Genomic DNA, 137,500 nt, shown 5'->3' on the forward strand with positions numbered 1-137,500 from the left:
TTCTTTCTATCAAGAATATTGTGGCACACATGGCACACAAAGAAAGGACAAAATGTTACGAGTTATGACAAACTGCCCACCAACGTAACCAGATCTTATACATGTACATATACAGTCAGCGAGTGTTGTTCTTTCTCTTTATCCATGATTGCTTTGGCATAACATCCAAGCTTAAGTATAAATCTTCATTGAAAATGGCCCTGTATCGTGATTTGACTAAGTGATCACAAAATTCTGTTGTGGTCGACAACAAGAGAGCGATACACCGTTGTTACCCTTAACAACCGCTTCTGACCTAGTGTCGGGTTTGGATAGCATTGATATGATCCGATTGTGTCGTTGCAAAGCTCATGTTGCTGGCAGGAACCTGACCTGCTACACTCATCAATATTCGTGCAGTTCTGGCCTTGGACTGACAGGGAATCACACACAGAAACATACAGATGTATCAGGAAAAGTGAAAAAAATATTTCTGTGGGCAACAGGCAGAGCGAGCCCCAACATAAATTTTCTGCATGGTGGTGCGATCCTGGATATGGCTACTACCAACAAAATGTATTGAATACTTCTCGGTTTTTCCGAGTAATGACTGCACCGATTCATAGCCTGAATGTTATCAAAAAATTGTCTTTCCTTAGGAGCCATGCTATAGAATGTGGCTTGGATCCCGTATCCATACTACTGATGTATCCCTATGCTTGTGGTGCTGAAAGTAGCTCATCGCTATTTACATACATACATACATACATACATATAATAGTAGCCATCCAGCTACATAATATACAATGTACATGTAGGTGCGAGCCTACACTGCAATATAACCACGCGCTGCCAATGTCATCAAAGTCTTCTGGGCTTGATTTTCATGTCACATTCACCACCGGAACCCTGCTAACTCTCAGTCGCGAGAATCAACAGATTAACGTGACATGAAAACCCAACCCTTTTAAGTTCTATTGTCAATACGAAAATAGTCATACACGTGCAGTACCTTCATAGCCAGGTTCGCATGCACATCGGTAGTCCATGGCGGTCTGGAACAGGACAAGTGCGCCTGGACATGGATAAGCCGTGCTATTGCAGTTGCGGGCGACAGGTCCAAGTAATCCAGGGATGGTTGTGTGGCATTTGCAGGTTAGCTCATCCGCTGTTTGGACACAGCTGGGAGACTCCACAAACTGGGTATCTGGTGATTGCATTAATGAGGCCCTGGGCGTGCAGAATGTTCCATTGTACACTTGCCCTTCTGGGCACGAGCAAAATGCTCCGCCGCCAACTAATCGATCACCGAAACAACGCAGCTCAGCACCGCTGCATTCATTATACACTTGACGGAAAATGGACATAAAGAAAGATACGTGGGCGTGCTTGAAATAGTTATGCACATACACACGCACTCACATACACACACACACACGCACACACACACACACGCACATATACATACACACACACACACACACACACACACATACCTGTACATTCAAAACACTCTAGGATCATCAGACAGAAATAAATAAATAAATAAATAAAATTCGACGGGTTCGCGGAACGGGCAGGTCAAGAACAAGGGGTCGTACAACTCCCTGGTCAAGAACCACCTTTCAGCTTCCGTCGGATGCCACCACCCCATGATCAGACAGAAATGGTGACTATTAATACATGTATGTGATTTCAGCAAGTCCAGATACGTGTAAATACACACCCAGATACCTACATGTAGATACGGGTAGGTTGATACAATTTAGGAGTTAGCGTGCATGTGCAAATCTTACAGTTGGCGATGGCGAATAAGTTGGAACCGAACACTGGGTAAGAATTGTCTTGGGGGATTGTTCTTAGGTTAGGAGCCTTGGTCAGTAGGCGTGCCAATGGGCACACATCGCTTTTACGAGGACTTGATCCCGACGTAGAGCTGTGTTGGTCATGAACATTGACACATAATGAAGAACCGTGTAGATCAACAAATTTTGGCCGGTGAGAAACTTTGCGGGATCTCGAAATGAAACATTCGGTCGTGATCAAACTTTGCCGATCAGGGTTAAAACTTGCATTTGCCTCTGTGAAAAACTTTGGCCCGCGAATTTCTTTGGCATGCGGCGAAATCAGCCAAATCAACCCGCCAGCGAAAATTAGTTGATTTACAGTAGGTGCAGTTCACGCGATCAAGCAAAGGAGAAGGTTAACATGTCCATCAGCAGGTGCAAACCAGCTTAGCATTATGCCTTACTCAGCCATCCAGACTACGGCCAACTGTGACCAGACATATTTTATCAAGGATTGTGCATAAAATTTTGAAACAGGACTGCATCACCATGGAAACACGAATGCATCAAAATGGAAATTCACGGAGTTTACACGTGATTTTGGCCGTAGTCTGAATCGCATACTACTCAGCCATTCAAGCACTTGAACTACAGTTCCGCTCGCTGAAATCCGACCCGAAATGCAAAGCTGGCGCACTAGACTCATCCCCACGACATCTTTGTATGTACAGCCGCATTCGTGCCACTTCCAGGGCGTCAAGGCCCGTAAAAAATGAGGGGGCAAATGTGACTCTGCATCGGATTTCACGGAGCGCAACTGTACCTGTCGATTTTTTACGGGGTAACGGCCTCTTTTACGGGCAAAATAAAGTCATGTAGACATGAAAAAATTGAGATACCATGAAAGTTAAAATGGAATTTTATTCAAGCACAATACATTGGGAAACTCCAAGAAATTCCACGTAAAACAGACGGAATTCAGTTTTCAATGGCCGATGCCTACCCCAGCACCATCCTGCGTCGACAGGCCTGTCAGGCGCCTTCTAGACCCGCGTAGCCGGAGGTCGACTGCATGGATCACTGCAAATTGGCTGCGAACTCGCACCCAAGCCATGATGATTGAAAATGGCTTGTCCCACCTGTCGATAGATACAATCATGATGATTGTACATGTACATGTACATGTAACTGCCAAACATCACAGTTTGCGTAAGACTAGGCTAGAGGCCGAGTTTGCCGCATTTTAGCGGTGGGAGGTGATGAGATCAGACCCACCAAAGTGGCCCAATACCGAAAATCCCATTCACCACACTACATCCGTGCTTCCCTCGTGCCAGGCCACGGGTTCCCAATTAACTATACACATGTAGATCACATGTAACACAGCTACCAAACCAATCTATTTGTTCACCAGGAGCTCCGTCTGGAAAGGCTCTTCAAGCGCGCACTGCGTGCTGTATGTAAAGTGCCCCCATGGACCCCCACTGTTACGCGGCTTGAGCGTTACTTGCTCTGCTTTATATGGCGTTGTCTAAATTCTTCAGGAAGTAGATTGTTTGAAATTTGTTTAACTTTTTTCGTCACGAAAGGTTCAATGTGTTGCTATCAGGGTTTCTGCTAAAATAGCTGTCTTAGTCCGCCATGCTGCATCTTTACCCTCTCATGTCGTATCTGCTACTTCAAATGCTTTGTGCTGCCTGAGTTTCTGTATGCATCCAATGCTTATGCCCCATATCTATCTGTTCACCAGGAGCTCCGTCTGGAAAGGCTCTTCAAGCGCGCACTGCGTGCTGTATGTAAACTGCCCCATGGACACCCACTGTTACGCTGCTTGAGCGTGTACATGTCTCTCCCTTGCGCGCTACCATTCAACTTAACTTGCTCTGCTTTATATGGCGTTGTCTAAATTCTTCAGGAAGTAGATTGTTTGCAACCTTTTTTCAACCTCTTTCGTCACGAAGAACTCGAGGAGGCAACAGTAACCTGCTTATCGTCCCTGCAGCTGCTTCTTCACATTCTACCAAATTGGTGACACATGCTGGCGCAGTTCTCTGGAATTCCCTCCATGCGGATATCCGAGGCGTCACCAAACTGGCCGCCTTCAAGTCAAGCGCTTTGCAACAAATTCTTGCCTGCTTTTAGCTTTACGCCCATGTTGCGGTGCGACTTGGTCCCGCAACTAACCATCGTCAGGCAGACCACAAAAACCCAGAAACTCCTTTAATCGACATTACCACTCGTTTTCAACAAGAACACCAAAGAACACACCGAACAACGATCGCCAAATCGCTGTCCTGGGCAAAACGTGCAGCGTGCGTGCATTTGGCTTGCGCTGCATGCATGCACACAACGACGTGGCATAGAGAGAAAATGCAGCGTACAGAAAATGCATGATCATCGTAGCCATAGAGATACTAAATATGGCGACTGCCAAAGTCCGCGTGCAGCGCGGACGAGTACGAGTGCATCAACGAAAAGAAAAGCCATAATTTGAAATGCAGAACAAGCAGAAACTAATAATGACTTGCAATGTGCTGGAGTGAAAGAATAAAGAATTGTTGGTTACGGAGGTGAAAACAGTGTCTGTCAAGGGGTGCTTGCACCCAGCGACAGGGTGACAGCACACCCTGTCAGCGAGAGTAAGTTTCGCCAAGTAGATCGTAGCGGAGTTGCCGCGGATGGCGATAATGCAACGGATCAAGTACTAGTAAGTACATGTACATTGCAACCAATTAGTGTGTCAACAATTCTACTTATAATACATTAGAACAATTCACAAGATATTCCGCTCGTGAACATGGCGTGGTACGAACACGCATAGCAATTACTGTGTCGTAAAATGCGTCTCGACGTAGACGTAACAGACATGCACTCGTGATGTAATTCTAACAGACTAACAAATAAATATTACACTCGCGAAATACATAGCAGTAATACACAACGCACCAATATTGCAAGCGACCTAGCATGTCTTGACAATACTGCCCTTGCAGCATGTGACAGTTCTGTACACAATTCGTAACTACAATACACTAATAGTATCAACGTGCAACCGTGATATGACAACATGAAAGGATAATGTTCAAGAGCACAGTCTCCTGTCCAGCCCATGTTTCTGTAGCTGTGCTGGAACTGCTCTATTTCGCCGCCACTATTTACCATAATGATTAGCCATGTCTCCCCCCCCCCCTCCCTCCACAGTGGGTCCATTGTTATCAGGCATCTGCCTGTTTTGGTTTTCTCCACTATAAATAAAAGAATACTACTACTGCTGCTGCTGCTGCTGCTGCTGCTGCTGCTGCTGCTGCTGCTGCTGCTGCTGCTGCTGCTGCTGCTGCTGCTGCTGCTACTACTACTACTACTACTACTACTACTACTACTACTACTACTACTACTACTGAAATGTGTTTTTATTGAAAGCACAAAGCAATGAAGATGTGAATGCAAGGAGGGCAATGAATTCAAAAAGCGAACAGCAAAATTGTAACAAAATAGAAAGATAACAAATATTAATGGCAACAGCAATGTTTATACATGAAAAAGGGGAAGGAAAAGGAAAGAAAAACATCCAAACCAGAACTGCTTGAACACCGCCAGAAATGAAACCGAGATTCATACAGAAGAAAAAACTTCAGGACACCGGAAAACAAACTTTAGATCACATTTTGACATTATACGAGATGATGACAAAGAAAAACTATGCCCTAGAGAGCACACGGCAGTCATTCACAAAGCTCGCCGAGCGCTTAGAGCGATAGGAGGACCTAGAGCCACGTAAACAGGTGATACACCAGCGAAGTAGGCAGAATGACAAACGGCATCGCAAATGATTGACAACAACAGAATACACCAAATCAGCGTTTTTCTCCAGAATACGGCCAACCAATGCCTTCAAAAACACGGAACACTCCTTCCCTACTACTACTACTACTACTACTACTACTACTACTACTACTACTACTACTACTCCGAAAGGAAGGCGTTGGGACTTGGGACTTGGGAGACTATGATCCATGGTCCAAATTTCTTACCCAGGGGAACCAAAAGAGTGATCGAGTAGCAAGGCTACACTTTTCGTTAGTGCAAGAACGGATTTGGCATGAAACATATGTAACCGAAGGTGGCTGATCCACTGGTTGGAGGTTGCGATTCCCAATTCTTGCCGACTGACTGACCAGAGGGCCACACTTAAGCAACGCACAACTCACGTCTAGAGCAACGGGGAAGAATGGTGGATTGTGCACTTGGAAAACCGGGCAGAAACTTAAAGCACCACTCACTCCCTGCTCAGTGCACAGTGTTTGGGGGAATTCAACCCCTATCAGCAGAGCTCGAAAACGCTGATGAAACTTGTGCTCCGAGAGCAGTGCATTATGTGATGGTGTGGTATTGATCTATTTGAATTCGGTATCTCGACAGTACAATGTACAACTTGGGATGCTCTGTGAGCCACGGCATCACTGGGGACACCAACTTACACACCTCATGCATGTAGCCTTTTTAACTAGGAATTCCAACACTCAAACACCTTGATATAAATTATGATGAACAGAAAAGGGCCCTGGTGGGAAGGCTGTACAATAAAGTAATAATAATAATATGTTACTGTGTCCATTAATTTTCGATTATTGAACTTACAATCGCTGAAGGTTCGGTAGATTCCAAAAGAGACCGACAGGGATATATTCCAAACCATTGCTACTCAGATCTCTGAAAAGGAAGAATAAGACTATAGAATTTTAAACTCGTTCACGAACAGACAATATCACATCACCGGTAAATTGATGTGCAAGTATGACTATGGCCCCCAGCACAGACCACCAAGCAATCGTGTAGTTCTATTGGTAAGCTCTGCATAGGCGATATCGAGCACTTTCAGCCTCACTGGATGCACCCTCACATGTTCATGTGCATGCGCCCTCGAATATTTTCATTCGTTTGAAGGAGTAAAAAGTCAGAATATCTGAAGACAATCCTGGAGAAGGTAGAATTCCTGTCCGGATTTAGTCTGGATATGGCTTCAAGCACAGACAATTTCATATTATCGGCAGTACTAGTGCATCAGCCTAAGGGTGTGCAGACTCCACTGTAGCCACTTCACGTTTCACACAGTTATATACCACTACCGAAAAACGGTCTCTCGGCTACAAATTCTTCCAAAAATAATTTAAAATTGAATAAAGTCCAAATTCCTGAAGATGGGCCTGGCCCGAAAATTTGGACTTCATTTAATTAATTATTTTTGGAAGAATTTGTAACTGAGAGACCGTTTGTGGGTGGTGCCGTGGTGGTGTATAATTGTGTGAAACTAGTGCATCAGCACTACTATTTTCTGAATCCTCAATCCTGTTCAAATACTCCTCAGGATGTGATCGCTGGTTTATGATTACGTGGGTATCGAAGTGCAATTCAAGCATTCATTCTCGTTATTTTGCTTTCTTCGAACGTTTACATGTATATTGTATATTTGCCCAATGCTGTGGACAGCAAGCCCATGATGATTTCGGCCATAAAGACCTCATCAGTATAGCCGACCGAGCAGCCATGGTGCAAAGGAGGCACCACACACACTGGGATAGCTCGTCGCTCTAGCGCCACAGTGCTCCAACTACGAAATGTATTGGGCAATGCATACTGCAGCAACACTGAACAAGACGAATGTCGAGGAGCATACTATAGTAATACCCAATACCGGTAGATGTATAGTCATTAAATTTTACATTTTTGCCATTAGCCACATTGCCCGTTGGAATCGCGAAGCCAAAACCAACAGCTGAAACCTTCTCTCAGACTTACAGACTCTCTATGTTTGGTGTATTCCTGAATAACAGGGCTGGCAGATCATTAGCACCGTTTCCATACAAACTCCTGCAGCGTACAGAAAACCAAAAATGCAATGTGTACAAAGCAGAGTTTCCGTTGACTTTGTCAAAAAGACATCCTGTGTAAATAAATAATTATGATATGGCCGAGAGCAATTTTGCGATCAATAGAAGTGCTCTCTTCAAGTGTGCTTTGTCTCAAGAGCTATCTGCATGCCTGCGGGTGCAGAAACCCAGTCTGACTAATTATTCACTTGTCCTGTCTTTCTAAATGACATGCTAATGCACATGTTCTTGGTTTAGTTTTTGGCCTTTTTTCGTGCTTTGCAGTTACTTGTTGTTTTAGGAGAGTTCCCTCCTCTCCACCTAATTGGTTTTGCGCAAAAAGAAAAGAAACCCAGTCTTGCTCCATCACGAGGGGACTGTGAACTTGTTTGAATGTTATCAGATTACCTAGCAAACGTACATGTACATGTAGCAGCCGTATAGCATGTGTTCCTGCCACTTATCCACTGCACATCTCCCTAGCGTGATGTCAGCCATGCTGATTTCACAGTCCGCATGCCACACAGAGATGCCTGGCAGTCACACTGTGCATCTACTGCTTACACAGCTGCATAATGCCGTTTATTTTAATTTTAATTTTATTTTACTATTATTATTTTTTCGGCAACGCAGATGATTATGATGATGATGATGATGATGCCATGCCACCTGTCTGCACAAATTTAGTCACATGACTAGCACGTGACATCACTCTGCTAGCATACTAAGGATAGATGAACAAAAAAACTAGTAATTACTGCCGTCCTTCAACAAGTAAAAAGCAAATCATCGCAAATCATCGCCAAGGTCATCTCAACATTAGTATGCATGTAAGTGCCAGAGAAATTATGGATACTGAACTCACAAGTAGCGAAGATTAAACGTGTTGTAGAAAAGTGTCTCCGGCAGTGTCTTGAACTGGTTCCTTCCCAAGTCTCTGCGTATTCAAAGTTTGCACCAAAAGACATAATTGTTTGCATTGATGAACACTACAACATTACAGTGTACACACACAAGTAATCCCTTCGCTGCAAACGTGTAATACTTTAAAAGTCAGTCTTTTGGCCTGGAGCCATGATCACATACATTTTCACTCACACAACTCAGCGTTGTCAACTCATCCTCACCTTGCGTAGAGAGAAGAGAATCCGTACTAATAACGCCAGAAGGGCCATATAGAGTCCATTTTTAGGTGACCAATTTAAGGTCAGAAATGAAATATTTATTAATTGTCAGATTACTTACAATGTATGCCCAGGAGAGTGTGTTAAAATAGGAAAGTCAAGTATTACAAAATAATTGAGAGGATTTGAATCGTTTTTATCAAAATCTAAATATTTGCCGGGTTGGAAGGTGGGAGTTCAAAAAAAGGCAGTTTGAAACCAGTGTGATGTGCAACGTACACATTTTCCAAGTTCACATTATTCTGAAACAGTTGACCTGGCAAGGAAGTGATGACATTGTGCCTCAGTGATCTGCACAAACGGAATAAGTACGCACAAAAACACACGCATGCACAGGCACGCACAGGCACACGCACGCATGCACGCACACACACACACACACATACACACCACACTGACGCAGACCGTACATGCCTACACACACACATACACACAACACTGACGCAGACCGTACATGCCTACACACACACATACACACAACACTGACGCAGACCGTACATGCCTACACACACACATACACACCACACTGACGCAGACTGTACATGCCTACACACACACATACACACCACACTGACGCACACCGTACATGCCTACACACACACATACACACCACACTGACGCAGACCGTACATGCCTACACACACACATACACACCACACTGACGCAGACTGTACATGCCTACACACACACATACACACCACACTGACGCACACCGTACATGCCTACACACACACATACACACCACACTGACGCAGACCGTACATGCCTACACACACACATACACACCACACTGACGCAGACTGTACATGCCTACACACACACATACACACCACACTGACGCACACCGTACATGCCTACACACACACATACACACCACACTGACGCAGACCGTACATGCCTACACACACACATACACACCACACTGACGCAGACTGTACATGCCTACACACACACATACACACCACACTGACGCACACCGTACATGCCTACACACACACATACACACCACACTGACGCAGACCGTACATGCCTACACACACATACACACCACAGTGACGCAGACCGTACATGCCTACACACACACATAGGAGCGTGTCCGCTACAGTACCATGTAAAACCTCAGGCCAATGTTAATTCTAGCATTGCTGGTGAAATCAACTCCTGAGCAACGGGATCGTGTTGTTAGTCTTGAAATGGGTCCCAGAATGGAGGCGAGAACTGCTTTAATCTCCGCTACCAGAACGAATGCCGCTAGGGTTTACTGGGTGTTAGCGGCCGTCCTGAGTTCTCTTCGGGTACGGACACGATAATTTACTTTTTTAATTTTATTTTTTACCAGAACGAAAACAACTGTACAGTATCAGTCTAACAAACTCCATCATGTTTGGTCTCTGGGCCTGCTCTTCATGCACACTCATGAATTCATACAAATAGACACAAACACACCCACATGGACACACGCGAATATCCTTGCTCATCCGCACAACTCCACACACGCTGAGTGGCTCTCACCCAGCTGCTGACAGCTGCTCGCGCATGACCCCCTCCCCTCACTAACACACACACACACACACACACCATTTTGACCATTTGACGCCCATCGCGATGCTACAGCAGAAGCCATAACAGTTTGTGCTGGGATTGCACCATTCCACAACTTGCAAGGCTGAAGAATTGACCGCCACTATTCAGCCTGGTCCACACCCCAAAGCTATAAAGTGGCTTTTTCTGGCCAGTGAATCCCTACTTTTTTGGTCTTTTTTCATTTTTTCCCGCACACACATCACACCACATACTCCGGCATGCACTGGCTGTTGGTAACCATCCAGGAGAATGAAAGAAAAGTCAGGAAGAGTCTGAAAAGAAAGACGCGTGTGACCATAATCGTCGGGAATCGAACCAGCAACCTATCGAATGGAAATCGCTGCACATACCACTGCACCATATGGGACATACACACACACACACACACACACACACACACACACACACACACACACACACACACACACACACACACACACACACACGCACACACACACCTCAGACCTCAGACCTCAGACATGCCCATCGCGGAAGCGATGATAGCGAACAGCTACCGTATGTTAGACATAGCTTACTTGTGCTGGGATTACACTATTCAACAGCTTGCAAGGCACACACACACCCACACACACACACACACACATCTACAGCATGGCATGCACTGTTTGGCAGGAACTGTATGCATTCAGAGGAAGTGCTGAGTAGTATTCTTGATGCTTGCGCCCCCCCCCCCCCCCCATCAGGATTCAAGACCAGTCAAGAGTGACGTTCTTCAAGCGTGTGCTGCTCCAACACCGGCCCAGAGCCAGCTCATGCGGGTGTTAAGGCCCCCAGGTCACCTGCACTGGGGCGATTGTATCCCCATGCCCCATCGCAGTGCCAAGGAAGGATGGATCTGTAGCTCTGTGTCGTATCCTACCTAGTTGTTCCAGCTACTCAATCCGCGTAGCTGTTCCAGGTACATAATTTTATATATTCCACTAACAAAAGATATCAAGCTAGCACAGCAGTTCTCACTGGACAAGAGGAACAGTTTAGGAGGAATGGACCCAAAGCAAGGATAACTTGATAGTTTATTGTAAAGAAAAAAGGACCAAGAAACTACAAGTTAGCCTATAATGTCCACTAACACCGCCAGTGACTGAACAATCAGTTCATGCGATAACATTGCACTACACTGACCGACGGTTTCTTGGGCCTTTTTTTTCTTTTCTATAAATTTATCCTTGTCTCTCCATCCGAGTCAATTCTAACTTGATAGTGCTCGGCATTTCATGGGCCCTGGAATTTTTGTTCTTAAGAAAACTTGGTGCAGCCATGGCTCTACTGGCTGTAGCATTGGCGGCGACAACACTAACAATGCTCTCAATCACGCCTTACAGCTCCCTGAGTTCGATCAGGCTGTCGAATACACCTTCCCTGAGTGTGCTCAGGTCGTTGCTCACCATTAATCTGAAGATAGACGCAAAGACACAATATCACACAAACACTGATCTCATATCTCCTTGTACTGAAAACAATTATTGCATGAAAGGAAGAACTTGACACCTCAATTGGAGCTCTACTCAAATACAACAAAATTCAATGAAGCGAGCACTTTCATGGAATGAGAATGCCATACACTCTCAGTAGTATGACAGAAATGAAACATGCTATGGGAAATGACATAATGTACATAACAATTATCAAACAATATCAAAAAAATAAATAAATAAAATAAACAAACACTTAAAGAATAAATAAATAAAATAAAATAAACAAACAAACAAACAAACAATATCATAATTTCCTTGTGCATGCTTAAAAAACTTTTATTATTATTTTTATTTTTTTACTACGGCCACATCTCATCCTGACGATATAAGACCATATTCATAAAATTAATAAGAGAGACGTTTTGCAGAGCGAACCCTATCATGGGTATGCGCGTCTAGGCTTGCGTGCGAATATGTTGAAAAATGTTCGTGCAAACGTCTTGTTTTGCATGATTTCCGTTCCAAGAAAGCACGCGTGCGATCAGCAAAAATGACTACCCGTGAGCGCTCGCTCTGCAAAACCTCTGTAATGCACCGAAAGCAGCAATTGAATCCCAAAAAATCGAAATTTCACTCGAGCCAGAGAACTACAGTCCATTCATTGGAAACTGGCACCCTAACTTTTTGGTGTCTCTCTCACATAGTTGTAGATATCGTGAAAACAACAGTACATCCTGCATTGTGTGACCCGTGCAATTACTCCTTGCCACATTTTGTGAGCGGTGTGCTATACATGCCTCCTACGTGACACTTCACACAATCATCATCATACTTTACACTATATGCATTAGCACCTGTATTGCTGTACTGGTATTTAGAGGGCTTCTGATTGTCGATGAAGGCAGAGTTATCCTGGACAATACAACCGTCTCAATTTGAGGCCAGAAAAGTCCAAGAACAGGGAAATAGAAACTCAGCCAGGTTTTACAAAATTAGGACAGGTATGCCATGGCAAAATATACGGAGAAGCAGATCCCAAAACCCAGATTTTTGAGATTTAAAGTGGGTTTTTGATCCTCAATTCGGCCCAAATCCGACTTTCAAAAGCCAGCGGGCCAGTTTCCGATGAATGAACTGTAGTAGTAATAAGAGCCTCCCTAGTACTCGTATTTTGTATCCAGAGTAATTTGCTGACCAAGCCTCAAAATTCGATAAGAGAGCATTATGCAGTTTTGTCCAGTGACTTTGACCTTTCCATATACCGTAGTTCCGCGCATATAAGCCCATGGGCTAATATACGAAATAATGCATTTTCCCGGGGAAAGAGATCAGTAATAATGGTTCGTTTCTTAGCCCTGGGCCTATAATTATACGAATTTTGAAGGCAGCTGGCACGCGAAAACCTATAAGTCAGCACAACTGGGACGTCGTTGGCGTTGCTGAGACCTGGCTGGATAGTACAATCTCGGATGGCGAAATTTGTATTCCCGGCTACAGTGTTGTTCGCTGTGACCGGCCCGATCGCCAGGGTGGGGGCACATGCCTCTATTACAAGACATCACTCCCAGTTACCTATCGTTCTGATCTGCACAATAGCCACCTGGAGGCTACCTGGATAGCTATTGGCGGAGGGCAACACCAGCACCTCGTTGGCTGCCTCTATCGCCCACCAAATGCAACTGCTGATTTCTGGGACCACCTGGACACAGTCCTCCACAATGCTGCCACGATCACGCCATCAATGACACTGGTGGGTGACTTTAATATCAATCTGGCTCAATGCATGACCAGTCGTCCTCACCAGCGCTTCTGGGACCTTATCGGATCGTATGGGCTCCGCAACTACGTCCAGTCTGCCACACGAGTCACACCCCGATGTCCGGATGGAACGCTGCTTGATTTAGTGCTCTCCACCGTGGGTACTATAAGTCATTGTGAAGTTGTACCCTGCACGATCAGCGATCACTTCCTTGTGCATGCAAGTCTGTCTTTACCCTCCTCGCAACACCCACTGCAGCGGAAATCAGTGCGCCTCACCCGCAAGATCCGAGCCATTAACCTTGCAACATTTCGTGAAGATATTGCCTCGTGAAGCCTCCACTCCTTTCCCCCTGCTGCAACTGTAGACGAGATGTGGAATGGCTGGCATGCCAAGTTTATGTCGGTTCTCGAAAGACACGCTCCCCTGCGTGAAGTCAGAATCTCCACCAGGAGGACTCCCCCGCCATGGTCCGACCGTGATCTATTCCAACTGAACATGCGCAAGAATAGACTTCACCGAAAGTGGCTACGAGATAAGACTAACGTGCATCTACATGAGGAGTACAAGCGAGCCCGTGCAGAAGCCTCAAATGCTTACCGGCGAAAACGCAATCAGCATTTCCAACAGCAGTGTCGTGATCACTCCTCCAACCTGCGGATGATGTGGTCCGTGATCAACTCTGTCACTAGCCGTTCTCGTCAACATCATCAGCCAACGTGCGACATCACAGAAATCTCGGATGCCTTCCACAGCATTGTACATGATCCGTCCTGTAACCGTTTGAAGGTATTCTTGGAAAAGACAATGCTTGCTCAAGGCAACACAACTGATATAGGGCACTTCGTGCCCTAAGGTGATAACGCGCGTGCTGACAGGATAGGGAAAGGTGCAAGATACAGAGCTAGAGGGCAGATAAGGTTAGCGCTAACAGGGAACTGTTACACCATCCCTCCCTCCTAAGCGAGGCACATGTGCCTCCAGGGAGTCGAGGAATATGTGGAAAGGGAATAATCAAAATGAAATCGTGTCAACCCAACAACGCTCATCTAATTGAAGCACCGTGCAAGGTAACCAAGGACAGTCAGGCGAGTGAAGATAACGGAAATGGGGAAAATCTAAAACAGGAGGGGAATGGATTGCTTAACACAAGGATCAAGTGGGAATTCTCAAGGTACACGTGCAATTGAATTTGAGCGAGTAACATTTCGCTGTAACCATAGTGTCACTAACATGCCCTGGACGCCCTGTAACGCCTCAGAGCAACTATCGGCCTACCGGCCTCGTCCAGCAAGTTCTCTTCTGGCTCCCAGGTCGCTTCGTCGTCTGGGTATCCTTGCCACTTGACAAGGTACTGAGTCTGATGCCTTCGCTGGCGATCGTCAAGAATCTTCTCCACCATGTATCTGGTCTGACCGTGCAAGTCAGTGAACGGTGGCGGGGGTGGCTGCCGCCTGCCGGGAATAGTATTCTGCTCATACCGGCGCAGAGCAGTGACATTGAAGACAGGGTGGCACCGAATAGCGCTGGGTAGATCCAGCTGATAGGCGTTGGGTCCGATCTTCTTGATGATTGGGTAGGGCCCGAACCACTTAGGGCGTAGCTTCTGTGAAGGCTGATCCCGGGCTTCTGCGGTTGTTAGGAAATCCTTGTACACCAGCACCATGTCGCCAACCTTCAGGTTGCTGGGCACCCTTCCCCTGTCTGCATACTGAGCTTGTCTAGCCTGAGCGGCAATCATGGCGTCCTTTGCCAACTTGACGGCATCCGCCCGATCCTGGATCCAGTCTGGGGCACTCCCTCCTCCCCTCCGTGCCAGGAAATCTGGTGGGGACTTGGGATTAAGTCCATAATTTAGATAAAACGGCGTGCTAGAAGTGGAAGACTGATATGAACTATTAATTGCAAATTCGCAAAGAGGCAGAAGCTTGTCCCAATTATCTTGTTTGTGGTTAACAAACGCTCTAAGCACATCCTCAATTACTCTATTCATTCTCTCAGTCTGTCCATCGGTCTGTGGGTGATTGGCAGTACTAAACGACAAGGTGGTACCTAATTGATGAAACAATTCCCGGAAAAATTCAGAAGTAAATCTTGGGTCCCGATCACAAACAATAGTGGAACTCAAACCGTGTAATCTAAACACATTCTGGAGATACAAATCAGCAGAACCCTTAGCGTCAATTTTGGAAGTCGTGGGGACTAAATGGACACATTTTGTAAGCCGGTCAACAAATGTATAAATTGCATCAAAGCCCTGAGGGGTCTGGGGTAAGCCAACGATAAAGTCCATGGAAATATCTTTCCAGGGGGTGTCTGGTACTGGGAGCGATTGCAGCAAACCGGATCTAGGCAACCCACCCTTAGTGCGCTGACATATGCCGCAAGACTTAACAAATTTCTTCACGTCAAGGCCCATCTTGGGCCAGTAGAAGAATTGACGAAGCCGGAAATATGTACGATCCCGTCCCTGATGGCCTGCCGTAACACAGTCGTGGTACTCCTGCAGGAGCTGAAGCCTTACTGCACACTTGGGTACACACAAGCGATTGTTTGGTGCTGCACGGAGGTATAGGTACCTGGACTCTTCATCCCAATAGTACCGCTCGTGTAGATTATCAGAGGAATCGCCGCGCAGCCGCTGAATTATTGGGGAAAGCTGCTCGTCATTGTGATATGCTTCCGAAATCATCTCAGCAACCCTATCACTCAGTTCCAAAGCAAACTCAATCGTATTCAAATGGGGTGCTGGTAGGATGGGTGGGCAATCCTTTTCCTCAACTACATTGCCAATTGCTGACCCGCGCAGATCAGGGCGGCGGGATAACGCATCAGCCATATTTTCCTTGCCGGGTTTGTGATTAACTGTGAAGTCATAGTCTGCAAGAAATTCAACCCATCTAGCTTCGCGCTTAGTGAGATTGGCTTTTGTGCTCAAGTAGACTACGGCCATGCTGTCACTGAACACTTCAAAATGCTGGAATAGATAAATTCTCCAGGATCGCAGTGCAAACACCACCGCCAGGGTTTCGCGTTCTGCAGCAGTGTAATTTCGCTCCGCTTGTGACAGCTTACGACTGGCATATGCCACAGGATGCCAAGCACTATCGCTTTCCCCCTGTTGGAGAAGGACGCCTGCTATTGCAAAATCACTTGCGTCTGTTGCAACTCTGAAAGGCTTCTGCACGTTTGCTAGTTTCAACAGCGGTGCACTCAACAAGGCCTGTCTCAGGGATTCGAATGCATGCTGACGGGGGCCACTCCATTCGAACCTGGCATGTTTGCCAGTGATCTCCTCTAATGGCCGCGATATAGTAGAGTAGTGCTCAATAAATCTTCTAAAGTAGTTCGCAAAACCAAGGAACTGTCTCACCTCCGTAACTGTCGTCGGTGGCTGCCATTCCCTCACTGCTTTAAGCTTCTTTGGATCTGGAGCGATACATTCACCGTCGATGCGATGCCCTAGAAACAGAACATCCTTGACACCAAACTCACATTTCGACTGCTTACAGAATAGCCTATTTTTCCGGAGCGTCTCAAGAACTGTCTGGATATGTTCAAGATGATCTTGCCAGGATTTGCTGAAGATAAGAATATCATCCAGAAACACTACCACAAACCGCCGTAAGTACGGTTGGAGAATACTGTTCATCAATGACTGAAACGTGGCAGGGGCGTTAGTTAATCCAAAGCCCATAACCTGGAACTGGAAATGACCGAAGGGAGTATTGATAGCCGTCTTAGGTACATCTTCCTGACGGATCCTAAGCTGATTATATCCCGAGCGTAAATCCAGCTTACTGAAGTATGAGCTACCTTGAATGGTATCAAACAGGTCATCAATGTTTGGGAGGCAAGCTTTGTTTTTGATGGTGATCCTGTTCAAATTCCGCCAATCACAAACCATGCGCAATGAGCCATCAGACTTTTTAACGAAAAAGACTGGGGCACCGTATGGTGACTTGCTGGGTTCGATGAAGCCCTTGCGGAGGAGTTCCGTGAGCTGGGCTTGCAATTCGTCCATCTCGGGTTTGGGGAGACGGTAGGCAGCCCGTGATGGAGGAACGGCACCCTCCTCAGTCACAATCTCATGGTCGACATCCCTCTCTGGCGGAAGCACGGTCGGCAGGTCGTCTGGAAAGATGTCCGAGTACCGCCGCAGAAGGTTAGCCAGCTGCTCTTGATGATCTGGGTGTTGTCTGGCGGCTGATGGCTTGCTGTCCTCCTCCTCGTCGTCAGTAGCGTTGACCCACGCCAGGATTCCCTGCGCGCCTTTCCTCAACTCGCGGCGAGCCTGAGAACCAGATATGAGCATGCTCTCAATTGGCGGCGACTCGTGACGCTCCGTATCACTATTTTGGCCGGAAGGGGGTTTAGCAACGAGCGGCTCTCCGTTCAGTTTGACTTCGTTGGTCTGAAAGTTGATATCCGGGTTGTGTCTGGTCAGCCATGGCTTGCCCAGGATAGCATCATAGCGGCTCAACGGAAAAACTGTGAAAGATTGGGTGTCGCTGAAGTCTTTCACGATAACCTTTACCGGACCGGTCCTCTGCAGTTCCGATGATGTCGATGAGCCATCAGCCAGGGTTACCTTCAGTGTTTCGTCCTTGCTCTCCGTAACAAGGCCGTTTCTTTGCACGAAAGCTTCCGATATGAAGTCGTGCGTCGATCCCGAGTCAATAAGCATAATTGCCCGGCGGCCGTTGATCCTGCCCTCAACACGGAGAAGGTCATGCTCCAAAGGAAGCTCCGTGTCCTGTACTGCGATATCAACGTTGCTGACATGGGATTCCTGTTCGGCAACATCTTCCGAATCAGCTTGCAGCGTCGGTTCTTCCAGCTCTAGTACGCTGTAACGGTTGCGTATGTCAACCGGGTAACCGTTGGGTGCTTTCCGCTTGGTCGCCAGCGAGCGCACGCCATTTTTCACTGGCGACCAGCGTTTGGGTGTTGATTGCTGGGACAATCCCGAGCTAGGTGACCTGGCTTCCGACAAGCGAAGCATCCACCCTGCCGACTCAGGTGACGCCTCTCCTCCGGTGTTAGCCTTTGGGGTCGTACGGGCTGACTTCGGTGCTGAATCGGGTTCGGCTGTTGGTCCGCCGTTTGCGCTGACCTGATCGCTTGGCTCAGATCAGTGGGGTGCTCTCGCAGCACCCGGGTCTTGACAGATGGGTGCAGTCCATTTACGAACAGCAGTCCTCGGGTCAGCTCGTCGATCTCAGGCACTTGTAGGCTTAGGCGCGAGAACTCGGTGACATAGCTCTCCAAGCTTGAGTGCTGCCTGACAGCGAAGAGATCCAGTCGCACCCGCTCTTGATGATGCAACGGACCGTACACCTTGGCGAGGGCTTCACGCAGCGCTGGCCACGTCGAGAACTCCACACCCGTATCCAACGATGCGATGAGCCATAGCTTGGCGTTGCCGCTCAGGAAGCCCGCTGCGTAATCCACCATCACCGATGAGTCGGTGATTCCCAGTGACCGAATCGCCAGCTCAATGGAGAAAGCCCACTCCTTGAACTGCGAGGGCTTGCCATCGAAGATCGGCGGCTCCTTAGCGTGCCGAGGCTTCCCGGACGAATGAGCGGGCGGCACAGGGAGCGGTTGTTGTCGGTTGCTCAGACGGGCGCTGACTTGGCGACTGGCTTCACGGACCTCGCTGGCCAACCTGAATAGCAACACAGAAAAAACAAGGATCGCCACGACAATGGCGAGCTCCAAGAACACCATGTTAACAATCCTCCGCTACCAGTGTAACCGTTTGAAGGTATTCTTGGAAAAGACAATGCTTGCTCAAGGCAACACAACTGATATAGGGCACTTCGTGCCCTAAGGTGATAACGCGCGTGCTGACAGGATAGGGAAAGGTGCAAGATACAGAGCTAGAGGGCAGATAAGGTTAGCGCTAACAGGGAACTGTTACACGTCCCGTCCGTTGCAGCTCCAGATTCCCATTGGTCCACAGCCGCAAGGCTCAATGCTGACCTTCCAGTCAACCACCCCAGATGAGGTCAAGCACCTCCTGGAACGGATAAATCCCTGCAAAGCCACAGGCAGTGATGGGATTCCTGGGTGTCTGCTACGTGCTTGCGCTGACCTGTTGGCTCCATCGCTTTCAGTGCTCTTCAGCTCATCGCTGAGGCATGGTGAAGTCCCTCTGGCTTTCAAACATGCTGTAATAAGCCCTCTCTTCAAAGCTGGCGATCCATCGGTAGCTGCAAATTATCGTCCTGTGTCGCTCCTGCCGATCGTATCCAAACTACTCGCGAAGATAGTCCAGAAGCAACTTGTTGCACATCGGGAGCGATCATGTGCCATACCACCGACTCAGTTTGCCTTCCGCCGTGAGCACTCCACAGAGGACGCCCTAGTTGTAGCAACAGATGCCATCTTAAAGGCCCGGGACGACAAGTTGACCACAGGCGTCTGCCTAATCGACATGTCAAAAGCCTTTGACAAGGTCAATCACAGCCAACTGGTCCGGGACCCATTCGATCTCGGCCTGGACAATGCCTCCCTTCGCTGGTTCTGCAGCTACTTAAGCGATCGAACCCAGCAAGTGCGCATTGGCCCCACCTACAGTGTTGCTGCTAAGTGCTCATCTGGTGTACCTCAGGGCTCGGTCCTAGGACCGATCCTGTTTAGCATGTACACCCGTGATGTCCCTGCCATAGCCCATCCTGCTCCATCTCTGCAATTTGCCGATGACATTGCCGTGCACTGCCACAGAAAATCAGTGCTAGCCACATCAGCCTGCCTATCAGGGGCTGTCACCAACGTCGCTGACTGGCTCAAGCATCGACATCTGCTTCTAAATGACAAGAAGAGCCAGGTCCTGTCAATTGTACCACAACGCAATGCGGGTCAGCATATCGCTGTCCGCTGCAACCAGACAGAGCTTCCCCTGAGCCCAACAGCAAGGTACCTCGGCGTGACCCTTGACGCCGCTGTGAAGTGGGACCCCCATGTTGACGCGATGGCGAAGAAAGTTGTGAAGAAGATTGGAGCATTGTGGCGGTCCCGCAGATGTCTGAGCCTCAGTAGTCGTATCCAGTATGTGAGGTCAGTCATCATGCCTGACCTCCTATATGGGTCTAACGCCTTCTCTTCCTCCCTCAAGGTTTCGCAGCTTGATCGCCTTCAGGTCCTGCAGAACCGAGCGGCGAGAGCGGTATACGGTTTGCCGCCTCACACCTCGGCTCAGCCTCTGCTCGAACGGATGTCCCTGTACAGAGTTCGCGAGTGCTACGCCCAGAAGCGGCTCGTCCTGGTGTGGCGCTGTGTCAATGGGAAAACCAGCAGTGTCCTCCAGGACCTATTCTCACCATCAGCTGGCAGCACCACCCGGCACCAGGTTTCCAGGGGCCTCACTGTCCCCTCGGCACAGTCAGAAGCCGGCAGATCTCGCCTGGCCTTTCAGGCAGCCTTGGCCTGGAACGCTCTCCCAAGGAGTGTAAGGGAGATCAAGGCTGCCCAGCAATTTAAGCTTGCCTCCATCCCCTACACCTTGCAATGAATGCTCTGTCTGACTTTTCCCGTCCACACACCACGTCATTTACTCTTCTCTGCGTGCTTGTGCGCTTATGAACTCTTTGTGTTCCCTCTGTTGACGCTTCAAAATCGCTCTATTGACACTGCAAAATCGCTCTGTTGACGCTGCAAAATTGCTTATCATCTCCCTCCCTCCCTCCCCCCCCTCTCTCTCTCTCTCTCTCTCTCTCTCTCCCCGTAGCTCTCTCCCTTTTGAAATTCGCTTCCATAGAATTGGGCACCATTGCCCGTTTGGCCTTGCGAAGTAAAAAAAATCAAAAAAAAAAAAAAAAAAAAAAAAGTCCGTGCGCGGTTGTCTGCCTACCGTAGGTACCGGTACTGGTAATGTAGTCTGCACTGACATGCTGTACTATCGGGGTTTTTTAACCCTCCACTTTCTTGTTTTCTGGCTCATCAACAAGAACAGCTCGTGCCGGTATTGTGAAAAATATACTTGACAACCGGGTCCGTAACGGTGTTTGGGTCTGTTTATTAGCCCATGGGCCTGTAAACGGAAGGTGGGCTTATATCCGGATATAGGCCCGTGGGCTTATACGCGCGGAACTACGGTAAAGAGATGTAAATACCTTTGTTCAACCACCACCACAATATGATAACACTGTGTACTAGTGGCAGTACTGTGCACAGTAACTGTTATCTGCTGCAGAAATGGCATCGTACAGATGACTCAGAATGCTCGAAAATGACATCATACTGTACAATGTACATGTAAGCCCCGTTTTGCGATCTAGGGGCTTAAAACTGAAGTACATGACTGTATTCCTGCAAAGCATCATCCTTACTTTCTTTCTTTTTCTGTTGCCGAATCCCGCCTTCTTAAATGGAGTTGTCACTGTGCGCAGATTGTAAAGTTTCACTGTCTTTTTATTTCAATTTGCTTGGTTTGTTTTCTTTTTCCTGTTCTTTAGTTGTTGCGTCAGGCCAGTGAAATCAAGTTCTGTGATTGTGTAACTCGTATACTCTCAGCACTCAAAGCACATACTTGTTGTTACGTAAGTAGTTATCATTCGTTCATTGTCTCACAAGGAGAAGAAGAAGACAAGGCAGTGCGAGTATGCGCACAGCCTATCCATGCATTCCTACGGTGTACTATTTATGTGTATACAAATTACGTGTCATAAAGTAGCCATGCTACAATTGCCCGTGTAAGAGGGTTTAATAAACATCATCCTTACTTACAATTTTTCCAGCCTCTTCAGACCATCGAAGATGTTGACGGACAAGTCACTTATCATGTTGTAGTCCAAATCTCTGCCCAAAAAATACAAATGATGGTGGTATAATATTTCTAAATTTTGCTTTTATTACTGTTTCATGAAGAGCAATTCCATACAGAAGGTATGTAAGGGTCAACTATTTGCGCTGGGTATTTTTGATCCATCTCGAATGGGAGTCTTGTAATAAAAGTCAAATTTAAGAAGAGCAGCACTAGACTAAATGGCTGAGCAGATGTTACTCCATTGTTTTCTGCCGCGGGCATAACTGTCGAGATCACGAAGGCAGCTGGGCTTAAAAATGCAGATAGGTGTAAGGCGGACATCTCGCTGGAGACTTGTGGTGAAGCGAGAGTGGGGTGCACCTATTGGAAAGGGCTGACTGGTAGCATAGTACATCAGCTAAAATTCAGCCAGCATATCCGAACTGTTGTAGTCCGAGCAACGCAGAGACTTGGAGCCTTGCGCAAGGCATTTCACTTGCTGGCTATTCCTGCCCGGCTTCGAGCCTACAAAGCCTTTGTCCGGCCGGTTATGGAGTACTGCCCAATCGTCTGGATGGGGGCAGCTCCTTCCCACTTGAATCGGCTGGACTGGGTGCAGGAGCGAGCCATCAAGGCAATACATCCGCAATGCTGGCTTCCTAGCCTCAAAATTCGCCGCACCATCGCTGCCCCCTGCCTCCTGTATAAAGCCCTTTGCGATAATTCTCCCTCTCTTCTCTCAAGAATGGCTCCACCTCCGGCACACCAACCCAGGACCACACGCCTCACCCGCCAGGCTGTACGACTGTCCACCGCGCATCCCCATCAGTTACAGAATGTTCTTCCTGCCAATTCCCGGAACAATGTGAGCCGAGCCTTTCCCCACTCCGTCATCCCAATTTGGAACCAGCTGCCTTCCTCTACCATTCCCCACCCATTTCACCCAAAGAACATCCAAAAGTTCAAGACAGCAGCTTATCACCATCTCCTCAGAACGAACTGGCACTGGGCCACTCATAGCATACGCGAGTAAGAGGGTACAGTGTCCTACCCTGCTTGGACATACATGTAATCTCTCCTCACAGACAGTCTCCTCTTGAATTTAAAAGTCTAACAGCGTTCACATCAATACTCAACTTATTCTTTTGCTGACTGAGCAATACAATCTTTCCATTTTCTTTCTTCTGTTTTCTTTTTCAATTTAATCCACCCTACCCACTATCCCTTTGGTGCGTCCATAAAGCTATGAAGCCGAGACCTCTGGTCGGCGGAGCTTAATGGGCCCCACCACCACACTCCATTATTCACCCCAGTGTCTGGAGATATGTGGATTTTGTAGAAAAAAGAAACAAAATATGCACAGAAAGCAGTGAGAGCAACATTTGCAGGGAAATCACTTGGCTGGCGTAATATTATGTCCCAACAGCTTCCACCTGTCCCGCTTGGCCATTTCAGATACAGAGCACTGGCCACTAACATTGTGGGCAATGCATTTAATTTCTTCAAATTCATAAATACATCATGTAGTGGAGCACTAAGATGATCTACCAAGCATACAAGACAGTGCAATACCTATTGATAATTTGTAGGAGTTTTGGTAAGGGATTGCGAGCCAAGCTTCCAATCATACTTTTGATATAGTATGCAGTTGACTTGGCATACTTTTTACATGATTGTGATCAGCAGCGTAATTTTAGAAATTTTCGGGGAACTTTTATTTATTTGTCTGAACTTTCAGTACATCCCTTTCATACCTAATATTTCAATGGAGTGACAAACAGTAGCACGCTTCATCCAATAGAGGGATTTTCTGTATGTAAAAAATTCTGTTCACGTAAAATAGTTTTTTGTCCTCATAACTAGCATTTTGAGAATCTAAACGTTCTAAAAGCATAGCACTTGTCAGCATCATCGATGTATTTGACAGCTCTAATAAAAAACGCCCTCACTTTTTGCTGGTAAGCTATACTAGTCAGCGAAGCTGAAATAATATTGCCTGCAGTACACAAGTCTGTGGACAGCAACTGTTTCGCTCTGTTAGAGCTCATCAGCACAGCTCAGAGGACCGAAGCGCAGCTCTTCGCAATGCAATACAGTACATCAAGAACTTACAGCGAAATTAGATTGGATGTGTAGGTGAACATGTCTGGATAGAGAGCTGAAATTCCGTTGCTCCTCAAGTGCCTGGAGAACACACCACATAGAAGAAAAAGTGTAGCACATGTCCACGTGATGATGAATACCGGTACTAATAATAATGAGTTAATTTGAAGTTTAGAGTCTTCCAGTCTGATACAGGCACTTAACTGACATAAGCTTCGTCTGGCTTGGGTGTGGCTTCGTTGCATACACTGAGGTATTACACATACAAAACACGCTATCATCGGATTCTAACCTTCTGTATGGAATTGCTCTTCATGAAACAGTAATAAAAGCAAAATTTAGAAATATTATACCACCATCAATATTAAATGGACGGTTTCAAATAGGAAATAGTTTGCAAACCGGAACGGTCTCAATATTCACTTTCTCTCTTGGTATTTTGATTAGAAAACGTGGTCACGGTTAGACTACGATATGTTGTACTAAGCGCCAAATTCCATGGCTCTGCGATGACCAGAGCGCCATACCAAGCATTTCAGTTTTTGACGTGTTGCTTCCCACTGCGACTTGGGTTTTACGTCTTTCAAAAAATCAGCTTCTTGTCGCAGGTAAACAGCGGCCCGCCTCTCGCCAATAAAGCACCGTATACCAATGAAAACTAATGGAAGCACACACAAGGCTTATTGGTGCTCTGTATTGGCCGTCGTGGAGTCTCCGAGCCATAGCAATTACCGAATTTCAGAACTCGGAGTAAACTTGACGTGCACTCCAAAACCTTTCCGGTTTGGATCCACCTCTGTAAACACCAAATATTGAAGGCAACTTGGAGGCAACGGGCCAACACAAAGGAGCGGCTCAGATCGATCGACTCTGGCCTCAAAGCAAACTTCAACATGCCAGCTTCCTTCCACAAACATATTTCGAGTGAGCAATCCACGCAGATGATCGGTTTGGGTCTACACAATTTTGCTGTCAAACCGTTCCGGTATCGAACCGCCGCCTCTACAAGGTAACATTAGACTGGCAGGGAGTGCTGAGATGTTCCACGGCAAGGAAGTGAGCTTGAGCACTGCTTGATAGCCCCAACCAACGTCCTTCCAACTTGGAAGTTTCATGGATATTAGTGGTAATTCCAAAGAGGGGAAGGTAAGCGGCATCAAGCGGAACACACACTTCTTTGGAATTATCACAAATATCCAAGGTGTCTGATGAACAACAAAGCAGATTTATTTAAACAAACAATAAAAAGCCTTAGTGATCTAGCTGCAAAACACACAGCCAGCTTCGGACGGGCTAGCCTGCTATAGATGAGTGGAAGGATGTGATTATGAGGGTAGGAGTTATGAAAAACGGTCAACGCGTACGGTCCAAAACAACCAGATCTTGTGAACCCACCTTGTTGGCCAGAACTCGCAACAAAGTTATACCGTTAATATTATCCTTTCTAAATGTCATAGCATTTCACGAGTCACAGAGTACCACGCGTCAGGCTTGTCGTAACTAATACTTTCATGCCAGATGGCAATCTTCAGACAAAGGTGACTCGTGTGTTACTGCTCTCCTTCTACATTGAGCACTCTGTCGAACAGGAGGACTCCGCTCACTGTCATAGCACTTCTATTATTGTGGACTGCCGCATGCTTGACGTGTGGTTGTGTTTACTTACAAGTGTTCGCTGTAAATGGGGAAATGGCCAGTAACGTTCTGACTAACACTTGAGCATCGCACGGTTCCATACTCTGAGCTGCTCACATTTACATTGCAAGTGCAGTGTAAAGGGCAGATAGACAGAATGTCCTGTGTACCCACGCCGACCGTCACCAGTACACTCAGCACAAGCAGCACAACAATGCATTCTGATGCCTGCATAAGAACGAAAAAAATATCAGAAGAACGAGCAGGATATGAATGATTTTCTGGCCACAGCCCAGGATCAGTGCCCCGGGTTTCAAGCGCAAGTTCGACAATAATTATTGCCTTTGGATGCACTGCATTTACAGAGATGGCAATGCAACAAACGACTCTCAAGTAATAAGTTTCACGCAATCCGTTTTCCAGGCCTCGTCTTCGCTATTTGCTTTAGTATATTTTCGCTGTTCAACGTCAAATGGTATCAACTGACGTCTTGCGTTGGCTGACTTCAGGTCATTGCAGTCCGCATAGAGTTGATTTGAACGTGCTACGTCCTAGCGGGCAGCCGGGCTCAGGTAATGGAAGCGCTGACTTTTCCTCCACACCACTTCTATTTGGTTTTTCGTACTGGCCAGCTCATGTTTGGGGTGCACTGTCTGAACAGAGGGCTAGCTCGTCTGTGAGTGAGAAGTCTTTCGTTAATAGTTATTGATTTCTGACATGAACAGTCTCAAGGCCTTTTTGTGCAAATGAACTATTTGGGCCCGGTGCAATAAGGGCGGCAAACACTATCATCCGCTCTCTTATCTTCAAATTAGGTCGAACTATACACAGAGCGCATCGACTGTTGGCATTTGTGCAAATTCCTCTGGTGATTATCGTCCACCTAAGACCTGGAAGAGGTGCCGCAGTGTGCGGGAATTTGAAGAAACCAACCCCTTCCCCAGACTACTTCTAGCAAAGGGCTCTATGTAATTGTTGGTGAACATCATTGGAACTTACTTCCACCTGGGTGCCGTAAAACATGCTGATCTGTTCAAGTTGAATGATAATGAGTAATGTCACGAGCAGGGTACCCTTTTAGGCATGGCTGCAAGGACAAAGCTAGAAAATTTTAGAATATTCATGTACTAGTACTAGTACTGCTTCTGCCGCTCGTCAACCCGGTGGTCCGTTTTCATACTGTGATTTCGTCACTGTTGGCTGCTTCTCTACTCAATACTATTCTAGAGTGTTTTTTGTTTTTTTTTGTTTTTTTACAGAATGCACCTACTGATAGACCATAACAAAGAGAGGAGAAGATGAAGACACGGAAAAATAATGATCGAGACAAGAAAGGAGAAAGACAGGCAATGTACTAGTAGGGGCTCTCAGGGAGCCTGTGCCCGTGAGGCGGGACTAGCAACGCCGACCTAGTGTCTCGGCGTTAGCGCTATCCAGCGCACCATGGAGGGGATTACAGTAGTAATATCAGCGACAAAACAATTACAGTAATCCATGTTTCTCTACAGGATGCTTGATGCCGCAACCACCATGAACAGTTCCTCCACGACAGCAAGTAGCTATACCTTACAAAACTTGTTGCTCAAGTCTAATCGTTGAGTTCCTTTGTTCTATAGTACGTTAACGAGAACCTTACTGAGCAGAAGGAACGGACCTGGGTTGCTATAAAACTCTGTTCTACCTTACTTGCAATGCGTTCTTGTAGATTAAGAAGATACTGGCGCAAGGTAGGTGTACTCAACTAACCTACACACAAACTGCTGTCTGCAAGGGTCGTGTGGTATCGGCTAGTCACAAGGATAATAATATTATCATTATTAATTTATTATACAAGTAACGGCTATGAGTGGACGCAGCAAATTAAGATGACATCGATAGATATTTACACAGTAGCAAAATACCCTTGGCCGTTAATATGTATAACTATACACAGGCACACAAGCCGTCATACCTGTAGCATTTTCGAAGCCTTGGCTGGAGGTAAAGAAAACCAACGCATCATCACCTGGCTTCAGCTCGCACTGGAAGTGACGAGAAACAGGCAAAATGATTGTGAGAGCGCATTCTGTCTACTGGAACATGTACAGTCATGTACCTCACCTCTCTCAAATGAACAGCTAGTTTATGAAACACACAAAGCCACGGATCCCGGAGCCGTGAGCATCTGGCCGCACCAGCTAGTAGAGGGACCCGCCCCGACTGACTAGGGAGCAGGCTGAGTGGCAGTTGCAAGGCTGGCTTACATCATCAATTGCGTGAAAAACTAACTTTTTCCGGTCCCTCACGACCACCGGCTGGCGTCAATTCTCGAGCTGGGTGAACAAATTCTGCCTGCTGGCTTCAGTTGTGACAGCGTAAGGTGTGAAAATCTCCACGGGGACTGTTAATTGCTTGTTTGGTTGAGCCTGGACGCTTCAAGAGCGTGTTACAACTGCACGTTCGGGTACAGTTTTAAAGGAAGAAACTCATTACTACTGGTAGTCAACGACAACGTAGAGTAAGAACATACTCACTATTATGTCAGCGACAACTCCACTTTATACTGGCACTCGTAGTAACTGCCAGACTTCCAGGGTTCGCTAAGTAAGTTTTCACTAGTACAACTGTATCACCGTTTCAAATCAAACCTTTGCAGGATTTGACGGACGCGAGTGTATCATTGCAGGTAACATCTGTGCCCTGGACACATCCCATCCGTCAGGGCATACTACTCAGAAAGATCCTCTACTTGCGTTTCATAGAATTGTGTACGCATAAAGAAGGCAGAAAGAGACTTCTTGCAACTCGAGATTCGCGCTATGCGATCCTGCGGCATATCTTTACACCATTGGTCAAACTTGCAACCTCCAATCTGCGACACACAGTGGTTCGCTACACCACATGACTCGATTGCATCCGAATTGTCACCCAGGAGAGTACACATCATTTACGTGTGTACTGGTCAACTGCAGGGTTTACTGCATGCGATACCATCATCATCAGTAGAAACGCTCTACAAAAGCCGGCTCACCTATGCTCTAGGTCAGACGACACCGACAGCACATTCGACGCAACGCTGACGGTACCGGATGCAAGCCTGTCGGGAAGGCTGGGTTGAGCTGTAAAATCTTGTAGGATTCGTACGACACGACATACTGCAGTCGTTGCGTCGTTCAACAGCGAACGGCGACAGTCATAAGGCACGGTCCGTAACCGGGTGATTTTTGGACTTAATTTCTTGTTTTTCGAGTTTTCTTTTCAACTATTTCTCTTTGAATGAAGCGGAATCAAGTTCACAATAACAGTTTTTTTATGAACACCAAAAAAGTAGCTTCGAAAGGTGTGCCATTCAAATAATAGCTCCAGGAAATGATAAAACTGCTCGTCTGTCACGCTCCTGAACTATCCCTAAATACTATACGTGACATCAGACCTTATCTTGCTAAGGTTCAACTCAAGTCGCGTTAGCCATTCTGCGAGTTATCATGGGAAGCGCAGTGTTCGAAATGCTAAAAATTTCCAAGTACGAATCGGGAGTAGTCGGCGCACGACGCCGTCTCCTGTTCACACTCAAAATGCAGCTGTTGTGTACGCTTGCGTCCCCGTCTACGCCAGTCTACGGTATGAAAAGTTGGATCGATCCAACTCTTCCCGTCGCTTCCCGATCTGTACGGTAGTACTGTTGCGTTCCGTTCCTGGTGTTCACATTGGACGCCGTCAGACCATCCCGTCGCTTCCCGTCGATCCTTACGTCGCGTCCCGTCGCGCTCCGTCCAATGTGAACTAGGCTTTAGCTGCCAGAAGAGAACCCGCCGACTTACTCCGTTCGCTATGCTCCCATAAGACAGTGAATTTACCAGTTCACCATTCTGACATCATTTGCTTACCATCTGTACAACATTTCTTTCGAAACACTCCACCACGCTACAATGTGCTCTGGGTCCACATACACAACACCGAAGCTTGGAGATTCTTTCTTGTGTAGATGTTGCATACCCTGGAGACAGCTGTTTCGCTCCATGAGATCTCCTCAGTGGTAGTACAATTTAGATAGCGAATGAATAGTTGGATGCCTTCACGGATAGCTTGATAATTCGTTTTCCCTACGTCGTCCTCACCCGCTTACTGCGTCGCTTTGACTCTATAAGTGTAATCATTTTCTATCTCTCCGGCACTTGGGTGTCTCAGGGGATGTCGACCGAAGGACAGATGGTTAGTCAATAGAGTCATGTTTCCAAGATTGTTTTGAATGCATCTCACCTCTCCCACATTTACAAGTTTTCTGGCAGTAAGCAAGTAAAATACAAGACTGTGTTTGTGTGTGTGTGTGTGTGTGTGTGCTTATATCTGTTTGCGTGTGCGTGTGAGTGTTTGTACGTGCTTGTGTATGTGTGTGTGTGTGTGTTTGTGTGTGCTTGTACTTATATATATAGTATGTATGTGCATATGTGATGAGTACGCGGTTGCACTACAGCCCAGCAGAATTGACGGATAGGAGTCGACAAACACAGTCGTCTGGTCGCGCCTGGTTTGCAATACGTGCATGAGAGGAAATTTACGATCAGAACAGGCCGATCATAGTAATCACAATGGTCGACCCATGGCTTAAGCTTTAGTTTTGAAGCTTGTGGCTGGTATTGTTGTTACCATTATCATTATTGTAAGCTCCTATGGTGAGCCAATATTATTAGTAAAGAGAAAGGACCAATAACGAGTGGATTGTTAATCAAAACTAGTAATTTACTGGTCCGTTTTAATAATTATAAGCATTCTGGCATTGAAGTGTAGCAGCAGTATGCTGCGTCCACCGTTTCCCTTATGCTCAGTGGCTTGGGTGATGTGACGCTTTATTTTGCTGAAAAATCCTGCTAGAATAGCGAAGGTTTCTCAAGCTCCCCCTGATGTCGAAAGTCAAAATCACGTACATATTTGCGCAGATTAAGAAATTATATTACAATTACTCAATCTGCGGACCGCAGGCTGGTTCGTTCTTTGTGAACTCATCAGCGCAGCACAGAGCAAATGAGGCCGAACCTGATGGCAATGAAAATAATTGTCCAAAGCCCGATTCAAACCAGGCCCGAACGCGCCTTGCCAGAGTGCTCAAACTGACAAATCAGTGAGCTATGCGTGATGCAAATACATGTATAATTGAGAGATGTATGGATAGGGGTGATAGTGATATTTGAGAAGACCTGTAAGTTGAGAACATTCTACCTCAGGCGCTTTGGGTGCCCGTAATTGTCAGATTCGACTTTATTTTCGCATTCTACCATACTGTTGGGCAAAGGAAATCCACCCTTGGGTCAAAAGCAGCACTGTGTTCCCATTTCAATCACCTCATGCATGATCAAACCGCTATCCGGTTGTCGCTGACGCCGCATGAGCCTGAGCGCTGTTTGATTTTGGATCGGAGGTCGGATTTCTTTAGCCGCGACTGTAGTGAACACTGTAACTATGTACGATACTTTTAAAAAGCGTAAGCGTAAGCATCAACCCCTGCACTATAACTGAGGTCTTCAGCGTTCGCCTGGAACTCAGTACCAACACCGGATGTGTAACTTTGCTGATGGTGTAGTACTGCGGCAATGTGTCGAGGTCGGCTGGAGAGCGCACTTAAGGCGCAGTGCTTGATGATCACTCGGGATGTGACTGCATACGGTAGTTGTATCGTGACAATTCGGAGAGTAGATACAGCCCATGCGTGACGAAACAGGGCAGGATCATGAGCTGTGCACGAACACATGGCTGTTAACGATTACGCCATCATCACACAAGGGTGTGATTAGGGGCAGAGCATAGAGAGCAACGTTACACCATTCTTTTATCATGATCTGACAGATACCGGTAGGCAGTGCTGGCATGCGCCAGCTGGAAGCATACAAGACCGATACTTATGCCCAGCAATACCCACAGGGGCACCATAACTTGCTTTGTGATCTGTTCTATGCATATAGTTCCTTCTACTGCTGGTTCTCTGAACCTGCTTGAAGCAGCACAACGAATACAATGTAGATTCTGACGACACGGGAGGGAATACGAGTACGGTACAGGGCTGTGTTCCCAGAAAGAAAAGAAAACAAGGTCCAAGTAACCGCTACACGTGTGTTGGATACGGTGTGAAAGAAAGGTCACGTGGCGACGTCAACGGCACATTTCGCGAAGGGACGCCTATTGCTGTTTCGTTGGCTATTGGGCCTGCGTGTTTGTCGTGAATATCCACACAACAGGCTTAAGTTACAAGAGATCGATGTACTACTACTAGTAAGGACCTGCACAGGACGCATAAAGCATGACTAGAGCCTGCTGACTGCATGATTTGTATTCGCCCGCATGAACACTGCTGGCACTGTACATGCACATTGTACATCTACTGATCTAGCAGATACTTGATATGACAGGCAAGCTTCACCAAGCGAACTCAACACGGCAAATACTAGTACTGCGAGGCACTGTTCCCGTGGGCATTTATAGCTTTTTACAGCCGATAGAGCGTTGTGTCTATGTTCTTAATCTGTCTACTATTTTGTTACAGAAACGTTGGTTAGTACACACTAGAGCTCGTGCTCTTCCGCGAAAAGATTTGACATGGTTAAAGTTCATGTACTTGTAGTTGAAGTTGATTCAGCTGATAAGTTTTAATCCTCCGGCGAAACAGTCAAGTTATAATAATGTTGGTGGGTTATTCCTTGACGATTCTCTTGTTCTTGGCAAGCAGTGCATCTGCGACGTGCATAGGCGCTTGTACCTGTCCCGCCGTGGGCTCCGCCACTTACACACATATCAGTTGTTCTGGTTCCGGATTGTCAGCCGGCACGCCTTTCGTAGGTCCCCCTCCTTCCTACGCTACACATATGTAAGTTGAAGCCACTGCATTTCATTGCCAGGTTTCTTGCTCAACAGTTATATTCGTTGTCTGATGATTGGTTCAGCCATGAAACTCTGAGTCAAAACAGAATTTGCCCAAGGTTTTCATTGTGTGCCTTTGTGTACACCGATCTGCCTGAATCAGGTATTGAGCAATGTCGCAGAACTGTCTCTGTGCTCAACACAGATATTATTATACTGACCTCACAAATCCGATCACCACGAGCTGCAGAGAGTGCTCAATGCCATAGACAGCGCTTAGTGTATAGCAGGCTCCGTGTACACTAACCTTCGATCGCAGCATTTCCGGTTTTGGTTTTCTCATCTTTTCGGAAAAGCACCTTCAGGAAAACGAAACCATAGCTACAGCAGTGTTGGAACAGCTGCCGGTGTTGATTAAAGTTTATACTAAGTTATCCACGATGAAAACAGGAATCAAACCGGGCGTGCGCTTAACGCACATGGCATAGATGTTAGATAAGTAGATAGATAGATACATGTAGATAGATAGATAGGTAGATAGATGGATACAAATATTACACAGCAATGAATCAAACAAGTCTCTTTCCGCTGTTACTCATATTATGCTGTCTGATGAAGTGTTTTGACACGAAACTCGGAGTAACAGCGGAAAGAGACTTGTTTGATTCATTGCTGTGTAATATTTGTATTACTTGCTCTGTCCACAGGACATTGAGCACTGTAAGCAGCCTACAGTCCATTCATCGGAAACTGGCCCGCTGGCTTTTGAAAGTCGGATTTGGGCCGAATTGAGGATCAAAAACCCACTTTAAATCTCAAAAATCTGGGTTTGGGATCTGCTTCTCGATACATTTTGCCATGGCATACCTGTCCTAATTTTGTAAAACCTGGCTGAATTTATATTTCCCTGTTCTTGGACTTTCCTGGCCTCAAATGTGGCAAGGAGTAATTGCACGGGTCACACAATGCAGGATGTACTGTTGTTTTCACGATATCTACAACTATGTGAGAGAGACACCAAAAAGTTAGAGTTCCAGTTTCCAATGAATGGACTGTAGGGACTTTAGACAACTGTCTATGTAGATGGATAGATAGATAGACAAAATATGGATGGTTGCATGTATCTCGCTTCTCGATATTCGTCTTGTTGAGCACTCTCGATAGGCTCCAGTAGTGCTGCTGCATTATGCATCTCTTGCTACCTTTCGCAGTTTGAGAACTCTGGTCCTAGACCAACGAGTTGTCTGAATGTCTGTGGCGCCACCTTTGCACCATGGCTGGCAACTCGGCTTAATTAAAGCTCGTGGCTTTACTGATGAGGCCTTTATGGCCGAAACAGCTTGCTATCTACAGCATTGGGTATAATACATGGACACACAAGAGAACGATCACTGGGTTTTCTGGTCCTGTACAGAGTACTTGTGAGTGCACCAATCGTTGGCAACAACGTATTCCAAGGCCTGACGAATGTGACTAGTATGTAAGTATTATTAAGTAACCAATCTCGTGCAATAGAGAGGTTAAGGTGCACGTTATTTCTGATGTGACGCGAAAGTTCAGCCCGCGTTATTTGGCTGGTGCGTCGACAAACAACGCGAGTGACCTGCAGCTCACGTCGAAATTTGGAGTTGTACTCCAAATTTGACGTGAAATTGCGCGGCAACTCGGACATAACGTGCATCTTTTTAACCGCTCTAATGCAATATTGTTTTCTGCCTTGACATCAGCATCTTCCATATTTGATTTCTGTTTACCACCACTCAGCATAAGCGAAATCATCAATCATTTGATTGACGATGACGCGAAAATGCAAATAATAATAATAATAATGTTTATTTGAAACTCGGATGTTGAGCCATAAATAAATGTGGAAGAGAAAAGGACATATGGATACGAGTTAAGAGTAACTCTCCATCACTGTAACATGATACTATATACAGTCAGAAAGTGCAATAACTAGGCACAAAACTGACAGAGTACTGAAACATTCGACGTCCTGACACCTAGCTTTAACACATCTCCGTAGCGCTAACCGACAGCCTTCCAACTTGGAAGGTTCAAGGTTATGGAAAAGACCAAAGAGGGGAAGGCAAGCGCAACGAAAACGAGCAAAAGCCACAGTCCCAACGGAACTGAAACTGAAACGTACGTCGTGTGAAACGTACGTCGTGTGAAACAACTTGTTTTGTAGTCAACTAGTCCATCACAATGTCATGCATGAGGAGTACTGTAGGAGTTTGGCTTTCGGCTTGTACAATTCGTTTTCGCAAAGCTTCCCTTTCTCTACTTATCTTTGATATTTATGACCCACCCAAGTTGGGTGGTGTGCTGCTTTGCTGCTTCGAATTGTAGTTAGACCGCTTTGTCAAATATCGTACTGGTCTCGTCATCGTCCAGTAACAATCGACATTCTTTGTTCCGTTGGGACTGTGGCTTTTGCTCGTTTTCGTTGCGCTTGCCTTCCCCTCTTTGGTCTTTTCCATAACCTTGAACCTTCCAAGTTGGAAGGCTGTCGGTTAGCGCTACGGAGATGTGTTAAAGCTAGGTGTCAGGACGTCGAATGTTTCAGTACTCTGTCAGTTTTGTGCCTAGTTATTGCACTTTCTGACTGTATATAGTATCATGTAACAGTGATGGAGAGTTACTCTTAACTCGTATCCGTATGTCCTTTTCTCTTCCACAATAATGTTTATGTTTGGATTGGATTGGATTTTTATTTATAGTGGTGACAAAACAGACAATTGCCTAATAACAATAGACACACTCGAGGGAAAGAGGGAAAAAGATATGAATAATTAATATAATACACTATTGGGTAGGTGATCATGTTCGCGATAGAACGAATCGTTGAGGCAACAGACGATAGGCGCCCAACCTTTGCATACATTTTGCATAGCTGAAAGTCATAATGTGTAAGTAACATGAAATTATCTTACAGGTGTAACACTAACCTCCAATTTGAAACCTAGCAAACGATCAAAAAACTTCCAACACAGTCACGCTACAAGACTTTAGAGTTGGATCCTACTCAGCAAAATATCTTGTCATCTCGCTCGATGCCTAGGCTCTGAATGTGGCAATGGGTAGTCGTATGGCTTTCCCTCATTTCCGTGCTCTCCGTGAAGATTGCAGGGGAGCACGCTAATCAACACTTTCCACTTTTGCTCTAGTTGGTGCTTTTCTCCAATGTCATGCAGTCGTATTTATTTAGCTTTTATTTCTTGTGTACTTGCATACTGGTATTAGTTTAGTCCCACAACCTGCGATGAAATGATCAGCTGTAGCACCTACTCCACTTTTATGTTTATGCATCTATGTCATTTGGATACTCCCAAGTTGTACATTGTACTGCAATACATTGTGCTGTTGAGATTCCGAATTCAAATAAATCAATACCATACCATACCATACCATACCACTTATGAATTTGACCAAGATGAACGTTGAGCTTCAATCACCAGGAAATTTGGACTACACTGGAAAATATTTTTTGAAGATTGAAAGCTAGCCCGCTGATTAGTTTAGGCGAAACTTTGCGAGGCAATATTTACTCACATGGAATAAATTCTACTTTACTATTCCTGAAAAATAGAGCGTCTATACTTGTGAAATAGAGGAGGTCGTGGCACAGGATGTATTTGTGTTGATCAGCGCTTTTGATTCAGAGTTCATTTGGTCCTTGTAGACTTCCCTTGTTGCTGTTCGCTTAGAGAGAAGTAAGGGCAAACGAATACAGTGCCACAACTCGAGTGTGATTCTCTCTGCTGGTATGTCACTTGTGTTTTGTGTGTATTTTATCTAGCAATTTGGAACATAACGGAATACAGGCCCTAACCGCGGGCGTGTTCAGGGGCCTTGTCAAATTAGAAGCTCTGTAAGTGGCCTTGTATCCGGCAAATATCTGCATGATTATTGAATACTCGATCTTTCACATCGTACGCAGAGTTGCCCGGGGAACGAACTTCAACGAAGAGCAGTTACCACCATCCCTGAGGTGTAGCCCGTATGCACTATCAGTTTCCTGAAGATCGGTTAGAGCCTGGCACGATTTTCCTCTCTCCCTATTTGTGTCTTCGCATTATCTGTCCATAATTATCAATGCTGTAGAAAGCTGTTTCGGCCATCTAGGCGTCATCAGTACAGCAACGAGCATTTTAAAAGTAAGCCAAGCTACAGGGAAGAGTACATAACAACTCCCCACATACCCTGCTGTCCCGACAGAATTTCAAGTTAACGTCATTATTTATGATGTAATGCTCCTTGCACCAGTGATTCACAACATGTGTACGGGTGTCAACACATCACACGGTTTTCTTTGCAATAATCTGTAAAGGATCAGATTGGCTTTCGTCCACGTGCCACCACAGGTTCCAGATTCGTCTGTGCAGTACTCCAGTGTGCATTACATCATAAAAATGACGTCAACTTGAAATTCTGTCCGGACAGCACCCATAGTCGAGTTGCACACTCTTGGAGAGTTATGTACTCTTGCTGTAGGCCATGGTACAAAGATTCTCTCTCACACCTCACATTTGCAACAGCAAAACCACGGTGCAGGGTCGGCTGCGGACAGCCATGTTGCAAGAAAAAAAGAAAAAAAACAAGAGAGAACATTGCTTCTCGTTTCTTTCGAATTCTCAGCCAACGAGAAGCGTACACTGGCACCCAAAAACGTAGTGAGCGATGCGTACTGCAGCAGCAGTAAAGCAGCCGACTTAGTTTGGTGAACAACATGAATGTCGACGGGCGTAATACCAAATCCATAATTATAAATAATTGGCAATAAATAAAACTTTCTCTGCCGCCATCACCATGCATCAACGAAGTCACGTGTTTTCCAAAATCGATTTACACGTCACTATCATCAACGGATTACTTCCTGACTGAAGTGAAGGCAGGCCAAGCAAAAAACACTATGATTAAGTATACAGATTCAACTCGGATGAAGAGCCAAGGATTAAAATTGAAAAAGAGAGGACCATACCGTCCATAAGTTTAGAAGTTATCCATTTTGTCCAACACTAAAAATTATAAGCAGGATACTGTTGAGTCAAAATGTGCAACAATTAGCACAGAACTGACTGATGTGATACCGACATTTAACGATCCGATGCTTAGCTGCATCACGTCTGGAATGCGCCAAGGAATAAATTGAAAAAGAGAGGACCATAAGTTTACAAGTTATCCAAGTTGGAAGGCTGTGAATGGTTTGCGCATTCCAGACGTGATGCAGCTAAGCCTCAGGTTGTTGAATGTCAGTATCACATCAGTCAGTTTTTGTGCTAATTGTTGCACATTTTGACTCAACAGCATCCTGCTAATAATTGTTAGTGTTGAATAAATCGGATTACTTGTACTTATGGTCCTCTCTTTTTTGATTAGGTATGCATTCCAAAATGTGGTATACTCACAAGCAAGCAGCAACATTGGTGCGTAGGTGGCGCAAGAGAGGGTGAGACAGCCAGAAGTGTTTTTCCATAGCCTGTTTCTCTCACTTCACAGTTTTCACATTCTGGTTGTCCTTTGTTCTACTGAAACATTCTATTTCACAGGTTTCTTCGCTATAATTCACTGACAACATTGCCCAGTGGCATTTTCCAGGATCTTACAGCACTGGACGTATTGTAAGGGTTTGCTGGCAACTTTCACTTGTTATCAACATAATTATAAAGTTAAAGGGATTTTTGAACTGCAAGAACGGCTATTTTATGGAACTGTGTACCCCCAGTCTAACATCGGAGTCCTCGCTCCATAAGTTCAAAGCTGCCCTCAGGAAATTTACAGCTAACCATGCTTACGCCACCAACGGAATTCCGCCACCTTGCAGTTGATTTTCCCCGTTTCTCTCCTTATCAAGCCCTGTGCACACTAGTGGTAGTACTGTTCTTTTAATCAAATGAACCCCTCGATAGGCATATTGACTTTGGGTCATTTCATAATAATAATAATAATTGTAGAAAGGAAAAGGACATATGGAAACGAGTTAAGAGTAACCCTCCACCACTGTAACTACTTGTAGATACTATAATTATACAGTCAGAAAGTGCAACAACTAGGCATTAAACTGACAGAGTACTGAGACATTCGACGTCCTGACACCTAGCTTCAACACATCCGTTCTTAACTCGTTTCCATATGTCCTTTTCCTTTCTACAATTATTATTGGCTCAATACCCGAGTTTCAAATAATAATAATAATGAAGTATAAAAGTCGTGCTCTCATTCTCAACCACTGTGCGAATTAAGATACATCACTCAAGCAACAAAACGATGGTCTAGACTCACGAGTTTCACTAACCGGATTTCGGGTATTCTCTTCAACAAAAGAACCAGCATCCAGAACCAATGAGGACTACCGCTGAACAGCATCAGTGTGCTAAACCTTGCCAGTAAATGAGAAAAGGAAGAACTAGCATGCAAAAGGCGAGAAATTTGGACTAGGACGCCGATTGGTTTGAGGGAAGCTGTCAACGGGAAAAGTCTGAACAAATATCCGACTTTACCACGAGGACCCGAACCAGGGTTCTGGCCGTCAAATGACAAAACAGACCTTGTCACAAAAAATCATATTTGTGTTAAATATTCGAGGAGACAACAATTCTAATATTGCAATAAGGAGGACGACCTGAGGTGACATTTGGATTACTTTTTTTAAACAATGTCAAGTGATGGAAACGATGCGAAAACAAATCTAAAAGGTAAGGAGAAATACATGTACATGTAAGGAGAAAAAGCGATGGAAAAAATGATGATTCGAACACGTTTTCGTACAACACTCTTCAGGAATCACCGTTGTATTAAACAAAAAATAAGAACAAAGGAAATAATAATCAAGTTAGAGTAGCAGGGTATAATGACAGCACTAAAATATCAAAGTGTGATACTTCTCACTAAGGAATGCACAAAACAATGGTATGCGAATTTAGCGTGGCATGTGTGTATCAGCAACAAGAAAGTACGAATCATATTTTTTCCATCGCTCTTTCTCCTTACATGTATTTCTCCTTTCTCCTTACCTTTTAGATTGTTTTTCGCATCGTCTGGTTCGTCTCCATCACGTCACATTGTCTAAAGTAATCCAAATGTCACTTCAGCTCGTCTTCCTTATCGCCATTATATTAAACATTTGTGTTAGTGGTACTATCTGAGTACCAGGAGCATCAGGAGTCGCATTTTAAATTAAATTTTGTTTTTAATTTTATTTGTCAAGTTTGATTGTATCTGGCGTTAACTTCTAAAACTGTCGATATTTTGACTCCGAATTCTACAAAAGACCGGACGCAAGAATCCGTAACCCCAAGAGTGTGCAACTGGGGTCTGGCCGCTGCTGTTACGTGCATGCTGTAGTCCCACTGCGCAGTGCGCGGCAGAATTCCAGCATTACGTCATGCCGCTGAGGCACAGAGGACAAAACTGCGCATTCCGCGCTGCTTGGAACCAGGGAGTAGTGCAAGCGCAACGAAAGTGTACGTCATTTGTGACGTAATAATTATTGGAATTCGTAATATTGGAATTCGTTGGGATCCCCATGTACAGAGTTGCACACTCTTGGGGTTATGGACACTTCCCGGAAGGTGATTGACTACCTGCTTTTTATCCGTGTATGGCAAAGTACATATTTTTTGAACATGTACCCCGAAGAAGGCAGATGTTGTGTGTACACAGTGCCTGTTCAATACTCTATGTCCCCAGGGCTATTCATGATAACCCATGGAATGCACTGCCTTCGGACCTGCTTGACAACACCATCGCCTTGTCAATACTGTGAGTTTTACATGTAGATCAAGAAGATAATGAATAGGCCAAATGATTCAAGTACTACATTTAAAAGAGAGGATCAAATCGTTACAATGTTATCCGTAGCTTGTGTCCAACACTAACAGCTATAAGCAAGATGTTGTGCAGTCAGAAGGTGCTACAGCTAACACAATACTGACTGATGTGATACTGAATTTTAACGACCTGATGATACGCTCTATCAGGTATTGGATGCGCAAACAGGCCTTTGGAGTGAAAACATTGTCAGCGCCTTCTAAGTTCAGCCTGCACCCACATATCGTATGGTAGATCAGTGCTAATGACAAGCAGGGTCATGGGTTCGAGTCCCGGTTGTTGTTGTTTTATCTATTTTTAAGTAATGTCAGTGCACAATAATAATTGGTGTGGGTGGTGGGAAAGGATTTTCTCTCTTCTACTCCCTGTCATCAGGTTCCTCGGGAGGAATCCATCTGGATCTCTTGCGCAACTGTCTCCAACTTTCTTTGCAAATTCTTCGACTCTGAAAGTACTGTAAGTGTCAATGTGTTTTCTCTCGTGTAATCGCTCCGTACCAGTTTCCAAACTGCTTTTAAATGTAATGGATTTCACACTAAGAAGAACGACACACTTCAGGCTCTGGAAAAAACTTTGTTAATGTTGTCACGAGAACACTTTCAAGCCTTCTTGCATAGCGAACTACAGACATGACTCCCCGTAGGCATTGGTGGATAGTGCTCGAAAAGGTGGCAGATTTTGCTTGAAAAGCAGTGAAATTGGCAGAACCATACAAACCGTATGGCGGGAAATTCCTCGAATTCTGCTCCATTTCTTTATCCACATACCAAACATGCATGAAACTTACCAGAGAAAGTACCGAATTCTGCCAATTTTTCTGCCTGCATTATCCGCAAAGGCATGAGCAAGAGAACAAGGACAGGGGGGGGGGGGATTAGAGTGATACAATATTACTCCTGTGTACAAAGCGTAAAGAACAGGGCTAGGATGAAGAGTTAAAAACAAGGACGATCAAAGCGTGGCTCATGCACAGAAGATTGCCATGATGAGTGCCGAGAAGGATGTATACCGATTTATGAGTAACCTAACGGGCATGAAATGGATAGTGTGGTATTTGATATTTATTATTTAAAGGATTTCCCAAAGGCATAGCCTATCGGGGGGATCTCCTAACAGTGAAAATTATCATTGATTTATAATTATACTAGTGAAGCGACTTGTGCAGGCAAATATATGTGATGACAAGCTTTATCGAGCCACACTTTTTATTCTATCGCCATCATAATATTGGGCATCAATGCCCGTTTGGTTTGCGATGTAAAATAAAACTTCAAACAAACAAACAACACAAAACCAATTAACATAACGTACGAGTTGTTGGTGGCCTAACCACCAGCCGGCTTCTGCTTACAAAAAGGACAGTCTGGTACTACTCCAGCAATTTCTCTATGGTGAGGCTATATGTGGGCGGGTCGGCTCTTTGCTGTTGTTGTTTTTGTATACTTTATTTGAATTCGAAAATATAAATGAGCACAAAATACTCATGACAAGGCAGCGAATATGTTATTGTGTTACAGGGAAGAAGAGTTGGTGAGCACATTTTGAGAAAGAAGAGAGAATGGTAAATATCGCAATGAAGAGCGAACTGGTGTCAAAACTAGAAAAGCCAGGAAATGACAGTTCTGTCACCCGTGCCTCGTTTGCAGACTCATGGATAATTTTCGGCCAATTTGAGTGCTATACCGGTGTCAAGTTGTTCTTCTATAGCGCTTTTTGAAAAGGACTTGGTGAAGTAATCTACTCTCAAATGGCGGGGTTTGCAGCTCTTTATAAATATGCTTTGCTTCACGGAAACTTATTTCATTGCGAAGAGCTGCGCTTCGGTCCTCTGAGCTGTGCTGAGGAGCTCTAACAGAGCGAAACAGTTGCTGTCCACAGATTTGAGAATTATGCTTCCTAGCAGTCAGCAATGTTGTTAGGTTGAGCACTCTTACCTTAGCGTGAACGCTTGCCGCTCGCCTTGTGCAACGTTCACTGCTCTTGGAGCATTTCGAGCACTCTTGGCGGGGTTTGCAGCTCTCTATAAAACTGCTTTGCTTCACGGAAACGTATTTCATTGCGAAGAGCTGCGCTTCGGTCCTCTGAGCTGTGCTGAGGAGCTCTAACAGAGCGAAACCGTTGCTGTCCACAGATTTGAGTACTCTCAAATGTGAACATTAATGGTACATGCAAATTGGAAGAGAGCAACTTACCCCTGCTTAGGTACACGCAAGCTCACTAATTCTCAAATGACGCTTAACATGGCATGATGTAATTATCGCAATGAATAGAGAGAGCTGCGCCTTCAGTACAAACACCATAAGCATAACTTTGTGTATTGCAAAACGATTCTTTCCGTTTGGGGACCATCTCGTCAGAGTGATCTCTCTCTCTCTCTCTCGCAGATGAAAAATCAATCGAATAACTTCATATAAATGCGCACAATGCAATGGTGTGTATACAATTTGCTTCTCCGTGATCTGCAGGTCCTTGCTGGAGAGCCAGCAATCTGCCTTGTCACCACAGCTTTTTCATAGCACTGTGAAGCTTGAGAATGTGTAAGTTTCTGAACATCGCTTAGTGAAGTCTTGCGTAAAAAAACACCTACTAGTATTTGATGTAGACGGCGTCTTTAATTAAAACTCTCCTCATACCTTCCCCCGAGTTATTTTGACACTGATATCTCGGTTTCATCAGGGACCACACCACCGTCTGTAGCTAGACGCCAGAATCAGTTTTCAATTGATATAAATATGGGCACATTCTGCATTCTGCACGATGACAAGTACCAGCGAAAAGCCTTAGAGAGGGCCATAATGTTTACAAGTTATCCGGTGGTGTGTCAACACTAACACCCTTGTTCCTCCAGCTCTTTTGTACATCACTAGTAGTAGTAATCCTTTGCTCTCCATCCGAGTGGAAAGCCTTTGCACAAAGTTTAATCTGGTTGTTTTACTTTTCATGTGTCTACTTCGAAGTACACACTGTTGTGAATTCCAGCAGAAATCCAAGAGAGCTCGACACCGGGAAGGTAGAGCCGTGACACACTAGTCAGAACAACAGATGGCTTGATCAGTCACAACTTAAAGTGTCATGCCATCTCAGGCACTCATCAGGTGATAGTGCTTCGAAGTGCATGTACATGATCGAATACGTGAAACTCAGAGTTGTGACAAAGCTTCGAATCTCTCTCTTGTGTACAAGGCTCTGCCCTACATGGGTACTGAGCACTGTTCGGACAGTGAAGCACACCACGTGACTACGTCTACTAATCATGTACATGTTGATGTCTCTCCGCCTTCCTACCCTGTATAGGGGGTTGCTCGATAACCCACTCACGGCGCTACCTCCCGACTTGTTTCGCTACACATCACAACTGAACTCTGTGTAAGTGAAGATGCCACTGGCTTACAATTGTGTTGAGAAACATAACCGTGCAACTTAGAGAGGTTTTCGCTCGCGCCAGGCCACCGCTAGGGGTAAGCGGGTTATGCCGGCATATTTTTTGGCATAATCAGGTGCTTTTTGATAAGGAGCAGCATAATATGGCATCCAAAAAACAAGGGCATTATGCCCAATGAGGCTGTTATACACACCTGCGATTGAAGGCATAATTGAAGGGATAATTGTGTGCATAATCAGGTCCTTTTTGAGAAGGAGCATTAAATGGCATCCGACAAACAAGGGCAGATGCCCAATGAGGCTGCTTTATACACACCTGCTATTGAAGAACCATACATTAATACTTTAGCTGCCAATATAGGCCATCTCCCAAAAGTTCAGCGTTTACTTGTGAATTTGGTATTCCTCTTGCATATTGTTGTCTTGTACTTCCACAAAGCTCCCAGTCCACATCATGACATTGGTCTAAGTCCTTTTTTCATGACGATTATCTGCTCTTTTGCCTCTTTTTGGCGAAGCATACATGTATAAAAGCATAATTGGCTGTTTTTTCGAGCATCCTGCGAGAATCCGCTAGACCATAATCTGGCCATTTCCCGAGCATAATCCGCTTGCCCTAGCCACCACCCTGCCTATGATACCAGGGGGGCAGACGCAGCGGTTAACGGCCAGGGTGTGGTGGTAAGTCTCACGTCCAATGCCCCACAAAGAGCGCAAACCTCACTTGGCTTGTTGTTCTCCAGTATCATCTGCCAAGTGCTAGGGAGCGAAGGTTTTTACAGGTCCAGTTCGAGAAATATTCAAACCACGTGCACAAACAGCGTTCCATTCTGTACAGTTAGGATGACATAATTGGGAAGTGCATGATAGCGCTTTTGAATTATATCTTTCCAAGATAAATTACAGAACTTCATTTTCAGGGTACTTTTGCTTCGCTTTCTGCCTCTACAGGGACGCATCTCGTTGCCAGCTGACTAGCATACCAGCGCAGATCTTTCATCATACTCCCAAACTCACCGTTCTGTACGTTGTCGCTATAATTTTTTTACTTTTTTTTACTCCACATGTTACCAAACTAGAAGCTGCCACAGGCAGCCTCCAAACTTCATACTGCCTTGCATCACATAGTAGGAAGAGGGGAAATCCCGTTCACCGCTCAGTGCTTCACGCTCTGGGAGATCTTGCGGTGCCTGTTGTGCTGGTAGTAGGGAACCTGAATATTAGTCGGGAACAGATGATTTAACTCGAATGCTGAGCCGATAAATATAATTAAATAGACGAAATCACATGGAAACGAGTTACGAAGCAATTATCCACGACTGTAACAAGATAATCAACAGTCAGAAAGTGAGATAACAGGGCACGAAACTGACATGTTACTAAGAGATGATGATTGATGAGATGATTGGGGAAGTTATCACCTTTGTTTCCTTTGCTTTGGCTCGGCTTGTAATAATACAAATTCGTCCATCTCCAATGTAGCTGCTGTAATTGCAGTAAATCCTTAGGCTCAACATTTATTATAATGCTTATACATAAAAACAAATGTATACTGAAGTGATGATTGTACATTGTGTATGTACAGAAAACATGACAGAAACTGCATGTGATCTGGCTACTTATTATTATTTATTTATTCACAATCACGTGGCACTAGCCAATGAAATGGTGATGTGGGCGATAGCCAGCCATAGGACAGTGAAAGTGGCCCGATTGGAATTTTTCATGTCAAGACTCTCAGCAGACATCTGCTAATAGGACGTGTCGCTAAAAATCCGGTTTCACGAGTGCACAGTTACATGGGGTAATAATAGGGTAATAATTCCTAACCCCGTTTCCTTCTCCTTTCATGGACAAAACTGGCTCGCCATCCGAGTCCAGAAAAGGCGGGTGTTTCGAGCGAAGTTGTGCGCACGCGGCGAAATGCCAGGCTTCAGCAAGGCATAGCGAAACATCGCAACAGACGGAGCCACGTCACATGTGTACATGCACTCTATTTGGAGAAAACAGGCAGGGCGGGCACGTGTAAATCGCCCTCAGCTTCAAGCACCTACAAAAAAAAAATAATAATAATTCACGGTTCGCGTGAGACTCGGCCAAAGGCCCAGTTTTCCGCATCCGCAGGAACGCCACCACCCTCTTGGATCAAGGCGCAGATGCAGCTCCTTAACGGTGGGAGGTGAGTAGATCAGACCCACCACAAAGTGGTCAAAGACCGAAATCCCATTCACTGCATCCATGTTTCCCTCGTGCCAGGCCACGAGTTCCCAATTAACTGTGGGTCGCAGCACGGCTGGAAAAAATCCTTCCGCTTCCAAGCAGGACTTGAACCTACAAAAACAAATTAAAAAAATAATGGGCTCAGATGGAGAGCCAATGTTTAATTTATATAAAAGAGAAAGACCAAGGAACTACAAGTTACGCTATACTGTCCACTAACACCACCAGTAACTAAACAATCAGCTCATTCGATACCTCCTTATGTTATTTCTATAACTTAGAACCTTCCAAGTTGGAAGGCTGTTGGAGTGCGCATCCAAGATGTGCTAGAGCTGTTAGCCAGTTAGTTGTAGAACGTCAGTACCGTCGGTCAGTGTCGTGAATGTAATCGCATGAGATGATTGTTTAGTAACTGGTGGTGTTAGTGGACAGTATAGCGTAACTTGTAGTTCATTGGTCTTTCTCTTTTATATAACTAAAAAATAAATAATAATACTTCTTGACCCTGGTTCGAGTCCTGGTGGTGACAGTCAATTTTTTCTTCAGACTTTTCCCGTTTGTCTCTTTCCCTCAAACCAGTTAATACTTCTTGAAGTAATAATAATAATAATGATAAAAGGACTCGATTGACTCAACCAGGTAGCCTGCATGATAACCCTGTTACAGTCGTGGAGTTCGGCCTGAGCTCAGTCATGTATTGTTCCCCCCCCCCTCCCCGCCTCCCCCCCCCCCCCCGACCTTCCTCAACTCCCAGCAAACGAAGTTTCTATGTCAACAATTATTATTATTATTATTTGAATCGTTTGCAGGCAACCTGCCTACACTCAAGAGAGCACTGCATTTCACACAAATCCATTAGAGGTATCGTTACAACGTTTCGGTCTTATGACCATTATCAGGAATGAAGTGGACATGGAAAGAACAGCAGTATAAAAGAAGGAGGCAAGCAAGCAAAGCGCGGTACATAGTGACAGCGCGCGTAGAGAAGTGCAAAGCACGTCATGGCGGGTGTGCGTGTACATGACAAAACAAGCACAAACGGCGAGGAAAGTAGATACTGCGCTACAGCAGTGATACAAGCACAGTTCCAGTCTCACACCACCAGTGAGGTGTGTAGAGCCCCGCGCCACTCGCAGTAAATAACAGCTGTATTCAATGCCGGCAAAGCGCACAGGTCAGTACAACAACATCCCATGCATGATGCTAAAGGTAGCTGAGCAAGAAAGATGATTGTAGACCATGGTAGAATGTGGAAGAGCATACTCCATAAAAGGTGGTAGCCAAGGTACGTGAAGGCATGCATTGCCCACACACATGTGCCGAGTGTATCACCCAGAACGCATGCTAGAAGCCAATATGGCCGCACAGGTGGTGTTGTAGCAGGTCCCAGCCACTGTTGTTGTTGATTTCCGGGGATCGCTCCCTGATGTTGATGGCCTCTCGGATCCTCCTCCTGGGGCGGTCACGCTCAGAACCAAGAACCCGGATACCCGAGAAGGCCGCTGCTCCCAATGGCAATGGTTCAGTTGCATGCTTGGCTGCAAAATGCTCACCCAGCGCGGTGCCGCTCACTGTGTTGCGTGCGTCGTCGTTGTGTTCTTTTGTCCTGGTGGAGAGGCTACGGTACGTCTCTCCGACATATTTATCACCACATTTGCACTCGAGGTGGTATACGACGTTTCTATCTGTGCATGTTTCTGAACGGGACATGCAGGCGACACAAGCAGCTTTGGGCCGCCCCCGTTTACGGGGCTTGGACGGGTCTACATACCTGCGGCATGGTGGTTTGCGGAGGGCAGACGTGCAAATCATAGAACTTAGACGGCTGTTCCTGTAGATCAGCTGGGCATTTATCTTGTGCTTCCGGAGTAATTTATGATTTTTGTTGTGGATATACTCGGTGTGAAACGGTAGGTTTAGGGTGACACGGTATTCATTCTGCACTCTTCCACGTCGGGGGCGCATAGCTCGTTCACGTGCCGAAACTATAACTGACTCTGGGAAGTTGTTGAATTTTAGGATGTTGGTTACTTTTTCTTCACTTCTTTTAAGGGTGTCAGCATCGGAGGATAGACGGACGGCACGCAGGAACTCAGAAGAAGCAATTGCTTTCTTTTGCTGGTTGGGAACTGACGAGTTGTAGTCTGATACCAGTCCGCTGTGACATGGCTTGCGGCATAGTTCATAGGATATACATCCGGTGAAACATGAGCGGCTCCGCGCTGGGTGAGCATTTTGCAGCCAAGCATGCATCTAAACCATTGCCATTGGGAGCAACGGCCTTCTCGGGTATCCGGGTTCTTGGTTCTGAGCGTGACCGCCCCAGGAGGAGGATCCGAGAGGCCATCTACATCTGGGAGCGATCCCCGGAAATCAACAACAACAGTGGCTGGGACCTGCTATAACACCCCCTGTGCGGCCTTATTGGCTTCTAGCATGCGTTCTGGGTGATACACTCGGCACATGTGTGTGGGCAATGCATGCCTTCACGTACCTTGGCTACCACCTTTTATGGAGTGTGCTCTTCCACATTCTACCATGGTCTGCAATCATCTTTCTTGCTCAGCTACCTTTAGCATCATGCATGGGATGTTGTTGTACTGATCTGTGCGCTTTGCCGGCATTGAATACAGCTGTTATTTACTGCGAGTGGCGCGGGGCTCTACACACCTCACTGGTGGTGTGAGACTGGAACTGTGCTTGTATCACTGCTGTAGCGCAGTATCTACTTTCCTCGCTGTTTGTGCTTATGTTGTCATGTACATGTATTAATGCACACCCGCCATGACGTGCTTTGCACTTCTCTACGCTCGCTGTCACTATGTACCACGCTTTGCTTGCTTGCCTCCTTCTTTTATACTGCTGTTCTTTCCATGTCCACTTCATTCCTGATGATGGTCATAAGACCGAAACGTTGTAACGATACCTCTAATGGATTTGTGTGAAATGCAGTGCTCTCTTGAGTGTAGGCAGGTTGCCTGCAAACGATTCAAGTATAATGAAGCTGTGTGAAGCGTCCTTCAAAATTATTATTATTATTATTATTTATTCCATTGCTATCAGGTTCGGCCTCATTTCCTCTGTGCTGCGCTGACGAGTCCACAAAGGACGAAACAGTTCTGTCTGCAGATTGAGTATTTCGCTCCTGCTCTTGTAGCAGTTGAGCACTCTTGCGTGGGGTAGTGCCTTTGCTGTTTGCGTTATGCAGAGCTCACTGACTTGTCAGTTTGATCACTCTGGCAAGGTACGTTCGGGCCTGATTGGAAATTTTTATTTCCATTGCTATCAGGTTCGGCCTCATTTCCGCTGTGCTGCGCTGACGAGTCCACAAAGGACGAAACAGTTCTGTCCGCAGATTGAGTATTATTATTTATTCTTGTTTTACTAGGGAATTCCCAACAGGCCGCGACGCCTTTTTACAGGGAACCCTAGGAACATTTTGATAGATGGGCGAAATTCAGCTGGTGACCTAGGCGTATGGCAAGCTGGTGGCAGTGCATTCCACCTATCAGCACCTAAATAAGAAATTGCACTGAAACCAAATCGGGTGTTAGCACGGGGAAGAACAAGGGCTTCAACAATGAACGCACTCTTCAGGTACTGTTGGCATACAGTAAAAACCTGTCAATGCGACCACTCGGAAAAGGCGCCCCCTGTCCTAAAATACCACTGAGACCAGGACCAAGGGAGGCTTTTTTCCAGGCAAATTACCCTGGATGAGGAGACCACCTGGTAACAGAGACCACGTTTTGAGGGTCCCTTGAGCGGTCGTCTTACACAGGTTTCACAGTGAGTATACATGCATCGGTACTATGTCCCCTGTGCTGTGCAGTAGTCTCAGCAATAATCAAATCACAGCTCTACCTCCCGACTTGCTGCTCCACACCACCAAGCTAACAAGCCTGTAAGTGACTAGAAAGCCACCTTTGAGTACCGGTAACTTTTTTTGTGTTAAAACATTAATTTATACTAACGTTACTAACAGCATGAAGTCATTCAAATGTTTTTTTGTTGCTTCTGTAGCGTTCAAAGTCACCATGTTATGCTTGAACCATGCCACAAGCTTCTCGAATTGACTGAACGTTGTAGCACTATTAGAAAATATAACCCCGATTCCATACCTGGTACTTGACCATCCACGTCCTCAACCACAATCTGAGGTATCGGCACTTGAATACTGGTAATGTATGGTAGGTAACTATTGCGACCATGACCTTCGTGCCATACATAGCAAGCCAGTCGAAACAAATCGCTCCTTCTTGTCTTTTCTTGCAGAGATCTTAGCAGCAACCAACTGACCGTTCTTCCTGCGAGTCTATTTTGGAACGTAAAACTAGAACAATTGTAAGTCCATGTAGGAAAAGAAGGGCCATTTAGCCTCGTGACGTATGCTGCTCTATAACATGAACGAGACAAAACAGGGGAAATTTTTGATTGATTTTTATTTCACGGATCCTCCAGAGGCAAATAGATGCCTATCGAAGGGAGTCTCCTAAGTAAGTATGGAAAATGAGAAAGTATGTTCGTAAGCGAGAAGAGGTAGAAGATGCATTAGAATATAGAGTACAAACAAAAGAAGTAAATTCAGTACTTCGGGGAGTACATTGCATGCTAATCATAATGAGAATTAGAAAAGCAGCATTGCGGACTACTATAACTGACATATACCGTACTGGCAATATATGTTGCCGCGTAACGCGTAACGCAGGGGGGTGCGGCGTAACGCGCGACCAGGCTAGTGCGACAAATTTTCGTTGAGTTCGTAACGCGCGTCCGGCGGGGTGCGGCGATCTTTTCATTGCAAAAAAGGCTGAAAACTGTGAAAGCACGTGAACCGCGTGGTGAAAAGTTCAAAACTGGACGCAGCAGGAAGTCCTGCAATAGCAAAAAAAGGACTGCGGCAATATAGAAACCTGTGTAACGGCTCCTGTGCGACTTTGCATGTAACGCCCTGCGTGCGGCAAACATGTGCCAATGTAACGCATCATGGCCTCACTGCGGCAACATATATTGCCAGTACGGTACACAAACTATTGAAAATATCATAGATGTGGTCAGCCTAGACACAAAAGTCAGGAATACCTTTCAAAGAAAACATAGATTGCGAATGATACCGACGAACAGCAATACTAAATTTCGCCGAAATGAAGAAGTACCAGCAGGAAAAAAAGCTACCCCAGGAACTCTATGAAATCACTAGATACAGTCATACCTGTCAAGGCGACCACTTGCATAAGGGGACCACCTGTCCTATAAGACCACTGAAACCAGGACCAATGGGTGATATTTCCCGTCAACTGACCCTGGACAGGGAGACCACCTGGTAACAAGGACCACGTTTTGAAGGTCCCTTGAGCGGTCGTCTTCGACAGGTTTCACAGTAGATAAATAAATTGACTGGGTTCATGTCAATGGCAGACTCTCTTCGGTGACAGACGGGAATTGACTGCGTTAAAGGAAATCAATCTTAAAAATCGGGTTTGTCTTAATCTTCCTTGACGTATCTTCGCAAGCCAATATTTTTTTAAGTAGGAAGGTGTTCTCCTTGAAGCACACTCTGTATTACCAAATTTGTTAAAAGCATTTTTGGCGCTATCCGATTATAACTTTTGTAAGACTTATAAGACTATAAGACTCGGGTGGGGGGCCAAGGATACAAATTGAAATAAAGGACAAAAATGTTTTTACAAACCTGATACCAGTTTTCATTTTATTTCTCAGAACCTTCCAAGTTGGAAGGCTGTTGCCTTTGCGCATTCAAGACGTGATTATAGATTAACTTCAGGTGGTTGAATGTCAGTACCACATCAGTCAGTCTTGTGCTAGCTGTTGCACAGTCTGGCAGCTCTGGCTCGGCATGAACTAGCTTGTAACTGTTAGTTTTGGACACACACTTCGAACAACATTAAAGGTGCAGTTCCGTTCTTTTTGTTATCTTTCTTATAAGAGCTGTGTATACTGATTTGCTTTCTCAACCATCTACTTCACTCCTGCAGCTCCGCTAGCGCCAATACGCTAAGCTTGGATAGTCGTATGTGTTCGCTAGCCAATGTCCTGAGATCGTCTGTCGGATTCAGTGGTGACCGAGGTTTGGAGTCCCAAGCTGTTGCATATGTCGAAACAAGTAAGACTTTAGTGTGTGTTTAAAGGGAGGCTTGGAGCTACAATGTAAGCAGCCAGCCGTTGTCTGGTGAGGGGACATCGTTGCCTGTTCGCGTAGTATTTTTATACGCATTCCCGCGGCAGCGTCAACCAAGCAGCGGCCTGAGCTTCTTTCTATGGAAATAAATGCGTCCAGGGAGCGTTTGCTAGCAATCGTCAGGCCCCAGGTACACGAAATCGGAATCACATAGAAGTAGCGGCAGGATAAAGGTGAAGCAGAACCTCATACGCAGATGCTCTCGGATCAGTCCTCCGTGCTTCCAAAGAAACCACAAGAATCGGAAGGCAGCCAATTGTCTGCGCCGTGTCACGTCCGCAATGTCGCCCAAAAATGAGCCCAGCTGTCCGGATGTTCTCCATCGCTCGTCAACCCTGTCTACAGATCGACCCAGCTCTGTCCACTCTGTCTTGGTGTTGTTGACTTTCAGGGCTGCCCGAGAGTGTGGTCTATAACCACCGGTTCGAGCTCCGTGAGCCATTCTGCTGAAAACATTTCTCGTAAAAAGTTTCGGATGAAGAGCCAAGGATTAATTTATACAATGAAAAAATGTGTCGTGCAATGGTATCGCATGAGCTGATTTTTTAGTAACTCGTGGTGTTAGTGGACTTTATAGCGTAACTTGTAGTTCCTCGGTCCATTTTTCTTTTGTAAAAAGTTTCGTTTCGACATTTTCCGCAGAGCAACTTGTGTAGTATCCCTGCCCGACCAATACGGAAGCAGTACGGAACTAATACGGAGCTTTGCCTGATGTATATTTAGTGTATCTCCGTATGTAAGCGTACGGCGTCTGCTGCATAAAAGCGGCTGAGCATTTCTGTTTTGATGAAGAGAAGATTAGATTAGATAGCAACGAAAGATAACTCGAAGAAGTAGTCAACCTCTAGGTGAGCAACGGAGAGATCTTGAATCTTATTTATTTTGCCGCTTCTTCTTTCACTAATCATTATATCTCAGGTGTGTACCTGAAAGTAGAATAAAAGTAATTCTTGTTGATTTCACCGCGCCTACCACTCGGCTACCCATTACATTGGTGGCTGCGGTGTAGTTTTAAATAAAACAACGTGATTCGACCCCAGACCCCCATGGCTCAACCCGCTGCAGCTCCCTGCGCGTGCGACGAATCAAGATGAGAATCATGTTTCTTGCCTTCCTGGGCTTGGCCCTGCTTATTAGCTTGCAGCACAGTCAGGGTGCTAGCGTGGATCACCCTTCCCTCCGCATGGCATCCACTGGAGACTCCGATGGCGATTCCAAGCGACCCGCTACCTACATGTATACTACCGGTGGTGATGGCGAAGCTGATGAGGACGACGACATGCAGGCTGCTGACCAAGACAAGGAGGGTATTCCCCAAGACCAGCAGCGTTTGATTTTCGCCGGCACGCAGTTGGCAGACGGCCGAACCCTGAGTGACTACAACGTTCAGCAGGAGTCCACTATTCACTTGGTACTTCGTCTCCGTGGTGGGATGCAGATTTTCGTCAACACTCTTCCTGGCTAGACCATCACTCTTTACGTCGCGCAAAGCGATGCTATCGACAATGTGAAGACCATGATTCAAGACGAGGAAGGAGGTTATTTGTCTGACGCCGAGCTAGCCGCTCTGAGTGACCGGCTCAACCAAGATGAAGATAAAACCTGGCTTGCCCTCCGCCATAGCTCCAGCCGCCGCCGTGGTTACTAACGCTGATTCCAGGTATGGCATTTTCTTTCCTGTCTTCCTTCAGTCTCCCTGTTCTCTTCAGTCTTCCTTTATGCGAGTGTGTGAATCCAGTTTAGTTTGGTAGGCGTCTGATCATGGTGAGCCACGGCTTACCCAGCTAACGTGGGACAATGTGTGTGACAACGCCCCTTATAGGTATAGTGTATTCAGTTCGGTTTTTGACCTGCGATGTTCCTGGCGGGTTGTGCCAGCGTTGTGCAGCAAGAGTGCTGTGGATTTTCAGGTCCTATTTGGAGGACAGTTCTTTCCCCTTTTGACCCCGTGAGATCGTGTGAACCTGGTGTGCTTCTACTTTATGATTTGTTATCAGTTCATTTATTCTGTCTACTCTAAACGTTATCATTTCCGATATAATTTGCCATCTTCCGGTTGACGCTGTTTTCGTAACTCTTCAGTAATTTTTTGAAAATCACGAGGGCGTGATTATCTGTAGGAAGGGAGGGTGTAGTATCCCTGCCCGACCAATACGGAAGCAGTACGGAACTAATACGGAGCTTTGCCTGATGTATATTTAGTGTATCTCCGTATGTAAGCGTACGGCGTCTGCTGCATAAAAGCGGCTGAGCATTTCTGTTTTGATGAAGAGAAGATTAGATTAGATAGCAACGAAAGATAACTCGAAGAAGTAGTCAACCTCTAGGTGAGCACCGGAGAGATCTTGAATCTTATTTATTTTGCCGCTTCTTCTTTCACTAATCATTATATCTCAGGTGTGTACCTGAAAGTAGAATAAAAGTAATTCTTGTTGATTTCACCGCGCCTACCACTCGGCTACCCATTACACTTGACACCACAGAATACTCGTATAGGCAGGGGCAATGCAGACTTGACACCTTTAAAATATCCGTTCGAAAAGTGAATGGAAGGTCCCGAAGGAGCTGACCTTGTCCTCTACTCGGCCATTCCTTCTTCTTCCTCTCTTCCGTACACGCTCGAAGCACGGGATGCCCTGGAAATCGTAAAATTGCAAATTGTAAGAAGGTTCGTTCTGCCTTGCTTCGGGGTGCATTACACAATATTTGATAGGAGCGTAAAAAGTGACTATGCAGACTTGGACACAAGTAAATGTGATTTCCAAAAGTCTACTTCTATACTCGTTTATCACATTCGCTGGCTTGACTCCTTTGGTGTAAATCTGCCTGTCTACTTGCCCGGCTACCTGCTCTGTGCATGTCTCCTTGTATTCACCTATTACGGTGTACGTATGTGTGTGTGTATGTGTGTGTATGTGTTTGTGTGTATGTGTGTACGTGTGTGTGTGTATGTGTGAGTGTGTGTATGTGTGTGTGTGTGTGTATGTGTGTGTGTGTGCGTGTGTGTGTATGTGTGTGTATGTGTGTGTATGTGTGCCAGCTAGTTCGGTTGGTGGGTACACTTATGCCTGATTGTATTGGGTCTGTTGCCAACAGTCTCGGCTACTTGAAGGTGTAATGTTGTACCTGCCACCTTTGTTGGTTCCAGGGTTCATATACTTTCTATTTGAAGTATACATACCTGTTAACCATGGACTGCTTCTGGCTAGATTAACTCTTGTGTAATCAATGGTGCTAGTGAAGCTAATATCAGATCCACTCTGATTTAGTCACCCACACTAGTAGCACGTATTACCTTCACTGGGGGCAGGGGTAACTGCAGTTGGATCCCAGGACGGATACCCTGATGCCGTCAATCCTTTTTCTGCACCTTGTCCTCACCCACTTACTGAGGTGTGGTGAGCCCATAAGTGGGATCATGTTCAAGTCCACCCAGAGTTTTGGGGATTTCAGGGGGTGTCGGCCGTTGGGCGGTTCAATAGCCAATTGAGTCATCTTTCCAAGATTCCTTTTGAGTCTCTCTCCCCTCTCCCGGGGAGACCCACGTGACCAGTTTTGGCAGTGTGCAACAAGTACAAGTACAAGTGTGCGTATGTGTGTATGTGTGTATGTGTGTGTATGTGTGTATGTGTGTGTGTAGATGTGTGTGTATGTGTGTTTGTGTGTATGTATGTGTGTTTGTGTGTGTGTATGTGTGTGTGTATGTGTGTGTGTGTGCGTGTGTGCGTGCATGTGTGTATGTGTGTGTGTGTGCGTGTGTGGCGATGGACGTCAAATGGGCAATGGGCAATGGGGTGTGTGTGTGTGTGTGTGTGTGTGTGTGTTTGTGTGAGTATATGTACATGTATGTGTGAGTGTGGGTAGGCATGTGTGTAAATAGGCCTCACATGCTCTTCTCCCTTTCTCAATCAACATCCTCATCTTCTGTTTAAAGCATGGGGCGGGTGTCACAACGCAAACGTTCAGTGCCTAGCCAATGCATTGGTGACTGGCTTCTGCGCCTGTCCACTTGGAACTGCGTTCAACGGCACGGACTGCGTGCCTCGAAACGTGTGCATGACGGCGCTACGGGAACGCGGCGCTGTGTGTGAGCAGTTTCCAACGTGCGACGACAACGTCACCACGCTACGAACATGCCAATGTCCGGAGGTGCTCACCAAAGAAGACGGTACGCCTTTCCCGTGCGAAGCGTCCTTTCTCTCCAAGGATTTTTTCTACAACTTCCAGCCCGGAGCTGTGGTGGAGCTCACAGCCACAACAACCACATGGATGTGTCGAACTGGATTCAAACAAGCCGGTGAGTCATGAAGGCACTACAGTCCATTCATTGGAAACTGGCTCCCTAACTTGTTGGTGTCTCCCGCACATCGTTGTAGATACCGTGAAAACAACAGTTACATCCTGCATTGCGTCACCCGTGCCACACTTGAGTCAAGAAAAGTCAAAGAACAGGGGAATAGAAATTCAGCCACGTTTTACAAAATTAGGACAGGTGTGCCTAGGCAAAATGTATGGAGAAGCTGACCCCAAACCCAGATTTTTGAGATTTAAAGTGGTTTTTTTATCCTCAATTCGGCCAAATTCGGACTTTCAAAAGCCAGCGGGACTGTTTCCGATGAATGGATTGTAATTTATAACTGAATTTCTGAGCAATGTGTTGTTAGATTGCCTGTCTTCCAAAGCTTCTGCACTCATGTGTTATTAAAAGTCCTGAAGGGCTAAGGAAAACTGCCTTTTAAAGCATGGCGGCTTGCAACGCCTGAAGCACTCCTACCTGTACTCGTGCGTATGATAATATTAATGTAAATAATAACTTTATTAGGATGACCCAAAAGCAAATTGCCTATCGAGGGGTTCACCGCAGTGAATGGTTCAGGTTGTGGTATGACAAAGCAAAGAGGCAACACTTGTGTGTGTGGGGGAGGGGGGGGGAGGGGGGGAGTTTCGAACTATGCACAGTGAAGGGATAGTTGTATGTACATGACCTTGTTATTATTGTCTCCTAATTTATCTATTTCCTGTTCCAAGAACGGCTAACCTTTCAAATATTTGTGTTCGCTTTTCCCTGTAGGCACATGGTGCAGGGACGAGGATGAATGCCTGACACCGTATGTCTGTGAGCGGTACGAGGACTGTGTGAACACGTATGGGTCATTCTACTGCAAGACCAAACCGCTGGGTAAGCAATCAACGTGGAGACAGTAACTTAACCCTCTGTGTACGGAATGCTATAGTTATGAAGATCTATAAAGAGTATAAGCAAGAGTAGATAAACAAGAGTGTGCAACTCCGGATCTCTCCTGCACAATCTGCAGGTACCCCCGCTCACGGCGGAATATTTTGTTGACGTCACCTTTTTTCAGGGAAACGCGGACTTTGCCGCAGAGCAGTGTGAGAGCACGTGCTGGGCACCGACCTTGTAGTCTAAAGCCCCGCCAAGTGCACGAGGGAAACCTCTCCAAAAGGCTCGCAGCGCGTGCGTCGTCGAAAAGATTACGTCAACAAAAAATTCCGCCCTGGGCCAACCCATCCGCGAGTTGCACACTCTTGTTTATCTACTCTTGGTATAAGGGATGCAGAGTATAAGGGATGCCCACCATCACTGCTGCGTCTCGGTGCAGCGCCTGCTCATTAGTTGTCACGTCTGTCCTAGTCTCCGTACCGTTGTCTTTCCTTATTCTTTTCGAGCTGGTTATGTGAACTTAGAATCAACTCGTAAAAACACCAAGTCAATCTCCAATTGACACAAACCTCGTTTATTCAACATAATCATATCCTATCCAATAAAAACAGTTTATTGTATAATAGCTATGAAAAGTATGAATGCCGCAGACATCACCACGCAACATGACAATTTGTTCAAGGTTTGGTTTTGTGTGTTTCCAAAATCGATTTTCAAGCTCCGATCATCAGTGGAAATACGGAACTAAAGTGATCAAGGGAAAAACAAAGGTTAAAAATCCAAAGAAGTGTGACACATGACGGGTAACTTGTGGTAAGTATTACAAAAAGTGAGAACTAAGATAAAGTGTAAGTGTGACAAACGGGCATGAACAGTGCAGAAACAACTCAAGAACACGGGGTGCAAACTCACGAAAATAACGTAAGTGCTAAAACATGTTCTTTTTGCTTACACAAATCGGGCTTAAAACGGAACACAATCTCGGGACGTAGATGAGCTAAGGACAGTGGCACGAGACAGACGTAGGAAGGAGAACATGGATGGTATCAGACGACTGACTGGTGGTGAATATGAGTTGGGTGATGATGCGGCGGATGACGAGGATAAAGATGACGACGAGGCGGATGACGGCGAGGATACAGATGACGACGAGGCGGGTGATGACGAGGCGGCGGATGACGACGAGGCAGATGACGATGAGACGGCTGGTGGTGATGGTGATAAAACGGACGAGGAGGAGTCAGGTGGCAGGGAAGGTGATGGAGCTGATGAGGGTGACATTCGTAAGAAGTCAGCTGTGTACTTGCATTTGTTATCTCGTCCCGATTGTTTGAGTGTGTATGATGATTCCCACTTCTCTGTACTGTGTCGTGCCCGGTATGTCCAGCAGTTGAAGGTCCTTGAAGCTGTTTGTATTCGTATGCATAAGCCCGATTTGTGTAAGCAAAAAGAACATGTTTTAGCACTTATGTTATTTTCGTGAGTTTGCACCCCGTGTTCATGAGTTGTTTCTGCACTGTTCATGCCCGTTTGTCACACTTACACTTTATCTTAGTTCTCACTTTTTGTAATACTCACCACAAGTTACCCGTCATGTGTCACACTTCTTTGGATTTTTAACCTTTGTTTTTCCCTTGATCACTTTAGTTCCGTATTTCCACTGATGATTGGAGCTTGAAAATCGATTTTGGAAACACACAAAACCAAACCTTGAACAAATTGTCATGTTGCGTGGTGATGTCTGCGGCATTCATACTTTTCATAGCTATTATTAAACTTTTATCTCCACGTAGATTATTTGTTTATTGTATTTTTTGTATTTATATCATTATCTCATGGCACATCATGATGACGGCCAGTAAAACTGAGGCAAGGGTGAAAGCCAACCACAGCAGTAAAACAGATAAAAGAATACAAATAAAAGGCAAAGAAGGCAAAGGAGGAGACAAACCAGCAGGATACACATGAAACCTATAATTGAGCAGAGATTTTAGCAACAAAATTATCCATCGACGTGCTGGTCTTGGCCTGCGCTGGTAATGTTGCCCAAAACACATAGCCAGCAAAGATCGGGGATCTAGTTCTTATGTATGTAAACGATCTGGCAGAAATGGATCACACATCACTATATGCTGATGATACAGCACTACTTGTGACAGCACCCACTCTCCCCGAGGCTAGTGCCAAGTTACAGTCCAACATAGATGGCGTTATTCATTGGATGGAAAAATGGAAATTGCAGCCCAACTCTTCGAAAACTGCTGTAATGTGTACCCCCCCCCCCAGTTGTTCCTGTGACCTATCTTCATAAGAAACCAGTCCCTTCACCTTTCCAGGCACCACAACTCCGCTCTGCATCGTTGAAAAACACAAGCATCTTGGCGTCATTATTGACCAACACTTAACCTGGAAATCCCAGATCGAAAATTTAGGCAGCCGTGTTAGCTCAGTAATGGGATTTCTCTCATCACACATCACCCACCTCCACACCGACTGTCGCCATGTTATCTACACATCTTACATTCTGCCTATTTTTGATTACTGCTGCATAATTTGGGCTGGCATTTCTAAAACACTGATTGCTCGACTCGAAGTTATGCATAGGCGTCTTTTTGAAAATATTATTTCGGCTTCCTCGCCTGGCTCCAAGCGCAGACTTATACCGCCTTGCTTCTGCTGTGCCGCTCTCGGTCCGCGTGCGTTCTTTGGCATGCCAGACAATTCATAAAATTAAGCTGGGCATTGCTCCTCTTCATGCTCTCTCCTGCCTAAGCTGGTTTGCTCAATCTCAAGACATGCGCACCAGAAACTCTCTCCGCTTCCCTATTGCGCGGTCTGCCTCTATGCAAACATCTCCTCTCTTCCTTGCTTACCGCCATTGGTCTCTCCTCCCACAACATCTAAAATCCTGCCAATGTTACAATACATTCACACAGCTACTGCAGAATACAACATACTAGTTGATATCCAGCCCTGCCCTAGCTTCCCTTACTTTTCAGTTCCCCTTTCATTCTTTTTCTTTCTCCCCTCTAGCTCTATTACCGCCATGGCTGGCTATCGCCCACATCACCATTTCATTGGCTAGTGCCACGTGATTGTGAATAAATAACAATAATAATAATACGAATTAGTGGTTGCGACTTCGGTGATGATTTGTAAGAAAGGGTTTGCTCCCCACACCGGAGCTCGCGCTATTCCGCCGACTTTACTTGACACTTGACTGACTCACGACTGCCATCCAGAGCACACGAGAAGTCCATCGAACCTTCGACTCGGTAAACCTGCAAGAAAGCACCACTCCCTGCTCAATACACAGTGTTTCGGGGAATTCACCCCTCATCAGTTGAGCTTGAGTAGGCTGAGGAAGATTGTGCCTGAAGAGCACCACTTATATAGTGCTCTCCAGGCACAAACATCACCAGGGATACAAACTTACAGAGACGCTCCGTTTCCAGCGCGACAAACACCTCGCGAACACCAGATAGCAGCGTGAGTCAGTGTCGCTCCTGGACGGTGAGACGTCTCTGTAAGTTTGTATCCCTGGTGATGTTTGTGCCTGGAGAGCACTATATAAGTGGTGCTCTTCAGGCACAATCTTCCTCAGCCTACTCAAGCTCAACTGATGAGGGGTGAATTCCCCGAAACACTGTGTATTGAGCAGGGAGTGGTGCTTTCTTGCAGGTTTGCCGAGTCGAAGGTTCGATGGACTTCTCGTGTGCTCTGGATGGCAGTCGTGAGTCAGTCAAGTGTCAAGTAAAGTCGGCGGAATAGCGCGAGCTCCGGTGTGGGGAGCAAACCCTTTCTTACAAATAATAATAATAATAATAATAATAATATTGACTGGTTTGAGGGAAAGAGACAAACGGGAAAAGTCTGAAGAAAAAATGACTGTCACCACCAGGACTCGAACCAGGGACCCTCGCTTGTAGCTAGCGATGCTCTAACCACTGAGCTATGGTGTAGTCGTCATCCCAGCAGAGACTGTTCAACACTTTCTTCAGACTTCGTAACTCACACTTCCTGTGAATCCACACAGGCGGGTGGGACGCAGCCCTCACTGTACCCACACACTTCACGTACACTCTAGTACGCGGGGAGCCCCAAGTCATAACATCTTCACTAGTTTGAGGGAAAGAGACAAACGGGAAAAGTCTGAAGAAAAATTGACTGTCACCACCAGGACTCGAACCAGGGACCCTCGCATAATAATAATAATAATAATAATAATTTTAATATGGCAATAAGTAGGACGAGCTGAAGCGACATGTGGACTACTTTATTAACAATGTAAGCGATGGAGACGATGCAAGAAACAACCTAAAGGGTAAGGAAAAATACATGTAAGAAGAAAAAGGGCAATGGAAAAAAAAAAAAGATGATTCGAACAAGTTTTCGTACAACACTCTTCAGGAATCACCGTTGTACTAAAGAACAAAATGAGAACAAAGGAAATAATATAGCAATCAAGGTAGGGTGACACGATACAATGACAGCACTAGAATATCGAGGTGCGATTTCTCACAAAAGTGTGCAGAAAACAAGGGTATACAAGTAAGAACTAAGCGTGACAAGTGTGTATCAGCAACAAAAAACAAAAAAGTGAGAACGAATGATAATAATAACAATAATAAACAAGAAGGTGACAAAACACATTTAGGCACAAGTGGCAACAACGTTGCCACACTACACAACAGAACATTATTTGAACAATTTTAGGGTAATAACACTATCTTTCTGGACACACAAATTCGGCTTATGAATGCGCTGACAAACAGCTTCCAAAACTTGTAACTGCAAAAGATAACCATGACGAGCACGGCACAAAACAGAAAAACAGGAATCAGAATAAGTACGACAACAGTCAGTACTAGAAACCAAATGATTGTATACTGAAGACTTGTTATTACGAGACGGACGCACACAATCTCGACTCACGCGCACACCCTCACACTCCCTCTCACCCTCACTCAGCTCACCTTCTCCCTCACTGTCCGAATCAGAACCTGCTCCGTCATCCACCACGGTTTGACTCTCCTCCTCACTTGCATCGTCCTGCGTCTCACCTTCACCACCCACGCCAACCCTGAATGCCGTTGCCTTCACGTCAGTCGTCGTCCTTTCCGATTGTTTCCTTTGTATTTTTACCGTGAATTCATAGGTCCGGTTGTAATCTGCTGTAGATCTCCGTGGTCTGTCATTTGCTGCTTTGTTTTGTGGATTAGTTGTTGTTGTTGTTGTTGGATGTGAACCTGGTGTTGTTGTTGGATGTGAAGCTGGTGTTGTTGTTGCCGCCATGGTTGCTGGTCTTTCTGTTGAATCCAGCTCTGGTTCCGGTGGGACAAATCTACCGCCACGGGTGCTCCCCACCAACACAGACCTCGAAGGAGGAGGGTCAGGGGGAGGCAGAGGTGCTGTCACCACTCGAGGCACAGCCCCATGCAAAGCACCCAGAGGCACAGACTTAGGCACACCCGAGGGCTGCACCAGTGGCGGTTCCGCACGCACCTCCAAAGAGCTGCCAAGCTCCAGCCCGTCCAACACAGATGTCAGAGGGGGAGCGGCAGACAGCGGCAGGGAACTATCCTGCCGTCTAGGTGATGGGTTTTTCCTAGGCCTCCCGCGTTTGGGCCTCTCAGATTGCGCACTGGGTGGAAGGATGTGAAGTGGAGTGTGTTGTTTGATACGTGCGTTCAGGTGCTGAACAGTCCTACCAACATACCGACTAGCACAATGTCGGCATTCGAAGTTGTAGATAACATGACTGAGGTGGAGAGTTGGTAGGACGTCCTTCCGCACCGTGAACGCACGCATTGTTGTGAAGACTGGCACAAAATGTACTGCATAATAAGTACGACGGACGATAGACTTGACTGCGTGACACACTTTGACCGATTCCTGCCCCTTCCATGGCAAACATAGATAGACGGGACAGCGAGGTGGACCAATCAGCACCGATTTCGGTTTCTGCTCCATGGACAGAAACTTACGCAACAAGAATTCCGGGTAGCCATTCTTCAAGAAAACAGATCGAAGGAAATCGAGCTCGGGCTGCAGCTTACTGGGCGAACAAATACGTTTCGCACGGTCCACGAGGTTACGAACTAAGTTGACCTTGTATTGAGACGAACAATATGAATCGAAGGCAATGTACTGACCGGTGAACGTAGGCTTACGATACACAGAAGTCAACATTTCACAGCCAGTCTTCTCTACAAGCACGTCTAGAAATGACAACTTACTAGACTGCTCGTGCTCACAAGTAAAGCGGAGGGAAGGATGTAGGTTGTTGAGCACATCGAGAAACAATTCACTGCTCTCAACACTGTCAAAATGCGTGAACGAATCGTCAACAAAACGCACGTAGAACGCGGGCCAAAGCGACTCATCAATCTTGCACTCACAATAACCAACGAATATATTGGCGAGGACGGGACCAAGAGGAGATCCCATCGCCACACCATCTACTTGCTTGTACATCACATCGTTGAACGAAAATTCGACACCAGTTGTAACTGACAGCATCAAATGACGAAACGCCGCTTCCGATACCCATGGAGTATCAACATCATCGTTACGGTACAATACATCCATACAGATGTCAACAGTCTCATCAATAGGAACATTCGTAAAGAGACTTACAACATCGAAGGAACACATGTGTGCATTGAGAGGGACCGGACTATCACGAAGCCTCGCAACAAAGTCGAAGCTATCCTTCACAGTGCGTTTGCAATAGTAATCTTGAACAGGCTGTAGGTAGATGCACAGCCATTTCGAGATAGAGTATTGAGGGGAGGCGGTCATGGATACTATTGGTCTAACAGGGCATGTAGGTTTATGAATTTTAGGAAGGCCATAGAGTCTAGGACGAAGGGTACCAGTCGGTTTGATGCGATCGAATTCATGTTTTGATATTTGTTCTTCATTCTTTAGCTTCTTAAGGTAAGTTACAAGATCCTTTTCTACTTTTTCAGTTCGATCACAGGTCTTGACCGGACCAAGTGTACGGAACTTTGATGTGTCATTTAGGATAACGGACATCTTCTCGATGTAGTCAGTTTTATTCATTAAAACAGTTGCACGACCCTTATCCGGGCGCGTGACAATAATGTCTTTGTTATTACGTAGCTCATGCAGGGCTTTGAGATGTTCGCGTTTCAATGAAAACGTTCTTCTATCCGGTAATGCATCACCGTGTTCCTCGGCCTCTGCCCGGATCTTTGCGGCGCAAATGGACTGTTGTGACTCGGACACCGGTCTGAAACGTAATAACTTGCGGTAAAAGAGCTCAAACTCGGTCATGATTACTTCCTTCTTGTTTGATTTTGGTGGAATCCCGAAATCGGTTCCACGACAGAGGAGCTCTTTCTGAAGAGTGGTCAACTCTAGTGATGTCATGTTAATTATGGTGGTATCAGGATCGATGGTGACATGTCCATATCTTTTCTGTCTTAGCCAATTGTAGGTCTTGTCATGTTTTGTGATTAGATGGATACGTTGTTTCTGGTCATTTTCCGAAAGGAGCATAGAGAATCTCAAGAAGTCGTGAGAGGAGAGAAAGCAGCGTGCACGATCATACAAATACCTAAACCGCGAACGTGACTTTGACAAAGTGTCGCAGGACCGGGCAATCTCGTCTTTCATGAATACGCGTTCGATGTTTAACGTGTGGTAAGCTTTGGTCCTGCGGACACGGTTCTCTACACCACCTGGACAAACACCATTGTCCAGACAACGTCTAAGGAACACTACGTTAAATGCAACACTACGATAATGAAATCGTGACTTCAGCGCATGGTTCAGAATATCTATCTGAGTCTGGCTATATCTCGACCTGAAGTATTTAAAAATTCGACGAGGAGACAATAATTTTAATATGGCAATAAGTAGGACGAGCTGAAGCGACATGTGGACTACTTTATTAACAATGTAAGCGATGGAGACGATGCAAGAAACAACCTAAAGGGTAAGGAAAAATACATGTAAGAAGAAAAAGGGCAATGGAAAAAAAAAAAGATGATTCGAACAAGTTTTCGTACAACACTCTTCAGGAATCACCGTTGTACTAAAGAACAAAATGAGAACAAAGGAAATAATATAGCAATCAAGGTAGGGTGACACGATACAATGACAGCACTAGAATATCGAGGTGTGATTTCTCACAAAAGTGTGCAGAAAACAAGGGTATACAAGTAAGAACTAAGCGTGACAAGTGTGTATCAGCAACAAAAAACAAAAAAGTGAGAACGAATGATAATAATAACAATAATAAACAAGAAGGTGACAAAACACATTTAGGCACAAGTGGCAACAACGTTGCCACACTACACAACAGAACATTATTTGAACAATTTTAGGGTAATAACACTATCTTTCTGGACACACAAATTCGGCTTATGAATGCGCTGACAAACAGCTTCCAAAACTTGTAACTGCAAAAGATAACCATGACGAGCACGGCACAAAACAGAAAAACAGGAATCAGAATAAGTACGACAACAGTCAGTACTAGAAACCAAATGATTGTATACTGAAGACTTGTTATTACGAGACGGACGCACACAATCTCGACTCACGCGCACACCCTCACACTCCCTCTCACCCTCACTCAGCTCACCTTCTCCCTCACTGTCCGAATCAGAACCTGCTCCGTCATCCACCACGGTTTGACTCTCCTCCTCACTTGCATCGTCCTGCGTCTCACCTTCACCACCCACGCCAACCCTGAATGCCGTTGCCTTCACGTCAGTCGTCGTCCTTTCCGATTGTTTCCTTTGTATTTTTACCGTGAATTCATAGGTCCGGTTGTAATCTGCTGTAGATCTCCGTGGTCTGTCATTTGCTGCTTTGTTTTGTGGATTAGTTGTTGTTGTTGTTGTTGGATGTGAACCTGGTGTTGTTGTTGGATGTGAAGCTGGTGTTGTTGTTGCCGCCATGGTTGCTGGTCTTTCTGTTGAATCCAGCTCTGGTTCCGGTGGGACAAATCTACCGCCACGGGTGCTCCCCACCAACACAGACCTCGAAGGAGGAGGGTCAGGGGGAGGCAGAGGTGCTGTCACCACTCGAGGCACAGCCCCATGCAAAGCACCCAGAGGCACAGACTTAGGCACACCCGAGGGCTGCACCAGTGGCGGTTCCGCACGCACCTCCAAAGAGCTGCCAAGCTCCAGCCCGTCCAACACAGATGTCAGAGGGGGAGCGGCAGACAGCGAGTCACGATTTCATTATCGTAGTGTTGCATTTAACGTAGTGTTCCTTAGACGTTGTCTGGACAATGGTGTTTGTCCAGGTGGTGTAGAGAACCGTGTCCGCAGGACCAAAGCTTACCACACGTTAAACATCGAACGCGTATTCATGAAAGACGAGATTGCCCGGTCCTGCGACACTTTGTCAAAGTCACGTTCGCGGTTTAGGTATTTGTATGATCGTGCACGCTGCTTTCTCTCCTCTCACGACTTCTTGAGATTCTCTATGCTCCTTTCGGAAAATGACCAGAAACAACGTATCCATCTAATCACAAAACATGACAAGACCTACAATTGGCTAAGACAGAAAAGATATGGACATGTCACCATCGATCCTGATACCACCATAATTAACATGACATCACTAGAGTTGACCACTCTTCAGAAAGAGCTCCTCTGTCGTGGAACCGATTTCGGGATTCCACCAAAATCAAACAAGAAGGAAGTAATCATGACCGAGTTTGAGCTCTTTTACCGCAAGTTATTACGTTTCAGACCGGTGTCCGAGTCACAACAGTCCATTTGCGCCGCAAAGATCCGGGCAGAGGCCGAGGAACACGGTGATGCATTACCGGATAGAAGAACGTTTTCATTGAAACGCGAACATCTCAAAGCCCTGCATGAGCTACGTAATAACAAAGACATTATTGTCACGCGCCCGGATAAGGGTCGTGCAACTGTTTTAATGAATAAAACTGACTACATCGAGAAGATGTCCGTTATCCTAAATGACACATCAAAGTTCCGTACACTTGGTCCGGTCAAGACCTGTGATCGAACTGAAAAAGTAGAAAAGGATCTTGTAACTTACCTTAAGAAGCTAAAGAATGAAGAACAAATATCAAAACATGAATTCGATCGCATCAAACCGACTGGTACCCTTCGTCCTAGACTCTATGGCCTTCCTAAAATTCATAAACCTACATGCCCTGTTAGACCAATAGTATCCATGACCGCCTCCCCTCAATACTCTATCTCGAAATGGCTGTGCATCTACCTACAGCCTGTTCAAGATTACTATTGCAAACGCACTGTGAAGGATAGCTTCGACTTTGTTGCGAGGCTTCGTGATAGTCCGGTCCCTCTCAATGCACACATGTGTTCCTTCGATGTTGTAAGTCTCTTTACGAATGTTCCTATTGATGAGACTGTTGACATCTGTATGGATGTATTGTACCGTAACGATGATGTTGATACTCCATGGGTATCGGAAGCGGCGTTTCGTCATTTGATGCTGTCAGTTACAACTGGTGTCGAATTTTCGTTCAACGATGTGATGTACAAGCAAGTAGATGGTGTGGCGATGGGATCTCCTCTTGGTCCCGTCCTCGCCAATATATTCGTTGGTTATTGTGAGTGCAAGATTGATGAGTCGCTTTGGCCCGCGTTCTACGTGCGTTTTGTTGACGATTCGTTCACGCATTTTGACAGTGTTGAGAGCAGTGAATTGTTTCTCGATGTGCTCAACAACCTACATCCTTCCCTCCGCTTTACTTGTGAGCACGAGCAGTCTAGTAAGTTGTCATTTCTAGACGTGCTTGTAGAGAAGACTGGCTGTGAAATGTTGACTTCTGTGTATCGTAAGCCTACGTTCACCGGTCAGTACATTGCCTTCGATTCATATTGTTCGTCTCAATACAAGGTCAACTTAGTTCGTAACCTCGTGGACCGTGCGAAACGTATTTGTTCGCCCAGTAAGCTGCAGCCCGAGCTCGATTTCCTTCGATCTGTTTTCTTGAAGAATGGCTACCCGGAATTCTTGTTGCGTAAGTTTCTGTCCATGGAGCAGAAACCGAAATCGGTGCTGATTGGTCCACCTCGCTGTCCCGTCTATCTATGTTTGCCATGGAAGGGGCAGGAATCGGTCAAAGTGTGTCACGCAGTCAAGTCTATCGTCCGTCGTACTTATTATGCAGTACATTTTGTGCCAGTCTTCACAACAATGCGTGCGTTCACGGTGCGGAAGGACGTCCTACCAACTCTCCACCTCAGTCATGTTATCTACAACTTCGAATGCCGACATTGTGCTAGTCGGTATGTTGGTAGGACTGTTCAGCACCTGAACGCACGTATCAAACAACACACTCTACTTCACATCCTTCCACCCAGTGCGCAATCTGAGAGGCCCAAACGCGGGAGGCCTAGGAAAAACCCATCACCTAGACGGCAGGATAGTTCCCTGCCGCTGTCTGCCGCTCCCCCTCTGACATCTGTGTTGGACGGGCTGGAGCTTGGCAGCTCTTTGGAGGTGCGTGCGGAACCGCCACTGGTGCAGCCCTCGGGTGTGCCTAAGTCTGTGCCTCTGGGTGCTTTGCATGGGGCTGTGCCTCGAGTGGTGACAGCACCTCTGCCTCCCCCTGACCCTCCTCCTTCGAGGTCTGTGTTGGTGGGGAGCACCCGTGGCGGTAGATTTGTCCCACCGGAACCAGAGCTGGATTCAACAGAAAGACCAGCAACCATGGCGGCAACAACAACACCAGCTTCACATCCAACAACAACACCAGGTTCACATCCAACAACAACAACAACAACTAATCCACAAAACAAAGCAGCAAATGACAGACCACGGAGATCTACAGCAGATTACAACCGGACCTATGAATTCACGGTAAAAATACAAAGGAAACAATCGGAAAGGACGACGACTGACGTGAAGGCAACGGCATTCAGGGTTGGCGTGGGTGGTGAAGGTGAGACGCAGGACGATGCAAGTGAGGAGGAGAGTCAAACCGTGGTGGATGACGGAGCAGGTTCTGATTCGGACAGTGAGGGAGAAGGTGAGCTGAGTGAGGGTGAGAGGGAGTGTGAGGGTGTGCGCGTGAGTCGAGATTGTGTGCGTCCGTCTCGTAATAACAAGTCTTCAGTATACAATCATTTGGTTTCTAGTACTGACTGTTGTCGTACTTATTCTGATTCCTGTTTTTCTGTTTTGTGCCGTGCTCGTCATGGTTATCTTTTGCAGTTACAAGTTTTGGAAGCTGTTTGTCAGCGCATTCATAAGCCGAATTTGTGTGTCCAGAAAGATAGTGTTATTACCCTAAAATTGTTCAAATAATGTTCTGTTGTGTAGTGTGGCAACGTTGTTGCCACTTGTGCCTAAATGTGTTTTGTCACCTTCTTGTTTATTATTGTTATTATTATCATTCGTTCTCACTTTTTTGTTTTTTGTTGCTGATACACACTTGTCACGCTTAGTTCTTACTTGTATACCCTTGTTTTCTGCACACTTTTGTGAGAAATCGCACCTCGATATTCTAGTGCTGTCATTGTATCGTGTCACCCTACCTTGATTGCTATATTATTTCCTTTGTTCTCATTTTGTTCTTTAGTACAACGGTGATTCCTGAAGAGTGTTGTACGAAAACTTGTTCGAATCATCTTTTTTTTTTTTCCATTGCCCTTTTTCTTCTTACATGTATTTTTCCTTACCCTTTAGGTTGTTTCTTGCATCGTCTCCATCGCTTACATTGTTAATAAAGTAGTCCACATGTCGCTTCAGCTCGTCCTACTTATTGCCATATTAAAATTATTGTCTCCTCGTCGAATTTTTAAATACTTCAGGTCGAGATATAGCCAGACTCAGATAGATATTCTGAACCATGCGCTGAAGTCACGATTTCATTATCGTAGTGTTGCATTTAACGTAGTGTTCCTTAGACGTTGTCTGGACAATGGTGTTTGTCCAGGTGGTGTAGAGAACCGTGTCCGCAGGACCAAAGCTTACCACACGTTAAACATCGAACGCGTATTCATGAAAGACGAGATTGCCCGGTCCTGCGACACTTTGTCAAAGTCACGTTCGCGGTTTAGGTATTTGTATGATCGTGCACGCTGCTTTCTCTCCTCTCACGACTTCTTGAGATTCTCTATGCTCCTTTCGGAAAATGACCAGAAACAACGTATCCATCTAATCACAAAACATGACAAGACCTACAATTGGCTAAGACAGAAAAGATATGGACATGTCACCATCGATCCTGATACCACCATAATTAACATGACATCACTAGAGTTGACCACTCTTCAGAAAGAGCTCCTCTGTCGTGGAACCGATTTCGGGATTCCACCAAAATCAAACAAGAAGGAAGTAATCATGACCGAGTTTGAGCTCTTTTACCGCAAGTTATTACGTTTCAGACCGGTGTCCGAGTCACAACAGTCCATTTGCGCCGCAAAGATCCGGGCAGAGGCCGAGGAACACGGTGATGCATTACCGGATAGAAGAACGTTTTCATTGAAACGCGAACATCTCAAAGCCCTGCATGAGCTACGTAATAACAAAGACATTATTGTCACGCGCCCGGATAAGGGTCGTGCAACTGTTTTAATGAATAAAACTGACTACATCGAGAAGATGTCCGTTATCCTAAATGACACATCAAAGTTCCGTACACTTGGTCCGGTCAAGACCTGTGATCGAACTGAAAAAGTAGAAAAGGATCTTGTAACTTACCTTAAGAAGCTAAAGAATGAAGAACAAATATCAAAACATGAATTCGATCGCATCAAACCGACTGGTACCCTTCGTCCTAGACTCTATGGCCTTCCTAAAATTCATAAACCTACATGCCCTGTTAGACCAATAGTATCCATGACCGCCTCCCCTCAATACTCTATCTCGAAATGGCTGTGCATCTACCTACAGCCTGTTCAAGATTACTATTGCAAACGCACTGTGAAGGATAGCTTCGACTTTGTTGCGAGGCTTCGTGATAGTCCGGTCCCTCTCAATGCACACATGTGTTCCTTCGATGTTGTAAGTCTCTTTACGAATGTTCCTATTGATGAGACTGTTGACATCTGTATGGATGTATTGTACCGTAACGATGATGTTGATACTCCATGGGTATCGGAAGCGGCGTTTCGTCATTTGATGCTGTCAGTTACAACTGGTGTCGAATTTTCGTTCAACGATGTGATGTACAAGCAAGTAGATGGTGTGGCGATGGGATCTCCTCTTGGTCCCGTCCTCGCCAATATATTCGTTGGTTATTGTGAGTGCAAGATTGATGAGTCGCTTTGGCCCGCGTTCTACGTGCGTTTTGTTGACGATTCGTTCACGCATTTTGACAGTGTTGAGAGCAGTGAATTGTTTCTCGATGTGCTCAACAACCTACATCCTTCCCTCCGCTTTACTTGTGAGCACGAGCAGTCTAGTAAGTTGTCATTTCTAGACGTGCTTGTAGAGAAGACTGGCTGTGAAATGTTGACTTCTGTGTATCGTAAGCCTACGTTCACCGGTCAGTACATTGCCTTCGATTCATATTGTTCGTCTCAATACAAGGTCAACTTAGTTCGTAACCTCGTGGACCGTGCGAAACGTATTTGTTCGCCCAGTAAGCTGCAGCCCGAGCTCGATTTCCTTCGATCTGTTTTCTTGAAGAATGGCTACCCGGAATTCTTGTTGCGTAAGTTTCTGTCCATGGAGCAGAAACCGAAATCGGTGCTGATTGGTCCACCTCGCTGTCCCGTCTATCTATGTTTGCCATGGAAGGGGCAGGAATCGGTCAAAGTGTGTCACGCAGTCAAGTCTATCGTCCGTCGTACTTATTATGCAGTACATTTTGTGCCAGTCTTCACAACAATGCGTGCGTTCACGGTGCGGAAGGACGTCCTACCAACTCTCCACCTCAGTCATGTTATCTACAACTTCGAATGCCGACATTGTTCTAGTCGGTATGTTGGTAGGACTGTTCAGCACCTGAACGCACGTATCAAACAACACACTCCACTTCACATCCTTCCACCCAGTGCGCAATCTGAGAGGCCCAAACGCGGGAGGCCTAGGAAAAACCCATCACCTAGACGGCAGGATAGTTCCCTGCCGCTGTCTGCCGCTCCCCCTCTGACATCTGTGTTGGACGGGCTGGAGCTTGGCAGCTCTTTGGAGGTGCGTGCGGAACCGCCACTGGTGCAGCCCTCGGGTGTGCCTAAGTCTGTGCCTCTGGGTGCTTTGCATGGGGCTGTGCCTCGAGTGGTGACAGCACCTCTGCCTCCCCCTGACCCTCCTCCTTCGAGGTCTGTGTTGGTGGGGAGCACCCGTGGCGGTAGATTTGTCCCACCGGAACCAGAGCTGGATTCAACAGAAAGACCAGCAACCATGGCGGCAACAACAACACCAGCTTCACATCCAACAACAACACCAGGTTCACATCCAACAACAACAACAACAACTAATCCACAAAACAAAGCAGCAAATGACAGACCACGGAGATCTACAGCAGATTACAACCGGACCTATGAATTCACGGTAAAAATACAAAGGAAACAATCGGAAAGGACGACGACTGACGTGAAGGCAACGGCATTCAGGGTTGGCGTGGGTGGTGAAGGTGAGACGCAGGACGATGCAAGTGAGGAGGAGAGTCAAACCGTGGTGGATGACGGAGCAGGTTCTGATTCGGACAGTGAGGGAGAAGGTGAGCTGAGTGAGGGTGAGAGGGAGTGTGAGGGTGTGCGCGTGAGTCGAGATTGTGTGCGTCCGTCTCGTAATAACAAGTCTTCAGTATACAATCATTTGGTTTCTAGTACTGACTGTTGTCGTACTTATTCTGATTCCTGTTTTTCTGTTTTGTGCCGTGCTCGTCATGGTTATCTTTTGCAGTTACAAGTTTTGGAAGCTGTTTGTCAGCGCATTCATAAGCCGAATTTGTGTGTCCAGAAAGATAGTGTTATTACCCTAAAATTGTTCAAATAATGTTCTGTTGTGTAGTGTGGCAACGTTGTTGCCACTTGTGCCTAAATGTGTTTTGTCACCTTCTTGTTTATTATTGTTATTATTATCATTCGTTCTCACTTTTTTGTTTTTTGTTGCTGATACACACTTGTCACGCTTAGTTCTTACTTGTATACCCTTGTTTTCTGCACACTTTTGTGAGAAATCGCACCTCGATATTCTAGTGCTGTCATTGTATCGTGTCACCCTACCTTGATTGCTATATTATTTCCTTTGTTCTCATTTTGTTCTTTAGTACAACGGTGATTCCTGAAGAGTGTTGTACGAAAACTTGTTCGAATCATCTTTTTTTTTTTTCCATTGCCCTTTTTCTTCTTACATGTATTTTTCCTTACCCTTTAGGTTGTTTCTTGCATCGTCTCCATCGCTTACATTGTTAATAAAGTAGTCCACATGTCGCTTCAGCTCGTCCTACTTATTGCCATATTAAAATTATTGTCTCCTCGTCGAATTTTTAAATAATAATAATAATAATAATAGTGAATAGGGTGGAGGCAGCGCGTGGGAGACTGAATGAGTTCCGGGTATTCCGTGTTTCGGAGAACCAATTACACCATTCTGATCGTGTGTCGTCCAAAGTATGCCGATCTGTCGGCATAATGTCAAGTCACTTGTCCCATTTGCCCCAAAATTGCCGGATTAATATTTATAAATCATACATTCTTCCCCTCTTCACGTACAGCTTCCCTGCCTGGTCCACCATTAAGAAAACCCACATAGGTAAATTAGAAGTTCTCCATCGCCGTATACTGCGCATTATATTTCGTACTGATCGTTATCTCAAATCTATACTTGTATGCTGCTGCATCCACTACCACTCTGCAACACTACCTTGATGCTTCCAAGTGCACCCTGGCACATTTAATTTTTCTTGACCAGCACCCTGCTCATTTACAGTCCCTTAAATGGTTCAATTCAGGTGGCACCACCCGAAGCTGCGTTCGTCTCCCCCTATCTAGGTCTACCCTATTCGTAAATTCCCCTTTCTTTTCCTCCTACTTCACGTGGCTCCAACTGCCTCCCAGTGTTAGACAAGCTCCAGATATGCCCAAATTCCGTACCCTCGTCAGACAGCACTTCAGTATCTCCCAGTAAACAAAGTCACAGTCCCCACTTCCGCTGCATAGCTCGCAGAGCATCCCATTGCTTTGTAAGTTGCTAATCCCTTCCCACTTTGTGTACGTGCTCTTCATTTTCTTTTTTTCTCTTCTTCCGTGGTTGGTCTCACCCTCTCCTCAATTCAATTGGCTGTCTTGACATGCCACGAGGTGCAGAAATAAATTAAAAATTAAATTAAATTATACCCTTGATAGCACTGATTAATTAAGTGTGCGAACTACTACTCAAGCGACGCAACATCTAGAAAGCACTGACGGTTCCTAATTAGATGGGACCGGTACGAAGAAACAACACGGGTCTCAACAAAAATGTGCAAGTTGTTGTTGTAGAAGTTTATTTGACGTCGCACCACAAACAGGCAGTTTCGCCTCTTTTGATGCATGTGGGCGACAGAGGGATTATTATTATTATTATTATTATTAGACAAATCTCATAGCATGTGACAAGCATAGCTAATGCAGGGACAGAATCCCCTGAGACAAGGGCGTTGAGCCAGCCACGGCAATAGTAAGCTAGGAAAACAAAGCAAATATGAATTAGAGCAGAAAATGAATGGAAAATTACAAAGAAAACGATTAACGGAAGTGAGCACTATCAAAATTCGTGCATCACCCAGGTATTCGAGAATGTTCTTCGATGATAATTATTGCGTCTAGCTCAGTTGTGATAGTAGATCTTTAAACTGACCAATAGAAGAACAAGTTTTCAGACCGTATGGTAATGATAACCAATGAGAGTAGCCGGAAAACAAAGGGGACTTTAGATACTGGGCTGACTTAACAAGAGGCAGGATGAGCGCGTTACGGGTTGAGCTTGTCGAAAACCAATTGTACTTCATCATGTGTGAAGGGGTTTTATGAAGAAATATTTTATGAACCAGTGTACAGAGATGGTGCTTATGACGAACGGAGAGAGGAAAAGTGTGTGCAAGTCGATAAAGGGCATCCGAAGGAAAACATCGATCCTTGTTGTAAAGAATTTTAAGTATAAATCTATGGTGGACTTCTAATTGGTTCAGAGTTGTGTCAGAAAGGCCACACCAAGCGGTATCGCAATAGTCGAATATAGGGAGAATATAGCACTGATAAAATAATAGTTTACACTGGATGGGCAAATGAGTGCAATGTGGTTGTAGAGAGAGAGGGAGGGGGACAGATATACGGAGAGAGAAAGGGTAGAAAATAGATAAGTGAGTCAACATCAGGCTACGTTAAAGTAAAAACGAAATGGGAATATACTACAAAAATTAGCATCATACAAATATTGCGAAACAAGTTTCCTATTCTTTAGTACGCTATACTACAGAAACACGCTGGCCCGAAAAGCATTTAAACGGAGCCATGATGCGCTATTAGCAGGGCACAGAACTGAAGGTGGCTGGGCTCGGAACGGAGCTGGTTCCACAGGGCTGCGCCGATGAACTGCATGGTCGCTCGACCCGCAGGACAGGGCCAAAATGGTACTTGCAAAAGGTGATGGGCTGCAAGTACGATAGTTGAATTTTTAATACGCTCATCTTGCTAGATATAGTAACCAACATCACCGTCCAATCCACAAAAGTATGAGTCTGGGGCAGTTTTGAATAACAATACCAAACTGAATTACCGGAAATGTCCCTATACTATTAGCTGCATACATGGAATACGCGTTGTGTTAAAGTTACAGAAGAAGGACCAAAGGTTTACAAGTTTTCCTGGTGTGCTGCATTGTAAAATGATGGAGTCACATACATGTAGAGCCACCCGACGCCAAGCCAATAATTCCCTGTGTTTACCAGTTGCGTCCACTCCAGCTGGATACAAATTATATTTCATTCCTTGGTGCTTTAATTAACGCGCTCCCGGAACGCCTCTGCACTAATCCTATTCCCTATTCATTTCGACAGGAACAAAATAACATGATATCTTTCTCGGTCATCCTGTAAGAAGAACTAAGGCAGTAAGGGTCGGTTGGAGATGCTCTCAAGTACTCTAATTTCAGAAATTTTCGGTACTCAATAATTTCGGTATGACGGCAAAAGGCCAGGTTAGGTGAACAGAAATTTTCGGTACAGAGAAGCAGTTCTCTATTGGGTTTATGTGTGTTAGTGTTTGTTCGGTGTATTGAAATTTTAGGTATGAAATAGATGCACCGAAAGTACCGAAAATAAAAGTACACCGAAAATTTGTGGAATTACAGTCGTTTAAAATAAGAAAATTCCACTTAAATACAAAATACAGTTACTGACGCAATTGCGTCCCCTGTCGAATATTGTACCCTTGCACAGGTCTATGTCCAGCTGAGAACCTCACTGATCCACTTCACGGTGTGATTGAGTGGCCGGCCACACTGGCCTACTTCAATGCATCTGTGCCCTGTCCCGGAGAGGCGGAAAACGTCACCATGTTTATGGCAACTAGAGACTGTGAGGTCTTCAATGATAACTCAACGCACCCCTCGTGGGCCACATACACGAACACGACGGAGTGTCCGTTCTCGTCCCTTCGAACACAGTTGCTCAACGATCTAGCAAAGGTATTGAACGTACCAGAATTTTTTACTCTTTATGTATTTGTGTGTGTGTGCTCGCGTTTGTGTGCGTGTATGTGTGCGTGTGTTTGTATGTGTGTGTGTGTTTTTTTGTTTTTACTAGAGCTACGTAAACCCGTCAGGTGTGAGCCATGAATAAGGGGGGTGGTGGCGTGGTCTGGGATGTGTGTGTGACTCTGTGTGTGATTGTGTGTGTGTGTGTGTGTGTACACGTGTGTGTGTGTGTGTTTGTGTGTGTGTGTATGTGTGTGTCTGCACCCGTGGAGCAACACAATACTCTGGTTTGGACTATAAAATAATATAAAATAATCAAAATTTCGAGATTTAGAATCCAAACCAGTGTTTTTGTATGGGTCCAAGGAGTAAATAATGCTGCAAATATTTGTAAGGTCAACCCTTATGACGGTGGCGTGTCCGACAACCCTGGCACCTTACACTGCTCATCTGTCACATAGCAATATAGGGCAGCCATTTTGGCTTCATTCCCATTCAACCCTAGCATAATGATAGGGGTCACGTGATATCGAAAATGTTGGCTCCACTGTCCTCATGACCTTAGTCCGGGCCACTTTTGCTACAAATTTTAATAGCCAAATGTCAAAGATGTGAAATTGTGAATACCACCACTCTATAACATTTATGTGTATGTATCTATGTCATTCGGATCTTCCCAAGTTGTACATTGTACTGTTGAGATACCGAATTAAAATAAATCAATAAAAAAATACCATAACAATACTGTCAGGATCCATCAGAACACGATCTCCTTAAAAGAAAGCTACCTGCCTCAAGTACGCACCAGCGCGAGGTACTTAATGGCATGCTTTACACCACATTGCGCTAAGGAGCGGAAAATAAATAATTCTGAAATCAAATCCATGAAAAAAGGCCATGAATTCTGTAACTTTGGTCATCTCGAGGTACGTGGTCCTTGGTGTTAAAATGTATGAGATCAATTCCATTCCAACGCTTTTTTCATTCATTTGAAGGTCTCGTTCCGTGCAGACGATCCCCAAGGCATGCTGTCAGCGAGTGCTACACTGAACAACTTGACAGGCAAATCGTCAGAGCTCAGCTCTGCAGACGTGGACTTGGCCAGTAGAGTCACCAGCAACCTGATATCGACGATCAGTACGGATGAGGGCTGGAACGAAACCGATCGAATCGTTGTACGTATGATTTGTGTTATTCTAAGATTTCGATTTTAATTTGAATAGAAGAAATCCCATGGAAACGAATTATGAAGCAACTATCCATCTATCCATCTATCGTGTCCATGTGATTTTTTTTAATTTTATTCTAATAATCATATTTGAAAAGAATTGATGCAGCGAACGGGATTTTCAGTCTTTGACCTCTTTGTAGCGGGTCTTATCTACTCACCTCCCACCTCGTTGGGAGCTTCATCTGCGCCTTGATCCACAGAGGGTGGCGGCATTCCTACGGATGCGGGAACTCGGCTTCCAGCCAAATCTCACTCAAACCGTGAAAGGAAATTGAATCAGTGCGCCAACAGTTTACGTATGTTTCGTTCCAGTGTGCCAAAATGGACATGTTGGATGTGAAAATCTGCATTGTTGGAAATGTAGACAAGGGGAGAAGCCGCCAACGTTTCTTTTTAAGTTTCCACGGGCAGAAGGAAGATCGTAAATGCAGCATGACACCTCTGGAATACCATTCACGCCTAGTAAAACTCTCAGTAGTCAGCCTTACACAAGCCTTCTTTGTCGTACAATTTCCGCACGTCATCATTGTGTCCGCAAGTTGTCGTGGCTCATCATTATCATTCCGTTCTATTTTGGTTATTCTCCAATCCAGGTTGCAGGAACTGTAACATTCTCAATTGATAACCTCATCGGAGTGCCTGCTGGTGTCATTCCAACGGAGGTCGGAAAAAGGTAATATATACTGTGCATGAGAATTGGCAGTTTTCAGACAATGTTACTTCGGTCTTAGCTTGGAGGGCAGCAACACCACAGCTCCGATATTAGAGGATTGTCGGCCTATATCAGCAAAAGTCAGTATCTCGACTTTTTTCCGAATCCTGGTGGTGCCAACTGTTTTCTTCTCAACCACTTTTCCACCGCAACCCCTCTATTAAACAGAGGGTTTGACTATTGTTTCTACTTCCATGATACCAGTAATCTGATGCTTTCTGCTTTATGCTTTGCTGTGAAAAATTCTATGCTTTTTGCTTTCTGCTTTGCTGTAAAAAATTCTATGGTTATCTCGGGTCCAAAAAATGGACAGAAAAGACTTTCTGAAAAGTGCCTTCCAAACACTTTTAAGATGTGCTGTGTTCTCCGCCGGTGTCTCTCTCTCTCTCTCTTTCTTTCTCTTTCTCTCTATCTCTCTCTCGCTCTCTCTCTCCCTCTCTCTCTCTCTCTCTCTCTCTCTCTCTCTCTCTCTCTCTCTCTCTCTCTCTCTCTGTCTCTCTGTCTCTCTCTCTGTCTGTCTTTCTATGTCTCTCTCTCTCTCTTTTCTCTATCCTTCCACTAGTATTACCATTATAAATTACCTCTAACCTGTTTTTCTTAACCGCTCAATTTTTCACTAGATCCTTATCGTTCTTTCTAAGTACTCTATCTCTTCCTTCCTCCACCTCTCTTTCTCTATCTCTTTCTCTCTCTTTCTCTCTCTTTCTCTCTCTTTCTCTCTCTCTCTCTCTCTCTCCCTCTCTCTGTCTTTCTCTCTCTTTCTCTCTCTCCCTCTCACATACACACGAATACATAAATTAAAGACATTGCCTTTTGCTATGCTGCTGTTTTGTCCTTCCTAGCTTGGTCAATTCCTCAGAGTCCATGATCAAGTCGTTGACGCCGCAGGGCAATCGGAACAATGTACAGTTTGTGCGTGAACTAGTCGGTATGGCTGTGCTCTGTCCAGAACCAGGCACTGATCAAGGCTTTCGTGCAGCCGTAGGTTCAAGTCAATATGAGCTGGGAAATAATGACACACTAAGCGACGGTAAGACTTGTTTAGATAGCCAAATCCTTTCGGAGGAGAACCCAGAGACCGATGTATGCCTAAGGGAGAAGGGGATATATGCCTGACCCCCCTCCCCCGTCTACATAAAGAGGCACACACCGACATACACACGCACAAATTATGGCACTATTATGGTGTACACAACTCATTTTAGGGCGATATTGCGGATTATTATTATTACCAAGAGTCCATAAACAAGAGTATGCAACTGTGATCTCTTTTCTATGGGCCAGATGCGCGGCGCGCTGCCTTCATTACATCATTCAGCTGCAGTCCGCGCACTGCGGAAATCAAACACCGCACTTTTCCTCTGGTTTGAAATGAACTTTCGTACGGAACTGGAGTTCACGTGCCAGAATTTAGAGATCGCGTAGGTACTGGAACGAATCGAGCAAAAACAGATGGGCTCGTACGAGAAATTGTGAGTTTGAATGCATGCTTTCAGTGCGTGATGAAGGCAAGTTACGTAATGAAGGCAGCGCGCCGCGCACTGACCCATAACCACAGTTGCATACTCTTGTTTATGCACTCTTGTTATTACAAGTATTATTATTTGTGGGGACAGTCAATTTTTTCTACAGACTTTTCTGGTGTACACAGTTATGTAATTTTGCTTTTTCAAAGACATTCTTTCAGAAATTCCTGAAGATGAGCCTTGCCCGAAAATTTGAGTACTTTTTCTTTTAGCGATTGGTGTAGCCCAGAGACCGTTTGGAGAGTGAAGATGTATGGATATTCTTTCAGACATGGTGAGAGAATGGGGAGGAGTGAGACTGTTGACATGCCCATTTTCATCAGGCCATCCTTGACGTGGTTCATGTATATTAATATTATGAAATTGATATTGGCAGGTAATGCGATGACGCTGAGTGTCGACATACCGTCCTCCACCATTGCTGGTGCTAGTCCAAATCCAGACAACTCCTCGTGCCAGCTCGCGAAGCCTAGTTTCGTTGTCTACAGCCGACGTACAGCAGCACTGTTCAATGATACCAGCTTAGCCAATGACACACGGCTTGCAACGGACGTGCTCACACTGAACATTGGCGATCGACCCCTGACCGATCTGGAGCAGCCAGTTCGCATCGCCTTGCCTTTGAACATCAAGGTGAGTGGTGGTAGCGACATAACTATGCCTATACGTATTGCTGTGGCACTCCTGCAGCCAGAACTGGGGGCCCCATTCTATGGTTGACTGCTGTGATGTCTGTTCTAGACTTCTAATCCTGAATCGTTATTTGCAGGAACATTTAGTTGGTTGGTTTATTTTAATTCGCACAATAAACGGGACCTAGGCCCAATGATATAAAGGCGAAAGGATAAGCCGCGGTTAGAAAATAGAGGACAGGACTTAGAAAATTACGAAAGAAGAAGTCTCTGACAGAGGAGTCAAGCGAGTATCAGTTGCCAGTATCTACACGTTGGAGTGATGTTGCTGGTGTGAAGGACGGTCGACCAGAGAGCACATGTGGTTGAGGTGGAACTATTCTTTTCTGATTCTATGTCTCCTGTTGGCGCTTTTCAGCATGAAACTCATTTAATCACTTTTTTTTGTTCCACCGGATTTTCGTGTAACTTGTATTGTGGCAACACTGGCCAACACTCAGATGCACTGCTTCTTCACACAGCTGAATAATACTTCTTTCTTCTCAACGTTTCGGTCACTCTGATCATCTTCAGGACGAAGATGAAGATGAAGATGGTCAGAGTGACCGAAACGTTGAGAAAAAAGAAGAATCGTTCAGCTGTGTGAAGAAGCAGTGCATCTGAGTGTTGGCCAGTGTTGCCACAACACAAGTTGCTATAATGAAGCTGCGCGAAGCGTCGTTCCGAATTTATAATGGATTTTCGTGTGTATTTTCCAATTCTATGTGTTCAAACAACGCTGTTGTACAACTAGTATTGAATGGTTTGATTTGAAAATTAAAGTTTACCATGTTATTGCCTTGTTCTATAGGCAAGTTAGATGGATGACCTCTGGGAAGAAATGCCCTGTCCCCAATAATTATTCCATTTTAGCTTGTAGGCTCGCCCTTCTGGCCTATAGCTGCCGCCTAATGTTTTTCCACATTCGCTCCAAAAACTACTGCAGTCGAGGCGGGACGAACGCCAAGGGACCGACGGGATTTGTTCGCAATAACGGTGGTTCTTCTTATCCATATCTTTTACCCAGTGACTACACAGTGATTTATCCAATAGAGTTATGAATACTAGTTTGTCTTAAGCGAACGTTTGTCTTATCAGTGTTCTTCTTAACGAGGTTTCACTGTGCATGTACATGGTTGCAGCACGACTCGAAGAATTGCAAGTTCACGTTCAGCAGCGATTGATTTTACTTTATTCCATTTCACTCAACTCGTGGTCCATGACCAATTGGCACCTAAAGTGCAAGCGATTACATTCTCGCCTGCAAGATGAACGCCGCCCTGTCTGTTCAGCTATGTGATTGATTGCAAATGTGTAATATGTTTCATTTGCAGGGCTATCGACTGAGCAACGCCACTTGCGTTTTCTGGGACTTTGAGGCAGGTATGGTGGTATGGCTCCTCTTCATCCGTCAACCTTAGAGCAAATACTGTCACCTGCTATTGCAAGCCGTGTGTATACTCGTCCCTATGAATACCAGAAATCTCCTAAACGTTCAGAGAAGATAACTAAAGTATTGGTGCTGTTACTCAGAACATCAAACATTAGCGATAATCATACACCGCTGACTAAAAAATCCTAAAGATGTGGCTAATATAGTCTGCAGCAAGTGTTGGAAGGATCCTATGTGGTTTGTGCTGTTACTGATGGGCCTCATTAACTTGAAAGGTTAGCTCTCTGCAGTAATGCACGTGAAACGTGTGTGTATTCAAGTCGTACTTGCCGGCTTTTCTTGCTCACAGACGCGTGGTCAGAGGATGGCTGTGTTACTATTCGATCATCCGGGGAAGCTGTCACATGTCTGTGTTCTCATCTGACTAACTTTGCTGTACTTGTGGTAAGTAAATACGGCTCATTAACCTCATCAACTCTAAAATTAATGGTACTCAAGTACATGGATAGTGATGGAACGATGTCATTGTACATCATTATCCGTGAATGTGATACGTACTGTATTGCAGGTTTGCAATGGTGCCTGATGAGGGAAATGTTCCCGAAACGTTGAATCCATTCTCTGAAAGTGAGTTGGATTACGGCAAGGTGATCCGGACACATCAGGTCTGTTCTGGACTTTAAAAACGTTTACTCAACGACATAATTGGTAAGATAGTTGACTTTGGTGAACTAGCTCTCTCTCTCCCTCTCTCTCTCTCTCTCTCTCTCTCTCTTCACATCAGGGTGAATGCAAACGTTGTAGGAGCACTTGAACAAAAGCTCACAATAATTATTGTTATCCTCGCAAGGCTGCCATGCCAGACTTAAGGTGTAGTCTGTACCAAACCGAGAATACCTGTGTTTGTGAATGTGGTCTTACTCATTCTCCAGTCGATATCCAGCCTACATCACAATGGCACTCTGTCGCCAGCAGTGAAATTCTTGACTATCATCACACGTGTGGGCGTGGGACTATCCATACTCGGTCTCCTGCTGACAATGTGGGCGATCATTGCCTCCAAGTGAGCAACTCGACGTATACCTCAATATTGAACTTGGAACATGTATTCTGTAGTCAGGTTATGGGGGGGGGGTGGTAGCTGACAGGAAGGTTGCTGGGGCGGGGGGAGGGGTGGTGACTTGGGGAAGGGGGATTAGGTGGTTGATGAGAGGGGGAAGGATTTGAGGCAGGGGAGTGTCAGAAAATTAATGATGCTCATTGTGGGAGACCCCCCCCCCTCCTCCTACTCAGAACATTCATGTATGCTTGACTAGGGGCATGCGGTGTTATACGAGCACTGAGGGTGAACTAACGCGGATGGCTCATTTGCTCTCATGTCACATGGAAGCTAGACAGAACGAGCCTCATACCTGCCCATCTCCATCCCTCCATGATAGACGCAACCCCAGGTTTCTGCAGAAGAAAACATATCCATGGAAAACAAAAACAAAGCCATTATTGAAAAAAAATCGACAGATTTCGGATGAATACATCGATTTATTGCACATTGTTTCCACCGTATTACATTGCACGAATAAAGTACAGTAACATGGATGGAAACCTGGAAACTGAAGCCTAACCTCGCCAAAACCGAGGCCATGTTCTTCTCTCCCTCGCCCCCCACTCAGCTTCTGTATTTTCCTGGTCTAAATAGTACACCTATTAAAGTTGTTAACGAGCACAAGCACCTGGGCGTTATTCTCGACCGCCAACTCTCCTGGTCTCCACAAGTCCAGTCTGTGTGCAAGCGTGCGAGTGCGTCCTTAGGTATGCTACAACCCCACTGCCAACACTTGAATGATAACTGCAGAAAATTGTTCTTTAAGTCGTACATTTTGCCTATATTTGACTATTGCGATATAGCTTGGTGCGGGTTGTCTCAGACTTTACTCCACAGACTGGAAGTACATCAACGCTTGCTTCTGAAAATTCTGTTTCGAAAAGACCAAACATCCTTTGTCTTTATAAACTTGCTTCCACGCACCCTCTTCTTCCCCGACATCAGCAGCATCTTTGTATCCTTGTGCAAAAAATCTTCCTAGCCCAAGTCCCGAAACATATTGCCAAGTACAACTGGTTTGTTACCACTAGACCAACACGCAATGCCTTATCACTGCCCCGAGCTAGTTCCTCTCTGTTTTTGAAATCCCCTTTCTTCTCAGCATACTCCCTTTGGTCTAACCTGCCTACTAGCATTAAGACATGCCAGGATATCAGGAAATTCAAAGTCCAGCTTTCCACACTGTCTCATCCGAAGTGATCCCATGTATTACTAATGTGCCTCCCTTTCTTTTTCTCTCCCTATCTCCTTTCCCTCTCTGACAGCATCTTTCTTTTTCTCCCTTTTAGCTTGCCGTGGTTGGCTATCACCTGACCTCTCATGTTTATTGGCAGTCTTCGGACGGGCCAGGAGATGTTGAATAAATAAATAAATAAATAAATACACAAATGTCGTTTCAGCTCGTCTTATTGATTGCGGACAGCGGTTAAAATTAAATGCATTGAATTCCTGTGCCTGGCACGCCCAATTTGCAATCTGATGTATATTGATTGATCGTCTCATTTTGCTGTGTGTATAGATCGCTAAGAGGGACAACACATAATCGCCTGCTGCTCGGTCTGTGCGCCACTTTGCTGGCCATCTACGCCCTGTTCCTGACGGCCATTACGGCTACGTCTCGACCAGCCGTCTGCTACTCGGTGGCAATAGGCCTGCACTATCTCGTCTTGTGTAGCTTTATGTGGATGAATGCCGATGCCACGCTCATCTACAAGAAACTTGTGCGCGTCATGGCGGTGCATTCGAATTCGTTCTTCAGAAACGTGATCCTAATGACGCTTGGTACGTATTGAAGCGTCCCAGGTTTGTTTGAACTCTTTATTCTCACTATGGCACCATCGCCAATAAGAGATAGGTTGTCCTAGTTATGGTGAAAAGGGAGAAGGGCAAAAATATTACGAGTTATGACTAACTGTCCACCAACGTAACCAGATCTTATACAGTCAGCGAGTGCGATAAAATGGCACAAAACTGACAAGGAGTACTGAGATTTTGTCCTTCTACCTTTTCACCATAATTTAATTGGCTGGCCATCCGAGTTGTCATAGTTATTGATTTTTTATGCATATCCTGGCTCGCCATAATTCTGGCGATAGTAAGAATGAAATGAAAGTTGGCAACCAGTCACCGATTCACCATGGTTAATATTCATCATCAAACAGCTCACTAATACATCCGCAGCTCCCTATTGGGTTTTCTCCTACTCTCTTACTCAAAGCCCCCCCCCCCCCCCGACCACACAAGCACAACCGCACACAAGAAAAATAAGGTACATTTTAATGTATTATTTTAATAATACATTATAAAAAAGCATTCCAACTTTGATGGGAAGGGTGACCAGATTATTTCTAACAAAGGCTGAACACGACAACTTTCAACCCACTCGCTTTGGAATGGCGCACAGATCAAGATCTCCCATACCATTTCCTCTCCGATATTTGCTCACGTTCCCATCCGAGTTCGATTAACTCCAATTCACAGTCAATGAGGGTAACTTCCCTTTAGGACCCGAGTATTAATAAATAATAATTATTATTATTATGAATTGTCGCCTCCATTGCAGCTGCAAAGGTTGTTTCTCTTGCCATCCTGTTCTGTGTGTCCGCTTGCACATAAATGTACCTCAGGTCTGCCGTTTGTAGTGGTAGCGTGCACTGCAGGAATTACACGTCTTGGTGCATACGGAACGCAGCGATAGTAAGTACAGTAGCGGATCGCCTTTGTCTCCAAATTTTTAGAGAATTTCTTAGCATGGCCTTTAGAGGTCTCTGCATGCGTACTCTAATCCATACTTGCAAGACATAGTATGTTATTTTAACACTCATGGGAAGTTTGCATATTCAACGGAATGCTTTTGGGCTTTCTGTATTTTGAATTTTTCTAAAGCAATCCAAACTTAGACAAGGGTAAGCCGTATCATTCGGCCTTGTGGAGTTTATTTTAATCATTCACCACTCCACAACTGCTCTCTCCAGCCGACCTAGATCCGTTTCCGCAGTACACCATCAGCAAGTGCTTAGCCCTACTTTTATCCCTAATCCTCACGCCTCCAGTGTGTATTATTCTTCCCCCTTTCGGTACGAAATGGGGATTTTCACTACTAGCATCTTCATGTATGAGCAATTCTACATTATCTACGTTCACCAACCAGAGTTTTCTAAACAGCTGTAGTAAGGAACTGCCTTGTGAGTGCTATCGGATGTGTCGTGCGTTTGTTGATAAAAACATTCCAGACTGGCTGGAATTTTGAGGGATTTGTGCTAAGATGACAACCTCACCGTGGCTCATCGATAGAACATTGTTGGCCTGCAGCAAAGGTCCCTGGCTCAAATCGTTTTTTTCTCTAAACTGCTTTACCCTCTTCATTATTCTGAAACTAACGAATGTAGTTGGATGACGATGAACAGTATCCCTTCAGTTATAGCCCGGAAATGGTTTTGGTTGTGCGATATCCCTAGGGGGGGGGGGGGGGGGTATCCATGTTATAACCTGTTTCATCCATGAAAAATCGAAAATAGGCAGGCAGCATTTGGGTCCACTTCATTCCTGATGATGGTCATAAAGACCGAAACGTTGTAACGATACCAATGGATTTGTGTGAAATGCAGTGCTCTCTTGAGTGTAGGCAGGTTGCCTGCAAACGATTCAAGTATAACGAAGCTGTGTGAAGCGTCCTTCAAAATTTTGAATATATGCTCTACTGCAAATATTGACCCATATTGTGTGCTTGTGCATGCATGAATATTCTCTCCAGCTGCTGGATGGACAGCCCCCTTGCATTCTATGGGGCCTTGATATTTCCAATCGCTGTGTCTCTGCTGTACAACATCGTCGTTCTCATGCTGGTCGTGAAGTCGCTACGCAAGGGTGTGGAGAGTGTGGGCCAGGTTGTTCAGCGACGCAAAACCACCAGCGCAGCATTCCTACTGCGCACTATCGTGTACTTATCGATGCTGCTCGGCATGACCTGGACCGCCGGCATACTGGTGGTCGTGTACGATCACGTGGTCACGCAGTACATCTTCACCGTGCTGAACACTGCGCAGGGCGTCATGATCTTCCTGTACGCCAGTCGCGACAAGGAGATGCGCCGTGTCTGGCTGGACCGCCTTTCCAAACTGCCTGGAGGACGCCGCCGCAGAGCACGCAACAACTACTTGGCCGCTGGTGGCCATGGTGGCAAACCAAAGGTGTATGTTCACCACGGCCACAGCTCGTGGAGGCGCAAGAAGAATGATATCCTTCAAGACCAGTTTGGTAGCAACATTGCCCTGCACCCAAACACCAATGTCGAATCAGCTGTTGATGGAGCACAGCGCAATGTATGCAAGCGATGTAGCATGTCTCCGTCCGTTGTAACCGCCGGTACACTCTGTTCGACATGCCACACGTTGGGATCGCACGGCGGCACACCTAGGGGCTCCACAGCCCGTCCCTCCATCGTCTCTCTCAGCCCCAGCGTCTGCTTGAGCCAGCGAACCTCTTTGTCGACGCCTTTGGACCAGTGTCCAACGCAGGCCACCGTCTTCTCCAATCCTTCCCTCGCCGATAATGACCACTGTCCAAAGCATAACCAGGAGCGTCGTCGTTCCAGTAACCTTGAGGTGGAATCACCACTTGCCAGGCGGGATGCCAGGGAAAGCCCTTGAACGGGCTAATCGTAAACACACTCACTCATTCCATTCCACACACACATACACCCACGCGCGCACGCGCGGGCACACACACACATATATATCCACATTCACATAATGCGCACGCACCCCCACACACACGCACTCTCTCACATACATGTACATGCACACATACACACATATTCACATAAGCACACACACACACACACACACACACATACACACACACACACACACACACACACAAACACACACAAACACACACAAACACACACAAACACACACATATGGACATACATGTACATGTACATACCTACACGCACACATACATGTACACACACATGCAAACACACGCAAGCGCGCAAACACTCCCACGATCCACTGGAAGACCATCTGTACGTCACGACGCACATTTTGGCCTTCTGCTGTGGTTACGCTGTGCATGAATCAAAATTAATGTCAGTGTTATGATGTCACTTCTGCTAAGGCTGTACACCTCATTAATCTTCTAAATTTGGAGGCTTATGTCGCCAGACCCCACACACCTTTCCAGTTCTACATGTACAATATCCTCCTATTTCATCAGGCTAAGCTGCTTGTTCGCCTGCTGTATCGTATTTACATGGAATAAAAAACGATACTCAATAGAGTTTACTCATGCACGAAACTTCATGACGCGTAAGGTCACTGATGTTTCGTGCCGTGCATTTGCGCTAGAAGTACACTGTGCATACTTCATCTAGTTTTTGGTTTGCTCCTTCTCTTTCCTGGTGCTGACTGTGTGGTAATATGCAGCGGCTGTTCTGTCTTTGTGTGCATGACTACAGTCATGCACATGTGCAGCGAAACCTGTTTTGTTTTGTTTGTATTATTAATTTAGAGTGGGAAGGCCAAAACAGGCCCTAGCCTAATAACAATGGTCCCACTAGTGAGGGAATGCTGTATATCTGTGCATAAGGATCAGTGAATGTAACAGCAACTGGTAGGTAAAGAAAAAGAGAGAAGAAAAACAACTCAAAACAGGAGTTGCGACTTGCATAGGAAGAAAATAGCGGAAAACGCAGTGCATACAGCATTTATAAAGAGGCTTATTTATCTGGCAAGCAAAAAGGCAAGAGCCATTGACGTAAAGCGATTGCGTTTTCTTTCTTGCCTGACCGCAGCGGGGAGCTGGTTCCATAAGATGGTCCCAGCATAGGTAACACGTTTGGCAAGGTATGCAGTTGGGCTGGCTGGGACAATCAGTAAATTGCTGTGCCCTCCACGACCTAACCTGTCTAAGACGACCGCTCCAGGGACCTTCAAAACGTGGTCTCTGCTACCAGGTGGTCTCCTCATCCAGGGTCATTGGACTGGAAAAAGCATCCATTAGTCCTGGTTTCAGTGGTCTTTTACGACAGATGGTCGCCTTATCCGTGCGGTCGCATTGACAGGTCTTAATTTACATGTATAGAGGCGCCTGGGAATTCCGACTGCCATTCGGCTTCGAGTAGCCCTTTTCGGACAAAGGGATTAGGTATCGCTTCTGTAGACAGCTGTCTCGTGTGTCGATGTGATAATTATGATGCAGGCTGTGGGGGGGGGGGGGATGAGCTTGGGACACGATAATTATTTGTTTACTACTGTACTCAGCCTCTGACAGTCATAACGATGAACTTATTCAAGCTGCGGCCAGTCAGCTGTTTCGACCTCAGCCGGGCTCAGAATCACTGGCCTAACCGATCACAATGAAAGCAAGGCAACAAAGTCAGTGTACTAGTACTCTAACTCATTACTGCTATGATGAACTTATCACGTGACAGGTTTGCAGTGCAACACACCTACAATACATTGTAGTACATACTTTGATAAGGCAACTGCACTTGCCTAGTATACGCATTCTGTAAGTGTAAGGTAATCAGCTGTATTACTCATACACACAACATACTCGGATAAGAAGTACCTGCACCTCGATACTACATGTTTGTACAAATTTCTGTTTCTATAAGGGTACGTCACGTCAGAATTATGCTGGATTCACCGTTGTTTCACGAGTGGACATCTAGGCTGTCCTGCCTTCTATACATGTGACAATGTGCTTTATATTGTAAAAGCCATAATTCTAACGAGGCCCATAATTATAATAACGATTTCCCAAAATTGACTGGTTTACGTGTACCAAAGGTAACGATTGTCACTCGTTCTCAACGCTCAATAGGACAGTATGACTCCTGTATAACAATTTCTATTTTAACGACAGATTTCTCCTCGTTACCTCGTTAGAGTTAGCACTTCTATATGGCTTTTACAGTATCACGGATGTGTGAGTTTGCAACAGCCCTATGGCTTGCTCTGCTCGCAGAACGCGCAACAGAACCCGGCATTCCCAAAGTTCCCCCAGAGAACATTTCCTTCTTGTCCGACAACCCCAGCGCGCCCTGCGTCACGACTTCTGCCAGCTACAGTTGCGCTCACTGAAATCCGACCCAATGTGCAAAGCTGGCGCCCTCAACTTCCACGGCCCCTGTCGCCCTGGAAGTGAAACGAAAGCGGCTGGACGTACACATGTACGTACAAACTGATGTAATCAGAGCTGGTCCAGGGCGCCACGTTTGCACTTTGGGTCGGATTTCAGTGACCGCACCTGTCCATTGTACTATCATGTACAATACATTATTATACGTCACCAAGCCTACAAGTCTACAGGTCCCATGCATGTAGACAGCATACCCACAGGAATGTCTCGCGCACGCAATGCAGAGTGAGGCGATAGCATCCGTTAGCGATTGTTGTCTTCCGTTAGTGTTCAACCGGCTGCGTGTGTTTACCTAGGGAGACAGTCAGAGGCCATTTGAAGTCGGTCTGACAGAGAAACGAGATACTGGCTATGAAGTGAGATGTCATTTCGATCCTGGTGCCGTCTTCTCATGAACGTTTGAAGCTTGTTCTGGTCATAATACACTGCGTGACCACGAGTGTGCAAGCAAGGGACATTCTGAACAGTTCCTTGGTCTGTTTCTAAACAGTTATATAATTTGACACAATCAGCTGGCAATACTGAGAAGACAAATTACCATCGACATCGAACCAGTGGTCTGACTGGTATTCTTCTCCAATATGATCCTTAAAGAGCTAGTGAGAGGACCTCGCACTCTCTCTGCCACTGGACCGCGCCATCCCGAATGTGAACATAGAATGACGCACCGAGAGACTTGTCGCGACTGTCACGAATTCAAGAAGAAACCTCTGACCGAGTGGATATGCGAAGTTTACCGGGACGATATGCACTACGGCAAAAAAGTCTTCAAAGTGCCCACTAAACGGCTGCGATTCGGCAGACGGTTGTTCTTTGACGTGGCCCGTATTCTGATGGCTATTATGTTCGTGGTGCAGATGGTCATGTTCGAACTCAGCATTCAGCTTTATAAGGAGATCTACCCGATTGCGTGGACGTTGGAGCCGTTGTGGATCGGCTCCGGTTTGTTCGTGCTAGTCGTTATCATGTCAATGTTTTTTGTGCCGCGATTCTTCACATCCACGTACATCATCATATTCCAGGCTATATACCAGTTTGGCATGATCTCGCAGTGGACGCCCCTTCACGGCGGCAGCTCCGTGGGCCTGTACTTCAACACCAGGGGCGCCGCCTACATCCCGCACTACGCCACCTGGATGATCTACGTTGTGGTGGCGCTGATGCCGCGACTCTGGTGGTTCATGCTGGGAACGAGCGGCGAGGTGACGGGCGATACCATTCCCACCGGATTCCTTGTCTACACGTTCCTGATCAATCTTTGCATGAACGTCGGATACACAAAGATTAAAGAACGCTCTGACACCAATGATCCGTTCCGCAAGTTCTATCTGACACTGAAAACTGCGGAGAAGAGTGTGTTGGCCATTCTGGACGCGGAGGCTATCCTAAACGAGGTAGGCGCGATGCAGAAGACCTTCTCCAAACCAATGTACTTAGCCATAGCCCTACCGATCCTGTTCGCAGTCAGCTATGAGCTGATCACGCTGACGCTGGAGGTGAGTTTGAGGGACGGTAAGCTGTGGACCTATTCTGATATCCACCTGACGCTGAAGGATAAGAGAACGCCCGTCACGCCGCTCTACGGTCGCGCCAACCTTATCGTCTACATCATGTATTTGATGCTGGAGATCTTGGGCGAAAGCATTAAGCTGTTCGTGCGTGTGACGATCGCCATTCAGCAGAAGACAGCCTTCTCCAGCTTCGTCTACAAGAACGTGTTTGTCACTCTGATGCGCTTAACCCACGTCTACAGTATGTGCCTGCTGCTGGTTGCTCCGCTGGGTGTGGGCGGCGACTCCGATGCTGAAGAATCGTCTGATGATGAGAAGGTGGGTCCTGAAACTGTTGAGGCCAAGAAGATTCCTCATCTTAGTGAAGATGAAGGAGAATAGATCACCCACGGCTCACTGTAAACAGTGTTTGGGTGCCGCTGAAAACATTGCTTTGTTGTTGTTGTTCTTTTTATTTGAATTCGCAGTACCAAACGGACAATAAGCCCAATTACATGGAAGCGAATAAAAGAATGCTAAGAATGAGGCATATTTTTTCGCTTCCATGTAATTGGGCTTATTGCCCGTTCGGTGTTGCGAATTCAAATAAAAAGAACAACAACTGCTTTCTAACTAGGGTTGCCCATGGCACGTTCCATACTTGGTCTCGTGTTGCTGGTCCCCCAATTCTGCCTCCGCTCATAATGCTGGCTTTGTCGGCCTAACTGCTTTGAACTCTCTCTCTCTCGCTATCTATATATCTCTTTATCTCTCTCTCTCTATCTCTATCTATCTCTCCTCTCTCATCATGCATGCGTCACACTCTCATGGAATTTTCTCTTACAAGATTGCATGCTTCACACTCTCATGTAATATTTCTTTCCTTTCTTCGTCTTTTTGTGAGAGCTTGGACAATTCATTTGTGCAGGCAAGAAGGCAGCAATGCCTGTTCATTCTAGCGAAGTTAAATAAAATATACCAACCAACCAACCAACCTTGCTAGCGTTTTGAGTCTGTAGTTAAAGCTGGCCTAACAATATTATAATTATGTCAGGGTAGCGGACTCCGTTGCAGCCAATTCAATCGTTGCCATCCGTACGTCGAGCATCCGATAATACAAGAACTGACCAAAAACTGGTCGTACAATCCTGGTGATTGGCCAGATGCGATAGTACTGGTTCATATTTTCTCACCAATATTAACTCACCAAGTCCGGCAGCGACTCTGACACAGACTCAGACGGTTTTCAAGTGCATAGCTCCAAACGCCCTCGAAGCCCTCGAAGCAGTGTCACACCGGAAAGACCTCGCGGGGCCACTGCCAATGCACCGAGAAACAAGAAGAAGTTGAAAAAAGGCAAACCCAGACAGTCCTAGGTGAGTGCAAGATATCCACTCATACAGAACGGAACGTGTTGTACTGTAATATTCCCGCACTTACACCATTTTCGCCTTCTTGCATAATATTATACTTTTGTCCTATGTCTTCTTTCGGCTCCAGAATGTTGTATTTCTTTACCTAATTTTCCTAGGAATGAGTTTTTTAACATTTAATGCTAGGAGCTTGTGCAACAAAATGGACGAGCTCATACCCACTATCACACGCATCACGCCCACACTAATTGCTGTCGGCGACACATGGGCAAACCCCATGGAGCCAGACTCATTCTATGACATTCCATAGCACACACTCTACAGACAGAACAGAACAGAAACGATGGGTGGAGGTGTTGCTTTATACATACATGCCCCTACCTGCCACAAATGCCTAACAACAGTCGTCATGCCAAGCTTCCAGTAACTGTGGGTAGAGCTTACACTTTCAGATCGTACAGTCACCGTGGGATGCACGTATCGACCACCAAACTCTGATCCGAATTTATTCTGCCGCGAACTTGAATTGTGTCTCGGGAAATGTAACACCACAGCGCCATTCATCCTCCTCGGCGACCTAAATTCCAAGAACAGCTCTTGGTTAGATTCTGATGTCACAGACAGAGCTGGTGACGCACTTAGCTATCTTATCGATGCATATGGTTTCCATCAGCATGTAAACTTTGCCACCCACATCTGCCGAGGCTATCTAAATTCGTGCCTCGATCTAGTCATCTCCAATCTCCCTCCGGAGGAGGTCACACTTTCTTCCAGAGCACCGTTTGGGTGTTCAGATCACGCAGCAATCCAGGGAACTATCTCCATGCAGCCATCAGCAGATGAGCGTGGCAGACGTAACCTGCCACCTTGGACCTGGAACTGGAATTCAGAGACCGTTGGCGCCCTGAGAGAAGCGCTAGCGTATACTCAACTCCTGCCACCCGACATTGACTTGCCGTCATATTCGCTGACCGAACTGTGGTCGTTCTGGCGTGACACTCTACTTCGCATCGCACACCAGTTCTGCACTCAACTCCGGTTGACTAGATCATCTGCAGTGTCTCAAAAACGCCCATGGATGACGCCTGATCTGCTAAATAATATCCGTACAAAGCACAAAACCGAATATACTACAATTAAAAGAGAAAAGGACAGAGTAGACGAACGATGGCGGAACACGGTCAAACTAGGATCGATGCTTGGAGTGGAGGAAGATATCAGTCGGAGAAAACGTCTAGCAACATGCGCCTTACATCAGCTGTGGGTGATATGGCTAAGAGGTAACCATGCCCGTGAACCCCTTCGGATTAGGTTATACGGCAGCTTTATTCTCCCAATACTTCTTTATAACTGCGGCATATGGAGCCTGACAGAGACTCAAGAAAAGAAACTTGACTCGTTCCACCGCCAGCAGTTACGAGCAGTCATAGGGGTCAAATATCCCCGTATAATACGCAATGAAGCACTGTACAAGCGCACTGGCTCCAAGCCACTCAGCAGAATCATCCAGTCTGCTAGGTGGAGAATGTTTGGCCACATGCTTCGACTAGACACCTCATCCCCGGTCCAGCAGGCTATGTCAGCATACTTTCAGCCAGGAAGCTCAGGGTTCCGAGGCCGCCCGAGAACAACACTCCCGCGATCCATCAACAACGACCTGAAAAATTCCAGATCCACAAACTCCCTCACATCACACGAGGATCTAGTTGCACTGAGGCAGCTCGCCCAGGATCGTCGAAAGTGGAAGGAACTAATGTGTGCTGTGTGTAATGGCTGAAGTTATACAATTACACTAGATACCCTTAAACATAATAACGGATACAATTACACTAGATACCCTTAACAATAATAACGGATACAATTACACTAGATACTCTAGATACTAGATACTCGGTACTCTAGATACTAGATACTCTAACAATTTTATCAAACATTATGATAATTACCGCATCAAATGCTGCGGAGACCTATCCAGAATCGGCAATATGCTGGCCCTGGCCTGGAGATCTGCAACTATAATCAGCTTCTACTTTGCAACACTAACGGATTAGTCCCCTTTGTCGATTGATGGATCAATCGGTAGATTCGGCTCTGTTTTTCTTTCCTTTCTTAATTGTTTTGAATTGTACGTTGAACTCATTGGATTTCTTTGTATTCTGTATCTCGTTATCGTTATATTTCCCTCTAGCCCTCTCGCTTAGGATGAGCTTTCTTTTTTATGGCAGCTTAAGCGAAGGCTATATACCTGCTTTATGCAGGTTGATGCCAACGCGAACAAGCAAAATAATAAATAATAACAAAGCACAGGTTTTACAGGAAATACCTCCGGACACGGACGGCTGAAGACTGGGACCAGTTCATAACTCAGCGAACAAGACAACAACTCTTCTCCGCAGTGCCAAGTCCAAATTCGTTCATAAATCAGCCAATGCCGACAACCACTGTGACCAAACTCATACAAACCGCCCAAACCTCTACAAACTTATGAAGACCCTTCGAATTTCACCAAGAAAGGAAATGCCAGCTTTGAACCATGATGGCAGGAAGCTCACATCGAACTTAGAGCAGGCAGAAGCATTCAACAGCGTCTTCATTTCAGAAAGCAAGAAGACCGTCTCAGTTGACAACGAGCCAGTCCCCGACATCCTTCTACCAACATCTGGCGAGAGAGAGCTTGCCCAAATCACCACCACACCCGCCGAGGTAGAAGAGCTCCTAGGAGCTGCAAAGCCCCTGGGTTTGACGACATCCCAACAAGACTCCTCAAGACCACGGCGCGTGAGCTGTCGCCGTCACTCTCCCCACTTTTCAATGAGTCATTTCGGAGGGGTGAACAACCACAGGACTGGCGTGATGCCACTGTGAGCCCACTATACAAGAAAGCCGAACGGTCATTGGTAACAAACTACAGGCCCATGAAATGAAATCGAACGGCGGGATCGAACGCACCACTGGTATAACACAGTGAGTACTACCAGCCACCGGAGTCCATAGCAATAGCAATAAATATTTTCCTGAAATATTGGTGTCAGACGTGTTGATAGACCTTGGCATCATAGGCCAAGTTCATGGTGGGGCTGAGTGAAGCCGCAGTCAATCCTAACAACTAATGTCCCAATTCTGATCTTGAGATGAAATGGGGAGGGGTGGATAGAATTTGTTTAAAGGGGAAGTTAAGGCAAAAATCAAAATTTCACCAGTTGTAGTCTTCGGGGTGCTGAGTCGAATGGTCTTTGTCCGAGAAAGCTGAGACGCTCCCTTCCTACTTGAATCCCAATCGAACTCGCTCACTTCCACCGAAACTGGGTGACTGCGCCCTACTAGATGGGGATTTGTATGCAAAATGTCACTAAAAGCGCCATTTCGTTCTTATAAAAGCACGGATGACCGCGATTGGCCCATATGTTGTAGTCTTTTGGACGCTGAGTCGACTGGTTTTGGTCCGAAAAAGCTGCGATGCAGCGTTCCTCCTTTATTACCAATCGAACATGGTTGAACAAGCGGTCACGTGCTCCTGCGTACACCAGTCACCTGGTCACCGTGCCTGCAGGGTACAACTTACTAGCCTGTTTGACCTTTTTTGGGTGCACTCCTGTCACTCGAGTTGAACCTTGGTGTGAAAGTTGTCGCCTGCTGGCGTGGTGACCAGGTGATTTGGGCACCCAGGAGCACGTGACCGCTTGTTCAACCATGTTCGATTGGGAATAAAGGAGGAACGCTGCATCGCACCCTTTTCGGACCAAAACCAGTCGACTTAGTGTCCAAAAGACTACAGCATATGGGCCAATCGCGGTCATCCGTGCTTTTATAAGAACGAAATGGCGCTTTTAGTGACATTTTGCATACAAATCCTCATCTAGTAGGGCACAGTCACCCAGTTTCGGTGGAAGTGCGAGAGTTCGATTGGGATTCAAGTAGGAAGGGAGCGTCTCAGCTTTCTCGGACCAAGACCATTCGACTCAGCACCCCGAAGACTACAACTGGTGAAATTTTGATTTTTGCCTTAACTTCCCCTTTAACCAATAAAGACAGACAAACGATAAGACCAACAAAATGTACAAATAAAAACAACTCATATGATCAGGAGCCCAGATACAAACAAACAGATACACATGCAAACAATACTACTACTACTAAACATACAGAGACACCACACACTACACGATGTATATTTGATGGGATCTACACAACACTAGTGCACTACTGCTTCTCAAGGCAGACTGACGACTTCTTGTGACACACATACAAAGACCATCGAATAGGGGGGGGGGGGGGGGACTTCATTGATATTATCACAGATTCCTGTATGACAGGAGATTCTGTGACGCTATATTGATTTCAGAAAGGCAATGAAACAAGACATTCAGACGGTCTGATGTTTTCCGCTCACATAGTAAAGGGGTGGCAAGCACTGGCAACATCAGCTCCGCTCAGGGAACGGGCCTTTTCCCACAACACGAGTGCCATTGAACACCAGCGGGAAGTGTGGCTCCTTGTAAGAGAACATACAGATTGCATAGTCTTGCAAGAGCACTCTGTCACCGTTCAGCATGCTCTCTTGCCCTCGACGTTGCTGTCGAATGGCCAACATCTTCTGCTGGAAATGGCCTCCGCCAATGGTGAACACACGCCTCGCCATGGCGAAGAGCTCCTGATCAACAAGCGCACGAAGCGACGGATCGTCAGTCAGCTTTTTCGCGCTCATAATTTTAGTGACTTCGGTTACAGACAAGACGTGCGAGAACAATTTCTTCAAGTCGCCCCAGAGTCTGGTGATCAGAGGTGCATAGTCCAGCTCTTTAAATACTTGCCGAGTGACACTTTTGGAACGAATGTCCAAACCAACCAGCAGTGTACTGTTCCCGTGCTCTGGCATACTGCCGCGTAGTTCTTCAAGAAGGTCTGCAAAGCATCGCTGGCAGTACGCACGCAGCGACTGGCCGTTTTGACAACGCTCCGGATTAGGCCCACAACGCAGCCGCAAGTATTCCATACGGATGTGTACGCCAACAAAGCCACTACCCAAGAGAGCGCTTGTCCGCACGACTTCACGTGCCGCAGCAGTGAGCGATGAACTGGTGACAAATTGTATGGGCCGTACAACAGGCAAGCCGTCTGCTGGATATGCTTGCAGTCCGTGACGGTCAGCACCGAACCAAAGTACAAACATGACGCACTTTGCATCAGCGACATTCAGCTCTGTAGCGAGATCAGCTGGCGACATCATTCCGCTGGAACCATTGCGCACACCTGCACAGATGATACTTTTGAACGGTCTCAGGCAGCGCAGCTCAGGGGACAGGCATTCCTCCATCCATTCGCAGCTTGGCTCGACAGTGATGTTACTCTCACGATGCACCAGCAAATTCTCCATCAGTGATTGTGCCCTGGCCTGGAGCTCGGGAACTCGGAAGCAGGGCTTGAGCTGACTCTTCCATGTCGAAGCTAGAAACACCAGCGTCCACTGTGACTTACATACAGAAAGTCCTTCATCCTGTGGCAGCATTGTTACATTCGCAGAAGAAAGTGCTGACTCGATTGCTGCCATATCAAACACTTCACTCAGTGGCTTTGCCTTTGGCAGTTGTTGTTTTCTTGGCGGCGCAAGATGTTCCACTCCCGCTAGAGAGACGAAATGACCGCCTGAAATAGACGGTGGTATAACGTGTCGTCGCCAGCGCATGGCTACGTTCAAGAGAGACGCCAGCTGTATTGAGTGCTGTGTCATCTGCTCCCTGCTCAACCAGCCCACCGCTAGCACCTTGACGTCCGGAGCGTGCAGAGATCTATACGAGCGACGCCGTTCATAGCCTTGAACGAGTGCCAGTTGGTCGGCGCACAGCGCCTCGTCCTCATCTTCTACATAAGGTGCGATCACCTCACGACCGATCAGGTCCGGTATGTTCGACCACGTGTGCCACTGATCAGGTCTCTGCCCTTCAGGAAAAACTCCTGCTCGCCTAGCAGTAAAACCCTTGAACGAAGTGAGAAGAAATAATTGAGTGCACAACCAGACAACTACAAAAAAAATCAAGACTTTGCACAGGCTATTCAATGGTCTAGAATTAATTTCTCTGAGAGCTAGAGCTGGGGAACGACCCAAAAAACGAATCATATCGACCAGACCACCTCCCGGTCGTACCTCTCAACAACACCGCTACTGCTACTTCCTGAACCTATTGCAGGATACAGCTAGCTCAAGGCATTTTGAAAGGTCAGACGCTGCCAACGGGCAGCGCCAGACCCAAGCCAAGGTGAAGAAATAGTTCGCAGTTTCAGAAGAACAAACGCCTTGAAATGTTTAGATTCTCCGTAATGAGTAGAAACGGTGGTGCACGCACAGCACTCAGCAGCCCAATATTTGGGCACCAGACTTGCTGAGTTGCAGGTGCGAGGCCGTGTAGGCAGTGCACTAGTGAAGCTTTCGGCACTGATGGGCTAGCAACGTTCATCATGTTCATTGCTGTGCAGTGCTGTGTAGTTTTCGGTGTGGACTCAAGGGCACACTTGAAATCCATATTCTACCTCACAGCCTAGCCCCACATGCACACACGCACACACACACTCGGCCTCTTCACTACTGACACTATCCAAGATCACAAGTACCACTACTGTACTCTGTAGAGTGTAGTGTTAGCCAACGATTGAAGTGGTTCAGCAAAGTCACTACCAGTACTAGTACTAGTAAAAAGTGGGTTTTTTGAACTTTACTTCCTGTTTTGCCTTTCGTGGACCCATAAAGTGCGTATTCATTTCTCAGCTTGGGATCATATCTGAACATGTATCATGGCTATGCTTCACTGAAAAAAGAGCACCTTTCGCCTGTTTTCACAGAAAAAAGAGCACTTTTTCAGCATATTTTGAGGGACGCGAAAAGCACTAAGTGCGAATTAAAAGAGCACCTTTGGGAAAGGGCTACTGGTGAGTCAGAACGTATAACGATTAGCACTACACTGTTTAAGATCCGTGCCGCCAATTATTTACTACGACATAAATAGCTCATTATCCACATGTTCTTTGCGTCTCTGTGTTCTTCACTGTTTTTATTTGACATTATCTTTCTTTACGGAGTTGTTTTTTGTGCTGTTCATTTTGCTACTCTTTCTTTTTCCCTCCCCTAACCTTTGTTTATCGCCATGGTTGGCAATCACCCACTCTATTAATATTGGCCGGTGTTTCCACCGAGTCTTGAGATGTTGTATTAGATATAAGTATAACACTGACTGACGCAACACTGGCATTCAACGACCTTGATGCTTAGTCCTCAGCGGCTCTTGTACCTCGAGTGTCGGCTCAGATATGCAGTGTCCTACGATGGCGACTTAGACCCAACCTGACTAAAACCGAAATAATGTTCCTTCCCCCAATCTCATCCATGTCACTTTTACACCATCCTGATTTCCCAGAACCCATAAAAGGTTGTTTCCAACCATAAACACCTGGGAATAATGCTTGATGATCGTCTCTCTTGGTCTTACCATATTGATGCTCTTTGCAGCCGTTCAAGCTCTGCCCTAGGTGTTATACGTCCCCATTGTTTCCATCTTCCTGTCAAATCCAAAATTTTGTTTTACAAACTGTACATCCTGCCTCTTTTCATGTACGCTGCTGTTAGCTGGTGTGGCTTGTCCTCGGTTCTCGCTGAGCGTCTCGAAATCCACCATAGAAAACTTCTTCGTATCCTGTTTAGTCTACCTCCTGCCTCTTTTCATGTACGCTGCTGTTAGCTGGTGTGGCTTGTCCTCGGTTCTCGCTGAGCGTCTCGAAATCCACCATAGAAAACTTCTTCGTATCCTGTTTAGTCTACCCCCTCTCTACTCTTCTGCTTCCCTGTATGTCCTTGCAAATGCTTGCCCACTGTGGACCCACCGTCAAATATTAATTTGCACTTTTGCTCACAAATTTAAACTAGCTCTGCATCCTCCTCATCTTAACGTGTATAACTGGTTCCGAACCACAGATGGCTCCCAGACAAGATGCTCTGTTGCCCTCCCCTTGGCTAAAACGTCCTCCCTTGTACATGTACGCTCTCCACTCTTTGTTGCCTACTCTGCTTGGCTTGCGCTACCCGCTACTACTCGCAATGCCAGTACCCTGGACGCATTCAAATCTGCTCACTAGATTCACCATCACCTGTCCCTCCCATGCTTCTCCGTCTTGACCGTTACTTTTTTTCTTTTCTTCTTTTATTCACCATGGTTGGTTAACACCCACATCTCCCGTACTGGCTGATTTTCTTTTCATGCCATGAGGTGTTGTCTATAATAATAATAATAATAATAATAATAATAATAGCTGCATCATGTGACTCATGTCTAAAACAACGGATAACTTCTAAACTTTCGGTCCCTTTCTTTTTGCATTTTAATTCATTGGCTCTCCGCCTGAGCCCTATTTCTCACACTTCAATTGAGTGCTTTATTTTTTATTGCCGAATCGGGGTTGTATTTTAGCTTCGGTTCATACTTTAAGGTTTCACGAAATTGACTTGGTGAATGAGCCAATGCTCAAGTACACGTATCTACATTATACAGAAGAACCTTGACTACCGGTCACCATGGTCACAGTGCTCGATACACAGCGTGCAGAGCCTAGTACATGTACACACGAAAATCCGCTGGAACAAAAAAAAAAGTGATTAAATGTCTCTCTACTCACGAGTTTCATGCTGAAAAGCAATCATCAGGGGACTGGGGCTATAGTCGGGGTTGTGTGGTCTTATTCACTATAGGTGCTGTCCCATGGCAGGTATGCAATGCTAGTGTTTCAGCGCCAAGGCAGTGTAAGTGATCAGTAGAGTGTTATGCGGGTGGCATGGGAGTATTATGTGCTACTTATTTCACCTAAATTCTAAAGTGAGATAAAACAGTAACAGAGGTTTTTTGTTAACGCTGATCAGTTGATCACAGCTCACAGGAAAACGTTTCTTCTGAATTCCCAAACTCCATTGCAGTATGTATTTTTTTTAAAGAAAAAATATTTTGCGTTGACTTCACCACCACCACCACCACAGTTGCGCTATGTGGCTCTGTTACGTTTTTATTCTGTTGTATTAGTGTGATTATCTTGGTGGCAGAATCTCAGTCCACTGAGCTGACGTGATACTTATTTCACCTGACGGTCGGTAGGTTGCTGTAACAGTTTCACACTTCTTTTTCTTCTTCTTCTTCTTTTTGGTGCGTTTATGTTCCCATGACGTCGAGACCTCAGGTCGGCTGAGGGCAAAAGCCTCACCATCACTATGCCCCCACTATGCAATTGTTTTGTCTTTTCCTGTGTCACCACGATGTGTTAGTTCTAGAACATTCATCTGCCTGCATTATTAGTCTTTATATTTTCGTGTTTTTGCCTCCCCTTCCTCAATGCCATGATGATGCCCAATGGGCGACATACTGGCAAAGTTATCGCCATTCCGGCCACAGGCTCTCAGATGCACCAAATAGATTATATTTGGTGCATCTGAGAGCCTGGTGCCGGAATGGCGGTATTTTCAAGTGCAAGAAATACGCCGAAGTCGTGACATCTCAGCTTCGGCGTCGTGTACTGGTACCTACAAACATGCACACGTACATTGCTGGCAACGGAAATCCGACCCCCTTGCCGGCGTGCCGCGCAGGCAAGGGGGTCGGATTTCAGTTGCCAGCAATGTACATGTTGATTGTATCTGCTGTGTGGGTCGAATTTCGTCATGATAATATCGTGAGTTGCTTTGCGTCGCTAGCATCATGGCTTTCTGCTTGCTTTCGCGATTCTCACCTTCTTGCGAAGTCAAGTACACATGACTGTAACTGGCACAATTCTCAAGTTCAGATTCCCAAATACTTTTTGCTACCGCAGCGGTGCGGCAACCCAAACTGCCCAAAAGCGGGCGAAGGGCAAACTTGTGAACGTCTACATGTACAGTGCTGCCAAACCGTCCGATTTTTGGGACAGTGTCCGATTTTTGAAGGCTCTTCCGAAAACCGGTCCGAAAAAGGAAACGTCCGAAAAGTAGCCAAAAATGCCAGGGATCAGTACTTTCCTATTCAGAAGTCCTGTATTTTCTTTTTTCAGCGCAACTGAAGGCACAAATCACTGTCATATGCTTCTAAAAGGCTAGCGCTTGGCGGTGGAAGTGCAAAGTACGAGGGCATGTACACTGTACAGTGTGTGACCACGCTCATGCATTACTAGGATTACAGAATTCAGGCATGGCAACCGATTACTTCGGTGTGCAAGATCAGTTACCATGGCAACGAAGCGAATTTCCATGGTATTTTGGGCGGTATTTTGAATTCTCCTGAAAATATTGCAAATGAGAAAAATTCGCACCATGTGGCCAGCCTTGGCGATGATGGGTGTCCGATTTTGGGCGAAAATTATTTGGCAGCACTGCATGTATGACCAAGTACTGAACAAGGTCTGAATGAGCAGCAGTTTTGGTGCATCACTCCATTTGTATGTTCGCTTCTTTCTTTTGTTGTCGGAGAAGGCGGAGAGCCGGAATGTCGAACGCGGACCTTTATTATTTCACGGAGAAGGCGGAGAGCCCGAACGTGCGCATTTTTTCTTTTCTATTTCACGGAGAAGGCGCAGAGCGTGAAAAACAATTCTTCATTAGTCATTAATTCATTATACTATTTCATCCCTTGGCCAACACTAGAGTCTAGGGTAGCGGTACTTGTGAACTTGGCTAGAGAATAGAGAGGAGGCCGGGGGCCCTGGCACTTGCGGGACTGCTGGATAGAACATGGATTTCTAATAGGCCTTGACAGATTATGCTAGCATAATTTTTCGCATAATTCCTACCAAAATCGAATAATCGCATAATTCGAGGCAAATTGCATACGAATCGCATAAAATTGGAATAATCCGCCTGTTCGCATCAAATTCCATACTGTTGTACATGTTCTACAAGTATAAGTACAAGTAGATGCACCAGAAGGTTGTAGGTTTACGACCCCCTTGATAACATGTCCAGTCCACTACAATCAGTGATGGTTGTAGCTACATGTAAGTCGGACGGTGCGTGGAGCCCGTTGAACTTTTGCTACTACAGTACAACGCCCTCTACAAAAAAATCCCCTGTTATTTTGCACAGAACCATTCTACATTACATTGTACATTAGCAGCATATGTGAGCATAATGCGGCATAATAACTTTTAGCATAAAAATAGCATAATTCTGCAATTTTTTCAGCAATGCGAAAAGCATAATTGCACGAAAATATTAGCATAATCTGTCAAGGCCTAAACGGCAAAACAATTGGATACTGGGAGCAAAGTGATGGTGAGGCTTTTGCCCTCAGCCGACCTGAGCTCTGGACGTCATGGGGACATAAAACGCACCAAAAAGAAGGAAGAAGAAAAATGAAGTGTGAGACTGTCGCAGCATGCAACCTCCCGTCATTTTTTTTTTTTTTTTTTTACAAAATAGCCACAACCCATCATGATGCAAATACCGGCAAAAACGGAAAGGAAAACACATAGGGATGGCAGCCGAAGCAGTGGAGGCGGGGCAAGAGCAGCTCAAACGACCAAGGGTCTTGGTTTCAGCACTGCTCATGCGCGCCAAACAGAAAAAATACGAAGGGAGAAAAATGAGCAGGAGCACAACAGAGCAAATTGGAAATAAATATGTAGGATAGGAGAGCAGGCACACCACACATCGCCAGAAACGCCCAGTAGCAGGCATTCGAATGCATATACACAAACACACCCTCAGACATACGCGCACACAAACACAAACACACGTGCACACAGCCACACACACACACACGCACACATGAGCGCACAGGGATACGATCCTTACATCAAGAGTACATAATTTATTTATTTTTATTTATTTTGTACTCTTGCTTACATACATGTACATGTACACACCCACACCCACACCCACACCCACACCCACACCCACGCACACGCACCCACACACATACACACACACATGCATACACACACACACACACACACGCACACACATCTACACATTTACACATGCACCATCACGCGCGCACCGGCATCAAGTATGCGCAACAATTGAGGTACTAATAAGGCAGGTGACCAAGAACCGATCATGGGCAGATATCTGTCGCCCAAACCCGTCATCGGTGAAATAAGTATCACGTCAGCTCAGTGAACTGAGTTTCTACCACCAAAATAATCACACTAATACAACAGAATAAAAACGTAACAGAGCCACATAGCGCAACCGTGGTGGTGGTGGTGGTGGCAGTGAAGTCAACGCAAAAATTATGTTTCTTTTATAAAATACCACCGAAGTCGCGATATCTCAGCTTCGGCGTCGTGTATTGCTACCTCCATCTACATGTACATGATTGTATCTACTGTGTGGGTCGAATTTCGCCATTGTTTGTTTGTATACTTTATTTGTATTCGCTAATCCAAACGAGCACAAATGCTCAATGACAAGGCAGTGAATATGTTATTATGTTACACGGAAGGAGGGTTGGGGAGAAGATAAGGAGAAAAAAAGAGATAATGATAGATATCTCAATGAAGAGCGAAGCGTTATCAAAACTACAAGTAAGCCAGCGAACGACAGTTCTGTCCATGAGACCGTGAGGCGTGAGAGTTGTTTTGCATCGCTAGCATCATGGCTTTCTGCTTGCTTTCTCGATTCTCACCTTCTTGCGAAGTCAAATACTGTAATTTTTGCAACTGGCAGTTCAGATTCCCAAATACTTTTTGCTACCACAGCGGTGCGGCAACCCAAACTGCCCAAAGCGGGCGAAGGGCAAACTTGTAAACGTCTACATTTATGACCAAGTACATGTACAGTTGAACATCGATTATCCGCACATCGACTATCCGACCATTCGATTATCCGTAACAGTTTTTTTGGGCGCACGTGCCGTAGAGTACGCACTGTGCATGTAGTGAGCCATTCAAAAAATACGAAAATTTTGAAAAGTAGCACTCTATTCTATTTACAATGTACATGTACATGTATTTACAGTGTGTTTTCTTATCCGGAACATTTGCCTTATCTGAACACCGCCTGACAGTTGTCTGCCCAGAGGTGGTCGGATAATCGATGTTCAACTGTACTGAACAATAATTGTGCCCCACCATCACCAGCAACTCGACAAAGCTGGTGCTAAGTGTCGCGCTGCCGTGCATGCACCTTTTCCGCTCAGTATATTTTTGTACCATGACCAGTTATGACTGATAGTCTGGCTGCGTTCGATTATGCAGTTGAATCGATTCATGAATCCATTCGCGTGCATTCAAGTCGTTCGATATTCAAGTCGTTCGATTTTCATGTCATGAGCCCTGAAATCGATCGATTCGGAATCCATTCACCCCCATTCACATGGGGTGCTGTGAATCGCGCGAATCGATTCATGATTCGATTCGCGCGCATAATCGAACGCACTCCTCACTGGACTCACTACTTCGTCTTGGAGGTGAGACTTGGGGAAGTTAGTTGCCATACTACAAAAATGTAGAGTGTGAGCCCTCCTATCGGCACCTAGTACCTATCTGCAGAGTCTACTGCACGGAAGATCTAAACATTTCAAGGTGCATGTTCCTCCGACACTGCTGAACGTCAATTTCGGCACCTCGATTCTGGCGCTGGCTGTTGGCAGCGTCTGACCTTTCAAAATGCCTCGGGCTAGCTGAATGCTGCAGCCTGTTCAAGAAGTAGTACATGTACTTGTGTTGTGCATTTGGTGGCAATATGGTTCGTGTTTCGTGTCTTTCCCGATTTGTCAGCATCAGGAAGTTATCAAACTTCATTTGTACCGTCGGCCTTTGCATTTGGTTAACTACTATTATTTATGTGATTGCTAAAAGCTTCCCTCATCTGAAAGAAAGGCAGAGACCTTTGCCGCGGCAATTTATGACGCTGGCGAATATATCCGGGATGATCGCTACTGACGTGGCCGCTACCAGCGGTGAATCAACCGGCAACTGTACTGGACTTCAAGGCTATGAAGGGCGTCGCTCGAATAGATCTCTGCACGCTCCGGACGTCAAGGTGCTAGCGGTGGGCTGGTTGAGTAGCGAACAGATGACGCAGCACACAATACAGCTGGCGTCTCTCTTGAACGTAGCCATGCGCTGGCGACGACACGTTATAGCACCCTACATTTCAGGCGGTCATTTCGTCTCTCTAGCGGGAATGGATCTTCCTGCGCCACGAAAACAACAACTGCCAAAAGCCAAACCACTGAGTGAAGTGTTTGATATGGCAGCAATCGAGTCAGCACTTTCTTCTGCGAATGTAACAATGCTGCCACAGGATGAAGGACTTTCTGTATGTAAGTCACAGTGGACGCTGGTGTTTCTAGCTTCGACATGGAAGAGTCAGCTCAAGCCCTGCTTCCGAGTTCCCGAGCTCCAGGCCAGGGCACAAGCACTGATGGAGAATTTGCTGGTGCGTCGTGAGAGTAGCATCACCGTCGAGCCAAGCTGCGAATGGATGGAGGAATGCCTGTCCCCTGAACTGCGCTGCCTGAGACCGTTCAAAAGTATCATCTGTGCAGGTGTGGGCCATGGTTCCAGCGGAATGATGTCGCTAGCTGATCTCGCTACAGAGCTGAATGTCGCCGATGCAAAGTGCGTCATGTTTGTACGTTGGTTCGGTGCTGGCCGTCACAGACTGCAAGCATATCCAGCAGACGGCTTGCCTGTTGTACGGCCCATACAATTTGTCACTGGTCCATCGCTCACTGCTGCGGCACGTGAAGTCGTGCGGACAAGCGCTCTCTTGGGTAGTGGCTTTGTTGGCGTACACATCCGTATGGAATACTTGCGGCTGCGTTGTGGGCCTAATCCGGAGCGATGTCAAAATGGCCAGGGGCTGTATGCGTACTGCAAACGATGCTTTGCAGACCTGCTAGAAGAGCTACGCAGCAGTATGCCAGCGCACGGACGCGGTACAGTGCTGCTTTTCTCGGACACTCCGTTCGAAAGTGTTAGTCTTGAACTATTTGATCCCCTGTCCGATGACGTGCCTCTGTTCATCAGACTCTGGTTGGACTTGAAGGAACTGTTTGCTCACGTCGTGTTTGGACGTGGAATCACCGAAGAGAAGAGTATAGAAAAGCTGCCTGCTGATCCGGCTCTTCGTGCACTTGTTGATCTGGAGCTCTTCACCATGGCAAGGCGTGTGTTCACGGTTGGCGGTGGCCATTTCCAGCGGAAGATGTTGGCCATTCGCCAGCAGCGGCGCCGAGAGCGAGAGAACAAGCTGAACGGTGACAACGTGCTCTTGCAAGACTATGCCGGCTGTATGTTCTCTTACAAGGAGCCACACTTTCCGTTGGTGTTTAATGGCACGCGTGTTGTAGGAGACGGCCCGTTCCCCGAGCGGGCCTGATGTTGCTATCCCATACGATGGTATCCGAAAGCACGATCACATATGACTGTCTAGTTTTATTGTCATTCCACAATCAGTAGGGCATGACAGAGTCCCCTGTCATACAGGAATCAATAGGATATGAACGATTCCACCCTCCCCCCCCCCTCTCCCCAAACACACACGCACACTTGATCCGACTGTCTAGTTGTCTACATGATTTGGTGTGTCTCGTCACAAGATGTTGTTAGTGAGCCGTGAAGTACAGCAGGGTGCTAGTGGTGTGTGTGTACCACTTAAAACCTGAGTTGAACTGCACGGGGTGTGGCACTGTGTGCGTGTGTGCATGCGCATGTGTGTACTCATGTATGCATGTGTGCGTGTGCGTGTGCAGCATGTGTTTGTTTGTGTGAGTGTGTTTTTATGTTTGTCTATTGCCTTCCTCTTATCAGCTGTTTATATTTCAACTGGGAGCATTTGTACGTTGTTTTTCTTATCATCTGTATGTTTATGTTGGTAAGGTTGTTTTCTTGTCCATCCCCCCCCCCCCCCCCCCCGGCCCCCACCCTCCCCATTCTATCCCAAGTAGTCAAGATCAGAATTCAGACATGGACTGTTAGGTGTGACTATTGCTTCACTCAGCCCCACTATGAACTTGGCCTATATCGCTAAGTTCCATCATCACATCCCGTGCCAATATTTCGGAGCATATTATTAATTTTACTACCACTCCGGTGGCTGGTAGCACTGTGTTATTTCACTGTGTTTCAACCAGATGATCTGGAGATTGCATCTGACGATCAGGTTCTTAACGTTGGATCTCACAGGAATACTGAACGTATCCCAACCGAATCTGACTGGCTCACCAAATGTGGGCAAGTAAAAATGACATTGTGCTCTATATGGAATAGCGCATTGTGTCCGCTGATCCACTGTTCGGGTCTTCTGCCAATACTGTACCAGTCAGGTACCGGTTGGTTTGTGTTGTATCTGCAAGGTGTGCTGTTCGCGGATCACAGAGCAGCACTTCTGAAGGCAATACAACGCTGGGGGAGTCCCGTCACGTCCGTGAACAGGAAGTTCTATTCTTCCACTCGACCCAGCCATTGCGACGAGCAAGACCCCGACCATTCTTCCTCTTCGCATGCGTCAGTAGAGGTTCAGGATGCGTGCGTCGACATGACTGATAATTATTAGTCTGTAGATATATCCTACCTGGCTGCATACTGCTGTGTGGCTAATCCAAGTGATCCACTGATCCAACTTTCCAAGGAGATTCGAGGAAACGCCAGCTCCAAATGACCATGATGACCCAACTCCTTACGCCCATGCAGTGTTGTTATTACACATGGTTAGCATTTTATCGGCTCACGCTAAACCCAACGGTACTCGTACCCAACACCCAAAATACCGTCGGTTTGGTATCGTTTCGTTGATAGAACTAGAAAGCTCTGATCTGTTAGCGGGAGAACGAAACGGTAAGATTCCATGCAACTAGGGTAACGTCACAAGTCGATCGTTGTGTCAGAAACCGACATGCTAACCATGACATTGTCTGGAAAACACACAAAAAACGGTAGGGTCTACACGCCGACGGTCGGCCGTTAAAATGATGACCATGTCTATTGCCGGTGCATTGTTGGATGGTTGGTTGGTAAAATGTAAAACAGAGCGGAAAGGAAGATGTAACTGGAAGGAAAGGAAACCGTAGCAGGGCCCTGGCTCTAGTCCTTGGCCGAACATGCTCGACAAACAATTTTTAATTGGCAGATTCTGCTCGAAAGGCAGTGGAATTGGCAGAACCATACAAAACTCATGGAAGGCACTTCCTCCGTTTCTTTATCCACATACGAAGCATGCATGAAATACCCCAACATAAGTACCACTGCTTGATGGACTAAATGTGAACCTCGCCTCGAACTGAAGCCCATGCACATCTAATAATTATTGTGCGGCAGTCTACAGAGTTTGGGTCGATACATCATTTCCGTTTACCCTGCATCGGGACGCGGGCCGCATCTTGACACATCCGCGATGATAATAATGACGTGAATGTGAAAGTACAGTCAGTCACGTAGATGGTTCAACCTTTCCGATCCAGGCTACAACAAAATTATTTTCTAGTCTCATTTCCACTACAGCCGCAGTAAGCACTATTTCGTTCTCACTGGCTTTGTTCGTTTGCCGCTCGCTCTCCAGACACAGTGCAGTGCTCACTGGATTAGACGCCCAAGCCAAGGTAGGGAACGCACGCACCTGTATCTGCTGGGCAGTTGGGGAGCAATAGTCAAGCTGGCGTGGGAAGCAGACACTCGACAACAGTAGATCTACTTGTCGATGCCTCCGTTGTGATCATGATGAGTAGTGAGCTCTCAGGCTTGAAGTTGAAGCCAGGCTGTGCGGTAGCAGTCTGATGAAGCACTTTCACCTGTAGGGCTTTCAGCGGACTGGGTGCCGTCGCTGAGCGCGTACCAGCTGCCAACCTAAGGTAAACTTCCTCTCCACCGTGTCAAGAAGTATCACCGCTTCGCCGAGTGAGAGGAAAAGGAATATCAGACAAACTATCAGTATTTTGTTGTAAAGATCCGAACTATTTGAAACTATTGAGGGGTCCCGTGGGTCGAACTGACCATCTGCTAAAAAAATGTGTTGGGGTCGCGAAGCGGAGTACTGTCGTACGTACATGGGGGATGTGGTCGACGTGCTGGAGTCCAGCGGGCGGCTCGAGCAGCAGGCAACGTGCGTGGACTGGATCCGTGATGTGTCACGAGTGCTCATACTACCTGTATTCGTCGCCCAGATGGTTCTCTACGATGGATTTGGCTACTGGGAGTACGCGTCCGAGAACGCGATGAGGCCTCTCTTCTTCACGCTGGACGCTCTGGTGCTGCTCATGTTCCTGTTCATGATGGTGGACTGGCATAGATACGCCTACGCCATGGCCTGGGCGCTGGAAGAGCTCTGGAAGCGGGAGCCACTCACCCTGCTGACACCGCTGGCCCCCGGCAGCAGCAGCTTCATATGGCACGAGGTGACCGCGGGGAAGTCCCTGATCCCCTACTACGGCTGCTGGGTGTTGTACATGTCGGCTAGCGTGATTCCACACAATGTATGGATGCTGATGACGGCGAGCAATGTAGACACGACGGCAGACGATGACATCATCCTGGTTCCGCCTAGCTTCACTGCGTGTATATTCCTGATCAACGCGTGCATCAACGTTGCGTACCTGTACGAAGTGGACACTCCGGCCGGAACGAACTCCGCCCGTGCGTTGTACCTCGTCCTCCACGGTACCAGCAAGAGTGTGATTGATGTGCTGGATGCCGAGGCGTTCATCGACGAAGCGTTCGGTGTTCAGGAACGGTTCGGCGTGTTGAACTACTTGGTCCTGGCCTTCGTCGTGCTTACGTCGGCTTCTGCACATCTGTTGCTGATCACGTTGTACGTACACTTGCGCACGTCTGAACTCTGGAACTATGAGAGCCTGGAGGCCATGCTGGGTGCGGTGAGCAAGAAGACGCGCGACTATGGCCGCGCGACGGTGCTGTTCTTCGTTTCCATTCTTCTCATGGACATCACGGCCGACCTGATCAAGTTCTTGGTGCGTATCTTGCTGGCCGTCGCCAGGATGCGCAGCCTGTCGACGTTCATCTACAAGAACGCCTACTATTCGTCCATGCATGGCCTGCAGGTCTATTCGCTCATGCTGCTACTTGCTTCCTACAGAGAGAGCAACGTTACGAGTAACGCCACCACTTAACTTAGAGTGTGATCAGCCTCGGGAACAGGCCAAAACTTGATTACTCACCGGACTCTAACTGTGGTCTTTCTGTACAGGTGGCCCCCGTCTCTAGGGGTATTTCACTGGAGATGACCCACTTCGGTCCGAGTTCTTAGCTGTCCTCTGAAGCACTTGGTCCAATGAACATGTTTCACTGTATTTGATCCATTTTTTGTATTTGAAATTCTTGAGATCCAATGTCAACTCCGTAGAAGATCTGGTATATGCGGTGCGAATCAATGAAATCCGGTCGCGTGAGTCACGTTGGCACCTTGCAGCTTTTCGCAGCCCTGTGTTCGCAGGTCTAGGGCCGCGCAAAGCCTGGCGTGTGCTTGAGTTAGCCCTCGGCGGATAATGCTCGAAAAGGTGGCAGATTCTGCTCGAAAAGCATTGAAATTGGTAGAACCATACAAACCTTATGGTGGGCAATTCCTCGAATTCTGCTCCATATCTTTATCCACTCACCAAACATGCATGAAACGTACCAGAAAAAGTACCGAATTCTGCCATTTTTTCTCCCGGCACCGTCCGCCAAAGCCTAGCTTGAGTGACTCGACGGGATTTTTTCATTGAGCAGCACCGTATATTCCAACTTCCTACTTGTAGCTTGCCATCTCATGGTCTGGACTTCGGTCGTGGGTTGCCCTTTCTTGTCGATTTTCTCGTCACTCATGCTTATCACAAGCACATGCTTATCACAATCATGCTAAGACCAGATTAAGGTGACTGACTGCTCCAAACTTTGGAGATCGCGCGATTCCTGCCTAGGGTGTTCGGGCTGCCTGTTTTGGAACCAATCCATTGCCCGATGACCGTGACGACGGGAGATTCGCCGTAGCAACGCAACTTCTTCTCTCACTGTTGTGAGCGCTGTATAACCATAGCCAGTCAACGTCGTATAACGACCTCACCAATAACGTCAACTCGCGAATAGCGACTAACTCTTCAGACGTTTTAGCTGCAATATAATATATCTGCATGCTTTGCACGCTGTATACTTTCATCCTCATGAGTGATGACAGCTCTCGAATAACAACACTTTTGTAATGAATGATCGAGGGCCGAAAGCAGAGTACGTATTGCACTTCGAAGGAACTGATTCAGTGATAGTGCTGATGGTGTCACCATGTTGTCACGGAACCATCCAGGGATATTTACCCGTTGCCCCGGTTATGTCACCATGACAGCCTGTCAGAGACGCATTATTCAAACGCTGCGGCTGGCTCAGACTCAGAGTCTGTATAGTACTAGTAGTACTTCTCTCGACTGAGGCTGTGTTCGGTGTTGGACTGACACCGATCGAGCGTTCATATGGTTCACGTGCGCGTGGACGTGAAGGTTTCTCTTTACCTGTAAACATTACAATCAGTCATGTGCCCTGACAGTGTGTACTCGCACTCGCTAGGTCGGTTCGTTGTCGAATGACTAGTTGCGGCGTGCTTTTAGCAGTTTCGGAAAATAATTATTGTGATTTGCAATTTCAATTTGAGAGCAACACCTATTCTCACTGGGGATCAGTTTTGCCATTCAACTCGCCTGTGAGCCATGCAAACCAGAACCGTGCAAAGTTGAAACCCGTGTCACAAGTCAAAGTCGCCACCTTTCCGTGCCGATTGGCAAACCGATAGACGTGCCTTGGAGGAGAACATAGGGCAAGGCGTTGTATTCCAAGATAGCTGCAAACGAGAGTCAGTTAGAGGAGAAAAGGACAATAAATCCGGTTGCTCTCAAGCCACACGTGAGCGGTCCAAAGAAGCTGAGTGACGATACGTTCAATTGGAGAGGTAATCAGCCCACACGTTCAGAGTGGGCGGAGGTGCAGGCTGGAGGTAGTAGTGGTACGCCTCACGAATCATCATGTCTTGTTCGACCGTCGTGGAGCTAGACACGGACATACCCACTGACCGTGGCACGCTGGGCAAAGGACGCATGATCTTCACCGGTAAGTAGATCTGGCTGCAACGCTTTCAGCAGCATCAGCTGAATGCCATTCATAGAAGGCGCACCCCCACCCTTTGAATTATTATTCGGTACGCGGCAAAGTGATATCATGTGTATCAGTGTCTGCTCCAGCGCCGGGTCAGCGACCCAGTTGGGGGGGGGGGGGGGGGTACATGGACCAGTTTGGAAAAAGAACACCGGGTCACCTATGACCTGGTCCGGAATACAATATACATCAGGGAGTCGTAAAATATTTACTTTTGGTCCCTGATGTACGTGCAGTAGCCGCACTTGAACGAACCCGGTTGCAAGAGTTGTGCCAGGTACACGTGTACCCGGATAGTTTGAAATCCTAGAGCAGACCCTAGTGCACTTGAACATACCCGGCTCTGACCCGGTTGCAATGATTGTGCCAGGTGCACGTGTACCCGGTTGTTTTCGCCCCCCCCCCCCCCCCCCCCCCGGAGGTGTATGTATTCATTGTGGAAACTATCCTAAGGTGATTGTGAAATCCACTGGGCACACCTAACAACAGAGGCTATCCTATTACATTATCAGCTGAGATGCGTTGGCAAAGTCACTGCAGAGCAATTTTTTTTTTAATTGACGGGTTCGCGTACCGGGCAGGTCAAGAACAAGGAGTCGTACAACTCCCTGGTCAAGAACCATCTTTCCGCTTCCGTGGGACGCCACCACCCCATGATCAGGCGTCAGATGCGGCTCCCAAACGGTGGGGGAGGATAGATCAGATCCACCAACCAGAGGCCAAAGGCCTAAATCCCATTTGCCACGTCCATGTTTCACTCATGCCAGGCCACGAGTTCCCAATTAACTATGAGTCGCAGCGCGGTTGGAAAAAATCCTTCCGCTTCCAAGCAGGACTTGAACCTGGTACCTCTCGTTTCTCAAAAATGGTCTTAGACCAACCCACTGTGCCTAGAGCAATGCACTAGCTAAATCGAATCCGCCGACCCATACTGAATACATGGCACCGAGAGTACATAACCTCAAGACTGTGCAACTGACCGAGGCTGCACAACATCTATGCTGTGCTGTGACGGCAGAACTTCACATCACGTGACATGGTTCAAAAGGTTACACTGGCAAACAGTAAGTACAACGTGACCACAAGAGAGTTGAGCCCAAGGCGACATTGAGTAAACCCTGTATCTATCATGCGCAGGGTGAAAACGATTTGTACGAGTGTGCCAAGTGAGGAGAGGTTCTGTCGTCACAGACCCCATAGATGGAGTTGCACACTCTCAGGGATCATGCACAACGGATCTACAAGTTCAAGAAAACACTTAAAGGGGAAGTTAAGGCAAAAATTAAAATTTCACCAGTTGTAGTCTTCGGGGTGCTGAGTCGAATGGTCTTGGTCCGAGAAAGCTGAGACGCTCCCTTCCTACTTGAATCCCAATCGAACTCGCGCACTTCCACCGAAACTGGGTGACTGCGCCCTACTAGATGGGGATTTGTATGCAAAATGTCACTAAAAGCGCCATTTCGTTCTTATAAAAGCACGGATGACCGCGATTGGCCCATATGTTGTAGTCTTTTGGACGCTGCGTCGACTGGTTTTGGTCCGAAAAGGCTGCGATGCAGCGTTCCTCCTTTATTCCCAATCGAACATGGTTGAACAAGCGGTCACGTGCTCCTGGGTGCCCAAATCACCTGGTCACCACGCCAGCAGGCGACAACTTTCACACCAAGGTTCAACTCGAGTGACAGGAGTGCACCCAAAAAAGGTCAAACAGGCTAGTAAGTTGTACTCCCGCAGGCACGGTGACCAGGTGACTGGTGTACGCAGGAGCACGTGACCACTTGTTCAACCATGTTCGATTGGGAATAAAGGAGGAACGCTGCATCGCAGCCTTTTCGGACCAAAACCAGTCGACGCAGCGTCCAAAAGACTACAACATATGGGCCAATCGCGGTCATCCGTGCTTTTATAAGAACGAAATGGCGCTTTTAGTGACATTTTGCATACAAATCCCCATCTAGTAGGGCGCAGTCACCCAGTTTCGGTGGAAGTGCGCGAGTTCGATTGGGATTCAAGTAGGAAGGGAGCGTCTCAGCTTCCTCGGACCACGACCATTCGACTCAGCACCCCGAAGACTACAACTGGTGAAATTTTAATTTTTGCCTTAACTTCCCCTTTAAGTAAACACTGAACATGCGTCACAAAAAGGTGAACTTCGATTTCAAGAGTTCCATCTCAATCCAAGCACATGGACAAAGTGGCAGCCAAGATGGCTCAGAAAATCGGGGCACTCTGGCGCGCACGCCGCTGCCTCAGTGAAGCTGCAAGGGCACGGTACGTGACCTCCGTAGTACTGCCAGACGCCCTATACGCCTCGCCCTCTTTCAGTGGCTCACTGTCGAGTGCTGAGACCAGGAGGCTGCAGGTTTTGCTGAATCGAGCAGTCCGCACTGTCTACGGTGTGCCCACGCGACACTCAGCTGAACCTTTGCTGACCCGGCTGGGAGTTTTCCAGGTGTCAGAGCACTTCCACCAGAACACCTTAGCTCTTGTGTGGAAGAGCCTACACGGTGAGACATCGCAGTCCGTCACAGAACTAATGACTCCACAAATGACCAGAGAAACCCGCCTTCAGCAGCGGGACGAACTCAGTCTTCCAGTTGCAAGAACAAACGCTGGCAAGTCGAGGTACGCCTTCAATGCTACAGGTAAATGGAACAGATCACCTGGAGACGTCCGCTCCAGCACAACTCTGGAGACCTTCAAAGCTGCAGCAGTACCCTACGCAATTGCTCGTTGACTACATGCAACAGTAGCAAATGCCATGTTTGACAATGGATCCGATTTCCAGCTGACTATCATTTCCGGTGCATACACACTTTTTTCTTTCCTTTTTCTCTCTCTCTCTCTCTCTCTCTCTCTCATTTTTCTTCCCTCTTAAGATCTTCGCTACCTTGTCATTGGGAAGAAATTCCCGTTTGGATTTTGCGAAGTAAAACAAAGGTAAAAAAATCCCTGGACTTTCGCAGGACATCCCTGGACTTTCGCAGCACATCCCTGGACGCTGGGACAAACACCCTATTCCCTGGACTGTTCCGGGAAACCCTGGACGGTTGGCATGTATGTGTACGGTAGCACCTGTAACTAAAGACCACCGTGACTAGCAATCAGCCTGCTACCACAGTAAAACCTGTAACTAAAGACCACCGTGACTAGCGACCAGCCTGGTACTACAGTAAAACCTGTAACTAAAGACCACCGCGACTAGCGACCAGCCTGGTACTACAGTAAAACCTGTAACTAAAGACCACCGTGATTAGCGACCAGCCTGGTACTGCAGACCACTTCAACAGGCACGGATGGTCTCACATTCATTATTATTATAATGTTGTGCAGTGCAAACCTCCAACTAAGGACCACCTGCCACTAAAGACCGCTTTCTCTGGCCCCGAGGGGTGATGATCAGTGACATCATTGTGTTACTGTACTCGTAATAGTACCCATAAGCGGAGACTCCCTCGATTTAGGCTAGGGCCTGTGGAGAATCCATAAATACAAATACAAAGCAGTTCCGTTGACTTTGACTACTTTGTGTTTGTGTCCATGGTTATCTTCACGACCTGAAATGATGCTACCCACACTACCTCCCACACCAGAGGCCAAGCATCCAGTAGTCTCTTTCTCCCCCCAGTCATCTCCCGGCCAGGCCTTTGCAGTCTCTCATTTCTTGGTGCTGACCGCTTTAATGCACTACCCGCTATCATTCGATCCCAGCCTACTTTGCCTGCTTTTCGCGCTAGCTGCTCACAATTTCTCCTTGGGCAACCTGTAAGAAGGCCATAGGCCTGTTGGGTATACCCAAGTAAAATAATAAATACTACTACTACATGGTTTGTGCGCAGGTCCACAGGGTACTCGAGATCATCGCATGACCCTACTGGACGGTACACACACCGGAGAAGGGTTTGAAACACCGGAGAAGACGTCAGACCTCAACTACTTGCTACGTGCGTCGGTAAGAACGAGTGCATTGCGAATCATATCAGCACATCTCCTCTCCCCTAACCTATCCTTGTCCTGTTGACCGGTGTCACTTCTCTTTTCCTCTTTCCCTGATTGTGAGTAGGGCGCTGTGTTTGCTAGTAAAAAAAATCGTAAAAATCTTGATTCTACAAGTTGTTATACGTGAGAAGGAGGAGAGTTTCACACATCAGGATTCCAGCCAAAGGGGAGTAGGGGAGTGAGGGGGGCGGGGGAGGGGGCAGCCCCTACCCCCCCCCCCCCCTTATCTTACTCTCATCGAGCACCCTGTTGTTCAAAAGAGGCGAGCCATACTAATTATTGTCGGGTTGCGTGTTTTTTCATGCTATTGGAAGAAAATGCAGTCAACAGTCAGTAGCAGAGGGGTCATAAAGGCACGCCTTGTCTGGGGTGAAGTCGGGGATTCGCTCCCGTACATTGCAATTTTTACGGCAAGACATTTTTGGAAAACGGGAAAGTCGGTTGCGGGATAACTGTTTCCCCGTAACCCATTTTTCCAGTGCTGCTCTGTAACTGTCCTTGACACCGAGTGTTCACGTGCGCGTGCACTTCGCATAACAATGCTATGTACATGCATGTAGCGGCGACTGTCACGGATATTCTTTCCTCCAAAACAGCATCCGGCGTCGAGGATGCGGCATAATAACGAAGTCTGGCGCACACCTGCAAGTTCATACTGCCCACTTGGTACAATATTGTAGGCATGTAGCCCTGCCGTTGGAGGTGGTCCGGCCGTGGGGTGGTGGGGGGATGTCCCCGGGGGAAATTTTTGAAATTAGGGTGCGAAATCCTGCATTCTGGGCACTTCTAGGCGAAAAAGTGGTCCGGCCAAAGCTGGACCGGCCGGATCGGCTGCTACGCCCCTGTGTTGTCTCAGCCTACGTGTACCGGTGTACCTGTCACGCGTTGTCTTTGTTATCAGGAGGATCACATACCTAGCCGCAAGAGCCAGTCCGTGCCGTTCGGTTCCATCGGATGGGGAATTCCCAAGAAGCAGGACTTCAGCGTCATGGACTCAGGACATCAGATCAAGGTACCACATTCATGCGTTCTGGGGGCGTCGGAACCGGTGCGCCAGGTGCGGCCAAAGCTGCACCAATAATTTTATCGTCTGTTTTTGGAGCATTTAAATATGGGCCATTTGGGCCCAAAATTCCAAAATTCCCGCGGGAGGGCCCTTTCATGGCCGCTCTAATGTTGAATACCTTCCGAGGCTCCTGGCGTTGGTTGGTGTATTTTTATTTGCACAATAAACGGGAACTAGACCCAATGATATAAAGTCGAATGGACAAGCCACATTTCGACAAGAAAAGGAATTAATTTGTTGAGGCTGCAGATTATTACGAAAGGAGAAATGCATCTGACAGAGGAGTCAAGCGAATAACGGGGGTGGCAGGGTGGGTAAGGAAAGCGATGGAGTTGTTCATGAATGATGCTGAGCTGCTCTGCAAACAAGTGAGGCGTCCCACTGTTCGAACGTTGCGCAATGTTTGCGCAATGAGAGGAACTTGGCAGAGCTTACACACACAGATAGTAGAGAGGTTGTGCAATTCGAATTTCGGAAATTTGTTTCCCACTACTGAGCTTGAGAGTCGGCGCAGCATTCAAATGTTGTGGAGAGTCTAACAGAGAGGCAGTCGGGTCAAACGTAAAATCATGGGCCCGATTTGAAGTATGACTGGTAAAATTGGATACATAAAACGTGTTATATTATGGGTATTCGCAAACGTTTTTCGTCTCTGAAACGAATATCGTTCATTTCGTACTCGGGGGGGGGGGGGGGGGGGGGGGCTCCCTCCCTCCGAAACGAACGCAGTTTGCTATCCTCAGTATGCTGGACGACAAAATCGCATGAATATACATGTACTTATGTATAGTATCGTTCGACTTGTGATTTTGTCTCCCCCCCCCCCCCCCCCCCCAGGAATGATGTTCGTTTCAGGGACGACAAAAAACTTTCGCAACGACCCCCTAATACTATGTTGTGTTCACTGCTGTCCCTGTGTGCGGCTCCAGATTGGCGAGGCAGGACCTTTTCGCCAGCGCAACGAGGATCGGTATACTCATCGTCTTCAGGAGCCGTACTATCCGACGCATGCACCCGATTCGGACAGTGAGTTTCATGAGTAGTATCATTATATAATTCGTAAATTTTACGAAATAGTGGTAGCGACTTTAGAGATGATTTGTTAGGGAAAGCGTGAGTTCCAGTGTGGGGAGCAAACCCTTTCCTATTTATTAGGAAATGGGGTTTATCAACTGACGACGGCTCTATTCTCTCTATAGTACAATGCACCCCTTCCCTTGCACACTGGGTAGACATGCGGAGTATTACATGAATTTGTACACGTGCACTGTACATGATGTCATCTGCGACTTCGGGTTTTTCGGGTACTATTCTGTACCCGACTTCCCGAGGTCCTCACGGGTAGCACAGGTACCCGATTACCTGTGCATACCACTACCTATTTAGTATCCCTAGAACGATATAAAATATCACCTTTGCCGCCACCACCACCACGTGATTAATTGGCAGCAATGGAGCCTCCGCATTTTGAAAGTTTTCCGAACAGTGTACCTGGTAATCGGCTAATTCGTATTTCCTACTCAGGCCCGCGAGAACCGGTGTGCTTAGTCGGGTCATTACCAAATCAACTTTTGGCCACCAACATGAGTTTACTGCTGTGAAGGGCTTGTGTGCCCGCCGGATCCTGCACAAAGTATGAAAGGCCGCATTACTGTCTGACCAAATCGAAAAAATGTGTGTTGCTGAATGCTTGTGTAGGGTCAACTTCTCGACAATCAAGTCGGCCGAGCAAGAATTCTGCTCGTCCAGTCAGGTAAGAACGTTGAAGCGAACATTTATAATCACACTCACGTACACGTGCACACACACACGTGCACACACTCACATGCAAACACACACATGCGCACAAGCACACATACATACACACACACACACACACATGACCACGTGCACACACACACACACACACACACACACACACACACACACACACACACAGGAAAACATGAATGTACTGTATGCGTGCATTCGTGTGTGTATGTGTACTACACATACACACACGAATGCACGCATGCGGACACACACATACACACACGCACGCACATACACACACACACACACACACACACACACATGCACACAGGAAAATATTCACATGCATACACTTACACATAACCAAACTCACGCACTAAACCACATATCAACTCGCACACATAATAAAATATTATAGGCAGCCCCTATTTGAGCACTTTTTCAGCAGTACGAGAATGCACCTAGTGTAGTTTGAGCAGTGGAAGGCAGCTACCGTGTACCAGTAGGGGATCTAATGCTAACAATCGTAACCATAAAGTTATATGCCATGTCAATTACAATACAGTCGACCTACCCTTATAACGATATTTGCGTCAAACCAAGAAATATTGTTATAAGGGTAATATTGTTATAAGGGTAACTGGTTCATTTCATACACATACGTCATAATGCATGGATTTTGTTCATTTTTTACACTCTTTATAGCATAAAACTGACGTACATACCCATTGTGTACACAGCAATTACTACTAGCAAGGTGCCCACTGGTGCCCCCGTTGCATTTCGTCATGTCCCAGCGACGTATCAAGTGAAGCTTGCCCTCCCTGGATAGTGGGCTCTACATATCCCCTGCTAGATATTGTTATAAAATGGAAAATGTCGACTGGTCAGCCCATGTTATATCGTTATAGGGGTAATATCGTTATAGCAATATTGTTATAGAGGTAAGGCATTGTCTACACAAGTCAATGGAGTGATTTGGTTTAGCAGAAAATTATCGTTATAAGGGTAATATCGTTATAGAGGTTATCGTTATAAGGGCAGGTTGACTGTATCAGTATCACCTTCAGACGAGCCATTGATAGGCGAAACAGCTGTCAGAAGTAAATGTTTTACTTTTCATAGTTTGAAATTATTGTTGTGAATAATAGCTACCGATGGTAGCAATGGTCGGCTTTAGAGTGCATGGAGGAGGAGAGTTATTTCGTTTAATTATTCGTAATCCTGATGTGTTTTGGCTTCTTTCTGCAGCGGTGCATCTCATGAAAGCCGTCCACAGTCGTCCAAGAACAGCTCTCGCGCACCCAGCACAATTAACTTGAGTGCAGGCGACTCGGGACCAACCTATTGATCTCAAGTAATGCATGTAGTGGAGGTGAACGATTTTAAGAAGTTGATGGATACAGTAGGTAGGCACCAAGAGTACGCCAGTCGCTGTGAGGTGAGATGGCAGCTCCTGACTGGAAACGTGGCGACTACCTGAATTGAAAGCATCGATGCAGAAGTGCGCTGCTGCCATGAGACTTGATACGCCGTCATCTCAGGAATGCGTGCCGTGGTGGTTAAACTTGCCTGATGAGAGCATCCAGCGGTGGTGGATATTGGATACGCTGCTATTCTCGGATTTATGGATAAGATGCAAATAGGCGAGTGGTGCAGCACCTGGTGAATTGCGCAGTGAGCGGGATGAATGTCCGGTGCTGCATTTTCGCCAGATTAAATTTAGTTCAGCTCCTTTATAGAAAGTTTCCCACTTATTTTCTTACTACTCATCCTAGTTTTTCTAAGATCACTGTCAATGTATTGCATGGTGAAGCTTTGAGGGTCACTCGACCCACCTTGCACGCTGCTGCTGATGATCTGGATTCATTCAACTATGTAAATACTAATTAATTGATTGAGAAATGAGTTCGAGTTTGCAGAGTGAATGTGAAGAGAGCGAGTCTGCTCTGAAACCTTTTTTTTCCTAATTTTAGTAGCTAGCCATAGTAGCGAGTGAGCAGCTTTCTATGCCGCAAACGCCAGAGTAATTTTATTCTTCATTCCAGCAGGGCATGCCATGGGGCGGACATGCAGTAACTAAAGTCATATTAGGTGCGTAGCACCGCTGTTGGAGGTGGTGTGGCCGGAGGGGGTCCGGGGGTGTCCCCCAATGAAATTTGGGTTCAAAATCCTGCATTCTGGGCACTTTTGGCCGTGGTCGGGCGAGAAAGTGGTCCTGCCAAAGTCGGACCAGCTGCTACACCCCTGCTCATGTATTTCATGATTGAGTCTAAACCTATGATGTCATTATGCTAATGAACTCGGCTATTCTTGGTATGGAATGACCGATTCTTGCCCCATAAATTGGGCCACAATCCATTCACATGCACAAGGCAAGAGTAACTGTTGACTGTGAGATATGCGCCTGGATAGTGTGTTCACATGCTTGAACGTATTTTGATAAGCACATACACACCAAATGCACGTGTGTCCACGCGCATACACGCACACGACCTAAATATTTGTGGATAGCAGTCAAATGCCGTCTCATGCGAGCTAGGGATCGAAGCTTCAGAAGTTAGTTGGTTGAGCAATGAGGTTCGAATAAACCCAATCCACCACGGGTCTCGGCAGCCAGCCATTCTGTACCCTTTTTTTCTTTCTTTTTTGACTTTGTTTTATTTCGCATATCCAAACGGGAATTTCTTCTCAGCAACAAGGCAGCGAAGAGGGAAGAAAGAAGAGAGACCTAATTGGAACCCCCCCCCCCCCAAATGACCATAATTATACACATTTACAAACATGCTCACACATACACGCTCACACATACACACACACATACACACTCACACAAACACACTCACACATACACAAACACGCTCACACATACCGTAGTTCCGCGCATATATGGGCTAATATACGAAATAATGCATTTTCCGGGGAAAAAAATCAGTAATGATGGTTCGTTTTTTTAGCGCTGGGCCTATATTCGAATTTTGAAGGCAGCTGGCACGCGAAAAAGTACAAGTCCGTGCGCGGTTGTCCGCCTACCGTAGGTACCGGTACTGGCAATGTAGTCTGCACTGACATGCTGTACTATCGGTTCCGTAACATTGTTTGGGTCCGTTTATTAGCCGATGGGCCTATAAACGGAGGTGGGCTTATATCCGGATATAGGCCCGTGGGCTTATATGCGCGGAACTACGGTACACATACACGCTCACACATACACAAACACGCTCACACGAGCCTGCCGGGTTGTTGACCAGCAGTGCTACCACACGGTGTGTTCAAGCACACACGGACAGTAGCCGCAGCAGGAGAACTCCGTTGCCGTGCAGCGTATACAAAACAAGTTCAGTCGAACCAGGTAAAAGATAGGATGTGGACATGAGGAAGACAATAGTGAAAACTGACCACAATAATAGGCAGCTATTGAACAGTGATCGAGGGGTCGATGCAGGCAATTTCCGAGTGTGGAAATCCTCCAATAACTAAATGACTGTATACAGCTTTGTACTGTACACATGGAACATGCACTGCATCTATAATTATACAGGTTGCGACTAATTCTTAAAGTCGACAAGCCATCGGAAGTTGATTAGAACCAAATGTTCAGCCGAGCCAGACATGCATAATTCGGCGAGCAAAGGCAAGCCAGAATAATGATGATAGTGACGGCACAGCTAAGAGGATTACGGGATCTACACTGGCGACATAGGACATGTTTGAACGGAGTGGCATCATATACACCGGCTTGCTACTCTATACGAAGTATATTGCATGTATCAGATGATGGTATGATGATGATGATGATGATGTCATCCACACAGCATGCATGGTGATCATGTCATCTATATAGCATTATCATTTCCTGATGTCATCCGGATAGCATCTGATAAAAGCGAAATTCCTTGCAATGCAGCGCGGAAAACATACAAGGCAGAATTAATTGCAAGACTGGGTTGGAGTGCAACAATATGTAGATACTCACTGGTGTAAAAGACTGGAGCCGCAATGAAAAATGACCCTTTCAAATTCAAGAGCAGCGTGGGACAAGAATGGGTCCTTGGTTCTTGACTGTGTGACCGGGTTCCACGCTATTCACAATCACACTCTGCTGAACATGCGCAGAGTCTAAAAGAAGAGCCATGATCATATTGACACAGTTCATAGGATACGCTCGTCATTCTGGATACACCCACAATCCGAGCTGCGCTGCTACAATGACTCTGCTCGAGACCCGGTATCCGAGAGTCATCGAAATGGACATGCAAAGGCACCTAATGACAAGGTAGCTTCGTAATTCAAAGATCCGAGCGCGTCCTCACGAGACTCTCCTTCTCCCAAGCCACCTTGTGACTAAAAATATATATAAAATAAAATAAAATTCACGGTTCGCGTGCGACTCGGCTGGAGGCCTAGTTTTCCGCATCCGCAGCAACGCCACCACCCTCTAGGATCAAGTCACTAGTGACGAAGTAGTTTCATTACTTGATCAGAGCGTGTCGCGACGAGACTCTCCTTCTCCCAAGGCGCCCAATCACCTGGTTTCATTTCTCAAAGATCAGAGCGCGTCCCGACGAGACTCTCCTTGTCCCGATGCGCCCAATCACCTAGTTTCATTACTCAAAGATCAGAGCGTGTCCCGACGAGACTCTCCTTCTCCCCAGGCTCACCGACAGCCTGTTTCCTGGTGGTGTACTGCGGGTTGGCGTCCAGGAACTGCCTCAGCTTGGTCGGGTAATCGGTGTGCACGCCAGTGACGCCGAGATCGTACACCTTGCGCCAGCTATCCTCGTCGTTCACCACAAACACGTACGTCTGCAAGCCGGGGTACACAAGACACACAGAGGGGAAATCCCCACAGCTTAGATACAAGTCATAGCTCAAACACGTACGTCTGTCTGTAAGCCGGGATACACAAGACACACAGAGGGGGAATTCCCACAGCTTAGATCACCACAAACACGTCCGTCTGCAAGCCGGTACACACAACACAGAGGGGAAATTCCCCACAGCTTAGATCACCACAAACACGTCCGTCTGCAAGCCGGTACACACAACACAGAGGGGAAATTCCCCACAGCTTAGATCACCACAAACACGTACGTCTGTAGACGGGTACACACAACACAGAGGGGGAATTCCCCACAGCGTACATAACAATCATAGCTTGACAATACAGCGAGACCTCAGTATAAAGTGCACTTTACAAAGAGAAGGGGAATCTCGTAAGTGCAGTGCATGGTCGAGCTGGCCACTCAAAACCAACCGATCGTATAGCAAAGTCGCCATTGGCTTACCGTCCGGACAGGTGATGACTAGCTACTGGTCACGCTATACTTGCACAGCGTGATTTCAGAAAACTGAGAAAGTTGTGAAACCACGCCACACCCGAACAGGAGAGTTACGCAGTGCAAATCTCCCAAGACAGGCAGGCACGTATCCCCTCCAGGAAACCCTGACAAGAAAACTAAACTAGAAATGACACTACGCTATAGCACACTTTCAATCTCCCCTGCATCGAAAAGAAGATATAATTCTAAAAACTTAGCAATTCTCACCTCAATTCCTCGTTTCTGTAGATAGCCTATGACGAATCGATTCACCAGCAGCCTGCACACAGACAACAGAAGGGTGGATGCAATCATAACACTAAAGAGTTATTATTGGCGATGGTGCCCTCGTGAGAATAAAGAATTCAAGTCAAACAAGTGTCCTCTAGACACAAATGCATGGCCAAGTGAAAAAACAACAACATATCCCCCCCCCCCCACACACACACACATACACACACACACACACACACACACACACACACACACGCGCGCACACACATGTGTAACCAAGGATATGCGAGAAAGAAGAACGCTAAACGAATGATGCCGAAGAGAATGCATTTCATTCGTCACTCACGCCTGAGCCACAGTGACCAGAAGGCGGATATATCCGGGAAGCTGGTGGAAACGCGCTCTGCAGACGACAACATGAAAACACACACACACACACACACACACACACACACACACACACACACGCACACACACACACACACACACACACACACGCGCACAGCATTTAATTTTTCTAGATTTACACTGTATGCTGTGGTGACTTTCAGAAAGAAATCAGACGCCATCCATCTCGTATCATTTCACACGACTTTACAGGAGAGGCAGAGATGAGGGGTGCATTTAGTGGCCATTTACTCGTCTGACTTGCTACCCCAATGCGTCGGGAATTTTCAGTCTGGATCAATATTTCCTCGCATGCAATACACAGGAAACACCTGGCCTAGGACTGCTACCATCTACGCAACCCATGTGATCCTAAACTGGGGGATAACCAGCAGGAGGCAATCCGATCAAATTCAAAAGTCGTTATATTATACTTGCTAGCCGGCTGACAGCGATGTCATTATTCGACAGTGATGTCATAACTAGAACCCCCCATAAACTCCCCGCAAGCCACAGCCCCTGTACACCTAAGACTGCTCTATTCGCCACGGCCGCCCCTGAGTCATGCTTACCTCAGCTCGGGCGTGGAGTACGGGACTTCAAAGACGTGCTCCCGCAGTGGCATGAACGCCAGTGCGCCCGACCAGAAGTACAGACCCAGCTTCATGACACGACCGGCGGAGAAGTACACAGGAATGCTTGGGTCCTGCAAGAACAAACAAACAAATTCATGGTTCGCGTGACACTCAACTAGACTGAGCTTCCCGCATCCGTAGAAACACCACCACTCTATTATTTGGCTACTTGACCCTGCAACCTCCCACCCCCCCCCCTTTTTTCGATGCCAGTTTGCAACGCTAACGCCGAGACCTCTGGTCGGTCGAGTTGCTCCCTGTACATCGGCACGTCGTCCCTACATCTCCTGTGTCTTGTTTCGTGTTTGTCTCCACATGTCTCTATGTTCCCAGTAAAAAAATTTAAAAAAACCTCTGCCAAGATCAAAGGTGCGGAAAAAGCATCTGCACCTCCGAAAAGTCGATGCAGGTTATACTACGATGGTCCAAATAACAGTGATGAACAGGAGAGATGTCTGTAATTCGTGACAAATATAATCTGGGTGCGTCTTCTTCTTCCTAGGTGACGTGCTTGAGTGGGATTTATCCAAGAAAATACGGCACCTTTTGGTTTCGGTGCGTTTTATGTCCCCATGACGCCGAGACCTCAGGTCGGCTGAGGACAAAAAGCCTCACCATCATTATGCTCCTACTATGCAATTGTTTGTCCTTGCCTGTGAGCTGTGATCATTGTAAAAATAAAAAAATAAAAAACCTGAAGGTAGGCTGCATGAACAATTGAAAAGAAGTTGAATCTAACCTGTTTGTAACACATCTCCAGTACATCGTTCTTGCTTGAACCCCAGATAACACTCCGGGTGCGATTATACCGCTGCAGCATCTCCGCAGTCTGTGGATGCAGACAAATATGAGAATGTGTGTGTGTGAGAGAGAGAGAGAGAGAGAGAGAGAGAGAGAGAGAGAGAGAGAGAGAGAGAGAGAGAGAGAGAGAGAGAGAGAGAGAGAGAGAGAGAGAGAGAGAGAGAGAGAGAGAGAGAGAGAGAGAGAGAGAGAGAGAGAGAGAGAGAGAGAGAGAGAGAGAGAGAGAGAGAGAGATTCAGAAAGAATCTTGGAAAGATAACTCAATTGGCTATTGAAGCACATAACGGCTAACTGCCCCCGAAAACTCCAAACTCTGGGTGAACACGGAAAAGTTTCCACTCACGGGCTCACCACACCTCAGTAAGTGGGTGAGGACAAGGTGCAGGAAAAGGATTGATGGCATCAAGGTATCCATCTTGGGATCGAACTTCATCCCCCCCCCCCCCCCCCCCCCACACACACACATGCTTACACACATACGCTTACACACAAGGCCTGTGGAGAATGATTTAGGGGTGAAAGTTGGCACTGAGATCCCGAGTTCGAGTACTCTGATTTTCTCCGATCGAATATTCGAGTATTCTTGATATCCTAAAAATCACACACCAACCGCCTCAAAAATCACATGATACAACCCTGATTGAACAGATTGGCAGTTCTTTTCTCGGGTATATTGGTTGGTGGGTCATTTGGGCTCTCTCTACTCGTGTACAAATGTTCACCACATAGTCTGCACATCAATATCTGCTGACTGCTGCTCTGAAGCTGCAGACTTCTGTGGTAAATGCATGTACCATGTATGAGCGAGTACTCTGATTTATTCCGAGTACGATTATATTTGAAAAATCCAAACGAGTATTCGAATATTCGGTATAATTGTTTCACCCCTAGTCCGAGAATTCATAAAATAATACAAAATTAATACAATACAAAAAATACAATACATACACACACATGTACACACACACACACACACACACACACACACACACACACACACACACACACACACACACACACACACAGAAGCGAGCACAAACCTTCTCCACCAATTCCTGGCTGCCACTCTTCAGGTCGATATTTAGCACGGTGTTGGGAAACTCGTGCAGCAGGTCTTCAAACAGCGCTATCTTCGTGTCCTCGCACACACGTTCACAAACGCGCCCAGCTACAATACAGGACATACAGAAAACAGCACATAAACACACACCCATATCAGTTTGTTGTAACACATGTATTACTTGGAATGTTTGGGACGTAGATTTTTAAAAATTACGGTTTGCTATAGGCACAGAAGCGTAAGCTTTGAACTTCGCAAACTCGTGAAATTGAATGCGACCGTCGTGAGTTCCCTCTCGGAACGGACACAACAATATTTTTTGGAGACATGGGTCAAGGAATGGAGGCAATGGGCTTGGAACAGAGACGCAGATCTAGGAACAGAGTGATGAGTCTAGGAACGGAGTCATGGGTCTAGGAACAGTGTCACGGGTCTAGGAATGGAGTCAATGGGCTTGGAACGGAGTCATGAGTCTAGGAGCAGAGTCACGGGTCTAGGAATGGAGTCACCGAGCTAGAAACAGCCAATAAGCTGTGCCTACTCCCACTGTTGTGCGGCCCGCGAAATTACAAAGAAGACATCAGGTGCGCTAAACGTTTCTCACAACGTAGCACAGCCCACACACAGAGTATGTCTGATCTTTCCCCTGATCAGTATGCTATCGTTCTGTCACGTCCCGGAAATTTAGAAAGCGCCAGGTAGGAAGCAGCTTTTCGAACTCACGGTCAAAAGTGATTTCAAGGTATTGGTTTAATGGTGGCAGGTCCTAGCAATGGCACAGGAGAAAGGAAAAAAAGGACAAAGGAACAAAGAAACGTGTGTGAGTAGAGCAGTCAACGGGTAGTAGGGTACACGTGCTACCCGTGATTAGAGCCGGTATCCGGGTGACGGTTAGATCCAGAGAACCCGGTCGGGTAGTTGGAGTACCCTGTTTTCGTAACGGTGCGTGTAAGAAGCGCGGCTACGTGTGTACTGTACACGTTCTATGTGGCGCAAGTGCACACTCATTGTACAGACTATGTCAAAAATACCCGATAGGATATCTATGCTACCCGGATAGAAATACCCGGACTCGTTACCCGACCAAACCCTTACCCGTTGCAGCCCTATGTGTAAGTAAGGAGTAATGCAAGAAAGAAGGAGAGGAAGGCGCCAACAGGGGGGAGAGGTGCCCCCCCCCCCTTCATCAAGAACTTAGATGATGGACTACATGTAGTTGAAGCAAGTGGTGATACGTTCTGTCCAATACACCCACCCCCTTCCCGCGTATTACCACACACCTTCCCATCCGCGTACCCATACCCCCCCACCCCCACACACACACACGCACCCCCCCCCCCCCCCCACACACACACGCAAAGCACACAGACACACACACGCACACGCAAAACACAATCCTATTTCACGTACAGCATAATTCATCTCCTCCACAGTGCCTTCGTGACCAGTCGACCTCTTCAAGTCGCTATCATGACAGATAACAATCTAAACACATACAAGAGCAGAAAAGATTACGTTTACACATTCGCGCCACCATCAGCTATCCAATGATGTTGAGAAACACAAAAAGCTAAGGAAGTTTTGCTTGTGCCAGGACATCAGTAAGCAGACAAGATAACACAAAGAAAAACAACGCCGGGTGTGTGAAGAGACAAGGCAACATTTCCTGCGCCCATTCTTGTACCCAGACCATCTGGTAAAAGGAGAGCGATCGCTCTCGCGCGCCTTCGCTCTCCTTATTTTCTTTTAGGGCGCACTTTTCGTCGCGCGCCTTGAGAATTTCGAGCGCATCCGCATCACTATGAAGTTCTGAAAACACTCAATATTTCGTAACTCGGCTTTCCCTGAACGGAATCGAGTAATCGAAAGGACTATTCGCATTAGAAAGATCTCAGCTGTCGGCTCCAACAAATCGGAAGTCGATCCGAGGTCCAATAGTGGAGTTACGGCACTCGCAAAGTATTTTACGTACCGTTGCAAATTTTCACTTCCGCACTTGGGCGGCAATCATAGATTCATAGTATTTTTGCATAAAGCCTAGGATTTCCCTCTGTTGCGTGACAGTCCGGGCATGCATAGACCTGTGTGACGCCAGGCACAGGTCTTTAGCGGTCAGCTACAGAAGAAAGGAGCGCTCTACGATGAATACTATTACTACAAAAATACCATGGATCTTAGCGAATTGTCTCAATTTCCCATTGCGTGTGCCATTGTCCCTGATGAAGGGAAACTAAAGCTGTGGTCCGAACAGCTTTCATTTGTAGTGCGTACAGCGATTTTCCAGAACGAATTTGGCAGCTATTGGGTATTGAATCCGATTGGGGTATGGCAAGATATTGAAAAAAAAACTGTATTGTGTTCGCCTTGGATAGATAAGGCAAGCGACTTTTTTTGGGGGGCCCGGGGGGGGGGGGGGGGAGGGGGGGGGGGAACTGCTCTCCCATCACTCTCCTTGAGAGGATAGCGAGAGTGATTGTTCACTCTCCTGGATTTTTCTTACACAAAGGTCTGTGTACCTCTGCTACTATGCGCAGGGTTGATTAGTGGAGCTTGCACTTGTGAATAACGTAACGCTGCGTGTGAGTGCAGGGTCTTAAAACAAGAGTGAAATATCGTGCCCGTTCCGGAAGGGAACTCACGACGGCCGCCAACACCCGATAGACCCTTAGTGTAGTGTACACTGCAGTGTATAGTGAACAACTCCATGCCATGCAAGCGTCGCCTCCTTCTCAATCGGTGCAAAATTCAGCTCCGCCGGTGACAGCGAACGAGAGGCATATGAGACAATCACTATAGACTACGCTTAGTGCTTGGATTCCACCAAGCACAGCATACCAGTGCACACGCGGCGACTCAACTGTGCATAGACTGTACAGTGCCGGTCCGGCGGAACCGCTCCGTTTGATCAGGCCAGATGACAGGACCAACTCTTTGGCCAGCAGCGCATGTTTCTTGCAGAAGAGGTCGTGTACACCCACCGCCATATCATACACAAAGTATGAACGCCCACGGTATGGCCGGACCGATCAAAAACTGCTTCCACCGGTCCTGCTATAGTGCATGAAAGTAAGAACGGTCTAGGCTGCGAGCCTTACCCCCCCCCCCCCCTGCCACGTTCTTCGGCAACCACCAGTACTGTAGTCACTCTGCTTACCTGTTTGTCCTTGGTGAGGTGCAGGTCAAGCTCCAGTATGTCTGCCTTGGTGTCGAGCACGGCGTGACGAAACGCTCCCATCGTGTTCTCCAGGTACTCGCCGGCACCTGTAGCGTGAGCGCATTGGGCATGTCACAACAACACAGCACACACACAGTGGCCCAAGGGTTAGCAGATACTGCATAACACATTGATTTTGGTCTATTTTATTATTTTACTTAGCATGCATTGATTTTTTCTTTTTTCCAAAAACAACAAGTACCTCCAAAGCATACAAAAAGCCATTTTGGTGTAATTTTAATTTCGGTAATTCCGGTAGAGAAACCAGGCACCTAAATTTAGATTACACCTAAACAGGCACTAGAGTATGCACTGAAGGTGCAGGGAACGCTGGTCACCTAATTCTAAAGTACACAGACGCGTGCTCGGCGATGGGCACGGGGGCACGTGCACCCCCCAAAAATTTTCAATCTGATCCAAGGCAATTGTAATGTATGCAAATATGCTCAAAAATTCAAGAAAGGGTGCAAACAAATTGCAGAAAATTGCCGGGGGGGGGGGGGGCTCCCCTCGGCTCCCGTGCACCCCCCCCCCCCCTAGTTGGGGGGCCGAGCACGCCCCTGGTACACCTGAAACCTGACAGGTCCCTGATGCCGAAATTTTACTACACCTAAAACGACACGTTATACAGTAACGGGAATGATGAATATTATACAGTAAAGTCAGACCTTGCTTATCCGGTCCTCTTTTATCCGGATCCCTCGCCATCCAGAAGAAAATCGTTGGTTACCGATTTACAGCATACGTCACGCATACATACAGTATGTGTGTTCGATTATCCGGTTCCCTCGCCTATCCGGATATTTTTGTTGAAAACGGATGTGTGCGGTTATGCGAGGTCTGACTGTAACAGTTTTCGAATCACGTCCCCAAATCAAGTCAACATGACACATTGGACTGCTAGTACAACTCTTTGCGCAGTCACCATACGCCAACACTCCCGGTTACCATGCACCATATTCACCCACTATCAGCACACAACTCCCAGGGACAGGATCGCTTCAACACGAAAGAGAACGGGGCACTGGTAGCGTTCTGCAAACACTACATCTACAATGGCATTTCATAACAATACCTTACGGTCGGAAGGGGAGGGGGAGGGGGATTGCAAAAAGGATCAGATTGTATCTATAAAAATAAAAATCCATGGTTCGCATGAGACTCCTTGGCCAGAGGCATAGTTTTCCGCGTCTGTAGGAACGCCGCCACCCTCAAGGGCCAAGGCGCAGATACAGCTCCTACAGCGGTGGGAGGCGAGTACATGTAGATCAGACCCACCGCCAAAGTCTATGCTTGCGTAACAAAAAATTCTCTGTGACTGAGGCAAATTACGGAGAAAAAAGAAAGAAAGAAAAAGATGGGACAAACTTTATTAATTTACAGGCTCACCTCCGCGGTGCGCTATGAGATATCCGTCGAAAAGGTGTGGTACCTTGCGGTGCAGCAGGCATGGCCACATGTACAGCAGCACGCTGGTCAGCGCATACACGCCAATGGTGGATCCGATCGCCACGCCGACAATATCGCCCGTCGACAACGTCATCTTGTAGCCTGCTGAAGAGTGAACAACGAGAACAGAACGAATTGCAGAAGAGTGGAGGGGAGAGGGGTGGAGGGGGGAGAGGGACCAGACATGTTTCTGGTTTGAGCATCGCTGACCTCAGGCGATGGTCCCTGGTTCGAGTCTTGGTGGTGACAGTCAATTGTTTCTTCGGACTTTTCCCGTTTGCGACTTTCCCTCAAACCAATGAATGGTTTAACATCCAGAAACACAACTATTTCCAGAGGTATAGAGTAAAGAAAAGAGATTAGGACCTGCACACCTGAGGGTCAGTCAGGACAACACGATTGTCGTGTAATACTTACCTAGGGATGTCAACGAGTAGTAGGGCACCCGTGTTACCCGTAATTTGATCAGGTAGTAGGGTAGCAATTTGCTTCTGAGAACCCGATCGGGTAGTTGTAGTACGGTGTTTTTGCAACGGTGCATGTAAACAGCATGGATACGTGCTACTGTACACTTTCTATGTAGCGCAAGTGCACACTCACAGTACAAAACTGTCAACAAATACCCGATAGGGTGCCCGTGCTACCCGGATAAAATACCCAGACCCGTTACCCGACCAAACCCCTACCCGTTGCAGCCCTAGTAGTAGTAATACTACAGGTATACAATGTGCTGGTTTTGTAGTTAGTATGTCTAGCATGCAAAGTACAGTACTCTGGCATATCTGTGTTACGTTTGTTACAATTCGTTCTGACGAAGCTTCCCCACCACGTCTTACATGGAAGCATAGAATACTAGTACAGCTTTCCGAGTTGGGTGGTTGTGGCGTCGTGTCGTCGCATTGTGGTTAGACCGTACCGCCCAATGGCCTCACCGTTCCATCACCGTCACAAGCAAGCATTCCGTGGAGCCTCAGAATGTAGCGTGTGCTAAGGTTTGGGTGGCAAATCCGTTCCCCTATTGCATCATCGCGCACAACCATAGACTTCAAGTTCCTGGTTGGAAAGCTCATCGTTAGCGCTATTCGAGTTCAGGGTCATGCCATGGAATGCCTCAGTACTCCTTGACTATCATAGGTTCGTGCTAAATTTCCACACCTGACAGTACAACACACCCGGTATGTTTGGTGGATTCTAAAGCGTGCCCCAAAATTTTCCTATTTCCCCGTAAGCTCAGGGTTCAGAGTTCAGATTGCGTTAGCCATGACCCCTTTCCGAGTAGAGCTCCGGAAGGTGAACGTCCTGGCTCAGTGGTAGACCTGGAGAACACCAGGCGTTGCTCATTCCGTTCATTTGCCTCATACCCATGATAACATTTACACGGTGCTGCACGTGTGGGTTTTGAAATTTTCAGTTGGGCCCAGCAAACAGAAACACAAGGAATTACGTACCTTTGGCCTGGCGTGGAGATGCTGAGGTGCTGCGAAGTCTGACGTTCTCAACACTGAGCCTTCGACCACGGATGTCGTTGATCACTTGTTGGAGAATTTTCCGTGCAATCGAGGAGCTGCTACCGGTATTCCTGCCAGCTGCCTTCCGACTGGCTCGGCAAATCACCATCCACTGCCCACGAAAGGACCGCGTTACGGACTGAAGCCACTTGATGACAACGACAACAACAAAAGGGACACAACGTTATGAGTATGCTCCAAGAGAGACTGAAATATAAAGGGAGATGAAGTATGAAGCACGGGTGGTGGCCCTTACAAGCTTCGACATTTGTTACAACAAGTCCGTCCCGATCATTTTTTCTTTTTGATTTGGACTTCAAATCTAAAGAGTAAAGTCTGTCTTTGTACTCGCGCTGCTTCACTCGGAGGAAAGGTCTGGAAGGCAGCTGCCACGTGGATGCATGATTGCACATGCACACAGCCCAGAATCTTATGTCATCGCGATCTGAATGACACATCACACATATGTCATGCGCCCCATGTAAAAAGTTAGTTATAACTAATAATACTTATAGTTTGAAAAACAAACATTTCAAACATTTCGAGTGTCATTCAAAAGTCAGATCTAGGTTTTTGAAATGACAAACTACTTTTCTTGCCTCTGAAATTGTGTGGAGCAGGAGTCATTGTAGATCTTCATGTCGTCTGTTTTGAGCCGTGGAGGATTCTCAGTCCGACAGTGCTTGCGGATTTCTCCTGTCCGTTCGTTTCTGAACGCCCCATACCGCCACTTCTCTGCAAGGAGTGTAGTGTCAGTGGTGTACTCAGCCTCAGGCAGTCAAAAGAACCAGCTGCGCTGCCCCAGCTCGGCTCTTCGTGGCGCACACTCGCTCCATTCCCGACTCTCCAGCACGATGCTCTCTCAGGACCAAGAAGCACGTCTTCGTCAGACAGTTGACAAGACGTCGTTTGCAGATCCGACAACTGTTCGCTGCAACCATGTGCATTTGAAACTGGATGTGGACTTCGATGCGAAGGTATATCCATAGTCGTTTTG

At 46.4% G+C, this 137,500-nt stretch overlaps 5 protein-coding genes across 7 annotated transcripts in view; 3 read left to right on the forward strand and 2 right to left on the reverse strand.

Moving 5' to 3' along the window:
* LOC135828950 (adhesion G protein-coupled receptor B1-like) overlaps positions 1–28,387 on the reverse strand; it is a 40,705-nt gene extending 12,318 nt beyond the window's left edge. Inside the window, exons 1-13 of the mRNA XM_065341383.1 lie at positions 28,187–28,387; positions 28,038–28,107; positions 26,118–26,314; positions 24,461–24,532; positions 22,330–22,401; positions 11,743–11,814; positions 9,037–9,108; positions 8,499–8,570; positions 7,563–7,634; positions 6,405–6,476; positions 1,776–1,915; positions 992–1,327; positions 296–412 (exon numbers count right to left, since the gene is read on the reverse strand). Coding sequence (XP_065197455.1) covers positions 296–412; positions 992–1,327; positions 1,776–1,915; positions 6,405–6,476; positions 7,563–7,634; positions 8,499–8,570; positions 9,037–9,108; positions 11,743–11,814; positions 22,330–22,401; positions 24,461–24,532; positions 26,118–26,314; positions 28,038–28,088 — 1,345 coding nt within the window. The 5' untranslated portion in view covers positions 28,089–28,107; positions 28,187–28,387. The remainder of the gene's footprint in view (positions 1–295; positions 413–991; positions 1,328–1,775; positions 1,916–6,404; positions 6,477–7,562; positions 7,635–8,498; positions 8,571–9,036; positions 9,109–11,742; positions 11,815–22,329; positions 22,402–24,460; positions 24,533–26,117; positions 26,315–28,037; positions 28,108–28,186) is intronic.
* A 4,218-nt stretch (positions 28,388–32,605) lies between these two features.
* Positions 32,606–88,828, forward strand: LOC135827938 (uncharacterized). The gene is made up of 25 exons (XM_065340374.1): positions 32,606–32,921; positions 34,329–34,394; positions 36,717–36,788; positions 38,467–38,538; positions 40,607–40,678; positions 41,123–41,203; positions 43,213–43,284; positions 44,042–44,113; positions 45,080–45,151; positions 50,181–50,252; positions 50,624–50,692; positions 52,345–52,472; positions 56,482–56,844; positions 57,619–57,726; positions 77,096–77,343; positions 78,348–78,527; positions 79,177–79,256; positions 80,138–80,325; positions 81,198–81,454; positions 82,827–82,875; positions 83,235–83,329; positions 83,818–83,948; positions 85,507–85,769; positions 86,615–86,684; positions 87,742–88,828. Exons 1-25 carry the CDS (start codon positions 32,737–32,739, stop codon positions 88,634–88,636), a joined length of 3,960 nt encoding a protein of 1,319 aa, XP_065196446.1. The 5' UTR covers positions 32,606–32,736; the 3' UTR covers positions 88,637–88,828.
* Positions 88,829–114,540: 25,712 nt separating this feature from the next.
* Positions 114,541–123,867, forward strand: LOC135828958 (protein SPMIP2-like). Its single transcript, XM_065341393.1, has 6 exons — positions 114,541–115,032; positions 118,917–119,029; positions 119,978–120,088; positions 121,072–121,168; positions 121,841–121,895; positions 123,146–123,867. Exons 1-6 carry the CDS (start codon positions 114,948–114,950, stop codon positions 123,243–123,245), a joined length of 561 nt encoding a protein of 186 aa, XP_065197465.1. The 5' UTR covers positions 114,541–114,947; the 3' UTR covers positions 123,246–123,867.
* A 1,347-nt stretch (positions 123,868–125,214) lies between these two features.
* On the reverse strand, positions 125,215–136,822 carry LOC135828955 (lysophospholipase D GDPD1-like). 3 transcript variants are annotated; one of them, XM_065341389.1, is made up of 12 exons: positions 136,760–136,822; positions 136,444–136,651; positions 134,936–135,097; positions 133,487–133,593; positions 131,743–131,817; positions 131,056–131,098; positions 130,313–130,440; positions 129,211–129,300; positions 128,409–128,542; positions 127,796–127,852; positions 127,444–127,495; positions 125,215–126,700 (listed from the first exon to the last, which is right to left on the reverse strand). In XM_065341389.1, the coding sequence occupies exons 1-12, from the start codon at positions 136,769–136,771 to the stop codon at positions 126,506–126,508; spliced, it is 1,263 nt and encodes a 420-aa protein (XP_065197461.1). In that variant the 5' UTR covers positions 136,772–136,822; the 3' UTR covers positions 125,215–126,505. The 3 variants fall into 3 exon arrangements, with proteins under 3 accessions (XP_065197461.1, XP_065197459.1, XP_065197462.1); XM_065341387.1 differs by having other exon boundaries at positions 134,936–135,100; XM_065341390.1 differs by lacking the exon at positions 125,215–126,700 and adding an exon at positions 126,952–126,990 and having other exon boundaries at positions 134,936–135,100.
* A 246-nt stretch (positions 136,823–137,068) lies between these two features.
* Positions 137,069–137,500, forward strand: part of LOC135828953 (leukotriene A-4 hydrolase-like) — a 25,265-nt gene continuing 24,833 nt past the window's right edge. The window contains exon 1 of the mRNA XM_065341385.1: positions 137,069–137,480. Coding sequence (XP_065197457.1) covers positions 137,142–137,480 — 339 coding nt within the window. The 5' untranslated portion in view covers positions 137,069–137,141. The remainder of the gene's footprint in view (positions 137,481–137,500) is intronic.

Source organism: Sycon ciliatum, chromosome 12 (assembly GCF_964019385.1).
Source record: "Sycon ciliatum chromosome 12, ocSycCili1.1, whole genome shotgun sequence".
Lineage (NCBI taxonomy): Eukaryota > Metazoa > Porifera > Calcarea > Leucosolenida > Sycettidae > Sycon > Sycon ciliatum.

Coding starts and splice junctions, on each gene's coding strand:
- LOC135828955 (XM_065341387.1), bottom strand. Junction 129,301..130,312: donor GCCAGGAATTGGTGGAGAAG/GTTTGTGCTCGC, acceptor CTGCATCCACAG/ACTGCGGAGATGCTGCAGCG. Junction 127,496..127,795: donor CTGGTCACTGTGGCTCAGGC/GTGAGTGACGAA, acceptor GTCTGTGTGCAG/GCTGCTGGTGAATCGATTCG.
- LOC135827938 (XM_065340374.1), top strand. CDS start 32,737: ATGTTGGTGGGTTATTCCTTGACGATTCTCTTGTTCTTGGCAAGCAGT. Junction 56,845..57,618: donor AACTGGATTCAAACAAGCCG/GTGAGTCATGAA, acceptor TTTTCCCTGTAG/GCACATGGTGCAGGGACGAG. Junction 81,455..82,826: donor CCTTGCCTTTGAACATCAAG/GTGAGTGGTGGT, acceptor TTTCATTTGCAG/GGCTATCGACTGAGCAACGC.
- LOC135828958 (XM_065341393.1), top strand. CDS start 114,948: ATGTCTTGTTCGACCGTCGTGGAGCTAGACACGGACATACCCACTGAC. Junction 119,030..119,977: donor ACTACTTGCTACGTGCGTCG/GTAAGAACGAGT, acceptor CTTTGTTATCAG/GAGGATCACATACCTAGCCG. Junction 121,896..123,145: donor AATTCTGCTCGTCCAGTCAG/GTAAGAACGTTG, acceptor TTCTTTCTGCAG/CGGTGCATCTCATGAAAGCC.